The sequence below is a fragment of the Rhinolophus hipposideros genome (genome assembly GCF_964194185.1).
Source record: "Rhinolophus hipposideros genome assembly, chromosome: 9".
Classification (NCBI taxonomy): Eukaryota; Metazoa; Chordata; class Mammalia; order Chiroptera; family Rhinolophidae; genus Rhinolophus; species Rhinolophus hipposideros.
Genome location: NC_138055.1, coordinates 24,912,745 through 25,056,923, shown reverse-complemented (window position 1 = coordinate 25,056,923; position 144,179 = coordinate 24,912,745). Strand labels below are relative to the sequence as shown.

Here is a 144,179-nt window from a genome sequence, read left to right as displayed (position 1 = left end):
TTGTATATAGAGGGTGCCAAAAAAATGTATATATTTTAAGAAAGAAAAACTGTATTAAAATTGTAATACTCAATATGTACCAATAACAAAAGATGAATACAAGTCACATTTGACTTCTGCAAATACAAGAAGTGCTCAAATTGGTTACCATCAGCATCCAGACACTTCTGATTATGGTGAACTACTGCTTGAGCAACGTTGACCAAAGCGTCCACTTGTATACATTTTTTTGGCAGCCCCAGTATATATACCATGAAGCCCATTTCACCAGCTTTTAATGATAATGTTACTGTGTTTCCCCAAAAATAAGACCTAGCTGGACAATCAGCTCTAATGCATCTTTTGGAGCAAAAATTCATATAATACCCAGTCTTATTTTACTACAATATAAGACCCAGTCTTTAATATAATATAATATAAAAATATAATACTGTATAGTATAATACTGTATAATATAGTATAATATAACATAATATTATATTATATAATACCAGGTCTTACATTAATTTTTGCTCCAAAAGACACATTAGAGCTGATTGTCCAGCTAGGTCTTATTTTCAGGGAAACCTGGTATGACCCTGGGAGCTAGTTAAATGAAGTAAACAGAAGTGACTTACTAACTGATTGGTGCCCTCCATGGGACTGAAACCGGAAAGCATCTTCACTTCTACAATGGCCATATTGGAAGAGCTGCGACTCCCCACATAACTGAGAGTAGAAAGAAGCAAACCTCTGTGAGCCAATGATTTTTCCTCTCAGCATGCTCTGTATCCCCAACACACACACACACACACACACACACACACACACACACACACACCAGCTCAGCTTCTATGATCCACGTGTCAACCCCACCATCATCCTCACCTGGTGTGGATGGTGAGCGTCAAGGATCGAGGTGAAGTGGGTTGCTCACATCTAGCTTTTCCCATTTCCACACTAAGACTAAAGGTCTCCACATTTTTAGGAGGGAGAATATTGTATCTCAGCACTGTCTAGTAGGAGGAAATAGATAACCTAATTAGAGTTGGGAAGAACTTCAGAGACTGTACAGTTCAAACTACTTTCCTTACAAATAAAGTAAATAGAAAGAAGGTTCTGCTGGAGGTGAAGATGCCCTCAGATTCTCCTTCACACACACATTCATTCTCATGAATCTCTCCTTACCTGCACATAGACACAGCCCTGGCCTGTGGCCTCCAAGGTGTACTCTCCAGGGACACTGGGCAGAGTCTCCCGCTGCAATACCAACCGGTTGGCAGCCTGAACATTGAAAGTGTGCTGGAAATTCTCAGTAGATTTTACAGCCAGATTGACTTCCTCAGAAGGCACATAGGCAGTAGTGGCATATTTGGCAAGTGCTTGGAGAGCAACTACAGTATCCTGAGGAAAACAATCAACCACAGGCTTACCATTTTGTGAGCCATTGAAATTAACTTCAAACAACCCTATAACCTATACATCTGGTGGTAATTCACTAGCTTAGATGAAACCTCTTCTAAGTATCTAGAACCCCATTTACCAATGCTGGGGAAGCTGACACAGAAATCACAATCTCTTGCCTGTATAGAAAATTGCCATCAAGTTATTATTGAACATCCATAGGTCACTAAGCTAATCTCATATATTCATATTCAACAACCAAACCTAGCTTCAGAACGGGCTATTGTTAGAAGCAAATGGATAACTGTTTAGTATATATTTTGCAATTTCCTTATTATTACAGCAGTAACTTGAGAGCCCTAGAAATTGCATGTTCTTCAAAGTTATTTAGCTGTGCAATGATCTTCGATGGCAGTTTGAGAGGTTATTAGGAAATCCTTGGAAAATCCTTCCTTGCAGTCAAAGGCTTCTTAGCCATTATACCATGTGACAGTCTTTATCTGGGATTAAGACAGATAAATGATCACTAAGAGAGTGTGGCATCACATAGTTTGAACTTTTCTATTCTGAAAACATTTTATCTTTATTTATATAAATTACAACTAAGGGAAAGACAAAAAGAATGATGTGTTCAGCAAAATTTTCCTATTTTGTTCTGTTATGAGAATTCCTACATGCTTAACACTTTGTAAAATATCTATTACGGAATAAAGGAATCCCACTTCCTCCTATCCCAAATGGAAAAGAACATTGTATTTAGATATTACACTGTCATATAAAAATAGGAAGACAGGTCACCACCCTGGAGAAGCTGTGAACAAGTTATACCTGTGCAGCTTGACAACCTACGAACAATGATTTTGGTACCCTCTGTGAACTGGGGCCAAGGAGGTCTTTATTGCTGGGACATGTGAAAACAATTCAAGGAATGGAACCTCACCATCAGCTGAAAAACTGATGTGGGTGATACATGACTTCCTGTAAGAGCCAAGGATTTTATTGAAAAACACTTCTGACACATATCTGTCACTGAGAGTTCTGAACATTTCATCCACTACTTTCTAATATTATATATTATAATTATTTAGGGTTCAACAAGAAGAAGTCTTTCCTGATCTTTGACCAAGAATTTCCCTGAAATGAGGAAGCATAGTACCATATAATTTTTTTAAACTCCAGTTAAGTCATTACCATACTCAAACTCAGTGCTTTTAACACATTTACCAGATACTCCATTTATTAAAACCTGCTCATTCTTCCAGGCCTAATTTACATGTTCCAGGCCTAATTTACACCTTCAGTGGAACTAGCCCTAATTTTTACATGTTATACCTTCAGTGGAACTAGCCCTAATTTCAACAGAATCTCTATGAGAACAATAAATATATTTTCTTATTTACTTCTGTATCCTTGGTGACTTGGACATGGTAGGTATTTAATATTTGCAGAACAAATGATTAATGACTACTTTCTTTGTGATCATCTAAAATCATCCTTGTGACGTTATTTGAATTTATCATATCCTTTTTTCCCCTACTGCCACCCCACTAATTCAATTTCTCTTTACTCCTAATCTAAACAAATGAAAAAAATCTCCTGATCTCTTCAAATTCAGTCTCCCTCCTCTTAATCATCCCATATATCAAGTGACAGATTAATCTTTCAGAAACAAAGTTAAAAAAAATTAATAGCTTCTCAGAATTAGGAACAAACTTGAGTCTGATGTACAAGGCCCTTCATAAAATGACCCTTTCCAATGTAAGTCCCATTATGCTTCATCTAAGCCAGTTTTCCCAACTGCCATTCCATACTTTTACAAATGAGTATCTGTATTCACATCATTCCCTCTTCCTTTCAATAGCTGCCTTCCAAAATGTTTCATATTCTTTTAGATCTACCTCAGTGCCATTCCCTTGTGAAGATTTTTCTTATCCCTCAAGCTTATATGCACTCTCTGCCTTTTGAATTTCAATATTGTGTTCCTTTCATTTTTCTTATGTTTTACATATAGTAGATCAGATCCTGCTTTGTAATATATAGACATTTTCCTAGCTTTCCTTCCAGATTGTAAACTTTTTTTTTATTGGGGAAGGATTTTATTGAGGAACAGTGTGTACTTCCAGGACTTTTTTCCAAGTCAAATTGTTGTCCTTTCAATCTTAGTTGTGGAGGGCGCAGCTCAGCTCCAGGTCCAGTTGCCGATGCTAGTTGCTAGTTGCAGGGGGCGCAGGCCACCATTCCTTGCAGGAGTCGAACTAGCAACCTTGTGGTTGAGAGGATGCACTCCAACCAAGTGAACCATCCAGGAACTCAGAGGCAGCTCAGCTCAAGGTGCCGTGTTCAATCTTAGTTGCAGGGGGCGCTGCCCACCATCCGTTGTGGGACTCGAGGAATTGAACTGGCAACCTTGTGGTTGAGAGCCCGCTGGCCCATGTGGGAATCGAACCGGCAGCCTTTGGAGTTAGGAGCATGGAGCTCTAACCTCCTGAGCCACTGGGCCGGCCCACAGATTGTAAACTTTTTAAAGACTGTATCTTACTAGCTTTTTAATACCTAAAGTAGGTATTTAGGTATTAGTAAAGTAAAGTATAAAATCTTGATTGTATGCTTACAGATCCCATAATTAGCTTTCTAATTTATTAATATATAAATTTAGCCATAATTATATACGTCCTCTTTGCATATATAACATGAATCTCATGATGTTTCATACTCTACAAAAAAGAGCACTAAATGCATATTATAATATTTCTGTGCTCATATGACCCAGTTTTATGAATCCTTCTATACATTTTTCACACGCTTTTTCTCCCTCTGTATGGAATTATAAGTCCCTGGATTTAGAGGGCAAGGACAACAGTTTTTCCTCCATCTCCACACAGCATTCTAGTCCTACCTGATAGGTGGCAGTAAGAAAGCAGGGTATTTACCTGAGTGGAAGAGAAGCCCCCATATGCATTGCGTTGCTTGGTCAACCAAGCCACTATGCCAGTGGCCTTGGCTATCTCCTTTTGAGTCAGGCTGCCTTTGTTAAGCCATGCCAACAATACATATGCCGTAAGTTCCACATCTACAGCCACAGGCTGAGACCAAGGGCTGGCATCCAATGACCCAGTAGGTTTCTGGCTCCAGTGAATAGACTCTCCTATTAAGAAAGAAGTATAATTAGGAAGGTGTTGGAAGGAAATGACTTTCCCATATTTACTTTGTAAGTGCTACACCTTAAAGCAGAAAACGTACCAAACATAAATCATGAGTTAGACAAAATCATGAGTTAGACAAAAATATTTCTCAGAATCTTTTTTGATTTATTGGCCATAATATTTATGCAGAGATGTGTGTGTGTGTGTGTGTGTGTGTGTTTATACCCACACATAGTTCCTCAATGTAAAGCTGAGAGCATCAATAGATGCTTCCAGCAATTATATGAAAACCACTCTCTTGTTAATTTATAAATTCTAATGTTAATGGAGATAGGTAAGTAGAAGCTACTCATAAAAATCTCATGTGTTTGGGGCATTTTTGAACTTACAGAATTTTATTAATTTTCAGCATTTATTTTACTTTTACATAATTTATATATTAGTAAAATAGTTGTTTAACATTTTAAGAAAAATAAAAATGGCAGAATATGCATAAGAACGCTGAGAAACCATAGAAGAAATGCTACTGAGGGTGAGCAAATAGAATATGAAAGCAAATCTAAACTCTGACAGCCAAGGGGACAGAAGACAAAGAACAACTAGCAATGAGAAGAGTGGAAGCTAGAAATCTAAGTAAATGTAAGTTTAGAGATAATAAATAATCAACAGGAGGCAACTGATTGGAAAAACATAAGAGAAAACATGTGAGCCTGCAATATAAGCTAATGGAGAAGAGATAATCACATTAAATCAATGTATACTGGAACAGGTATCACTGTCTGAGACACCTATTTCATGACTAGGGTTGCTTATACACAGGCCAGAAAACTACCCAAAACCTATACGAGAGGACAACTTGGCAATGACATTCATATAAATGAAAGCTGAGATTAATTTTTGCCTAGAAGTGTAATTTTTACATACAAGGGTAGATAAATAAAATGCATTAATATTTTCTTTACAAGATCTGTTAGAACATCAAATATTATTCTAAACATCTACGGTTTTAAAGGGACCTTGAGAAATCTCTAAGTTTAAATATTACCTCATCAACCTCAATAATCTTAACTAAAGAGTTGTTAAATACCTGCGAAAGGATGATTGTACAATTCCAGTAAGTTTTCTGACTAGCTTCTACCATCTATTTTATTTTCACGTTAAAAATACAACAATGCCTTTGAGGACTTACATGGACTTTCCTACAAAACTTTCAACAATGATTTTATGACAATAACTTTCACTAAAATAAATCCTAAATTGAATGAATATATGTGGGACTATGGAGACTAGGGAAAATTATAGATAATTCACAGCATAGTCTCACAATTTCAAAAAACTCTTAAAATGGCCAACATACCTGAGATGATAGCCTGTTTATCTAACTGTTCCAGAAGAATGTTTCTGATGTCCATCTCTCCAGCCAGAGAGAAAGTATAAGCTAGTAGGGCCTGTGTGTAGAGGTTGGTGGTGGAGGAAACAGAATTCTTAAGACACTGCAGACCCTGACTCACCATTGGATCCTAAAAAGTAAAAGTGAAGAACTGAATTCATAAAGCATTTCTTGTAAAATGGGAAGTGATAAGGAAATCATCCTCCCTTTTCTGAGTTTAAAAGGCTGAATAAGAACAAAACTAGGTGAATTTCTCTAGAAATAGTTATGATAAGAAGAGTATAAAGAAAAGGATCCAGAGAAACTCACATCTATGGTTTTTCTCATCTCCAGCAACGCAGCTGTAATATATGAGGTCAAGGAGATTTCATCATCAAGACCACCCTACAGAGAAACAGAGACAATAAGTCAGGGCAGCAGCCAGCACAAGTAAGACTTATGTGCAAATTACAAAATGGTGCCCCTGCTCTGAATGGGTGAATTATCAAAAAAAGAAAAAAGAAAAGAAAGCACTCCTTTCCACAAGCTGACTGAAGCTCAAAGCCTTTAGCACACACAATAAGGGAGGACTGGCTGGACCTCAATAACTGTGCAGCCTGACACAATAGCCACACAAGAGGTAACATGAGGTCTTCAGCTCTGAGAGGGTATTTAGGAAACCCAAGGGAAGGGGTTAGAAAGGATGAGATGTTAAGGGGGTGGGGGCCAATAAGGGGAGAATCTCTTATTCTCAGTTTTTTACTGAATCTGAGCCTCCTCAAGTGGATGTCCCCTCAAGTAGCACAAAGCCCAGCTTCTTCTCCAGGGGAGATTAGGTGACACCTTCCCAGTTGAACATCTTTCACAGAAAGATTTAGCAAGTTTTTTAAAAATATTTAATCTAAATTATTATCCTCATTCTATATATAAAAGAATAACACTTTAAAAAGTTAAATAAGGGGTGGCCGGTTAGCTCAGTTGATTAGAGCATAGTGCTAATAACACCAAGGTTGCCGGTTCAATCCCTGCATGGGCCACTATGAGCTTCCTTAAAAAAAAAAATTAAAACATTAAAATAAAAGTTAAATAGCTTGTTCAAAATTATGCAGCTAATAATCAGGAGTGGGACTTGAACCCAGGGAGTTGAACTCTGGAGTTCCTGTGGCAAAGCACTAAGTTTAATTAGTGATAAGTTTCTTAATAGACTGGCCAACTCTGATAAGAAAGGAGGAGGAAAATCTCTGGGATCTTGTTCTAGTCAAGTCCTGGCTTATACTACTCCCAGGTATATTTCACACAGTGTATAAGAGAAGAGAGACTTGGGGGTTGGGGGCAATGATAAGATCTTGCATAAGGAACACAAACGAATTACAGGTACAGAGATTATTTTTCCAGTGCTCAAGATTTTTACCCCTGGAACAGCAATGTAAATAATTTCTCTAGATAAATTTGTACAAATCTCTCTCACTAGTATGTTCTGAATTGAACAAGTTATCCTGCAGCATCAATACCGCCCCCTGGGTTTGGGAAGGGACAGGCAATGCAGTGAAGGGGTGAGAGCAATGCCTCTCGAGTTCAACTACTGTGGTTCGAATTAATCCTAGCACTCATTAGCATTCACCTTGAGCAGTTTACTTATTCTCTGCACCTCAGTTTCTTCATCTGTAAAATGTGATTAATAGTGGTATATCAGTACCTAGCTCATTGATTTGCTGTAAACATAAAATAATATCAAGCAAAAACAGTACTTAAAACAGTGCCCAGCAGAGAGTAAATTCTTTACAAAAAGACACTGGGCTGGCTATTAGTCCTCAGCAGAGCAAATGCTTTGCCTCCAATTTAGGGAGTTAGAAACAGGCTCAGAGATCTCCTAGTCCAGTTGTTCTCAAAATTTAGCAAGCATCAGAATAGTCATGGGGATGTAAAGTACAGCTTAGGGAATATAGTCAATAATATTGTAATAACTATGTATGATGTCAGGGTGTGTACTAGATTTCCGGGGGATCACGTCGTAAGTTTTATAAATGTCTAAGCACTATGCTGTACACCTGAAACTAATGTAATATTGAATGCCAATTGTGATTGAAAAATAAAAAACTTAAAAAATAAAAGAATAAAAATAAAAATAATCAAACCTGAAAACAACTTTAGCAAGTATCAGAATCACCCAGAGGGCTTGTTAAAACACAAATTGCGGGCCCACACTACTGCCCCATCCCCACAGTTTCTCAGAGTAGGTCTGGGGTTGGGGCTGGAATTTGCATTTCAAAGGAGCTCCCAGGAGATGCTGAGGCTGTTGATCTGGGACCACACTTTGAGAACCGCTTTCTAGCACATATTCTCATTTTACAGACAGGGAAGCTGAGGCTCAGACTGGTTAAGTATATTGACCAATATAGTGGTTAAGTATATTGGCTCTGGGGATAGAGCCAGGAGTGCAGTTTCCAGGCTCTCGCCCTCATATGGAAAGATGCTGGCTCAGGTAGTAAATGGCCATCAACTGTGATTGGATGGATCAGCTGTGGCTAATTGGCCGTCAGCTGTAACCAGTGAGCCATTGGCCACTAATATAACTGCTGTAGTTACGCTAGCAGCAAATGGGGGCTAGCAAGAAGATGGTGGCTGAACTAGCAAGCGTGGATTGCAGCTAGCAAGTGGGGTTGGTTGGTTGGTTGGTTGGCAGAAAAACAGACGACAGGTTGCAGATCGTGTGGCTTCTGCTTCCTGTGTCTCCAACCCAGCCGCCAGTGAGACTATAGTGGTATGACACCCCTATCTATGGCTCCATGGGTGTTCCATTTTGGCCTCACAATGTCCTGCATTCTTATGTGGGGAGCAAAACTAGAGACCCCGCATGCCACCCGGCATGACTCCAAGTCACCCAGAGCCAGGGCTGAGACCTGAATAACAGTGGCTGCCAGGCCAGTGCTCTTTTAATTCTGCTCAGTCAGAGGTCCAAGTTCCTCCAGACACAGTTGTGGGAGAGCCGCACCTTCATAGCTGTGTGAATGAGCTTTCCCACATTGGCATAGCAGCCGCTGGGGAGCTGGTTTCCTGCCATCCACTCGAGAGCATCCTGGATGTTCTTGTCATCAATGAAGATGAATTCCTGAGCTTGGCCAAAGCACTTGGTGACAAAGGCTGTCAGCCTATATGGGTAAAGGGAGACAAGGCACAAAGGGGGATTTCCAGCTGAGGATGCGAGAGTTCTATAGTTTTTTCTGGTGTGTGGTTCCAGAAGAGGAGGTGAGAAAACAGACTTCCCAGGAGGCTTGGAAAAGGGAGGCATTAAGAGGCATTAATGGGGAAAAGGACTCAGGAGGCACAAAGTCAGGAAGAAGGGTGAGGGGCTTGACCATACATGAAGCTGAAATAAACAGTATTAAGGAGGTAAAGGATAGAAAGAAGGAATGGGATTAAGGGGACAGGTAAAGGAATAGTTTCACAGGGTCCAGGAATTATTCTCTGGGATACAGAACACACTGGGAATTGGGCAATGTTACCATGTGTTTCCATTTCCGTCCTTCTCCCCAAAGGCACTGTATGAGCCATTGCTATGCTTGTACATTAGCTCCTTCTGGTACCCTGGGAAGACAGACATCGTTTTTAGAGGACAGTGACAAGTTCAAAAAACACCCCCATGGCTTTCAAGGATGTGGGACACTTCATGGGGTGAACTGCCCTCTATCTTATCAACTTATCATAGGCCCTAGTGAAGGGGTCCAAGAAGATGACTGAACCAACTCACCAAGCTCCAGGAAGCCCATTGCCCGGGACCTGGTTTCCTGGGTCAGCAGCCCAGACTTCTCCAGGTACCGCAGAACGTAGATGATGGGTGCAAACAACACCATGTTCTGTTCCCCACAGCCACTTGGCATCTGCACCAGGTTGTCTAGGTTCTGCAGGGCTGTGCCCATAATGTCCCCTGGGATCCAAAAAGAGAAAGAATGGGGGAAGTCGAAGCAGGAACCCTTACAGTTATCATTCACTCAACAAACATGTATTAGCTATCATTAAGTGAGTATCTATTCTGTGGCCGGGGAGACAACAAGTCAAATATGGTCTCTACCTCAAAGAGCTCATGGTCAGAAGGGCAATCACAATACATTACAATTCTAGTCATTCTAAACAGTTATAATATAGTACTGCAATATTGGGAATGTATAAGGTGCTGGAGTACACAGAGAGGTTACATAGGTCACCGTAGGGGGGTTCAGGGCTTTTAAGAAAACATGTCACTGAAAATGATGAGTGATATAACCAACCTGTGGTACTTCGACTCAATCTTTAAGTTCCTCCACTGCCTATAAGTACATCAGTCTCCAAATCACCAAGTCCCTCCCAAACACGCACAATCCTGATACCCTTTTCCAAGTTATATCTACTGACCCTTCCATTTACTTCATAAGCCAGGAAGCCTGATATAAGTGACTGGTGAACATCTGCATTTCAGCCATGGTGTTCAAGTCACATTTATAAATACGTACTGAATGTCAACTGTACTAGAAATAGAATTTAAAAAGACATGGCCCTTGTCCTCAAGGAGCTCACAATACACGACGGAAGATAGACAGTAAGCTATACTACAATTACAGTGTTGTGAAGGCTATACCAGAGATATGAATCAAATGCAGTCAAAATGGAGAAATTTTAACCTGGAAGGGATTTTGGTTGGGGGTAAAAGTAAAAAGAAGAACCTAATATTTCTTGAGCTCCTACTATGATCTAGACATTTTGCTGGGAACTTTATATTATATTTAATCTTTACACCAATCCTGAGAAGTAGGTTATTATCACTGTCTTACAGGAGGGAAAAGAAGGATCAGAATTGTTCACTAACTTATTCAAGGTCACCATTAAATGGCACAACTGGGGTCACAAGATTGATATGATTTTCAAGCACATGCTTTTCTACTCACTCCCTCTCCTCGCCCAAAGAAGAGGCATGTACTGCATTGGTAAATATGGTTGAATCTTCCCCCAAAATTTATCAAATAGGTAAATTCCTCATTTTTTAAATGGCTGTTGCAAAAATTTTGTCTCTCCTCTACCCAATCAATGGACCACCTAACCCTAAATACATATCAAGCTTCAATAACCTTCAGCTTCCTCCTGCCCAGACTCCTTTCTGTTTTTAACTAGAACACGTCTGTCTAATCCCAGCCGTACTGTTACCTATAGCCTGTATTTGACCACCATATAAAAAAGCTCTTCTTCCTTCATCACTTCTGATCCACCACACCTTCCTTCAGGTAGGTATACATGCCCCACCCCACTCCACAGCCTCCAGCCCCACTTTTTGAACCCAAAATCTCTAGCTGCTTACCCAGAACAGAAACATAAGCTTTGGTTGAATCAGGAACAACATCTACAGGGAGGTCCAGGGAGATGGATTCTGAAGCCACTTTTCCTGTGAGAGGGAGAGAAAAGGTGAAACAATAGAAGGTGGTAAGAGTGGGGTTCACAAGTCCAAACATAGAAAAATGTTCCATAATCCACGGTGTTCTATAACCCAGTACTTTCTATGGGACAAAAGCAGATTTTTTTTTTAAACCTGTTCATTGTGATCCTTGCTGAAAATGCATTCTAAGAGAGTCTTGATTGTGTTTTACACTTTCTCTTCTTCATCGTGCCTCTCAGCTAATTGGTCCCTTTTGGGAATGGCACCCCTAGTTATTCCTATACCTTCTTGTCCTGTATATTCCTCATTATGCCTAAGAAAATCTTCAGTTGCCTAAGGGAATTCTCACCACCAGCCCCTCTCTGAGTTCACCCACCTGTGGGGCACAGCAATGAGCTGTGTGTCTTCTCCACGAGGACTCCCTCTGGCTGACATAAAGAGAGACATGGACAGGTGAAGATAACGAAGATGAATGTCAGGGCAGGTGGCACTGAAGGAATAGGAAGGGGAAGGAAAATGGGGAGAAAAGTCCCTCCCTGTGCCCCCCCCCCCACGGGCTTCTCTCGGAGCTGGGGAGAACAGAGCTTCTCTTTGAAGCCCAGAAGGACTCCATTTCAACCCAGGAATGGGCCTCTCAGTAAAACTCTTTTTGATCAAGGGCTACAGCTAAGGACAAGTTTGGGAAGCTTCCAAGAAACAGGATTATAATGGAGTTCATGATAGGATTTTTTAAAAGCAGCTAATGATGACCTTAGGGATTTTGATAAGAGAAACTAACATTCATTGAGTGTCTACAAAAAGTACCAGGCACTAATAAAGTGTATTAGGCACTTTCACAGACCATCGATATTGGTTAAGCAAATAGTTAGAGGCAGAAAGATGCCAGGAAAGGAGAAAGGTGAGCTACCTGACTGGAGTTGGTGTAAGACTGCTGTGAGATACTAAATGGTATGATTAGACACACACCAAACATCCATGGGTTGATTGCTGTCTCTCCCTCTGAAGCTAGGCCTGCAGAAAACTCACCTTGACCAGAACTGGTTTGATGAGTGTGTCACTCCGGCCCTTTTCTGGAACAAACCCCTTCTGACCCCCACAGAGTTCATTGCTGTCCAGAATCTTAGTACTAATAGTAAAGTTTACGTGACCTGAGAAGAAAGAAGGAGAAAGGAAGGCATTAGCCCTATTGCCAGGGGTACCAATGAAGTCTTTCCCCCTCTAGACCTGTGCTTCTCAAACTTAATGGCATACAAACTCTAATTCAGTAGACCTGGGGTAGGACCTGTGTTCTACATTTTTCACAAGCTTCCAGGTAATGTCAGTGATGCTGATACAGTGTGTCGGCAGCCTCTAAGGGTCTCCAATGATTACTGCGTCCTGATATTTACACTATTGTATAATCCCCTCTCATTAATGAAGATTTAGTGGCTCATTTCTAATGAAGACGATAGGGCAAAAGTAATGAGATGTCATTTCCGAGATTTGGTTTTAAAAAAGACTGCAGCTTCTGTTTTGGGTGAACTCTTTCCCTTGAATCTCTCGCTCTGGAGAAATCCAACTGTTCTTGTGAGGAACAGAAGCTATGGAGTGAACTTGGAAGTAGATCTTCTCCCAGTCAGGTCTTCAGATGAGCACAGAGACCTTGCTGACAGCTTGACTGGAATTTCATGAGACACCTTGAGCCAGAGGCACCCAGTTAAGCTGCACCCCGATTACTGACCCACAGATACTGTGTGATAACGTTCATTCTTTTAAGCCACTGAGTTGTAAGGTAATTTGTTAAGCAGCAGTGGATAACTAATACACCTGAATACTGTACTTTGAGTTGCAAGGAACTAATCCATGAGCAAATACTAGAGTTAGTATGGTGATGAAATGAGTTAATCTATGTAGAGCAATTAGAATAGGACCTGGCCCATAATAAGCACTTGGTTAGTAACGTGATGATATATCCCTAGTCCTGGCAGAAATATTAAGAGCTCCCCCTTTCACACTCAAAATAGTCCAGTTTGGATAATTCTTTAGGTTATCTATCAAAGAGTATTTGCTTATTTATTTGTAACATAGACTTAGGAAGGAGAAAAATAGAGACAAAAAAAAGGAAAGAGGAAACAAAGCAGATGCAGTAAAGGATGGAGTTCTCAATCTCTGACCTTTTGCTCTGTGCTTTCCCTCCCCAGCTACCACTTCCTTCTCTTACCTAACTTGATGGCTGTGATATTCCAGTGATAGGTTTTTGCTTCATCCGCACAGAGACAGCTGGAGGCTTGAGAATCTGGCCATGATTCTACTTGGTACTCATCTGATTTAGCCAGGTTAGTCTGAACCTGAAGAGGATGTTTAAGAGATGAAGGGTATGAGCAAAGGAGATGGCACACAGAGGCTTAGGAAAATGTGGGGGCTAAAACACCAGCATTGCCATCTCTTTCTCAGGCAAAACTGATACGCTTCCATTTAGGGACAAACTTACGGTGTGGGGTGCTGGCATCTACTTCCTGTATCCCCAGTTCTTACCCTGATGCAATCCTTTAGATAATTGAAGATGGTGGCAGTAAGACGAAAGGATTCCCCACGAACCACGGAGTAAGGGAGAGTCAGATCAACAAAGAACGGCTTGAACGCAGTGAGTCCGACAGTGGGTGAAAGACCAAAGCCGTTGGACTGGGAAGTGCAAAAAGTCATGGCCTTCCACTTGGTGATGGTATCAGGAAGCGTGAGGTAGACAGCCTCCTTCCCTGAGTTACTGTGAGAACACAAGAACCCAGGTGAGGCAGACAGCAGGAGAAAGAAAGCATTTGGGAATTAAACTACAAATTTATCTGCAGAAGTGAAGTTTTTGTTGTTGTCCATGGGAGGAAAAGCAAAGAGTCAACTGGACTGGAGAACACGTGAATCTCAGACGGTGACTCTTCAGGTGAATGGAGATGTACAAATACAGGAGAAGGGCGATGCCTGAGTATGTTGGGTGTGCTATGTGTGAGTGGGCATGTGTGTGCAAACATGTCTGAATGAGAGGCCAGTGCTCTCCGAATCTATGAAGATAGGTGCTCTTACGGTTTGTCAAATGAGCAGGTAAGCAGTGAGCAGGAACTAAACTAATGTCAATACGTCCCTTTAAGTTTGTGTGGACCTGAAGTGAGAATGCACTGTCTGCACTATGTGAATATGAAGACATGTGGGTTTGTTTTGAGTGATTATATATGGTTGTATAGGAATTCAGGGAAAGAAACACGTTCCCATATCCCCATTAAACCTTCTTGGCTCGAGACTTAGATTCTTTAGAAATGATCTGATCCTGAGTTTTCGGCTGACTCCACACTGTATAATCTTGCTGTACCACTGAAGTATCACTCACCCAACAGGAAACAGATCCCAGAGCCAAGTCTCTGGGAAGTATTGGCGGACCTGAGAATCCTCTGACCGAATTGAAGAAGATGGTGACTCAAAAGCCACTGGAGCAATATGATCACTTTCTAAGAAGACCAAGAATAAAGGAATTTTAGACCACAGAACACTTCTGTTGTCAGATAAATTGAGATGAAGAGACTACTAATCACAAGACCAGTGACAGACACAGAGATTTGGCCAGGGAATGAGTAGATAAAACCTTCAGACTTCAAAAGCCCTCCCCAAAGAGAAAGATTCTTGGGAAACTGCCTGCATATCATACAACCTACTATCATTCTGAGGCTAGAGGCTCAGGGCAAGAACAGGAGGCAAAGAGGGAGCTTTCAGAGTTCCATAATTCTAAACCTCTCAGTGACCCCACAAGCCACAGGGGTAGCTTACCTCCACCCATTATGTTGCTATATTTTGCAGACTGGTGACTGCAATCTGCTGGGTTCTTGATTTTGGCATTGGACAGTATTTTCAGGCCCATGTTCTGATAAGTACCAAAGAGAAAAGTGAAAATATTAAGTCCCCTCCCTTAATACAAGGGCTACGGGCCTAGGAATTCTACCCTCACAGTGTTGAACTAAGACATCCCTTTCCTATTAATGGTGAGACTGGTGGTTATTACCCAATACTCAGCCACCAAGATTGGTTCACTTCTGTTCCAGGTAGTGTGAAAGGTTTTCAATTAAACTTATTTCATGGTTAAATATGTTTAATGCTTCTTTCAAATATTAGTCACTGTGTCCTTATTATTTGATTTAGACTCTAAACTTTCTGAAGACAGGAACCACATCACCTCAATCAAGTCAACAAAAAATACATTGTGTATTATGAAGGATCCAGAATTAGAGTAGAAAGATGAACAAGACATGATTCCTGACCTCCTGGTCAGGCTGGGGCCCCAGCATCCCAAGCTTCTGGGAATAATCTCATAAAATAGATGCAGTATTTTTATAATAATAAGAGACTGCTGGCCTACCTTTCCTCATTTTTCTTCCTAATGATCCCATAGAAATCAATATTTGGGGATCACAGAGAGAAGACAGCCTCTCACAGTGGTTCTCTTCCAATGCAACGAGGCAATTTCTTCAAGCATTAGAACCAAGAGAGATTACCTTACCTATCAAGAGGTTTTTTGGGTTTTCTTCAAGATTTTATCCCTGTCAGTGCCCACATGACTCTGCTTTTTAGATATGGACTTTCCTTCTCCCTCCTCCCATTACCACTGTTTCTATAAGAAAAAAGACGGATAAGGATATCTACCTGGAAAAAACTGAAAAGGTTCACGCCGTTAGAGATCCAAGGCCTCCACATAATTGAATGCCTGCTCCAACGCTCTTCAGGCACTGAATCAATGAGGGGTCGAGGAAGGTCCCGTGGGCCAGACACTGGACACTGATCATATTCGGCCACCTGATAGGGGTAGTGACCATACCAAAATGGGAACATCCCATATACCTGTGATAAAAGGGAGGAAAGAAAGAAAGCATTGGCACAGTGAAATCAGTTGAGGAAGTTCTCGCAGATTCTGGTGCTATATATAGTTCACCACCTTGATATTATTTCTCTTCATTCCTCCAGAATTATTCCTATATTTATTTATTTCATCATAACCTCTTCCTTACTTTTTAAATTTTAACCTTTACCTCACCTTTTTTTCATAATCAGTTCCCCTTATCTCCTATTTCATCTTCTTTCCTTATCTCTATGTCCATATTAATTGCACCCTTCTCATACCATCAATTCTACCTCTATTTTCACATCCTTTTCTACCACCTTATGGTAGTGTACTATTTCCCTAAGACTTTCTTTCCCACTCCCTGGAACCCATCCCTTATTCAAGGCAGTCAAATGGTCTTTCCTGCCAACTCCCTCTTCCCACTCATTAGCAGACTACTCACAGAGCGGTTGCTCAGCTCTCTCTCTGGCCGAAGCAGTAAGACACCCTCATCCACGGCCCGGACTGCACACAGGGACCCAGGAGCTGCCTGTAGCTGTAGTTCCACATCTGCTCCTGGAAGCTGCTGGGAAGGTGAGAAGCCAAGGGAAACCTGGGGAAGGAAAAAATATAACTTGGGGATCAGGTAAGCCTGGATAGGAGGAGAAAAAAATGTAATTTGGATCATCAGCCAACATGCACCAGCTGTGGTATCCAGCCCACTCTTTCGCTTTTATACTGATTTTTCCTTTGCAAAGTCTAAGGCTTTGAGAACCAATGTCTTACAATAGAGTTGAGAAAAGTGAGCAGCAGAGTAGAATGATACAGAACATTTAAAAGACAAAAAGAAGGGGGGAAACAACATATGTAATAGCTATATTTGGAATAGCTGCATATGTGATTTCCCAATATGACTTTTTATAAAGAAGCAGGAAAGAGACAGATGTCAACAAAACATACTAAAGGTATAAATACAATATGATATCCAACTTCAATATTATCTTATTTCCCTGCCCCTGCTTTATCTCCAACCCTGGCATACACAAGATCTCTCTCTATGCCCAGATCTTTTATTCACCCTCCTCAAAGTGCCATTTTACCTGATTATCAAAGCACATCTCTACTGAGAACTGAATTTTGTCAGCTATAACGCCTCCACTGGGAAAAATGGCATAGATCACCAGGGAAGGATCAGGGGCAAGTCTGGAACTGAAGGTCAGTGAGAGAGAGAAGAAGCTTTTCAATCCTGAAAGACAAGAGGTCATACATAGGGATGAGCCTGCACTCACGTACCATTGACACCCGACGACATGTTTGCACTTCTCATTGGGCCAGCTGCAGGCCTCATAATGCAAGTTACTTCTCATGTTCCTATTCTTCTATGGTTATTGGTACTGTTCTGTTTTCATTACTTTTATGCATAACAACTGTTTTCTGGAAGTTTCAAATATCTTTTCTCTTCCATGAGAAGCGTGAACACTCACCTCTCTTCTTAGAGTTCAGGTGTTTCTGCCCCTCCATCTCCAAACTTCCTTTCCCTATTAACTAAAGAGAACAAAAAAAGCATCAACAGCATAGACATTATGGGAGTGTAACCTTGACTCCACTTCTGGGGCGTCGCTGCATCTCTCCATGGGGAGAGCCTCCTTTCATAGGCCCAGAGCCTGGCTCAGTACTTCACGCAGCATCCTTTAGCTTGTCAGATGTTGGCCACTGCCAACAGTTCCAACGCCTCTTCCTCCTGTTGGAGGTCTGCCTGAGAACCACAGAGGTTGGTGGGTGGAGACAAAGGGCATCATTGCCTCAAGTGAGATAGAATAGAAACCATTCTTCATAGTAGATCACTGTCCACCATTTCTTGAAGATCTCCAGGTTTTATTCTCTTATAATCCTTGTAACATAAATTCAGCTAAAATGCATCCTCACAACCGTTTTTTATTATCACTCAATGCAAAATCCAACGGAAATGAGTGCCTTAAACTGCCTTGAGCCCTTCTGCCATTGGACTCTCTGGAAAAGTCCTTTTCTAACTCTCCTTGTTCACTCTCACTTGAAACTGAATCCAGTGAAATGATTTTTAAGCATGCTGTGATTTCTGATGCCAGTCAAGGGCTCTATGACCAGTTTGTTAGACTACCATCTGACAGTCCTTCCACACTGAGCAACCCCAGCTCCACTTTTCTCCTAGGTCTCCCCACACTTCGGTCCCGAAGACAGTGCCTTGTTATCACTCTGACTTGTTATTTTCCACCTATGCCTCCTCATTCTGTTGTGCCAGGATGATCGTTTTAGCTTGATGAAGACACTGGAACAATTCAGTGTGGAGAAAATCTTTCAGATACTTGGGGAGGAAAGGAATGAAGAGATTTGGACCACCAAACCTGAGGTTTACATAAGTCTAATGCCTCAGCATCACCAAGGTGACCAATAAAGCTTCTTATCTTTATACATGTCTTTCAGGCTACGAGTTGTGATTTTATTTCTCCAACAAGAATGCTATCAATGTTAATTTTAACCCTCCATCATCTATTTTTAAAATATTGACCAATGAAACACAGAATAAAATTTATTCTTAGTTCCATCCTCTCCTCAAACTCCCTCCTACCCACCCACCCAGCTCCTTTTCAGCCCTGGCCAGTAACATTTTCTTGTTAATTCCTCCTTTTGTTTTCCCACAAAATTTCCTTGGGCTCCTGCTGAAAATCTCTTTATTCCTCATTTTCCCCCATCCTTTACACTTACACTATGCAATACAGTAGCTGTTGGCCACATGTGACTACTGAGCCCTGGACATGTGGCTAGTCCAAACTCCGTTAAGTAAAATAAAATACAGACTTTGAGTTTCAAAGAACTGAAACTCAGCTAAAACAAAGAATGTGAAATATCTATTAATAATTTTTATATTAATTTCATGTTGAAATGATCAGGTGTTGGATATATTGGATTAAAATAAAATATATTTGAAAAATTAGTTTCACCTGTTCTTTTAACTTTTTTTAATGTGGCTCCTAAGAATTTTGAAATTACTTACGTGTCTTGCATTATCTCTATCTGGACAATCTATCCACCCTCTCCTGGTCATTCTCCCCATTCCTTCTCCTTCCCAACACACTTTTACCAATTCTCATTTCCCAGTCTCACATAGTAGGAGAAGATGATTTCCTGGTCAGGGTTTGCATCAGTTGGATCAATGTAATAATCCACCAGTACTTCCTGGGGCTGCCCACATTCCAAGGTGCCCTTTAGTGGGCGGATGCCAACAAAGCTGCGAGTTGTGTTGTAGAAGGGTTGCAGGTGCAGGTAGGCATTTTGGTAATATCCAGCCATCTGTTCTTGGTTATATACCAAATCTTCCATTTGAAACCTGCCCTGAGGAAGAGGAAAAAAACATCTCTTTTAGCATGTACCCCGACCATATTAACCCCGTGGACTTGCTATGATTTTCAAATAGACCTGTCTCAAATCTTCACTGCCAAAGAATGGCATGTAGATATTTCCACAGAGGTCCAGCCAAGGATGTTTGAGGACTCCATGATAGTGGCCGTGTGCAGTGGCATTTTGGTATGTAAGGGAGTGAAAAATGGGCTGAATTATAGTTGTCAAGTATTGGGAAATTGTGATGATATACCTTCACAGACTGATACCTAGGGAATAGATAAGCATGACTATGGTTATATAGAAATTAAAGAATATATCCCAAGGACAATAAAACTAGGTATAGAGAGTAATAAAACTGAAATAATTATTTCTGAGTGATCAAGTGATGCCTAAGGAAATAGTTAAATTAGCCACAAGGCAAATAGCATGTGTTTGCTTAAGCAGTGTGGCTGAATGAGTAGTTAATGGCTCCCTGCATCAACAGCCTTTAGCATCTTATCTTTCAGTGCTTTGGTAGCCTAGCTGTGGGCCCGTCAGATGACTTGTTGTTGGAAATGAGATGTTAGCATAAGTGCGCTAAGTAGAGGCTTGGAAAAGCCCTTGCCTGTCCACTTTGGTTCTTGCACCTCCTCATAACTGAGAATATACCTGGTTAGCTTGCGGGAGCATGAGGGACGTGTGGAGCCCCAGCATACAGCTAGCTGATCTACAGACATAAGGAGTCCACCAAGATCAGTCAAGCTGCCCATCTGGTTAGCCCAGGGGCACGAGCTATACATGTTTTTTGTTGTATAATACTAAAGTTTTGTAGTTGTTTGTTAAGCACCATTGTTTGACAGTTGACAACTAATCCAAGTAGGCTTCCTTATAAGTATCCAAAAGCTAGACTTCACTTCTTTGCCATTTTTATGAGTAACTGGGGGAGTAAAGGGACAGGAGGAAGAAGACAATTCTAGGCCATTTTTCTCTTCTCTACTCTGAGTTCAAATTAGGATCAAATAGACACGGGAATAAGTTATAAGATGAATTAGTAGAAATTTCTATCTCAATGGTCATTTATTTGATTGATTTTAAAACAAGCAGGACCTAAGAAAAAGTTTTTGCCAACTGCGCGGCAGAAGTACTAGTGAGTGAGAGAGATCGAATTACAAATGGGGCAGGAAAAAGAAAAAATAAAGCACTAACACTTTGTTAGTGAAGACACTAACAAAGGAAGTTATAAAATATCTAAAAAAATAAAAAAATGCTTAAAGAGATACAAATGCTCTCTGTCAAGGAAAATTTTGAAGTTTTCCTTTAGGGAAGGCTTTAGTGCTGGAAAGCTGGTCCTTCCCAGTGCTTACCTCCAGAGAAATATATGTTCCATTCCAATGAACTGTATCCAGCTTGAAGGGAGCAAGGCCTTTGTCGTCAGTAATTAGGGTGTGGTTGATGGTTCCATTTGTGCCATGAATCACCAGAAACACTGCATGATTCTTGAGGAGGGAGCCATCATGGCCGCTAACTCTTATCTGAGAGGTGAAGGTCATTAGATTTAGGTTTGGAGTTGGTTTGAGTATGAGGTAAAGTGACATGATAACAGAAACTCTCAGAACACATTTCAGGAAAGAATCCAGAAATAGATAAATGAGATTCAAGGATTGGAAACAAGGATATATGAGGAACTAAGAAATACACAGAAGTTGCTTAGTCTGGTGCAGAAGTATATTTGCCACATAGTTACCGTGTTTCACCAAAAATAAGACCTAGCCAGACCATCAGCTCTAATGCATCTTTTGGAGCAAAAATTAATATAAGACCTGGCATATTATATTAAGACCCAGTCTTAAAGTATTGGAAAATAAGACCGGTCTTATATTAATTTTTGCTCCAAAAGACGCATTAGAGCTAATGGTCTGGCTAGGTCTTATTTTAGGGGAAACATGGTAATGAAGCTTTAGGGCCCTTCATTTGCAGAAGCCCTTCCCAAGACTCTCTACAGTATTTGCTTTCATTTTCTTAGAGAATCCTCTTCCACTCCCAAATTGTATAATCCTTAGGCTTTAAGAAAATCTGGATCTACTCTTAGTCTAGACAAAAGATAACTAAGGAATAAATGGATCTAAATACACACACACACACACACACACACACACACACACACACACACACACACGTTAGTGTGTTGACCAGTTGTCTGAGAAGTGAAGAAAGATAAGCGGTACAGAGGAGAAATTGTTAGGTATTAGAAAGAAGACACTAACAAAGGAAGTTATAAAATATCTTAAAAAAGTAAAAAAATGCTTAAGGAGATACAAATGCTCTCTGTCAAGGAAAGTTTGATATTAACCTTGCCTAGCTGCAGGAGCCCAGACTAGATGGTTTCTCCAGATAACTTGCAACCCTAAAATTCCAAGATTTGAACACTAGAATACGAGCCCCTGGTTTTAGAAAAGGCACTGATGTCACATTAATATTGAAGGTACATCTCAGGTGGGATTAAAGGCAGCACCACCTGAGAAGAGTAGACATTCTGGATGCAGGCTGCCTGGGTTTTATCATAGTTACCATTCACTAGCTATATAACCTTGGGAAAATCACTTCACCTCTCTATGCCTCAGTCTGTCTCCTCATCTGTAAAATGGGGCCAATAATAATGTCTATCTCACAGGATTATTGAAAGATTAAATAAGTGAATATACATAGAATACTTAGAATAATGCCAAGTTAGTCTTATTAATATATGTCTACAGGAAAGAGGCAATAGTAGATGGTTAAGCAATTTTTGTTTGTACAGAAACAAGTTTCAACATACCTTCCCACTGAAGGGGAAATTGGGGTAATAATAATCATTGGTGTCTTCAAAGGTCATTGATCCTATTTGTGTGGAAATGTAGATATCCTGTGTGGTATTAGCTTCCACTCCTGCAGAGGGAAACCAGATATATGATCATCTAAATGTCTGATATCCTCACCTTCATGTGTAACATAAAATTCCTGAAAGGAGGTGCCCCAGAATTATAAAGCTGAATATATTTTTGACCAAAGGTCCAAACCAATTCCTCCCCCCCAAACTTTGGAGGACATAAGTAGGCAGATTTCTCTTTGACTATGAACTAGGAACAGTCACTCCCAAATGCTAATGAGGGTAGTTGAATCCTCTGAGAAGGTGTGTCCCTGGGACAGCCCATTTTCTTTCTCCTTTCTTAATGAACCAAGGAGTATCCCACTTACCTGTGCCTTCCTCCACCACAGTAGTCACAATATTGATGCTGTTTCTGTACATATAACCAGTGAAGTTGAAGGTGGACATGTCCACAGAAGCTGAGAAGCATCCTGCTTTGTCAGTCTAATGAAGCAATCAGAGAGAGAATGAATAACCTAATCTCTACTTCATATGAAAATAATTCCTTTTCTCCATACTTTAGTTTCTCCATCTTTAAGATAGAAAAACTCTCCTGTAACATGGAGTGTATACCTATACATATATAATCATGAAATGACTTTCAATCTCCAAGATATGAGAAGGGGAAAAGAACCAAGTGCAGAACAGGATAATTGTATCTCCCAAGGGTTTTGATTAATTTCTTAATTACAAGGCAGATTCTGAAAGACTTTATCTCTTTAGAATAAAGAAGACTGTTTTGTTCTTTGGAACAAGGATAATAATCATGTGAAATGCTTTCTACTTTGGACTTTCTACCACTTTTCTTTATTGGTGCTTACTTACTTGCTCTTTAGGACATGTGAATAAGTTTCCTTTTCTATATCCCATTTACTCACCTGTCCAGAGAGCTTCCGGCATTTGTCAGGTAGCTGTTCCCGTTCTGCCTCTTGAAACCAGTAAGTATATGCCTTTTGACACACTGATACCTGCACTGCCCCTATCATGGGCTTTCCATACGTGTACCTAACCCAGAAAAGCATGAAGAGTCAGAGTTGGAAAATTCCACTTGAAATCCAACCCTCCTCCCCCAAACACCAATTTTCCTTCTTTCCCACACTCCAATCTCTGCAAGTACTCTGACAATCTTACTCTTCTCCAGCTCTCGTTCATTTCCCTGCTTTACTCAAGCCTTAGAGTATTGCCATTACACAATAAGTACCATCCAAAGGACAGAATAGGGTCTTTCTTTTTCCTTACCCCTATTTCTCCATGGGATTCACTATTGTGTTCAGCACGAAGTAAACAGTAAATCAATAATGCTGGCTGAGTGAGCAGTGGGAAGTAAGAGCCTAAATAAAATTAGGAAATGTGTTCTTGGAGAAGTCATGATTACATAAAATAGCCCAAGCTTTACTGACTACCTCCATAATCCCTCTTCCCATAACATTCCCTCGTCACACCTCACAGTGTAGCTTTAATCTCCACCAGATCCAGAGCTTTATTCTTACCTACAACAAACTTTTACTAAGAAAGATTCCTCCACAATTGACAAATGCTTGGGCTCCACCACTTCCACCTTAAACTTGGGCAGCACTGGAGAGAGTGAAAAGAGAAATGGAAAAAGAATAGGAAGAGAACTTGACCACATAGGTAGTGAATAGTGGGGGTGTAAAAACAGTGGTAATTAAGTTAATAAAATTAAGGGGGGCATAATTAAGGTAAAACGCACCTGAATTTATTAGCTGACTTCGCACTGATTCAAAAATAAATAAGTACCCCTCCCCATAGCCGATCTTTACCTTTGCTGATTTTGAGAGCAGGTTATGTCCAACACTTTGACCTGTTCATCCTCCCACCTACCATATTCTTCCACACTGAAGGTGCCAAAGTTCTTGTCCTCTTCCACTGCCACTGCATAGGTGCCCAGCATTGTCTCTGGTGCCAACTGGAAGGATAATTCTGCAATGCCTTGCTCGGGCACCACTTCTAGCCACTGTGCGATCCTGTTGTTATTTGGATCCTGTGTCCATTAAAAAGAAACTTCATGATGTGCCTGCCTGTCTGAATCCTACTTTGCACTGCAAAAAGCAGTTAAAGGACACTGTCTGTGTCCAGGAAGAACAGCTCCCTGGGTTATTTATAATTGTCTTCATTACTGAATGAGATAAATTTACCTATAGGTCCAGCTCCCATTTGGGAAGAAAAGGGTCCTTGTGGTTTCAAATGATCAGACTGAGTCCTCTAAGGTGTTATGACCAGTTTCAGAAAGTGGGCGTTAGGATGTCCTTTACGAAGAGTGTTTACTCTATTCTTGGTCCCTATTAAGGGACCATGCTGAGAGGATTGATTGTAAGATACCTGAGAGCTAGGTAATGTAATGGAAGAATGGAGGGGATGCTGTGGAGAATTCACGCTTCTAGCCCCTTTCTGTCTTAATATTTCTCATAGGTATTCATGTCACATTTAACTGTCAAGTGTCTATGACAAGAGCTTAAGACTGAAAACTAAGAGGAGTACAGAACAAAGGCTAGTTGAACTGGCATGGCACAGAAGAGTTACAGGAATCAGAGTGGGAGGGTTAGTCACAGCAGAGGTTGCTGACTTTATCCACAGGTTTAGGACTGAGCGGGCGGGCGGACGCAAGAGAACAAGCACAGTTAAGGTGGAATTGTGGGCACTTGGGTGCTGGGGCAGCCTCAGGCTCTGGGCCAGACTTCTTTCTGGCTTCAAAGTTTAGCACCAAACTCTCATTTGTCCTTCTCCACAACTGACAGAAAAGAAAAAGAAACTTCTACTTACCTGCAGTTCCACTATGGAATACTGAAAAGGAAAACAAGATAATGTGGGTTAAAGCAGGATAAGCCATAAGGATAGGCTTGCTGAAAGCAAAACATTCACAAAGGCCTCTTTCTTTCTCTGTGGCCCACTCCTTCCTTTCAAATGGCTCTTTTGTGCCCTGATAAGAGTAACAATGGGGCAAAGGCTTATTGGCTGGGAGAGGGGAGAAAAGAGATTTTCTTAAAGGGGTTGCCAGTCTCCAAACATTTGAAGAAATGGAGTTTTAGACCTGTCAGTAACCGTCAGTGCTCTGTGACCAGCTCTTCTATAAAATGCCCGAAGAGAAGTGTTAGCACCTGGAGGCTCCCCATTGTTTGTTTGTTTTTTTAAGCTTTTTATTAAAATGTAGCTAACATAGAATATTATATTACTTTCAGGTGTACACCATAGTTATTGAGGCTCTCCATTGTTTAAACCTCTTCTTTGAGCCAACTCTCTCCTGGCCACGTCTCCTGCTGTCTGAATGCCACTGGGCAGGATTCTTACTTTCAAGCATTGCAAAAAATTTTCTAAAAACAATTTTATTTAAAACAGCTCCATTAAAGGATCGTGTATAGTTTCCTCAAGGAAAGGGATGCTAAAACCATTAAGTTGGTGGGGAGCAGGTCATTGGGCTAGGAGTTTGAATATCACCCCAAAATTACTTGCCAATTTCAAAGGAAAAAGATATACCTTTACATAGAGGAAATTAGGCTATCACCACCTTAACCAATAATCAAACTCATCATCGCTAATGGAAAACCAGACATTATGTGCTTCATGAAGAGAGGCATTTGAGTTTCATAGCATTACCTACTGAGTATTTTTGCCAAAACCGTTTAGCTTAAATCTAATTAACACCTCATACCTACTTCCAGAAGACAGGAGAACAAGTTAAATTATACAATAAGAAAATAATCAGACAAATTAAGAATGTCGAATATTCTGTAAAACAACTAGGATTCCTAAAAAGTCAATGTCATATTTCAGAATGAGGACATTTTAAAAGCCATCTATCCTGATCTCTCTCAGAAAAAAAAGAAAAGAAAAAGTCAATGTAATGAAAAACTAAGGGGGGTTATTTTACATTAAAAAATAATTTAAACATGATAATCAAATATAATGCATAGATTCTTTTGGCTCCCAGTTTGAAAAAAAAAAAAAACAACTCAAAGTCATTTGGAGAAAACTGATGTAGGACTGCATATTAAATGATATTAAATAATTATTGTTAGTTTTCTTAGGTGTAATAATGAAATCACGATTATTTAAAATATTCTTTTTGAAGATACATGCTAAAGTATTTAGGAGTAACATGTTATGATGCCTACAATGTACTTTTGAATGATTTAGCAAAAAAAAAAATGATATATTAAAACAATTGTGGCAAAATAAAACAAATTTTGAATCTTTGGTGTTATGTTTGAAAATTATAATAATAAAAAAGTTGAAAATAAAATGACTGCTCATGATAATTTTTCTATGAGAGAATTATCTTTTTACTGTGATGTTTTTGTTTGTGTAAGATGTTTTGTTTTTTAATTTTTTATTGGGAAACAGCCATGGTCACTGGTTACATATTGCTTTGATGCTACAATGGCATAGTTGACTCTTTTAAGGAGGAGGCAGCTCACAGTGACCTGTGCAGGGATTGAACTGGCAACCTTGGTGTTATCAGCACCACGCTCTAACAACTGAACTAACCAGTCACCCCAAGATGTTCTGATTTTTTTTTAATTGTAATAGAATTTTATAAAATCATGGCCAAGGAAATAGATAATTGAAATGTCTAGAATGTGAATATAATTAAAAATCTAATTAGAGACTGTTCATCTACTGGACGCAGGGCTTTCAAATTAGTATTACATCCTCTTAAAAGGACTTGCAACTAAGTGAGATTGAAAACTGGAATTTAGACATGGGGGTCTCAGAGAGGGCAAAAAGTTTGGCTCTCACTTGGAAAGGAGTTGGAATGAAACCTAGTAGGTGCTTGCCATTGATTTTTGGACCAAGTACCATGTGATGCCAACCAGTGAAGAAGCAGAGCGTCACTAAATATAAATGTCAGCCTTGATATTAAGGATAATGGCAAGTCTTCAGAAAAGCCAAAAATGAGAGAGAAGGATTATAGGAATGGAAAACTTCCCCTTCTTCCCTTCGAGGTTCTTTGGCTGGTCTAATAATTAAATTGACATAAGAAAGATAAACAGGAGAAAAACTAATTTAATATTGTACATAAGGGAGCTCCAAAAAGACAATAAGACTGAAAGGGAGTCAGGCAATTGAGGCTTATGTGCCATCCTGAGCTAAGGAACGGGATAGAGTCTGGGGCTTCAAAGAGGAGGAGGGCAATTCACAGGCAGATAAGAGCAGATGTTTAATAATCAGACTTTTGTCCCACCATGTAGGTTAAGTTTTCCAGATAAAAAAGTTATCTCTGGTAATAGCTCTCTTTCTGGGTCAGGCCCCCTATCTAAATTTGTTTAGGCAATTAAGGGAGAAGTAAAAGTTTTTCCTCAGTCTGCAGAGCCTTCAGCTCAAAATAATCCTCATGCCAAAGTGGTACATTTTGGGGTGACCTATTCTGCTCCCCTTCAGGATCACGGGAGGATAGGACGTCCACAAACCAGGGCTATATAGACAATAAGGAGGCAGATATCACTGAGATTAAGGCGGAATCCAATAAATTCCAGAAAAAGAACACTTCCTCAGATAACAAAGTATTTTTCTCACAGATGGAGTCAAGAGAGAGGATACCAGTTACTCAGAGTAAGCTCTGGAAGGAAACAAGTGTTCAACTAGGAAGATAACATTTCCAACTGGAAGCTCCCTGAGGTTTCTGAATCAATGGGTATAGCAACCAAACTAGACAGGGTCAGTTAATCTCAAGAGTACTTTAGTTGCCTGAAGATAAAACACTATGCTCTGTAGAAGCATAATTGTTGTTTCTCAGTTTCTTAGTAAAATTCCTTTTGCGAAATTCAGTGTTTCCAATTGGAGTTGCAAATTAAGGGTTTCAAATTTTCAGTGTTTTAAACTGGGACTTGGTGGCAACGGGTGGCTAGAGAAATGGAGTAGGGAGAAAGGAGTAATTTCACATCAGAAATAGAGCACAACTGGAAATCAGAGCACCTCTCAGTAACCCAGCATAATAGGAGCAGAGGAAAGATAATGCAACAGGGATAGTTTTGAGATTGACCTTGAAGGTGCAGTATAGACTGAGATAACTGCCTGCGGCCACACTTTCACCTTTGCATTTCCCTTTTTTAGCTCTGGAATCAACAGTCCGTTAAGAAATAACGACTCAATATTATACTAAACTTTTGGTAAAGAAAGGATACGGGTGACAGGAAGGAGAAATTAAAAAGAATTCTAAACTGGGAAAGAAAGTGGTGGTGAAGGAAGCTACTGATCAGTAAGCTCATAACCTCCCTGTAGATAGGAAAAGGAAATAGAAGCTCTGAGAATATGGAAATGGAAATAAAAGTAATACTTCCCCTATAATTATCTTTAAAAGTTTCATTCGAATATATGGGCTGTGACTAAAGGAGAAAGAAGGCAGCAGGGATGTGTGAGAGCTAAGTATTTCACAATCATGTAGAAATGACACAAGCCCTGAATTGAAATCAAACCTATCATAAGGCTTATGATTCGAGGGATCAAGTTGTTCAAGGAAAATTTAAGTATTCACTAAATGTTACCATATTTTTACCTTTGGCACTTTTTAAATGCTGCCTTAAGAGAATTGTCTACTTTATAAATTCTTTTTTTTAAATGCTGCCTTAAGACAATTATGTACTTTATAAACGACCTTGTCTCATAGTCAAAAAAGATGGTGGGGAGGATATTCTTATGTCTTCCTTTTGTTAGACACACACCTGAATTATTTAATATTTGAACTGCAAAGCCACTTGGTGTCATTGGAGGGGAGAAAGTCTTAAAGTTTGCAAAAACTCTTTTAAAACAACAGCAAATGAAACCATCTCTCAAGAATGTTAACCTCATTGATGTTCTCAGCAATCAAACCTGAAAACCAGACCTGTGTGCTTGTTTTCTGGCAGACTGGGGTAGGGGGATTTAGACTTGTATTTCAATTCCCACTGGCATTCTGCATCTCAAAGGGTCCCATCTCCTCACACCCTTGGAAAGAATCTCTTCTTTTCCCTGTTCTCTCTCAGTCTGCCCTACTCCTTTCACTTTCCCTCTCCCCAACAAAATTCCCACCTTGTCATTCACTGGAACAAAGTTGCTGTTCAGGGTGACAATGCGAAAGTGCACTAGGAGGGAACAGGTATCATTAGCAGAACAGGTATTAGGGAACAGGTATCATTCTCCCTCTTAGAATCTTTCTTTCTTCCACCCTTTCTATTTCCTTACACATAATTCTGAGCCAGCAAAACCCCATCAGGTTTTCCTTTAAAAAACAAACAAACAAAACTTAGTCTGAGAGATAAATAAAGCCCAACAGTTTCCCTTCAAGGCTGCTGACTGAAACCTCTGAACGGAATGCCCCTCTAAGTATAATAAGAAAGAATAAATACAAATAACAGGAGCTCAAGTCAAATGTACATTGGTACATTTTGTATACAAGCACCTTGCTGGAGGACCCAGCAATCCAATTACACTTGCCAAATTCCATTCCAGGAGAAACACGTGTACCTCTATTTTAGATACACACACACAATAGCAACTCCAACCACGACTCTTGCTTGTGGAACATGGCATATATTCAACACCCATTAACACTTCATCCCTCCAGACCTTCCTCTCTTCTGCACTCCTTATTCCATAGACCTACCACCAAACCATAAAGGCTTTCTTTAAAGATGTGTGCAGCTGTTTCCCTGTCTTTTGTCTAATCCCATATGTGTGACTCTTACCTCGCTGTCCTGGGTTGTAGATAGGTTTGTCAGTTTGTATGAAGATGCCATTTTCCTGCCTTTCGATGAGAACTGTTTTCTTTTCCTCAAAGCTGATGTTATTTCCAGTAGCCGAGACACGGATTGTAGCTACTTCTTCCGTGCCACCTGCAGGAGGTGGTACCTGGCCAAGAGAGGGGAGTTCTAGTGAGGAGTAGGAGATAGGGGAAAAGAATCTACTGGTCTCAACCCAAGAGTGGGAGGCCCAAAGGAAGAAACTGAGTTAGATGGGGATAGCAATGGTAGAGCTATAAAACAGGTTGCCAGAAGAAGAAGGGGAACAATAATTAGAGGTTAAGGTCAGGAACTAAAAGAAATCCAAGGTCAAGAAAATCATGAATAAATTATGGCCGGGAATTAAAGTTAGAATTAGGGGAGATAGGTTTAAAGGCCTTAGCAAAAGTAAGATAACAGAAAAGTGAGGGATTAGAGTTGGGGCTAAGTCTGTACTCACCAAAAACGAGATGCAGTGTAACTGCCTCTTCTTCAGTCCATAGTGTTCTAGCAACTTCTGGGTTTTGTCCTTAGTCTCCAGAGTAATAGTGAATTTTACATCATAATATCCAGGGCTCAGATCCAAACAAACCTTCTCAGTAGAGGGAAACTTAAGCTTGGCTGGTAATGTCACCAGGTAGTTTCTATTAAGGGAGCAAAAGGATTTCAGGACAATAATGATTCATCCATTTAATGAAACATCACGCCCTCTGGTAAACACTCAGCATACCGCAGTGAACAGACTGAGCCCCTGCCTTTATGAACCTTATTTTCTGTAAGGGAGAAGCAGACAAGTAACAGATAACACAGTGCACAGCCTTAAACCTCCCACAACAAGGAGACCATCAATGAGAATCTAGGCCTAGGGTACCAAAGAGAAAATTAGTTCTATTACAGACAACAGGGTACAGAGAGTCTACTATATTTTCATATTATCTTTTTTTAAAGCTTCCTCCTGGGTCTCAACTTTTTCTCTGGGTAAAAAAGAAATGCAACCAAAGAACAGAAAAGATGAGAAATAAATTAAAATAAACCAAAGGTTATCTCCTCTCCCCTATATTTATGTTTGAGAAAGATAGACAAAGAAACCACCTGCCCTAAATAACTGACATCAAGCACTTACGGAAGGAGTTTTTCTGCAATGGCTGGTGAAAGAGCCAATATTCCGAGGAAGAGCACAGCCCACATCTTTGTGGGTGAGACAGCTTCCTCAGGATCTGGAACAAGGGGTCTGCTCCCCTGCTGTAGCATATATATATTAGCTCCTCAGGTAGGGTGTGGTGCTACCTCTCAGGCTCCAGCCAATCAGCTACTGGGGCCTCAGGCTAAGGCGGTGAACCAGGGTAGGGCTTCTGTTCACTTCCTCAAATGAATTTTTCCCTGAAACATTCATACTGGCTCAGCCAGTCCCTAATACCTGCTCTTGGGGAAAGCCAGGGCTGAGTATTCACAGTGGTAACACTCGCACAACAAATTTTGGGCTCTGCCCTTTTTTTCCAAATTCCAAATTCCCATCTTCATTTGATCTTTTTATCTCTTTTTATTATTCAATTAAGACATATTTGGGGACACAGATATAGGAGCAGTATCAATAAAAAAGCAGAAAACCTCTAGCTAATTGGGAATTTTTAAAAAATTAATACTACCCAGTATTGTAACTGTATGGAAATAGGGACATACGCACTCCTTTAGAAACTGTAAAGGGACAACTTTTCTGAAGGTAATTTCACAATACACATCAAAAGCCTTTCACATTTGCATTCTTTGACCCAACAACTTCTATGACATGTTTCTTAATGAGAAAAGAGAGCACGCATATATGCAAAAAGAAATGTATCTACATTGAGTTTCTTTCTAGTGTTTTTATAACAGCAAGACTTGAAAGTCACCTAGAGTGTAAATGAGTAAGGATACTTTTTGAACCAACAACCAACCCAAATAAAACCAACTTAAACAAGAGTTTTTGGTAAATGGGGTGGATAAAACATGAAGAAAGAACCAAAGGAGCCAGAGAAATTCCAAAGACTTTATGTCCTGGAATTAGAGACTTGATACTGCCAGGACTATTTCTCCCAATCTTTCAGGCTTGTTTGCTTATCTCCTACTGCACACAGGATTTCCTTCAAGCTGTGGGGAAGATGGCAGGTGTGAGTCCTCAATCCGTATTCTTCCAGCTCCTTGATCCCAGTAGAGAATTTTTCATCTATGTTATAGAAATTTCTGAAGAAAGATTTTGTTCCTCCTTCTCTCACATGCTCACCTCTGAATCAATCATTATAGCCAGAATACTATGTCAGGGACGACTTAGGTTGATCTTACCAGAGGCCAGGGTGATGAGGTACTGTGATTGGCAACATGGAATTGGGGAGGAATCTAAGGAGGCACAATTCCTCCAGAGCAGAGACTGGACATTCGGACTGTCTTACCTGTGTCAGAGTATAAGAGGTCTTTGGGCCATATAGATGCATGTAACAAGAACACAGCTAAAAATTTAACAATCCTCAGCCCAGAATTCTATACCAATGCTTTTAAAGGTCTTGTAAGACTGAAGGAGGGGCAGGAAAATCTTTCCCACACAGGATCTGCCATGGATACAAAGTAGAATTTGACAAGGAGGCGAAGCAGTAATCCTAAGAAAATCTCAACCTCCAAGGCCCAGGAATAGAAACCTAATCTAAGACTAAAGATGAAGAGGACAAAGAACCACCCTGCCCCTCACCAGCACCCTAGCAAACACCAAGTAACAAGTAACAGCAGTCTGTTGTTGGCAGAGGGGCCAGAACACAGAGAGAAACTACCTGTGGTGCCTACACTAGTATAGGGAAGGTTGAGAACAAATGGTGGAGCATAGAGAAAACCCTCCAGCATTCCAGACCCCACCCTAAGCATAAGGCATCATCAGAGGAATTTGAAATCTATGGTACACTGAAAGTAATCTTGGCAATGGCAAGGCCAGCTCACCTTTTAACTGGATTACTCCATCTACCTGCTCAACTGCCTGAGAACAGGCGTGTCAATTTCTAGTCACAAATACTATTTACCTAAATCTATCCGATTCTACAGAAAAAGTCTGGCATTCAATCAAAAATTATATGACTTACAAGAAGAAGATAACCCCCTATCAAGGTACAAAGCAATTGACAGAACCAGACTCAGAGATGATCTAAATGTGAGAGCTGTCAAAGAGGGACTTTTAAATGGCCAGGAGTAAATACCATGTTTAAAAATCTAATGAAAAAGGTGGACAACATCTATGAACAGATGGGGAATTTCAGAAGAAATATGAAATATGGAAGTGCTAAAGTCAAATAGTGATGCTGAAAATAAAAAATATGGCATGAGATGAGCAGCTTTTTCAAGTTCATAAGTAAACTTGACACAGCTGAGGAAAAGTCAACTAATATCTACCTTGAAGATAGGTCAATAGAAATTACCCAAACTGAAACACAAAGAGCAAAAAGAGTGGAAAAGAAATTAACATCATGAAAAAGACAAGAGAAAACAAATGCCGGCATGGATGTGAAGAAGAGAACCCCTGTGCACTGTAGGTCAGACTGTAAACTGGTACAGCTATTTACTGCCCTAGTAACAAGAAGACAAGAAGACAAGAAGACATTCTTACAGAAGAAAGGTAACAGTGTAAAGATCTGTATAGCATATGCCATTTATTATTGTGTGACCCGTGACAAATTATTAACCTCTCTGTGCTTCCATTTTTCTCATCTATAAAATGAAGACAATAATAGCATACATCTTACAGAGTTGGTATAAAATCAAATGACTTGATGCATGAAAAGTGCCTAGAACAGTACCTGGCACATAGTAAGCTTCCTGGAAATACTAGCTTTATAATTATTAAGTATTATAATGGAGCAGGCTTTCTCAGAGTTAGCAACTTTCAAGCAGTCAGCATTTTGAAGAGTAAAATAAATCAAGCTCTCTGGAGTTTTTACACAATAATGTAAATATTGTTAACACTAGTGAACTGTACACTTAAAAATGGTTAGGAGGGTCAATTTTATATGATATACTTTTTACAACAATTAAAAACTAAAATAAAACAATAGTAAAGAAAGATCTGGAGGTTGGCAAAAATAGCACAAAGTAAATTAGCCCCAGTATTTCTTAAATAATAATGGAAAAAATCTTGCAACTTTCGTTAAAGGACAAAGATTTGTGGACAGATGTTTACTTCTGTTGGCTGCACTGAGGGTCCCACATGATCAGAAGCCCCAGAGAAAACTTGAAGGACAGCCTCATCATACATGTGCTTTTGTCCATGCCATTCCCTTTGCCTGGATTGCCTATTCTCTACCTGTCCTTTCAGATTCAGCTAGCATCTCCATAAAGGAATTACCAACCCACCTCATATCTCCACTGATCCAGAGAGAACTAACTCCTCTTTCTTCTGTTCTCCAAAACTTCAGTATCTGGTGAACTTGACTACAGCACTGCCATCTTGTCTTGTCACTCTACTTACATTCCTCTTTTCTCCACCCATACCATGAAACTCCTTGGAGTGAGAATTAGTTTATCCATCTTCTCCTGGCCTAGGTACTCAGTATGAATGCACAAATGAGGAGCAAAGGACAAAGATTCTCCCACATCCCATCCATTTCTTTATCACCTACAAATTAATTTACTCCTGATCTTCCAAATTCTTTCAGTGTTCCTTCCCTGTTTGGGGTTCTGTTCAGTATGAGTTTATGATTAGTGGCATCATAAATTAATTCTTTCCTACAGTTAACTTCACATACTATGAGGAGAAGAATCCATCTTTTGTCTCAATTGATTTATTATAAGGGGACATGACAAAATGCTTGCTGAAACACATTTGGCTAAGCCCCTGTCCCAGAGTTTCTGGTTCCTTGGTCTGTGATGGGGCCTGTGAATTGGCATTTCAAATAAGTTCACAGGTGATGTTGATGCTGCTGGTCCAGAGACAACACTGAGAATGGCTGCTATAATGCTGGGTCTAAGAGTAGTCCAGCAGAAAGCTTTCCTGGAGTTTAGAGCGAAGTTCTGATAATAAAGGTGCAGAATGTCAAGCTCTCTTCTGCATTTTCCCCACCAATATCCAATAGAAAGTGGCCATGAAATTGTCTTCCTTTCTCTCTTCACCCTCTGTCTTTTGTAGTTTGTTCTTCCCAAGACTTCTCTGAGCTTATTTTCAGCAATTTTAATTTGGTACTCTGCTACCAGGAGCAAAATGAAAATAGTAACCATATGGGGTAGAAGAAATAAGATGCCAACACTAATGAGTTCTCTGTGGAATGAATCCAGATGAACTCTCCCTTGATGGAAAAGGAGAGTTTCTCAGAAAATATGAGGGGCTGCCTTTATGTTTTGTTGTCTATAATTTTCTTTAAACTGTATCTGTATAAAGTAATGCATAAGTAAAATAGTGAATGTTAAACTTAATCTACACCCTGGAGTAGTTTGTTAGCATTCAAAGGCCCAGAATATAAGATTCACATCCACACTTACCTGGAAACCTTTCCAGTGTGCACAGACTATATAAGCTGAGGACAAGGAATCTGTTTTGCTAATTATTGTATCTTCGCACTTAATATAGTAACTGGCACCTAGAAAACTTTTAGTCAATCAGTCAATACTGGTAAGTACTAGTGGGATTATTATGGGATCTCCCATAAATATCCCTTCAGAGCCTTGTTAGGAACACCCTAGGGAACTTGGTTCTACAGTTTAAAATAATCCCTCCATGTTTCCCTCATTCCCATGACAAGCACTTACAATGGGCACAGATACACAGGCACACACCAAATCTCTTGGTTTGGTATGGAACACTTTGTGAGTGTCTCTGGAGGCTCAGACTGATGTGGACACAAGTGAAAATCAGCACATCTGATTTAGGTTTAAGTTGACATTAAAGAATTCTGGGGGCGGCCTGTTAGCTCATTTATTTATAGCGCAGTGCTCTTAACAACAAGGTTGCCGATTTGATCCCCACATGGGCAACTGTGAGCTGCGCCCTCTACAACTAGATTGAAACAACTACTTGACTTGCAGCTGATGGGTTCTAGAAAAACACACTTAAATAAAAGTTTTAAAAATTAAAAATAAAAATAAGAGAAATTCTTAAATAAATAATTTTGATGCAAATATATTCATAGTCTAAACTTTCTGTAGACATCATAGTCTACAGAAAGTTTATATGAAAATAAATACCAATTTAGAGGAACATGAAACACAGATTTTTATTTTTTCTCTCATTAAGAGAAAGAAACTGTACTTCAATTTCTTTCTATTATTAATGACTGCTTGTCTTTAAATACCTGGTTCTGTCCTATACTGACTCTTCCCTTTTCTATCTACCCCTCACTGAAGTGTCCATGTAGAGTAGCTCTTAACTGATGGGGTCAGTCTTGCCTTTTAGAAAGTTCAAACAACAACATATCTAAAAAAGAAATAAACAATTCAATTTATAACATCAAAACTAATAAAATATTTGAGAATTAATTTAACTAAGGAGATGAAAGATCCATACACTGAAAACTATAAGACATAGTGAAAAAAATTGAAAAAGACACAAAAAGATGGAAAGCTACCCTCATGTTCATGGATCAGAAGAATTTATATTGTCAAAAAGTCCATTCTATCGAAAGTGATTTATAAATCAATGCAATTCCTATTAAAAAAATATATCCAATGGCATTTTCCACAGAAATAGAAAAAAAAAATCCTAAAATTTATATGAAACCACAAAAGATCCTGAATAGCCAAAGCAATCTTGAGAAAGAAGAACAAAGCTGGAATCATCACACTTATTGATTTCAAACTATATTACAAAGCTATAGTAATCAAAACAGTATGAGGCTGACATAAAAAGAGACACATAGACCAAAAGAACAGAAGTGAGAGCCTAGAATAAACCCATAGCTTATATGAGTACAGTCAACTAATATTTGACAAGGGACATAAGAATAGTCAATTGGAAAAAGATGGTCTCTTTAAATGGTACTGGGAAAACTGGATATCCACAGGCAAAAGAATGAAATCGAACTCCTACTCAGAAAATTAATTCAAATTAGATTAAAGGCTTAAGTGTAAGACCTGAAGCCATAAGACTTCTAGAAGAAAATGGGAGAAAAGCTCCAGGATGTTGGTCTTGGCAATGATTTTTTTGGATATGACACCCAGAGCACAAGCAACAAAAGCAATGTACTCACCACATACACACACAAAAATATAACTATGTGAGGTGATAGATAAGTAACCTTATTGTGGTAATCATTTCACAACATTTCAAATCATTATGTTGTATACCTTAAACTAACATAATGTTATTTTTCAATTATATCTCAATAAAGCTGAGGGGGAGAAACTTCAAATACACTACATTAGTTAAGCATAATATTTATACTAATTTACTCCAAAACTTTCTTATCAATTACATTTACTGGTCTAACCAATAGCTATTTTGAGTTACAATCAGTAAACCTCTCCATATGAATCAATATGCTCTCAATATGCTCTCCATATGCTCTCATTATGAATCAAACTGCTTTTGAAAAAAGCATGAATACTCTCTGAGGTCCCCATGAATGTGGTTTGCCCGCAACACTTGCCTATGATAGAAACATGATGGAAGCTTGATTTTGGCAAGTCTTGTCTCTACTTTGTCCCATCACTCTGTTTCTGCTTTCTGTGTAAGGGGAATCATGAGCTCCAATAATACCAACTCCTCTGTAGGAGGCTAACTGATCTTCCATTGGGAGTTGTTTACTTCCCTTTACCACTCTCAGTCAAATGGGCCTGCCAATTATTTTTATCTCTTGTGATCCATTTTAAAATCCATTTAATGCAGTCATCAGCCTGATAATCTGCCTGGAATTTGGTGGGAGAAAATGTCCAGGATTTAACAATCTCCAAAATTTAAGCTGCGTAAAACCCTATTCCTGGCATGTAGTGCATACAAACAAAATAGCTGTGTTAATGGTGATTTTGTGACGAGTTAACTCACTTAGTTTTCTTCTGGCTGTCAGAATCCTGACTTGAGGGTTTTAGCCTTAATAGACATAATTAATTTATTACGTGGAAGGGTTCTTGCATGTGGTCTTTCATTGTAAAAGTATTTCTGGAGAAAGTATTACATCAATTATATATTAATGATATATTATCTCATCCTAATATCTTATTATCTTATGCTATATATTATCTTTTTTTTTAATTTATTAGTTTCAGGTGTACAAGACAAGGTAATACTTAGACGTTCATCATTTATATCCCTCACACTGTGAACCCCTCTCCCCCCATCCACTATCCCTCCGACCTCACACTGAGCCATCACATTATATATATAAAATTATAGTTGGCATTCATTAATGTTTAGCTTCTGGTGTACAATGCCATGATCAGGCATCCACAGTATCCCTGAGGTGGTCTCTCAAATAGAACGCATGTCCATCGGATACCCAACAAAATCTTTACAACATTATTGAATACGTTCCCCAAATTAATTTTCAAAAAACCCTGAGGCCATCTTGTGGTTACCAGCTGCTTCCTAATCCCTTCACCTTTCCGCTTATCCCCAACACCCCCACCCCCCGCCCATCTAACAACTCTCGGTTTTTTCTTTGTGTCCCCAAAACTGTTTCTGATTAGTTCATTCACATATTCTTTTCTTTAGATTCCGCTGCTATATATTATCTTAAGCATAAGTACGTGTGTGTGTGTGTGTGTGTGTGTGTGTAATAGTTATTCGGAGAACTCATAAAAATTCCCAATTTATCCACACCAAAAAATTAGTGATAAGCACTCATCAGCACAGCTAAAGAAAAAAAAATGTCCTGGTATGTTTGGAATTCTTTATATTATTCCCGATCCTTTTTATATATTTTGTATTTTGCCCTACACCATTCTACTCAAGGATGTTATTTTATCATTTCCAGATTATTTTTACATACAGTTTTTGGTGTTCCATCTGCTCACATTTTCTTTGAATCCTTTGCTCTCCAAAAAGCTACTAGCCTGCTTTACTTGGTAATCTCCTAGGAGACGTCTTGGTAGTATCTCCCGGGGGATGGTATTCTCAGCAAGCCCAAGTTTCCTTCTCTCCTCAGACTGGACACCAAGAGAGAGGGGTCTGTTTCTGTCCCACTGCAGAACTGCTGATTTGAACCTCTACCTCTGGAGAGCAGAGGCTAATCAAAACAAGTCATAATATTGGGGAAAAAGAAGGGAGGGAGCAGCTGAAGCTAGGGCCACTCCTTGCTTGCTTCCGTGTCTCCTCCACCATTTTCTACTAATTATAGGCTTCAGTTTTTCTTTCTCAAATCCATTCATGTGAAGCATGCAATGTGTCAAAGTTCAAATATGAATGCACTAGGCAAATGAGGTTGTCACCCAACCACATCCAAACTCAGACAGTAATTGAACTATTTAGTTTCCTGAAGTAAGAAATGAAGGCAAACTAAAAGTCCATATTCTAAGAGGCAAGGGAGAATCATAGAGATCACATGCTCAGATTATCCTTAGGGAGAAGGACTTGTTATCCACAAATATTTATTGATCACTATTATGGGATGAATTGTGTGTCCTCAAAATTCATATGTTGAAGCCCTAACCCTGCCATATCTCAGTGTGACATGTATTTGGAGATAAGAGTCTAGTCTGCCAGTCAACCCTGCAGATTTTGGACTTGCCAGCCTCCACAATCATGTGAGCCAATTACAAAGCTCTTTAAATATCTATATCTAATTACTGAGGAACATATATATATATATATTCCCTATTGTGTCTAACTGGAAGTGTTATGCGTATATTTGTCCCTCCATAAAAACAACAAAACAACCTGGCAAAAATGTTCAGAATCAGCTTTAGAACTCAAAATTAACCATGGACTTGCAGCAATCCAGGGGACATGTGTTTAAGAAAAACAGCTGGCTCTTGGTAAAAGCAATGAATTTTGTGGCATTTTAATTTACTTGAACCCCATCCCCATTCCCCAGTTCCACAGTAGCCTTGAAAACTAACAGCCTGCATTCTTAGTACTGGGGGGAGCAGAAAGGATCTCATTCCCAAAGAAATGTCGTTACTTGGCCTGTCTGCGAGTGGTTCCCTGGAAGACCACTGTCAAGGCTATGTATTCAATCTCACACAAACTTGCCCAGTACTCAACGCTTGACAGGAGGGGAGCAGGGTAGAGCTTCTCTTGAATGTTTTAACATCACAGCTGCATGAGATGATAGACTAACCAAACGATAGACTAACCAAAAAGCTTAAAAGGAAAATCTGAAGAATGCGATGTCCATAGGGATTTTGAAAAACTCTGACATTGAAAAATTCTATGGTATTTGTCCAAAAGTCACTTAACACGCAAATAACAAATGAAAAAAGCAGCCAAATAATAAACTCTAGGGAAGCAGAAGAATCTGATTTCCACAGGTGCCACATTATTTGAGATATTTAGTTTTCAACAAAAAAATTACAAGAAACAAGAAAACATAACCTACATTCATCAAAAAACAATCAGTGGATATAGCCCCTGAAGAAGCCCAGATGTTGTATTTACAAAAGACTTTAAATCAGTTATTTTAAATATGTTCAAATAGCTAAAGGAAACTATGTCTAAAGAAAACAGGGAATATCAATGAAAAGATAGAGAAGTTTAAAAGGAGATTCAGAAAAATAGATATTCAGAAGTCAAAAAGAAAACTAACTAAAATGGAAAATTTAGTAGAGTTCTCTGTGTCCCATGACATACTTGGTATTTCCACTGTGGTTGGTAGGAATACAAATTATTCTAGTCCTTTTGTGAACCCAGGGACTGTTTCCACTGATAATCGCAGGTGGTTCTTTCTCTGCTCTTGGGTAGTTTCTTCACATGCATGTGCTGATCAGTACTCACCCGAAAACTCAGGGAGACCCCTAGCAGGTAGGTCTCTGTATGCTCTCTCTTTTCTCTCTGGTACTCTGCTCTGAGAAGTCTAGCTATGCTGGCCCTCTAACTCTCAACTCCATTACTTCAATTCGGTGAGACCACCAGGCTCCTGTTAGATTGCCTTCCCCTTGCACTGTGACCTGGAAATCCCCCAGGTAGTAAGCTGGGACAAGCAGAGGGCTCACCCCAGTTGTTGTCTACCTCTAGAAGACCATTACGTTGTGCTAACTGATGTCCAATATATTGCTTTATATATTATGTCCTAAGTTTTCGTTGTTTCAGATGGCAGTGTAAATTCAGTCTCAGGTAAATTTAAAATGTTACTCCTTGGCCAGAAGCAGAAGTCCTCTTGCCAGGACTATTACAGTAGGCTCCCTGTTTCTACCTGTGACTATACAGAGCATATTATCAATAATGTAGCTAAAATGATCCTTTTAAAATGTGAGTTAGATCGTATTACTTCTCTGGTGAAAACTGTCGAATGCCTCTCAATTTCTCTAAAAATAATGTGTCTCCAGTTATTTTACGGCTCCGCTTAATCTAGCCCTTCATTACCTCCGTTCTACTATTGCTCTCTCTGCTCCATCCACATGGCCCTCATTGTTGTTTCTCAAACATTCCAGGCACACATCCAGCTTAATAACTTTAAAATTTACTATCTGTTTCCCCTTCTGTACTATAAAGTAAACAATGGCAGGGATTCTTTTTAAATCACTGATTTAACCCCAGCACTTAAAATGTGCATAACACACAGTAGTAGACCCTTTAAATACACTTAAATGAAAGGCTGAGTCCCATCATAGAGCATTTAGGATATTAGGAGGTTACCAAAACAGACACTCAGACATAGGAGACAAAACAGAAATACAATTATCAAAAATAGAGCACAGTATCAGAGTCTCACCAGTAACAAAAGTCATTTGGTGCCAAGTGTTATTGTTGCACAAGAGATATTTAATGTGTTTTACCAAAGACCAGAATTTAACCTAGAAATTGGGCTGAGATGGGGATAAAATGACTCAAACTGTGGGAAGCAGGACTTGATATTAAGCTCAGCCTGAAATGCCTCAAAAACATGATTTCAAAGGACGAAAATGTCTAATAACAGAACATCAGGAGGAATTTGGATGTCTACTCGGAAAATGTTATTCCTATTAGAATTCATTGAAGACTTGCTATATAATACCATCATTTTTTAAAAATCATTTGTCAATATTTTTTTTTGAATTTATTTCTTTTGTTTGTTTCATTTTCTTTTTTTTTATTTTATTTATTTATTTTTTATTAGTTTCAGGTGTACAAGACAAGGTAATACTTAGAAGTTCATCATTTATATCCCTCACACTGTGAACCCCCCTCCCCCTATCCATTATCCTTGTCAATATTTTTAATGCTGATGAAAGATGTGGTGAAGTGGGCACCTTATAAACTAATGGTAGAACTGTGTTGCAAACTTCTTTTAATTTTAAAAAATTGTCATAAAATATACATAAAATTTACCCTTTTAACCATTTTTAAGTGTTCAGTTCAGTGGCATTACGTGTATTTACATTGTTTGAAACCATCACCACCAACCATCTCCAGAACTGTTTTAATATCATTTCTTAAATTAAAAAAAAAAAATGCAGCAATAATTTTTTCTAAAAGTGTTTGTGTCTACTTACCTATAGAAGTAAAAAGTTGCTAGTTCTCCTCTCCTCTCCTCTCCTCTCCTCTCTTTTCCTCTCCATGTGTCAGTTTATTTCTTCAAGGCCAACAGGAGTGTTCTCTGCTGCTTCGGATATCTGATTTCTCCTGTCTTTGTCATCCAGAATTTCTTTTAATGGGCTCATCTCATTAGATTATCCTTGATTAATCACCAAGGATAATCTCCCTTTTGATTAACTTAAAGCCAACTGATTAGGGGCCTTAATTATAACTGCAAAATCCCTTCACCTAAGCCCAGGACTGATATCCCATTATAGCTATAGGTCCCATTCAAGGAGAGAGAACTATACAGAGCATGTACACTGGGGATGGGAATCTTGGGAGGTGCTTTAGAATTCTGCCTACTACAATACTTAATGAAAGATATTTCATTCTTACTTCCTGAGTATCCAGAGCTATTTCAATTCATTTCCATTTACCACTCTGAGACCAGGGATCAAGAGTTAACAAAAGGCTATTTATTTATTTATTTATTTATTTATTGGGGTGACAATTGTTAGTGAAATTACATAGATTTCAGGTGTACAATTCTGTATTACATCATCTATAAATCCTATTGTGTGCTCACCACCCAGAGTCAGTTCTCCTTCTATCACCATATATTTGATCAAAAGGCTATTTTTTTTATTATTTTAGCTTTGCTACTATGTGACCATTGGAAGGTCACTTAATTTCTCTAAAACTATGCCTTAATCTTTCAAATATTTGTCTCCAGTAAAACAAAATATTATCTCTATATCAATATTAGCCAGTTGTTTTCATTCCATTCATTATCTCTTCTATATCTTTTTAGGGAAGAAAATTGTTCCCTCCCCTTTCTTCTTGCGGGAAAACTCATTCTGTGTGTATTAGGAGCTGACCTGTCTTGCCAGTCATCCTAATGAGCGTGAGGTGATATCTCATTGTAGTTTTGATTTGCACTTTCCCAATGATTAGTTATGTTGAGCATCTTTCCATGAATTTATTTGCCATTCGTACATCTTCATTGGGGAAATGTCTATTCAAGTCCTTTGCCTTTCTTCCTTTCTTCCTTTTCTTTTTTTTCTTCCTTCCTTCCTTCCTTCCTTCCTTCCTTCCTTCCTTCCTTCCTTCCTTCCTTCCCTCCCTCCCTCCCTCCCTCCCTCCCTCCCTCCCTCCCTTCCTTTCATTTTGCTGCAAAAAGCTTTATTGTTTCAATTTGGTCCCTGGTATGGGAGAGGGCTCCAGTGTGATTGGAAGGCTACATGCTTGCAGATAGTGCTTGCAGGTAGAGGCTCAGGCAGAAGCCCAATGCCAGGGGGATGCAGAAGGGCCCTTCAAAGGCCTCTGGGCTTCAAAGTCTCCTAGTTGTGCTCGAGAGTGAGATTTTGAAGAGATATTTGCCCAGCCAGCCCAGCCTAGGGGCCAACCAGTCTGCAGAGGTTAGTCAGGTGGTCGCCCATCTTCTTGATGAGTTTCACCTCCTCATCTAGGAATTGGCTCTCCTGGAAGTCACAGAGGTGGCAGAAAACAGGGGTCTGTGTGGGCACAACCCAGGGCATGCAGATCCAAAAGGGCCTGGTTCAGGTTCTTGTCCATGACCATGGTGGCTTCCATGGCATCTTGGGTTTTACCCCACTCATCTTGGGAAAGTTTCTACAGGTCCTGGAAAAGGGTGTGACCACCACACTGGTTTTGCATCTTCAAGAGATGCTCATCACCCTTGTGCTTCTCCTCAGTCAACTTGCAGAAGAAGTGGCCCACCCCCTCCAGAGCCACATCGTTGCAGTCAAAATAGAAGCCCAGAGAGATAGGTGCCAGAGGCCCACAGATGCAGGTTGACCAGGCGGTTGATGTGGCTTCCACCTCAGTGGAATAATTCTGACGAACTTGGGAGCTCATGCTTAATTGGCAATAAGGAGTTAATCTCAAAAAAGGGTTGGCTGGTCTCAGAGGCTGAGGATGGCTGAGATGGTTCCGAAGGTTCTGACTGGAAGAGAGGTTGGAGGGCAGTCGGAGGCTGGAAGAAGGTGCATCCCTGGGTCTGTTCTGTCCAAATACTATGGAAGCAAGAGACAGATCCATGGGACCGAGGGACCGTCATTTGCCCATTTTTTAATTGGGTTGATTTTCTATGATTGAATTTTAGGAGTTCTGTATATATTCTGTATATTAATCCCTTATCAGGTATATGATTTGCAAATATGTTCTCCCATTCTGTGGGTTGCCCTTTTACTCTGTTGATATTACACAAATTTGTTTTTGTTTTAATTGTTCACAAGTAGTTTTTCTGTTTTCCATATTCCAGCAGAATTATAGACTAGTGGAAGATAGGGATTATCACTTATAGTTAGTTCTTTTATGACCCTTCAGTACAAAAGGGGGAAATCCTAGGAGAGCCATTTATTTAATATCACTTATGTTCCAAATGCTATTAGAATTACACTTAAATTTAAAAAAACCTATCATTGATCTTTTGCAGATTGAAAGAAAAAAAAGGTACATAAAGAGGTTAACTTGCCCACAATCACAGAACTAGTATCTTACAAAGCTAAAATTTAGACTCAGTGCTAACTCGACTTTGTTCACTATATATGACGGTACTTTGTCAAATGACCAGACTTCGGTTATTAGAGACTGTTGGGCAAATAATAGACTTGATTGTACTTATCAGTTGACTGCATTGCAAACTGCTGAACTGGGATATCTGTATAGATCTGTTCTGGGGATAATGTATTTATGTTATCAAAATTCAGGTCTGTTCAACCCAGAGTAGGTCCAGCATATAATGTCAGGCTTTTTGGCAGAGACACCTTACATAAAATGGTCTGTAATTATGGTAATTCTCTGCTTATACATCAATTGAATGTATAAAATGTTTGTTAACTGTGCCAATAAATTTATATTAAATGTTTCTGACGGTTAATGTAGGCATGTGTTTTTATTCAAATGAATTTTCCTGTAGGTTTAAAGATGGGGTGGAGTATATACTGAAATAAAATTAAAGACTATAAAAATTGTTTTGGAAATATAATATTGAATTGGTTGGCAGCCTTTCCTCTTTCTGCTTTCATTATGATCCCATACCCTAATTTCACCAAATGTAGGTTTTTAATATATTCCCTGAGTGTGTGTTTAAATATTCAATTGATTTTATTGAACTAGTACAAATGACTTTACTATTCTTGTTGACATTTTATAGTCCCTAGATGTTAATTAGAGTTGGCAATTCTTTAATCTTATCATACCTTATTATGGTCCAGCTTATCCTCCATTAGATACAGTGTCACTCAGGTCAATACAAAACTTCTCCTGGTTTGTGGAAGCAAGCCATTATTATTATTATTATTATTATTATTATTATTATTATTATTTATCAACTCATGTCTTTTTTTCTCATCCTTTGATAATGAATCACATGGTCAAATTTTGCAATTTACTTTACGTATAACTATGGAAAGCTTCTCTGCAGTTTTCCAAGGTACTATCTTTTTTTTTTTTTTTTTACCATTAGTATACAGATTTCTCCCCCAAAGGGATCTCTCTCCAGCAATGCTCAATTTGTGTTCAAATAATTTTCAATTGGTTATCCTAAGAAAGTCTGTCAAACAAAAGTTTATTTTCTATTTTTTTTTAAAGATTTTATTGGGGAAAGGGAACAGGACTTTATTAGGGAACAGTGTGTACTTCCAGGACTTTTTCCAAGTCAAGTTGTTGTCCTTTCAGTCTTAGTTGTGGAGGGTGCAGCTCAGCTCCAGGTCCAGTTGCCGTTGCTAGTTGCAGGGGGCGCAGCCCACCATCCCTTGTGGGAGTCAAAAAATAGAACTGCAACCTTGTGGTTGAGGGCCCACTGGCCCATGTGGGAATCGAACCGGCAGCCTTCGGAGTTAGGAGCACAGAGCTCCAACTACCTGAGCCACCGGGCCAGTCCCCAAAAATTTATTTTCTTGTTCTCAGTCTTGTTTTTTCTGTTAGAAAATTTTGGCTACCTGTTAACAGAAACAAATTTAACAAAGAGGGGAAGTTTATCGGAATAATACTGGGATATTTCATGTAACTAAGTCAAGGAAGTAAATTATGGTAGAAGCAAATAGAATTTTATGTAGCTGTTTAAAAAACTGAGGTAGCAGTATACTTACTTGTATGGCAACCGATTCAAGATGTGCTGTGAAGTTGTAGCATACTATTGATATCATGATCCCATTGGGTTAAGAAAAAAAGACATGCTTGCAATAAATGAATTTAGAAATACTGAAAGGATAAGCAAGAAAATGTTAAGAAGGCAGCCGGTCGCTCAGTGGTTAGAGCACAATACTCATAACACCAAGGTCGCCGGTTTGATTCCCACATGGGCCAGTGAGCTGCGACCTCCACAACTAGATTGAAAACAATGACTGGACATGGAACGAATGGTCCTGGAAAAATACACTGTTTCCCAATATTCCCCAATAAAAATTAAAAAAAAAAAAGAACATGTTTACAGTGATTCCTCCTCAGAAGTTAAGGGCAGGAGGAGGGGAAGGAGTGACAGTGGATTTTACTTTCTAGTTTATTCTCTTCTTGAGAACTATTTGTTTATCATGAGCACTGTGGTAGCCACAGAGGTTTGCTAATCAGACTTCTCCTAAAACTAGCTGCAAAAATGTAGTTAGCTGGCCAGCCTCCAGCTGCCATTCTTTTAGATCTACTTTAGTATTCACACCAAGGCCATTCTCTTCCTGGTTTACTCCTAGCTATAGAGTCATGTGCCACACAACAACATTTAGGTCAGTAACAGACTGCAGACAGACATAGGAAAACTTGTAATTACCTGAATTGAAGACCAGATACAGAAGCAAATCCTTCTCAGCACCACAGCCAAAGCAAAAAGTTTGTGATGTTGAAAGAAAAGGTTGGACCTGACTAAAATGAATTTAGTGCTAGATCTGGGTGATTTAAATCATTCAAGATTCATTATTTATTATACAATGTGAAAGAGAATAGTGAGTCTCCTCTGAGAGTGTGTGAAGGCAGCTGAATAATTTTGGGAAACTCTAGACAAACTGTGTAAGAAAATTACTTGCCAGAGCAAATTTTCAATATGGATGAAACCTCCCTATTCTGGAAACAAAGGCCTAAAAGGATTCTCATCCATAAGGAGACCAAGTCAATGCCAGGTTTCAAGGTTTTTAAGGTGAGGACAATAGTCTTGCTTGCGGGCAATGTTGCAGACTACAAATTGAAACCCTTTGTGATCTAGCACAGTGAGAACTCAGGGTCTTCAAGCCTATTAATAAGCACACACTGCCAGTGTACTCCAGGAGCGATAAAAAGTCATGGATGACCCAACTCCTCTTCCAAGATGCCTCCCTCAATTTCTATACCAGCGAAACGGAAAAGGACTGTTTGGATAACAACATACCTTTCAAGGTTTTGCTTATTGTTGGTAATTCTCCTGTGCATCTCCTTTTATTGGTGATCTTCATTCCAATATCAAAGTGTTTCTCCCTCCAAACGCCGACTCTTTGATCCAACCAATAGATCACGGAGTTATAGCAGCTTTTAAGGCCTACTACCTGAGGAAGACCATTGCCCAGGCTATTGCTGCAACTGAGGAAGGCACTGAGAAGACACTGATGCAATTCTGGAAGGATTATGACATCTATGACTGCGTCAAGAACCTTGCTTGGGCTTGAGGGTGATGTCACCAAAGAGTGTATGGATGGCATCGGAAAGAAGAGGTTTGTCCATGACTTCAAAAGATTGGCCGAGGATAAGGACTTTTCAAAAATCCACAAGGCTGGGGCAGCCGGTTAGCTCAGTTGGTTAAAGTGCAGTTCTCCTAACAAGGTTGCTGGTTCAATCCCCACATGGGCCACGGTGAGCTACGCCCTCCACAACTAGATTGAAACAACTACTTTCCAGAAGCTGGTAAGTCCTGGAAAAACACACTTAAATAAATAAAAGTTAAAAAAAAAATCCACAAGGCTGTGGCTGAGATGGCAACTGACTTTAACCTGGGCGTGGATGAGAATGACACTGAGGAGCTCCTAGAGGCGGTTCCTGACAGAACAACTAATGAGGAGTTGTTAGAACTGGACCAGGAACGCATAGCTGAAGAAGAGGCAAGAGAAAAGGAAACTGTAGGAGGACCTCCCCCAAAAATTCAGTGAAGGGTTAAGCAGATTTTGCAGACCTCAACAAGCTGTGTGTGCAGTGTTGATAAAGTCTACAGGAGTGTACAGTAATGTCCTCGGCCTTCACATTCTCTCACCTCTCACTCACTTGCTCTCCCAAAACAACCTCCAGTCCTGTGACCTCCATTCGTGGTAAGTGCTCTATATATACAGGTGTACCATTTTTATGTTTTATACCATATTTCTACTGTACATTTTCTGTTTAGTTGTGTTTAGACAAATTCTTACCATTGTGCTACAACTGCCCACAGCATTCATACATTAACAAGCTGTACAGGCTTATAGCTAGGAGCAATAGGCTGTACCGTTCAGCCTAGATGTGTAGTAGGCTGTACCAGGTTGGTTTCTGTCAGTGCACTCTGTGATGTCCACACATCAACGAAATCACCTAAAGACATATTTGTCAGAAGGTATCCCTGTCATTAAGCAACACATGGTGATACATCAATAGCCAATCAGACATCATGCTGATTGTACAAGATAGATCAGCACACCAAAGGCCTTGCTATGTGTTCCAGAGGGTGGGAGATAAAATACACAAAGACTTGGGGATCTGCCATTTCTGTAAGGTTTTAAGGAAACCAGTGGTAAAGGACATGCTGGAATGGCCTCTACAAAGTAAGAGACAGCTTGCTACATTTACATCACCTGCTACAAGGAAACACAGTACTGTAGGTTCTGGAGGCAATACATTCCATCTAGTAAACACTATTCCAGCCGATATACTGGATGACAGGAAAGGCTACTAAGTTTGAGTAGGGCCTGGAGCAAGAAAGGGCTCTGTAAAAGATTCCGGCTGCTATGTAAGTAGCCATACAACTTGGCCCATATAATCTGGCAGATCTTGTGATATTGCAGTTGTCACTGGTAAGAAAAGATGCAATGTAGCATTTGCCAGAGGCTAATGGAACTGTGAAGGAGCTGTTCTCAAACATATTCAGAGAAAGGGATCTGTGCAGAATGTGGTTATCATAGAAGTGTGCCACTCACATATCTCTTCAAGAAAACCTGATGCAAGAACCAAAGCTGGAGGCATCACACTTCCTGATTTCAAACTATAGTACTAAGCTATAATAATCAAAACAGTATGATATTGGCATAAAAAGAGAAACAAAACAATGGAATAGAGAATCTAGAAAAAACCCCAGCATATATGGTCGATTAATTTACCAGAAGGAGCCAAGTATACTCGATAGGGAAAGGATAGTCTCTTCAATAAATGGTGTTGAAAAAACTGGACATCCACATACAAAAGAATGGAACAACCCCTACCTTAAACTATATACAAAAATCAACTCAAAATGGATAAAAGACTTGACCATAAGTGTTGAAATGATAAAACTCCTAGAAGAGAACAAAGAGATAAGCTCATTGACATCAGTTTTGGCAATGACTTTTTGGATTTGACACCAAAAGCAAAAAAAAAGAGTGGACCTACAACAAACTGAAAAATTGCTGACAGCAAAGGAACCCAACAATAAAATGAAAACACAACCTATGGAATGGGAGAAAATATTTGCAAATCATATACTGATAATATCAAAAATATATAAAGAACTCATACAACTCAATAGCAACAAAAACAAAACAAAACAAAAAACCAATTAAAAAATAGGCAGAGGAAAGATCCAAGAGGGAGGAGATAAACGCTGTGCTTGCCTCATCCCATGAACACATCAAAACTACAACTAAATTATAGAACAACCTACCTGGAGAACCATCTGAAGTCTAGCTGAACAGAAGTTTTATAACTAAGTACATAAAGAAAAAGCCACATCAATTGGTAGGAAGGGAGGAGATGCAAAATGGTCTAGTCTCACACCCACCTGTGGCAGTTGAAAATCAGGAGCGAGATCTCAGCCACAGAGGTCCCCATGAAGGCGTGAGGGTCCCCAGCCCCCCACACTAGGCTCCCCAGCCCAGAGTACTGGTGCCAGAAAGAGGAATCCCAACTTCTGGCTGTGAAAAGCAGTAGGGATTCTGACCATCTGGGCAGAATGGAAGGCTGCAGGAAACCCAGACATCCTCTCCAAAGGCCCACGCAGGCACTCACTGAGCTCTGGAGGAGGAACAGTGACTTTGGGGGCATTGGAGACATATAGGGACAGACTGAGTTGTGTAACTTCAGGGAGAGGACTGAAGGGACAGTCTTCATGTTTCCTGTATGGAGCTCTCCTCCAACACAGCCAGCAGGTAGGCACCATCTTTCCTGTGTTGAACCCACCCCCCAGACCAAATCTAAATCTGACTGGCCTAGTGAGCTCCGCTGCTCCATCCTGCTGAGTCACTGAGACCCTGCCTCACCTAACTAGATCAGCAGGAGGCTTTATCAGAGGCTGAACCTTACAGGAGTTGGCAGGTAGCATTAGGCCTCCAAGTATCCTGGCTTCTTTCAGAGCTACCCCAGACTCGGTACTGGTGGCAGCTGTCCTCAGTTCATAGTGTGGCCTCGCCCACATACCTCCAGGTATAGCACAGGAAGCAACCAACTGTGAATCGCGTTGGAGCTCCTAGGAGGTAGTCTCTGGCTGGTCACAAGCAGTGGCTGACCTGGGTCTGTACCAAAGCCCTTCCCAAGAGGCCACAGAGCCAACATACTTGGAGGTTGGCTTCAGACTACAGCAGACCACCCAATTAGCCCCATAAGTGGCACACACAAAGGCCAGTCTTAATAGGCACCAGTCTCCTGGGACAAATCCTGCTCCATGGGGTAAAACCCCATGCACAGCAGCCCATAAGCCTGGACATTGCCAAACCCCACAGCCAGCCAGCCTGAGAGTCACCACCACCCACTGACATGCCAATAGCAATCAAGGCTCATCTATAACAAGAGGTCACACGCAACCCATACAAGGGACACTCATGTAGGCCCAGTTCAGGTGACCAGAGAGACTGTGCCACTGGGCCCCACAAAACCCCTACTACATAAGGTCACCAGGCAAGACTGGGAGACATAGCAGCCCTACCTAATACGCAGAAATTAACACAGAGACACAGCCAAAATGAGGAAACAAAGAAATACATCCCAAATGAAAGACCAGGAGAAAACCTCAGAAAAAGAACTAAACAAAATGGAGGCAACCTACCAGAGACAGAGTTCAAAACAATGGTTATAAGGATGCTCAAGGAACTTAGTGAAAACTTCAACAAAGAGATAGCAAGCATTAAAAAGGACAAAAATCATAAAAAAGAACCAGTTAGAAGTGAAGAATACAATAACTGAAATGAAGACTGCACTAGGACTCACCAGCTGACTAGATGAAGCAGATCAAATCAGCGATTTGGAAGACAAGGTAGCAGAAAACACCCAATCGGAAAAGAAAAAAGAAAAAAGAATCTGAAAAATGAGGATAGTTTAAGGATAGTTTAAGAGATGTTCGAGGGAACATCAAGCATAACAATATTCGTATCATAGAGGTACCAGTTCAAAACAGAGAAAGCAAGGGATTGGGAATCTATTTAAAGAAATAATGACTGAAACCTTTCCTAACCTGGTAAAGGAGATAGACATCCAAGTTCAGGAGAAGCGCAGAAAGTGCCAAACAAGATGAACCCAAACAGGCCCACACTGAGATACATTATAATTAAACTGGCAAAGGTTAAAGACAAAGAGAGAATCCTAAAAATAGTAAGAGCAGTCCGTTACCTATAAGGAAGCTCCCATAAGAGTGCCAACTGATTTCACAACAAAATCTTTGCAGGCCAGCAGGGACTGGCACAAAATATTCACTGATGAAAAGCAAATGATGACCTACAACCAAGGGTGCCCTACCTAGCAAGACTATCACTTAGAATTGAAGGACAGATAGAGTTTCCCAGACAAGAAAAAGCTAGAGTTTATCACCAGCAAAACAATGTCATAAAGAATGTTAGAGGGATTTCTTTAAGGTGGAAAAAAAATCAAAACCATGAATAAAATGGCAATAACTATATATCAACAATCGCTTTTAAAGTATGTGGGTTAAATATTCCAATAAAAAACACAGGGTGGCTCAATGGATAAGAAAACAAAACCCTTACATATGCTGCCTATGAGAAACTCATTTCAGATTGAAAGATACACACAAACTAAAAGTAAAGGGATGGAAAAAGTTATTCCATGAAAATGGAAACAAAGGTAGGGTAGCAATACTTATACTAGACAAAATAGACTTTAAACAGAGGGTATAACAAGAGACAAAGAAGGACCCAGTAATCCCACTTCCTGGTATTTATCTGAAGAAACTCAAAACACTACTTCGAGGGAATGTGTGCATCCTTATGTTCACTGTAGCCTGGGTGTCCATCAACAGAACGGATAGGTGGACACACACACACACACACACACACACACACACACACACACACGGCTAGGGAAGGGGGAATGGGTTCTTGCCATCTACAGTAGCATGGATGGACCTGGATGGTATTGTGCTGAGCAGATTATGTCAGACAGTGAAAGACAGATACAATGTGACTTTGCTTATATGTGGAATGTAAAGAACAAAATAAACAAACAAAACAGAAACAGAGTCATAGCTACAGAGAACATTTTGATGGTTACCAGGTGGGAGGAGGGTTGGGGTGGGTAAAAAGAGGGAAGGCATCAAGAAGTACAAATTGGTTGTTACAAAGTTGTCATGGGGATGTAGGGTATAGCATTGAAGGATTATAGTCAATAATATTGTCACAACTATATATGGTGTCAGATGGGTACTAGATTTATCTGGGCAATAAATGGGAGGGGGCTTAGTAAGGCAGGGTGAAAAAGGTGAAAGTATTAAGAAGTACAAACTGGTAGTTACAAAATAATCATGGGGACGTAAAGCAAAACATAGGAAATATAGTTAGTAACATGGTAATAGCTATGTATAGTGCCAGGTGGGTACTAGTCAGATGGATCACTAATTAAATTATATAAATGTCTAACCATATGCTGTACACCTGAAATTAATATTAAATAATATTGAATGTCAACTGTAACAGAAAAATTAAAAAGCGGGGAAAGGTATAGGCAGTAAGTGGTCCAAATTTCCAGACATAAAACAAATAAGCCATGGGGATGTAATGTACAGCATAGGGAATAGTCAGTAATATTGTGAGTGTAAGTGGTTGCTGGACTTAAATCATGGTGATCACATCTTTTTTTTTTTTTTTAACATTTTAGTGGGGAAAGGGGAACAGAACTTTAATGGGGAATAGTGTGCACTTCCAGGATTTTTTTCCAAATCAAGTCCTTTCAACCGTACACACTGTTCCCCAATAAAATCTTAAAAAAAAATAAATAAAGATTCTTCCTGTGTAATTAGTTGCTGAATACAGTAAAACTAAAAAAATAAACAAGCCACCAAGGCCATTTGTTTGTAATATTGTTATTTACCAAGCTTTCAGATCTGAAGTGAAGGATTCAGTTAGTGCCTTAGCAATTTTTGGTCTTACAACTTCCACCTTTCTGTTTAGTTATTTCTAGTTAGGTTAACTTTCATGAGAATATCAACACTTCCACCTTCCTTGACTACCAAAGGATCATTCTTGGTTCTCCATATGGAATTTCAATACATCCATTTTCATACCACAGCAAATAACCTCAAACTCTACTGTTAACAAAACCTCAATTTAGAAGTATCATTTACGGATCATTGCCTAAGGCCTGTAATCCACTCATTCCTCTAGAGTGAGGGTCAGCCTGTTTTGTACAACCTGTGAGCTAACAACGGTTTTTACATTTTTATAGTTATTTAAAATATTAAAAAGAATAAAAAGCAAGAGACCATATGAGGGAAAGCCTAAAATATTTACTACTTGCCCTTCCACAGAGTAAGTTTGCCAATCCTGTTCCAGAGCAGTATTTTTTAAAGGGACCAGAGCTGACAAGACTTAAGGAGGTGGTTCTCAAACATTCATGTATATCACTTGAGGAGTTTGTCAAAACGCAGATTCCTAGCAACCCAAAAGTTCATGTCTAGGGCCCTAGAATCTATATTTTAAATAAATAATCCAAGTGATTATGTAGACGGCTCTACGTCGCTTTAAGAAAAATCTTACATTTTATCATCAGATCAGCTCAGATTATCAATCAAGAGGACTTCTTACTGGATTGCTTTTATTGGACTGTCATGCTGTCATGATATTGATGTGCAATGTGGGACATCTCAGGACCAGGAAATACTGCTTTACCTGTGCAATAAACTTTCTTCTATCTTAAGGTTTACCACGAATCTTCTAATTGTCTTATTCTGCTCTTTGCCAATTTTGTTCCACCTCTAAGCAAATATACAGGACCTGATATTATACATTTGCATTTTAACCCTTGTTTCATCTTTTTCTTCTCTACTGGCTTCAATCCCAATCTTCTCCATTTAATGCATCTTTTAACTCACTTCAAATCATTTTTGGGAAAATAAGTCATACTATCCTAAATTATCACTTATGGTGCATGGTATTCATATTCCTTACTTATTTAATTCTCCTGATTTAGGAGCAAGAAAAAATATTTTTGTTATGAGCTGACAGGGGAAAATAATCTGGAGGGGAAAAAAGAGATACAGGTTTTTTTCTTATATAAAACTCCTCAGTTAGCCAATGAAGTGTGGAGATAAGGAATAATCAGTCTAGATTAGAAATGTGCCCCCCCTCGCCACACCAAAACACACAAAGTCCCAACCACAAGATCTCCTGAAAGGAGTTTAAAATAAAAAAACTGAAAGGAAATCAAAAAAGAAAACCTTACAGACTCTAAATCTGAGATGAAAAGATTCAGTAGCTCTTATATCAATAACCAAAATTTACAGAATTAAAGGACAGTATTTATTACTCAACTATGTGCTAAGCACTATACATGCATTACAGCATAGCTAATTCTTACACATTAATCTAGTAAAGTAGGTACAGTTATTTCCATTTGTTACAAATACTCTTACGATTTCAAAAGGGTGACTTGTTCAAAGGCCATATAACCAGTCCGTAATCAAATTAGAATTTGTATCAATCTTTATAAAGCCAATTCTTTGTTGAAAGTAGAAGGGCTGCATCTGTATACACATGTATGTATCTGATCCCCTACAGTTCAAAAGGGGGTCAAAATATACGGCGATGGAAGGAGACCTGACTTTGGGTGGTGAGCACACAATGCAATATATAGACGATATATTATAAAATTGTACACTTGAAATTTATACAATCTTATTAACCAATGTCACCCCAATGAATTTAATAAAATTTTAAAAACACACAAAAATTTGAAGGGAAAAAAAATAACACAAATATACTAGGTCAGACATGGTCTCTAGTTACAAGAGTAAAATGTAGTGAGCAGTGCTGTGACAAGTGTGTGCCAGAGCCTTGTCACATGAAATGGAAAAAAGCGTGTATTTCTCAAGAGATTTAAAAAAAAAGAAAAAATAATAGCAACAATTATTAAACATGGACACAAGTGTGATGAAAGAGGCAGGGCAAAATCTATGTAATACATATGTAAATACATGTCTATGTGCCAAAAGAAAGAATAAGCATTTCAGAATATATTATACAGAGATCAGTCTGTCAATAACTAAAGAAGTTTCATCTGCAAAAAGTGAAGAAAATGAAAAAGAGAATGACACACGTGGGGCTAGACTTCAAGTCTAGACATAAGAACTGAAGTGAATTCATATAAGATGGAGTGGGTAGAAATAGCTGCCCCCAAAAATGAATCATATCCCATGCTATTTCATTTCCAGCTTAGGTGTTTTTATTTTAGAAAACACATTAAATCAAACAGGTTAGAGGTATTGCTTCCTTGTTCTGTATATTTCTGTCCTCCATTTGTAAAAACAAAGTCAAATCTATCTTCGTCCTTCTGTGAATGAGGTAACAAGCAAAAAGGATCTCTGGTTCCTTCAAAAGAACCTAGGGGGAGAAAATACATACAGCTCACTTAAATCACAGTTTAAACAGTCATTATAATTAGGATGAGAAAAAAAACAAAAGATAGAAATTAACTAATGTGACAATGTAATATTACAAAGTGTCTAGATTACCAAAAAAAATTACAGCCAGTGTTTTTGTAATTATAACATTTTACCTTGGTGATCTCAGCTGAAAAGGGTATACTATGTATGCTCTGATTCTGACTTGGAAGACATTTTATGTTCTTATCATTAAAAACTAAAAGCCTAAACCTATATAGTTGGTTCATAAAAGCAAACTTATTTACCAAATTTACTTGACTCTTCTTTAGGAGAAACTATTCTAACTCCCTGGAATTTGTTCTCTCTAGTGGGTGAAGAATCAATAGTTTAATTTATAGGTCCATTATATTATCTTCTTCATTAAGATGTTGTCAACACAACAGCCAACATTTTTCTTTTTTCTTTATCCCTGAGTTTCATGACTTATTTCCATTAGACATTCAGGTAAGCATATTGTCTTGTGATTAATTTAAACTGTATTAAAGAGATAATTTATATTTTATAAAAATCAGCCCAAATTTAGACACAGGATTTCATATTAATTAAAAAATACAATCATATAAAGATCTATCAATAATATTATTCCTAACAATCCCATAATAAGGACAGGCACTTGTGTTTTATTTTAGTCGGAAAAACTATACCAACAGGAAATAAACTGAGGCAAGAACATCTTTTGTACATCACACAAAACATAAAATTAAAGTACCAAAATGCCTGAACAAACAAAATTAAACCTAAATGCTCTTATTCTAGTGCGCTAGACTACATTTTCAATAAAGTATTTTGGTTCAGATTAAGATTCAAATTGGTGATTTTCTTTCAGATCTAAAACTGTGACATCTCTATATACTAACCAAATTGTGTGATTAACACAAAACTGTTTTAAAATATTTACAAATTCTAACCATATTAACTGAGGCCATGTATGCTTATGTTTCATACTAATATACAAAATGTTACTCAGCATGAGAATAAACAATTTTTGAACAGATGACTTCTTTTTACATGGTTTTCAAAAAAAGAAAATTCACTATATATTTAGACAATATCAGTTATTCTAGTTTCATGTTACTATTCATCCTATTATTCCCAATACATAATCATCCCTTTAATTATCCACTCCCCCCATTGCTAGCCTAAAAATCTGCAGGAAAAAAAATAAATCTCAGGATATGAATTTCACCTTGTTGTAAATTGATTCATTTTCCAGAATATGAAAATGAAAGGTCAGCAAGAGGAGAGGTAGAGGATTAATGATGTTCTAGATCTATGGAATCCATTCCTCTTCCCCCTTGACCACAAATTGCAAAGAACCTGAAGGCCTCTTTGCATCTTAACAAGGGACACCTTTTCATTATCAAACCCTGTAAATGGTGTACTCACTAATTATACATGTGTGTTATGTGCCGTTGTATCAGCTCTGAGTGACTCCTGACGACCCTATGAATGAGTGATGGCCACAATGTCCTGTCCTCAACAGGCCTGTTCTGCTCTTGTGGACTCACACCTATGGCTTCTTTTTCTTTTTTTTCTTAAAGATTTTATTGGGGAAGGGGAATAGGACTTTATTGGGGAACAGTGTGTACTTCCAGGACTTTTTTCCAAGTCAAGTTGTTGTCCTTTCAGTCTTAGTTGTGAAGGGCGCAGCCCAGCTCCAGGTCCAGTTGCCATTGCTAGTTGCAGGGGGCGAAGCCCACCATCCCTTGCGGGAGTCGAACCAGCAACCTTGTGGTTGAGAGGACACACTCCAACCAACTGAGCCATCTGGGAGCTCAGTGGCAGCTCAGCTCAAGGTGCCATGTTCAATCTTAGTTGCAGGGGGCGGAGCCCACCATCCCTTGCGGGACTCGAGGAATTGAACTGGCAACCTTGTGGTTGAGAGCCCACTGGCCCATGTGGGAATCAAACCGGCAGCCTTCAGAGTTAGGAGCATGGAGCTCTAACTGCCTGAGCCACCGGGCCAGCCCCATGGCTTCTTTTATGGAGTCAGTCCATCTCATATTTGTTCTTCCCCTTTCCTGCTGCGTTCTATTTTCCCAGCATTATGTCTTGTCCAAAGAACCCTGCCTTCTCATGATGTGCCTGAAGTAGGACAGCTTTAGTTTTGTCATTTTTGCCTCCAGAGGTGTTTCAGGCTTAATTTGCTCTAGGACCCACTTGTTTGTCTTTCTGGCAGTCCAGAGTATCCATAGAGCTCTCCTCCAACACTGTATTTCAAATGAATCCATTTTTTCCCTACTGGCCTTCTTGATTGTTCAACTCATATCTGTACATAGTAACTAGGGATACAAAGGTATGCATGATCTTAACATTGGTCTCTAATAACACATCTTTGCTCTTGGTGATCTTCCTAATTCTTCCATGGTTGCCCTTCAAAATTTCAGCCTTCTCTTGATTTCTTGGCTTGGACTGATGACTGAAGCAAGGTAAGCAAAATCTTTAACAATTTCTAAAATGGCCACCCACAGCTTTCCTTAATATCCTTTACTTGAATAGATTCCTTACCCTATATTAGATAACCACATGCACACATAGTGACAACTTTCTTTGTGACACTATATTTCTAATTGCAGGGCACTTCACTTGTTCAGTGATTACTATAGATTTTGAAAGATGCCTGGCACAGAATGCAAAGAACACTGTATTGGCATTTAGAAGACGTGGGTCCTAGTCCTGGCTCTATAATCTGGGGCAAGTTACTAACTTCTATGAACTTTTGTTTTCTTACCAGCAAATTCAAGACTATAGTATATGGGGGCGGATGGGTGGCTCAGTTGGTCAGAGCGCGAGCTCTGGGCAACAGGGCTGCCGGTTCGATTCCCACATGGGCCAGCGAGCTGCACTCTCCGCAACTAGAATGAAGTCAATGAGCTGCCGCTGAGGTCCTGGATGGCCAGATGACCCAGCTGGTTGGAGCGCAGGCTCTCAACCACAAGGTTGCCGGTTCGACTCCCACCAACGGATGGTGGGCACGGCAACTAAGACTTAACACGGCATCTTGAGCTGAGCTGCTGCTGAGCTACCGGATGCCTCAGTTGGTTGGAGCGTGGGCTCTCAACCACAAGGTTGCCAGTTCAACTCCTGCAAGGGATGGTGGACTCGTACCCCTTGCAACTGACAACGGCGACTGGACCTGGAGCTGAGCTGTGCTCTCCACAACTAAGATTGAAAGGACAACTTGACTTGAATAGAGCTGATGAGTCCTGGGAAAAACACACTACTGTTCCCCAAAAAAAAGTCGTGGAAATACATTCTGTTCCCCAATAAAATCTATTAAAATAAATAAATAAATAAATAGACTATAGTATATGAGTATAAATTAAGTTTTCCAGCTTGGACACTCTAAACTTCCATGGCAGGCCTTTGTAGGCCAGTAGCTCAATCTGTTACTATGGATATTAATAGGAGTCAGGATTCCTTTTCTTATTTAAGTAATAATTTCTCTTCTGGATATCCTGTTTTTACCACATATAAGACCTGAAAAGAATTATTTGTTTGCTACTTTAAGAAAGCTAACAGGTGGCTCAGATGGTTGGAGTGCTGTGCTCCCAACACCAGGTAGCCGGTTCGATTCTGACATGGGCCCGTGAGCTGAGCCCTCTACAGCTAAGACTTTGAACAACAGCTCTCCCTGGAGCTGGGCTGCCGTGAGCAGAGGGAGATTGGTGTGGATCGGCGTGGATTGGCGTGTACTCCCATGAGCGGCCGGTGGCCAGCGTGAATGGCCAGCAGCCAGCAAGAGTGGGTGGGGGGGGAGAAAGCTCATAGGAATAATTCTAAAATATTCACAGACATATCCTAGAAAAAAAGATTTAGATCAGTTATATTTTAATTTTCATATGAAAATTAAAAATTGCTTTTTCTCTCCACTTATAAAATAAATAAGTCATGGGAATATAATGTACAGCACGGTGACTATAGTTAATAATATTGTGTAACATTTGAAAATTGCAAAGAGTATTTCTTAAAAGTCCTCATCACAAGAAAAAAATTATGTATGGTGACGGATGTTAACTAGACTTATTGTGGTGAACATTTGCAATGTACACAATTATTGACTAATTACGTTGTACACATGAATCTAGTATGTTATATGTCAATTATACCTCAATTTGAAAAAAACATCCAATAAAAAAATCAGAATCAATTTGAAGTTATAAGTCTAGCTAAGATTAAGAACCGTATGCCTTTTCTTTTTAAGTGACCTTAAACAGTTTGGTTGCCAGAAACAAGAAAGATACTATAGTTAAAATAAACAAGTAGTTGAGTGAGTAAACAGGTCTGCATCTTATAAATTTAAGAATTGAAATTTATATCCTTTAATTCTAGGGACTTCAAATTGTCATTTAGTTTCTTCTACTCAGCCTAATCAAATTCTAAAATGTAAAGATTCACATGTCTGAGGGCAGTTGTCAATGCAAAGGAAATAAAGCTGTTTACCCAGGCAGCTAAAAAGAATGCAAATGAAAAGGGGGGAGGCACACACGAAGAAAAACAAACAGGCAGAGATGAAAATTGGCAACACTGGAAAAGTAAAATTCAGAGGGACTGAATGAAAGAGAGAAGCATACAGACAGAATGAGGTGGGCAGAAGCACAACCAAAGAGGAAAAGAGGAAGAGCAAAAACTGTAAGAAAGCTGAACATACAGAGCAGAAGTGATGGGCAGACACAGTGACAAGGAAATGGGACCAGACAGAAAAAAAGATAGTCAACCGAAGAAAAGATCACTTTTACCCCATCATTTTTTCAAATTACATACTTTTGTTGTTATCCCCTCAGTGTTCCCACTAAAAAGGGGACAAACATATTTTTACAAAATCATTAATAATGCATATTTCATTTACCTTGCAAAGTTCTAAAAAAAAATCAGATTTACTGTGAGATAGCTTAATTTTTGCCAACATTAAGGGTCACATATTGAATGTGTTAATGACTCAGTGGGGGGAATCCTGTCACAATCTATATGTATATCAAATCAACATGTTGTACTCTTTAAATATCTTACAATTTTATCTGTCAATTATATGTCAATAAATCTGAAAAAAAAGGTTCATATATATCAATTTACTGGACAGAAATCCCTAATTTTACACATCGCTAACTTTTTTTTTCAACGTAAAAACTGATAGCACACTACTTAGAAGAAATTCATCCTAAAACAAGGACCTAATAACATGTATGATTACATATCAGTGACTTATATAACACCAGTGTCAGATTGAAAACACATTCTTAGTTGAAAATAACTTACCATTTAGAGTCAAATCTAGGAATCTTAGTCCCATTTCAACTTTTTGCCCCCTTTACTTCACTTGGTAGGTCATGCTCTATCTCTTCTCTGGGAAATTTGTCAGTTGCCATCAATCTGAAGAATTCCTTCTTCTGCGGCCACCTACCATTTTTTTTCTCTACTGCAGCAGAAGGGTATACAGAAAAAGGTCTTGCTTACTATTCAGATTAAACAGAAAAATTTCTTTAACATGTGCACAAACTTCCTCATTATTTCCCCAAGAAAGACCTCCCCACCAAAAGTCAAGACAAACAAAAATCCCAGTCACTGAAAATCAAACAATGCATGATCAATGTTCATGCTAAGCTGGGAAAATTGAAAAAAAAAAAAAAAAAGGTGGAAAGATTTAGACAGTCAACAGTTGCCATCTCAAGGAGCCGGTTTTTTTTTGTTATACTTTCCTTCTTCAACTATCCCTATAATCTTATGAATTAATGCGTAACTTAAAATTTTAACAGGTAGTCTACAACTCCTGAAAACTTTAAGTTCAGAGACTACCAAAAGAAGATGCAGCAATAAAGGAGTGTTTAAAAGTTAATTCTAGAAACTAAGGGTGTTAGGTGCTTTACCTGCTTGAGTTTTCAATGTTCTGGACTGCTTATTGCCCAATGGCTCTGAATACATTAAAACACGAACACATACGCCACCTACATTTAAAATAGGGTAGTATTTGTATGCCCATATAAGCATTGGGTATATTTTTTTGCAAGAGTAATAAATTCATTAAGTCCTTTTAAAAGGACTGACCACAAATGCACATTTCCTCAAACTGTATACATACATAAAAGGAATAGGGCAAAAAAAGGGTGACAGAACGACAAATGTAGTAGCAGTTGCAGAACTGGAAATTAATACCACATAAATGTTTTGTTTGTTAAAATCCTGAGATTCATTTCTATTCCCATTCTCTTTGTCATTGGGGTCTAGGATTCAAAATTTATTCTGTATTAGCTACTCAAAAATAGTATCCAATAATGAACTAGTAATAATAGTAATGGCTTGCTTTTCTTCCACCCCCCCACTACCTTTACCCCAAAAGACAAATATGTAGTTTTGCCAACTTAAAAATAAAACTGACATAAGCACCAAAGGCTAGTCAATAGTGGCACTGCGGTGACACTGTTTCTACTTTCTGACTCCTTCCCCCATCTCAAACCCCACCCTTTGACCTCTGTATATGGGATGAGCCTGAGCAGGAGAGTTGGTGATGGCAGGACTGCGCCGTTCCCACGGATGCTCCTAGAGGCCTGCTGTGCTTCTGGGAACTGGGGCACAGGAATGTCTGTCTGACTGAAACCTAAAACAACAACAATTCACCCCACCCCTCATGTTCCCAAACCCCACAATAGCAGCCAGGTATATATGCTATATAAGGCCTATCTAACAAACTGAATATGGTAAAATCTGAAAGCAAGATCATTCTTATCAAGTCAGTGCTCTTCATGGGGCAGCAGAATGGAGGCTGTTAAATTCTCCATGTCCCATGTAATCATAGTCCACACATTCTAATGCCAGCCAATCTTATCAAGAAGAGAACAAGGTTCTCCTGTACAAGCCTTTTTTAGTGTACATCATAAATTCCTGCAAGAGTGTAGTTGGGGTTCCTTTGTTAGTCAATTTCAGTTCGACAGATGAATATTTTTGTCTTAAAAGGTTAGGGAAGTGTCTGTCCCTATCTTGTATGAGTGAACTAAAGCACAAAACAGGTTACAATTTATCTCATGCCTTCAACTGTAGAAATAACATTACAAGCCTGGATTTCCTACTCACTAGTGATTTATTGGATAAGACATCTTAAAGCCACAGGATAGGACATCTTTGGATAGGATATCTTAAAGCCACAGGATAAAATTATGCAGAAGTATATCTTGAAAAGGTCCTGACTACTATTACTAAAATTCTAACTATTAGAAAGAGGACTATCTCCCAAAATGATAATAATTCGTATCAGAGCAAAATCTTTAGAAAGAACAGGAAAAAGAAGGAAAGGGTAATTGGGCTGGGGTATACAGAGGAGGGGTAGTATATTAACAAACAAGAAGGCTATTAAAATGGAAAAGTTGTATTCCTATTCCTGCCACTAATTTTGTTTTATGGTCTTTGTTAATCTGCTTAACAATCTTGTGCTTCAGAAATGCCCTCTTATCTGTTCAAACCTGTAATTTAATGTTTAAGCCATTATTTTATGATAATCAAAAACTACTCATATCTGTTAGAACTAGTGTCTCAGAAATGCTAAAATGATTAGTTCTGAAATCACGCTGCTCCTACAATAACTGAAATGCTTTCTGCTATCTTTGTCTCATCATTCCCTTTCACTTGTATAATAATGTCACAGAAAGAAAAGTACTAAGGTCAACTAAATGCTATGGTGAGTTATTACCATACACGTAACCTAGAACCTAATTTTACCTTTTCAAAACTCTAGTTTTCCATACCTGTCAACTCCTAATTGATGTCTTTATACTGTGAGCTCACTGTGTATTCGGAACACCAACCTCTGAAAAAGCTTAAGCCAGAGTAGCACAATGGAAGAAACAAACAAACCCAAAACAAAAACAAAGCCAAAAAAGTCACACTCGGAATACTTAATTATAGACATATATGCAAGGAATGGAGTTATCTATATGGTAAAAGCACATCCCCAAAGAAAGTCCTGAGTTCATCCCAACCAATGCAAACTTTACCCCCAAAAGTTCTTTCTTAATCAAATTATTTGTGAGATACAGTTATGCATTATTTTTTAAAACGAGACTTATTACAAATCCGTGGTTGCCTTTAAAGTACATAAATTCTTTTTTAAAGGAAAGGAAAGTTAGCCGTGTGATGGAAAGAAAGGAGAAAGAGTCAAATTACCTGCAAGCAGCTGGGCTGTGCCTGAATCCAAACCGCTGCATTTACCATTCATTACACAGCTGCATTATTGGGGGAAGGGGAGTTTAGAAGGGCACTGACCCCGAAAGTTCTCAATACTTCTCACTCATCATCAGGAAGGGGGAAGAAGGAAAGTTTTTTCTCTGGGTATTTTTTGTTTGTTTGTTTTTGTTTTTTTGGCTCCTGAAAAGGCTGGCAAAGAACAGTAACAGTGCAAGCAGTTAGAATATTTCTTTAAAAACAATTTAAAAAATGCAAAACATTAAGGAATGTAAACACCAAAACTTTCGTTAATATAGAAAGAATTTTCACTAGAGTTAGGCAGCCACCCCAAAACATCATGGCAAAAGGGCATTGGTATAAAAGAAATAAAATACCACACAAAAATTCAAAGCAAAACTAAAAACTTCAAATTAAACCTGGAAGACTAGAAGATTCCGACAGCAGATTTCTGTCCACTACTGAAACATTCCAAAATCCAAGCTTCAAAGGTGCCTAAATGTATCTTAAACGAAACTTTGTTTTGTTTTTTTTTAGAAAAAAAAAAGAAAAGAAAGCAATAAACCTGGTTATAAATCCTGCAATATATTACATTTTAAAATATCCTAGTACAACAAAAACAAATTTTAAATGAAATTAAACAAACAAACAAACAAATAAAAACAGTAGCAGCAGAGGTTACCTGTCTGAGCACCTACATTTTCTTAGGAGGGGATCGTGTCTCACCAGCCACATAGCCCATTAACCTTCTCAAAAAGAGTGAGCCAGGAGAAAATAACACAAGATTTGATTTCACAATGTCTCTAGGCTCCCCAGACCCCAAACTGGGGATTCACTGAATGAAGAGAATTTGTTTTTCCATTGTTTTCTTCTTGAGAAAAAGAAGAGATGATTTTGAAAGTCAATTACTTCTTTCAATGCCTTCGATAACTTCTCAAAAGTCTCATAAAGTGCTGATGAAAGCAAGTCTCTTGATGGATTTTTACAATGTTCCAGGGTATTTTCTTATTGATAACATATACAGAAAGATTTTAAAGTTCAGTGCAGTAAAAGCCAGCAGAAATGACCAATCAATTATAGGCACCAAAAAAGAAAAAAAAACTATTAAAAGTTTTAAATGGAATAGTTCATATTTATATGTATGTGTGTGTGTATATATGTATATATATATACATATATATATATATAGTCCAGTTTTCATCATGGGTGACAAAAACACAGTATCAGAAAGAATTACTTTTAAAATACAATTCAGAATTAATTACAATTTTAACAATGGCACAATTTTACAGTAATTCAGATTTTGGCATAATGATTATACATATTTGATAAATACATTTTTACCTCTCATAATAGCAATAAAGATTAAACAAAAGTTATTGAACAATATAAAAATATATTTAACTTTCACTTAATTATCTGGGCTGTTTTATGCGGGTTCTTCCAGAATGATTTGTTCATTTTCTTTACCTTAATTTTTGAAGGATTTCAAGAAGATATTCATGTTTTTAAAGTCTAAAATGACCATTCCTTCCCTTTTCATTCTAACATGTGAGTATACAATCCAGAATAGGTTGGTAAAGCTAAGTTTTAATATAGTGTAAATGCACAAAAGATGGATAGTGAATAAAATTAATATATCTGATGTTCCTTATAATATAGTTGGTTAATTTGGTAAAATTTTTTAAGAGGCTATCTATATTTTTCCTGGTGCCTTATCCCACCCAACACAAACCTTGAGTACTTCATCAGAGAGAGTGTTCTATTTGTGTTTTAAAATTCATTAATCTATATACATGTGATATGTAACTATTCAAAGTGTATGTAACATAATTTAGGTGGCAACCAGATCGTCTCTACACAAACATATGAATAATGATTTAATTAAGTAGTTCTTTCTCCCTTATGTCTTTCTCTTTCCCAAATAGTGTACATCCTCCAAAGTATGGTCTTTCTGTAAAAGAAGTACCAAGTATTTAATGAGTCAGAGGTACTTATGTAAGTCCCATAATAAACCTGTTCAAGTCAAATTTTTTTAGATGAGATTAGAGTATCATAAAATAAATTAGAAACTCCTCTTACATATCTTTTTACGAGGTGAAATGAAACACCGCACAGGTTAGAGGTACTATTCTATTTGTCAACAATCAACCTTTCACTCAATTTTAATATTATTTCATTCTATGGAAAAAAACAAATTTTATTACATTCCTTTTTAAAACGGGAGAAAAACTGTACAAGCATGATCAAACCTGTGTTAGAGCTGGTTAATACTGATCTTTTATTATTGCCTTGAAGTCTCTCTAGTAGTGTCCAAGAAATAAAGTTTAAAGTCCATCTGAAGGAAAAAAGCACTGGAGAGACAAGAAAGGACTTGGGTATAAGCTTCAGAGGATTGTAGAGAGATGGAACTTGCTGTTTAAAAAAAGTACGTTGAGCTCTGGAGCATCTCCATTTCTTAACACACCTTCCAAACGATCACTGGCATAGTTTTACCCATGTTTTAAAGGCTCATATTATGTGCAGTTTTGGGGCTTTTATAAATTCAGAAGGTAAAGGAATATAAAAAGTAGAGAGTACTGAAGGCTTCAGAGTAGGGCTATATAAGAGACTTAATACTGCTAAGTCCCCAAACAAAAACGTCCAGCCCACCCGATCTCAAAACCTATGTGTAATAGGAGAAAACGAACAGCCAGAAGCATTGAAGAAAAGCATGTAGCCTTGAATAAACCATACACTGAACAGTCTAAAACCAAAAAAAAAAAAAAAAAAAACAACATATACACAAAAAGGCCTAAGAAGCATCTATTCTCCTTATGTCTGCAGGTGAGTATCTCTACCCCAGTGGAGTATAGTTATGAAAACAACTCATTTGTTTTTTAAATTAAAAAAATGTGTTGCCCACCATGCTCCATTTTCTAGAATCTATCTTTTTTGAATGGTTGGTGTAAACAAAAAGCAAAACACATACACATGCATGCGTGCACACAGACACATATATACTCCTTCCTAAAATGTGAAAAATGCAACTATATAATGCTGGGATTAAAAATCACTTCAGCTTTATATGTAAGAACTTACAGGCCCTTGATTTGTATCCCCTCAAAATATTTTTCCTTGTCCTTATTCTTAAAATGCCCAACCACCAAAGGAAAAAATAAAAAGCTTTATATGCACATGTTTCAAGTCAGTGTCTTGTTAACATAAAAAAAGGTAGCATTTTCTTCACTTTGGCCATTGTTAAAGATGCAGGCATAGATCAGGGAATGTTAGACTAGCATGTTTAAAAAAAAATGCAACATTAACAGAGCATATATCTTTCAAAAAAGACTAAAACACTAACAAATACAGGTCAATGCACATATTTTAAACGAGTGTAATTTTATCTACATTGGAGTAAATGTTATTTTGTATACCAGATATTGCAATACTGTTCATTTCCCTTTTATCATGCAAACATGCCAATTTTGTCATTAAAGAAACCTTTATTGGGTCATATTCATGTTGCCCCCCCAAAATTAAGGGATAAAACTAAAAACAAAAATAATAAATCCCAATAAGAGCCCCCTCAAGACTTTATGAACATAAAGCTGCTAGTTAATACGGTAACGGCAGAATTTTCAGATTTGTATAAAAAAATTCATGTAATTTAGGTAGATGTTTTCCTCACCCATTACAAATCTTTGCAACACAATGTGAAGTTACACTACTCTGAAATTTGTATCAACTGTGTAAAAACAAAAGGGACTATGAAAAAAATTTATGTTTACCATGGCCTGAGAGCATACAACATTTTGAGTAATTTAAAAGGGTAACTATAAGAGCCTCACATTTTTCTCTCTCACCTCTCCTGCCTCTCTAGCTGTAGAATTTGTAAATGCAAGTAATAGCAGAGGGCGTGGCTAGCTCCCTCTTCTCCTCTCCTAACTAATCCTACTCAGTTTTCTCTCATCCTCCTGAGCATCTTCCATGAACAGCATTGCAAATTGGTTTTTAAAAGAAAGAAAAAAAAGAAAGAAGAAAGTTTTACAAGGGTTTTGTTGGTTAATTATTTACCAGTGGAGTCACTCCACCAGGAGTTCGATTTCATTGGCTAGCAGCTGGTTCATGTTGAATAGGCCCCCTGGGAGCTTGGTGAGCAGTTCTCGCTCGGTGCTTTCAGGGTCGCTGTCAACAGAGCTGGAACTTGCGCTCATGTTGTCGACAGCAGTGCTGGCTGGGGGACCCAGCTCCGGCTCACTAGTCTCACTGGCCGTGGACACCACGGAGAGCAGGGACATACGCCGGGTGAGCCGGCCAGAGGGCAGAAGGGAGGCGGCATAGTCCGCTATGATACCAGCTACATCTAGATTACAAGCCTTATCAAAGGCGATGAAACCTACATTTGCATTGGCCTCGCAGACACAGAAGGAGCCGTCATCTTTCATCAACAGGTCAATGCCACACACATCCATCCCCAGGATATTAGACACCTGGATGGCTAGCTGCTTCCCTTGTTCACTCAATGAGCACATCATCCCCACACCACCTGGCAAAGGGGAAACAAAATAAGTTACCAAAATGATAAATATCTGCAGTAAAACTAAAACTGGCCCTAAGGATAACCCTTTATCGTAAATTACTGAAAAACAAAGTGTAAAATCGGGACTTTGAAGTCTAAGTTTCCTTCACTGGGGAATCCCCTTCCAACTGAGTCTCTCAAAGAATTCATGACTTAGTACTTTTTCAATGTACTATTTATTCTGAAGAAGACATTAAACTTGCACTGAAACCTATCTTACTTCAATAATATAGACCATGTACAAGGAACTTTTGCATAAATACAATTATGACAAAAATTAAGAGATGAATAATATGGATATAAAGGACAGGCTGGAATCTGGGAACCTGAACAAGAGAACCTGAACTTAGCCCTCTTCCTCTACACTTCCTCTACAGTTTTCACTCCCATCTATATGCCATTCCTCAGCCAAAAGGATTCTGGGGCTTAAGATAGCTGACTGAATGTAGGTGACGCTTTGGGGTTTGCTGGTGTCTGAGAGAAAGGAATTAGAACTAGATTTTCTCGTTTGGAGACTAGTTTCAGGAAGCTCTGAGATAAGGATTAGAAAGCAAAGAATTTGGAGAAGAGCTTGACTCAAAAAGCTTTATGTATCCAACAGGAGGAAAACTGACATCAGCATTATAAGAATATGCCTAATGTCTTTGACCTCAAAGAGGCCAAAATATAACTACAAAGGTAAGCTGAGTCCTCCCTACCACTGAGGCTGGAAGAGTAGGGAGGGAGTCCAAGAAACAGGAAGGCTTCTTTGAAGTACGACTGGCACACTAGCCTATGAATTAAATGACTCTGCTTCTCAGAATCTCTAGGACTGAGGCCATCTGGAATAACCCAAAAAACCAGAGCAGAGCCATGATGTGATAACAACAAAAAAATAACAAGCCATCTATGACTTGAATAAAAGAAGTACGAGCACTTTAAGGAGATTCAAGTTCAACACAAAGACTTTCTGAAGCTAAAACAAAAACAAGATTACCCAACTAAAAACTTAGAAAAACTAAAGAAAAGTATAGTCACTTTTGTGAGCCATAACTTGGAAACTCAAGTGGTAAGAAATACTTCAAAGCACATACAAAAAGTCTGAGGTGAAATCACAAAAGAAAGATAAGAAATATGGAAGACTGAGCTAGATAAGATTACTAAGAAAGTGAAAAAAACAGAGAAGAAAAAACCCAGAGTAAGCTCTGAGGCACTTCAACAATAAGAGATCTAAGAAAATACACATTTAAATAAATCAAAACCAGCAATCTTGTTTGGACCAATTGGTAAGATGAGTTAGGGCACATCCATCTTAAATGAACTCCAATTATACACAAAATAAGCGTATCAACAAAGAAACCTTTAATTCTGGTCAGATATTTCATATATGTCTGAATTGAGTTACAAATTGAGCCTGGGTGAAAATATTAATTCATGATTCAGAAAAATTCAATTTCATCACTAGAAAAATAACTCAAAAATATATTTATTATATTCATGGTAAGTCATTAATCATATTTACATATGAAAGATAATGTGTTTTTCCACTAAGTAAAAAGCTCTGTAGTTATACACAAATACTAATTAGACAAGCTGTAATAGACACCTGCATCATTTTTACCTAGTGAGCAGTTGCTTTGCATCCTCCCATCTGTTGAACAACGTAACATGGTGCCAACCACACGGCCTCCCACGACAATGACACGTACATCCCGTCCATGAGACTCTTTAACATACTTCTGGAACAGGTATGGAGCTTCATGGCGAATAAGATGGCTTAGATCAGCCAAATGGTGCTTGTCTCGAGCCAAGAAAACTGCTTTGCCTGTGATTGAAAAAGAATAAAAAATATATGCAAGTCATCAAACTGTGTGTAGGTTGTTATCCATTACCTCCATCTTTTTGTCCCAATCTGCTCTTTCAGAACCAATTACTTTTTAACCAAAGTAATATAGTTATAATAATTAGTGATAATGCAAAAATGTATGTAACGAAGTTAATAATCTCCTTTTGAGTCCCTCTATACCGAAACTCTTACAGTAACCTAGAATTTATTTCAACATGTTGTGAGTAGGTATCTAGAATTTGTATTCCTCCAGGTTAGACAATGCCAGCCTCACTTATTAGCAAAATATTTCCCTTTAAGTTAAAACATGTCATATACTATTAATATATATTAAGTGTGCATCTTAAAATTTGTAAGATAACCACTAAATGAACAGAAATAGCCAAACTGAAACTGTAAGTCTGAGATACCATACACCTAACAATTACCCTCTAATTATTCTTTAGAATCCTTACTTCAAAAGGTATACATTTCAATTGATAAGACTACTGTCTAATCAATAACCATGAGCAAATACAAAATAATTGCTCTGATCTAAGGGAAAAAATCTCTACTGTATAATCACCCTTACTGATTCTCCAGAATAAATTTCAAAATTAGGTACCAAAGCAACGACTAATATATACCTCTATGACCCCGTGTATTCTTCACTACCATTGGGAACTCCAGTACTTCTGCTTCATCAATCATTTTAGAAAAATTCTCATGGCCACCTGGTTGGAGACAAAAAAAGAAATTTAAAAACAGTAGTAAAGGTGTTTTGTGATGAATTTTATCTACACTAAGGTCAGCAACACAAAGGAGGTAGAAGGTAAGGACCTGATGACTAAATTTTGTTTTTCTTGGAGAAAGTAATAAATAAAAGTCAAAAGCACAGTTAAACATCAGTTTAAAGCAACCACACCTTTTTAAATAGACAAAACTTACCTTAAATTATAAATATTCTAATATCCAACCTAAAGAAATTAAGTATTCTTCAGCTAAAACGATTTTTCCTAATTCTATACCATTTTTCATATTTTTATCCTTTATACTTCCACCATACAAATAACAGAAGCCCCACGGTCTACTTTAGTATATTCAATTCCATTTGGATTAAGAAACAGAAGAACGAGTCAGTTCAGAAGACTCATCCAAGATAGAAGATGTTGCATGTGCATGTACGTGCATGTGTACACACGTTTACATACACACACACACACACACACACACCCCTCTCTCAAACATACAAATTAAATTTTCTTATCTCCATTATTATTCAGAGTTGTTTCTACACTGAGCTATTCAGTACCTGTGTGTTAAATCTTGCTTCTTACTGTTTTTATTGCCCAAGAACAAACGACACAAGTAGCAAAATTGGATTATAATTGTAAAAAAAAATACCATGGTGATACAGAAAAATTAAACCAGGAAACAGTTCATTAAACAACTGCAATGCCATAAATTTGCAGCTTAGAGAAATTAAGATAATTCAGTCCCCAAATTTTAAACCTTCAATATTAGAGCACAGGTAATATTTAATTTGGTTAAGCCTTTTCTCCTTTCCATTCTCTTAACATGAGAACAGACCCATGATACAAGCTATAACATCCCAAAAGTATCAGAAAGATAAAATTCTCAAACTATTCATATTGTCTCTTGTGCAAGTGCTAAAAACAGCCAATTGTATCACATATGCCATAAAGACTTGGAGAGTTCCCTTTTTAAGAATATTAAAAATAAGAAGAGACATTTATTTGTAGAAATATCTATTAAAAAAACTATACTGATTTATAGTAAATCTTATCCTTTCCAAACTAGAAGAACTGGAAAGGTAGAAAATATTAACATAATATTGTTTACAGCAATGCCACTCAAAGTGTGGTCCAGTAACTTGTGCCCGTTTCTGACTTCTTTGTTATTGATATGTGACCAGATAAACATAAAAAAGAGTAAGCGCTAGAAGTTTTTATAGCAATACGGTATTGCTGTGATATTTTTATTGTACTTTAAAGGAGTACTGGTACAAATCAGAATGCATACCCAAAATAGTATTGTCTTAAGAAATAAGAAAATATTTATGAATTATCATGAAAATGGTAATAAAGATAAACAGATATTAGAGACGTCATCAAATTCTATTACCTTTTAGGGGCTGCCAAACTAAGGCCTGTGGGACAGATTTGGCCCACTGCCTTTTTTGTAATAAAGTTTTATTGGAATACAGCCACATTCATTTGTTTAAGCATTTTCTTTAGCAGCTTTCACACTAGAACAGCATTACTGAAGGTCTCACAAGAGAGAATTTATAGCCTGGAAAGCTCAAAATATTTACTATTTGGCCCTTTACAAGAAAAGTTTGCTAAGTCTATTCTACCCATATCATGGAACTAAATGTTAGAACGTGATTCATAATTCTACCGCCAGTTTGTTAAAACTGAAAATCACTTCTGCAAGTTCTTTCATATTCACAAATTTCCTTATATCATATAACCCTATTAGTTTAATATGCTTTCAAAACAATCAGTTCTTTAAAACTTAGGTTATAACTTATTAGTGAATTCACCATAAGAGAAAGTATCTGGCAGAGGAACACCATGGCCAGCCAACTCTTGAAATGTCCAGAACTTATTAACACAGTTCAGGATGGCTTGAGGTCGATTCATCAAACGGCATCCCATCTTCTCTAGATGACGCAAAACAGTGATGTCACTATCGCTCTGCACCCAAGGGGTTGGTACTCTCACTACAACCACCTGGGGGTAGGCAGTAATTAGTTCTCCATTGATCCGCAGACCTGAAATATATAGGAATGAAGCCAAAACCATTAAAATGAAATATGCAATAAAATAAAGGAATAGAAGCATATCAAAAGCTTGAGTCACAAAACTAAATGTACTATTTTGTTGACATTTCATTGGGACAAAGAGACATCCCTCCTTAATTATATTTCTTTGTAAGAAAAAAGAAAATTTAATGAGATAAACTTCTGTACTGGTTAAATTATGGTACATGTCAATACAATTAAATATTGCATAGCTATTAAAAAGAATGTCATAAATCTCTATGTTCAGAGATGGAAAAAATGTTCAGATGTTAAATTTTTTTAAAAAAGCAAATCTGAGAATAAGTTTTATCTGTGTTTACATATGCATAGAAATTTTATGCAAGAGTAAATGATGTAAATGGCTTCTCTCTGAGTTTGAGTGGATGGCAAGGCAGGAAGAGGAAGGCAGAATGGGAAACATTTTTCTCCATGCAATTCTCTATTTTCTGTATGTTCTTTTTTTAAGTGAGGACATATGCTATCATAATGAAAAGAATAGTTTAAAAAGAGAAGTTTCTGGAATTTTATCCAATACCATTCTATTTAAAGAGTTCCCCAATAATGAAATAAGGTATTTATATGAGATGGTCCTTAACACCTATTTTCATTAAAAAATAATAGATATACTTGTTTAAAAAATTCAAATACAAAAAGATATAACGTATTCACCGCCCATCCAACATCACAGGTACTTAAGTGTTAATACTAAGTATGTATTTTCCCCACCATTAATCTTAGTATAGAAAAAAATGTAATTTTTAGAAAAATGAAGTGCTTCATATTATTTTATGTCACTTTCTTTCACTTACTTAAAATTATACCACAGACATCTTTCTATGTCAGTGCATATATAGTTTTATTCCCTTCACTTTTTTTTAAGGGGACCAAATGGAATTATATTTGATAAATATACCATATGATCAATCCCTTATTCATGGACATTCATTCTTTCAATAAATATCAAGCAATTACTATGCATCAGATTATTTTCTAAAAGTTGGGAATAAATTGGTAAATAAGGCAGATAAGGTCCTGTGGAGGAGAGACTACGCCATGACAAGATAACTGCTTATCTGACCCTTGAGCTAGATTTGGCCCAAAACAGAGACTGCTTCCCTTAAACCCCTTCAGAAAGTGCCCAACCCCTCCCCTGTGCCCTAGGCATGCTGGTTCTTGTAACACGCCCTTGGCCTCCCCAGATCAAGTATGTAAAACATTTTCCCCTTATCTGGGACAGGTTATGCCCCAGTATTCCTATTCATCCTGCTCTGTCCTATATCATCCGATAGTGCCTGCCATGTCATGCCTCATAAATAAGTTCCCTTAATGAAGTCCATATTATAATACAGTTGTCAGCCTTTCTCCAGTCTTCTGGCCCTGGGAAATTTTACATAACAGATCGTTGCTCTCAAGAAAACGCTTTCATTCTAGTGGGAGAGACTCTATGTATTAATTTTTATAACATTAGCTTTTAAACATGGTAGAAGTCCTGATACAGGAAAGATTGGTGACAGGTAACTGCTGACTTAGGGCATAAGCCTCGAGATACTGTATGTTTAAAGAAATGAGAAAGACACTTCAGATGTAAGTGAGTAGCTGAAGTCACAGAACAAAAAGAACAAGAAGAACAATGTCTGCCTCAATTATAACTTGTACTGATATAAAAGATAAGGTTGATCAGTTAAGGTGTCAAACATGCAAAGTCACAAATTTTTATTGACATATAATCAATATATAACATTAGTTTTAGGTGTACAACATAACGATTCAGTATTTGTAAATATTATGAAATAATCACCACACTAAATTTAGTTGACATCCATCACCAATTTTTTTCTTATGATGAGAACTTTTAAGACTTACTCTCTTAGCTACTTTTAAATATAAATACAGTATCATTAACTACAGTCACCATGCTGAACATTACATTCCCAGAACCTACTTATCTTATAACTGGAAGTTGGTACCTCTTGACCACCTTCACCCATTTCCTCTACTCCACCCTCACCTCTGGCCACCACCAAACAGTTCTCTATATCAAGGACTTTGGCCCCACATATTAGTGAAATCATACAGTGTTTGCCTTTCGTTGTCTGACTTATTTCACTTAGCAAAATGCTCTCAAGGTCCATCGATAGTGTCACAAATGGCAGGATTTCATTCTTTTCTTTGACTAAATAATATTCCATTATGTACACACACATTTTCTGTATCCATTCATCCACAAATGGACACTTAGGTTATTTCTAATTCTTAGCTACTATAAATAATGCTGCAAAAGGGGTCGGCCCGGTGGCTCAGGCAGTTGGAGCTCCATGCTCCTAACTCAGAAAGCTGCCGGTTCGATTCCCACATGGGCCAGTGGGCTCTGAACTACAAGGTTGCCGGTTCAACTCCTTGAGTCCCGCAAGGGATGGTGGGCAGCGTCCCCTGCAACTAAAGATTGAACATGGCACCTTGAACTGAGCTGCCACTGAGCTCCTGCATGGCTCAGTTGGTTGGAGCGCGCCCTCACAACCACAAGGTTGCCAGTTCGACTCCCGCAAGAGACGGTGGGCTGACCCCCTGCAACTAGCAACGGTAACTGGACCTGGAGCTGAGCTGCGCCCTCCACAGCTAAGACTGAAAGGACAACAACTTGAAGCTGAACGGCACCCTCCACAACTAAGATTGAAAGGACAACTTGACTTGGAAAAAACGTCCTGGAAGTACACACTGTTCCCCAATAAAGTCCAGTTCCCCTTCCCCAATAATAAAAAAATAATAATAATAATAATGCTGCAATGAACTTGGGAGTGCAGGTGTATCTTCAAGATAGTGATTTCATTTTTTTCAGGTAAATACTCAGAAGTGGAATTGCTGGATCCACAAATTCTGAGCTAAAAAGTTTTCATCTGATTAAGGAAACTGAGGGTGTGTGCTGAATATTACCTGTTGATACCTCACACTATTCCCCCACCCCATCTTTTAATCTCTCCCTGTTATGGCAGGGGCTAGAAACATTTTCATGCTCCCTTGCCAACAGGATTCCATTTGGAGAATCCAATGAGAAACAATAAAACAAAATTTTAAAGGTGAAAGAGAAATGGAAGTCATTGTTCTCCAGAGGCAGCTATGGGTAGGTATGTGGTCATCAGCAGATGTGAGGTTTCGCCAGTGGCTTTAGGCATTCTCCTCACAATCCTTCAATGTGCTGCTACAGGCATCCTGAGATCAGCAACAGCAGATTTCTGCAATCCTGCACGTTCTCATTCCTTAGGCTTTAGCAGCAATTTGCCTCAACAGTCACTCAAAAAAAATCTAAAGAGTATTACTATTATTTTTAATCGGGAAAAAAAACCTAGTGACCAGATTGGAAGTGAAAAGTGTGAGACTAGGCTATGGAGAATGAGAAAGTTGGAAAGGGAAGCCAATTTAGAACAGAAGATGCTGAATTTGCATCTAGATATGAAAGATTTTGGTGATAACATAAGGACAAAGTAGAACTACTCTGTAATCGTTGAAATATGGATTGAAATTATTACATATATGCATATGTAATTAATATTGATACTATGGAATGTGTGTGTGTTTATTTATTGGAATCAGGTCAAGATGTAATCACTAAAGAAATCAGGATATATAGACTGAAAAACAAAATGAAGAAACAAGAGAAACCTAGAACCAAGATTTGGTGGATGTCAATAAGGAAGCAAAAACCTGAGGAAAAGTCAGTCAAAAAACTAGAAAAATCTAATGGTAAATACTATTATGAAAGATAAGAAAAGTCAGTATGATCAAGGGGGAATGATCAAATTCACTAAATAAAACAGGTTAACAAAAAGATTGAATTTTGAGAAAAGCTTGAGTGATCAGGAAAAGAGATGCCGTCAACTGTCAAGAAAATTCAACCATTATTACATTATCTTCTCATTTCCCTAAACTGTAGACAGCTTTTGCTCTTTTTAAGAAATGGGGTAAAGAAAGCAATGAAACTGTTCCATGCTCAATACATACCTCCAGCAGCAACCACCTATCTGCTGCCACCAGAAAAATGGGAGTATGGGAGTACTACTCTACCCAAGGCAGTCAGATCTGCATTGTACACTATGGCTATTATTGAGGATGGAAAGAAATCCAATGCCTTCAGTAACAGAAACACTTTTGTTATTCTAGGCAAGGAGAAGGTGATCCAAGGCTGGAAAGAAGGGAAGGTACAGATGAATGTTAGCCAAAATAGGCAAAGTAACATCTCTTATGACTCTGCTACTGGACACTCTTAGCAAATGCCACTCTTTAAGAATCCATTCTTATAAGAATATATATGCCTTTCCTATCTGCTTGGCTGCTTCCTAACAAGATATATTTTGTATTTCCCATCAAAATATCCCTCTTTAACATTCTCAGTAACCCTTTTCCCCTCCAATTTGTTTCTAAGTCTTATTTAGCTATCAATCACAGGCAGAGACAAATTTTTTTTTTCCACAGGTTAAGTTCTTTTGGGAATGATGAGGAATCAATTAAATTCTTTTCCCAGACCTTCATCAGTTGGTACAGAAAGAAACAAAAGGAAGACTACTATAACAGTGTTCCTCATTATCAATGAGGATTACTGCTTCGCAGCTGACAGTCAAGTGTTTAAAAAAAAGAGAGAAAATGGGTGAACTGATTTTTTAAATTCAATTAACTGAATAAAAAAATATTTTTTAAAGATTTTTTTTTTAATTGGGGAAGGGGTACAGGACTTTATTGGGGTACAGTGTGTACTTCCAGGACTTTTTTCCAAGTCAAATTGTTGTCCTTTCAATCTTAGTTGTGGAGGGTGCCGTTCAGCTTCAAGTTGTTGTCCTTTCAGTCTTGGCTGTGGAGGGCGCAGCTCAGCTCCAGGTCCAGTTGCCATTGCTAGTTGCAGGGGGCGCAGCCCACCATCCCTTGTGGGAGTCGAACCGGCAACCTTATGGTTGAGAGGATGCTCCCCAACCAACTGAGCCATCCGGGAGCTCAGAGGCAGCTCAGCTCAAGGTGCCGTGTTCAATCTTAGTTGCAGGGGGCGCTGCCCACCATCCCTTGTGGGACTTGAAGAATTGAACTGGCAACCTTGTGGTTAAGAGCCAGCACTCCAACTGAGCCATTGGGGAGGCAGCTCAGCTCAAGGTGCTGTGTTCAATTTTAGTTGAAGGGGGCAGAGCCCACCATCCCTTGCGAGAGTCGAGAAATTGAACTGGCAACCTTGTGGTTGAGAGCCCACTGGCCCATGTGGGAGTCAAACCAGCAGCCTTCAGAGTTAGGAGCATGGAGCTCTAACCCCCTGAGCCACCGGGCCGGCCCAATAAAAAAATTTTTGACAGAAAAGAAAGGAGAAAAAGAAAGGGAAAACAGAAAGCAAGCAAACAAGCACAATCATTATGGCTATCCATTTTTAAAGCATTTTTTTATGGAAGGTAATGACTGGTTAGCTTTTTTTGTAACTACCATTATAAAATACAGAAGTTGAGGTCAAGATAACCAACTCTATCCCAAAAGTTGGCAAAAGGAAAAATGACATATCAAATTTAGAGAACACTGATGCCACTAGCTAAAATAATTCATCTCCTTAGATTATATTTATAAATGCTTAAACATGCAAGCTCTGCATGTTAGCGTACATTCTCTTTAGTTTCTCTACAGATAGTTAAAAAACTGGCTTAGGAGAAATATTTCATGAAATTGACAAACAAAAGACAAAATACCCTTAAGGGATTCATCCATTTATCTAGTCATTTTAGTCATTCAAAAACATTTGCTGAGCACCTGCTTTTTAAGATACTCTGAATCTGAACCTTAGGATAAAATCCTAGCCACACTTGAGAAGTTTTGAGAAGGATGTGGGGGAGAGGGGGAACATCTAAAGTACTTGACTGACACACAGTAAGTCCTTAGTAATTGTTAGTGGCTTTCAATTACTCTCAGTTTACAATGGTGGGGTAGAGCAGGTTGCTGGCACATGATAACTGCTACTAGCAATAGGATTTGGAAGAACGCTTTTGTCCTCAATCCTGATCAAATATTTCTGGTTTATTTAGTATTTGATGCATACGGATTCAGTATTAGAAACAAGATGATAGTCTTCTATTTTTCTAATTTAGCATGAAAACTTGTGTTTATGAAGTTATTTTCCTTACTATTGTCCTAATGTGATTTGAAAATTAAAAGCTGAGATACTATATCCAACCTTATTATTACAGTTTCTTCATACATAAAATATAATAGCAATCTTTACTGAAATGGTAAAGAAAAGCTATACAGAAGTGAGGAAATATATAACTTAAGTAACTGTTAATGAAGCTAGCCATAAAAATTTACTGCAGTCTTCTAATAGCAACATACTGTACAAGAGGGGAGAGAGAGAGCAAAGCATCCTGATAATGTAGGCAAACGTTTTAAATGCCGAGCCTGTGTCCACTTTGAAAAGGGGTAAACTTTTTTAACAGTGGCTCCACATTAAAGATAAATACTTGTTTATGTCAATCTGCTCTACCCAACTTTTAGCAATCACAACTGCATGATATCAAAACTTTCTGAATACACCTATAAGTAAATATAAATAAAAAGAGAAACATAAACATATTTATATAACCATATAATTTTAAATAAATATAAGTAGTAGTAAATATAAACTGAAAGCTATGGAACAATAAATAATGAAAGGAATTATTTTGACATGGCACTTATAAATAAGGACCTGCTTATTTATTTGCAAGAATGTCAAATTTCCTAGTTTATCTCACTTCATCTGTCTGTAATTTATCATAGTGAGTTTTATTCATACAGCTATACCCTAATTTGTAATACTCAGCATCACATATAAAACTATAGCTATTTCCAAGAGCAATTTGATCCCTAAATGTGAAAGAATTTAAAGTATTAGGGGTACAACTAATCCAATTCCTTCACTTTCCTAAAATATTTTGGAAAAGGACAGGTAAACACTGATAAAACAGGTATAATCACTTGGTACCGGCAGAGAAGATAAAGTTTCATTCAGGTATCTCACTGAAGAATTAATAACAAAAATGTAGACTAACTTAGCATGCAGACTAAATATAATCAAAGCTCCCAACTACTTTGATAATAGGAGGAAAGCTGGGGGAGAAGATCTGAGTTCATTAAAGATATTTCTTCCTGATGACTGAAGACAGTAAAGGTTTTTCCTTTGAATACTTAACAACTTATTTTTTGACTTAAGGAAATACCCAACTGTATATCCCACTGTCCATCTGGGTTGGGAATCACAGCCCAAATTTCCAAAAGATTAAAACAGAAAGCAACTCAACCTGGGCCATTCCTTGTCTCATTAACATCAAAATGATAACAATCACACTGGAGAGAATATTGGAAAGTGGCACATAAGTACAACCTTTTTGGAGGACAGTTTGGCAATGAAAAGTGATTCCCTCTTCTAGGAATTTATGGCAAAGAAATCCTACCTAGGGGCAACGCATATACTCTTTCTCTCATTCTATGCCTGGATAATACCTACCCATCCTTCAGGTTTTTAGAGTCACTTCCTTAAAAAGGCCTTCTCTGATCTCCGTATCTAAACAAGATTCCACTGGTGTACTCTCTCATGTCACACTATATACTTCCTTTTATAATAATTAGTGTCTAACTATATCTTTGACTTTGGCATAATGTCCTGCCTCCCACTTTGGTTAAAGAAGACATAAACCAGTTGGACTATTCTATTTTTTCCCTCCGTCCCCCCCGCCCCCACACCGGTTCAAGCATTGTTTCTCTGTCTAGTTGAGTAGGACACAGCTCCTTGACCCACGGTAGTATTATGAGCCTTGCGCTCCCCCCAAGCTGAGGCAGTTGGTCATGGGTCGCCAATTGGCTGCTCACAGCAGCTCAGGGCAGCTCTTGCCGACCTCCTGCTGCTCACGATGGCTGCCAGCCACTCACGCTGGCCACCGGCCGCTCATGGCAGCACACGGTAGCCCACGGCAGCCCAGCTCCAGGGAGAGCCATTGTTAACAAACAATCTTAGCTGTAGAGGGTGCAGCTCACTGGCCCACAACCTCGGCGTTAGGATGGCCCTCCAACCACCTGAGCCACCGGGCCGGCCCCTGGACTATTCTATTTTGCTATTCTATTTTGCATCTCCAGTGCCTACTACAGTATCTTGCCACACAGATGTGAATCACCTTGACACGCGAAAAAAATTTAAAAAACAGCATGTATGTTATGAATCCATATATGTATATGTGTGATCAATCTATAGATGGCAAAATTTCAGACATGTGTTTTCATTTTTATATTTTGATACTGTTTGTGTCATTTGCATAACAAAGAAATATATATAAACCTATTGGTATTTTGAAAAGGAGGGGGAAAAGATATATGTACCTAAGATGCCTAGTGCTATGCTTTGTATACAATAGGTGCTTTCAAACTATTCCCTTCTCCTTCCTTTGCAATTAACTAACAGAAAACTTCCTGAGGAGTATTTAAGAAAAATGTCCAGAATAAATTAAAATGTTTTAATTATATGAAATAACTTTGTTATTTGGGGATAGGTCTATCTACTAATGCAACAATGGAAAAGAAGTGCTAAAGAGACAGAATTAGCCCAATAAATTAGGACCAGCTGACCTGATGGCTTCACTGGTGAATTCTACCAAACATTTAAAGAACTAATACCAATCCTTCCCAAAGTTTTCCAAAAAACTGAGGTGAAGGGAACGCTTCCTAATTCATTCTGAGGCCAGCATAACCCCAATACCAAAATCAGACAAAGACACTACAAGAAAACTACACAAATACTCCCTATGAACACTGACGCAAAAATCCTCAACAAAACAATAGCAAACAGAATCCAGCAGCATAGTAAAAGGATTATACACAGTAACAAAGTGAGATTTATTCCTAGAATGCAAGGAGAATTCAACATAGGAAAACCAATCAATGTAATATACGACATCAACAAAATGAAGGGGAAAAAATGATCATTTCAAATGATGTGGAAAAGCATCTGACAAAATTCAACACCTTTCAGTGCTAAAAACTTTCAACAAAATAGGAATAGAAAATTACCTCCACATAATTAAAGCCATATATGAAAATCCCAGAGCAAACATCACATTCAATGGTAAAAGACTGTAAGCTTTTCCTCTAGGTAAGGGAAAAGGCAAGAATGTCCGCTTTCATCACTTCTATTTAACATACTACTGAATGTTCTTGTCAGAGCAATGAGGCAAGAAAAAGAAATAAAAAGCACCCAAATTGAAAAGGAAGAAGTAAACTTATCTCTTTTTACAGATAATATGATCTTATTAATATATGGAGAAAATGCTAAAGACTCCACACAAAAAACTGTTAAAACAAATATATAAATTCAGCAAAGTAACAGATAAAAAGTCAACACACAAAAAGCAGCTTCAAGCTGGCCCAGTGGCTTAGGCGGTTGGAGCTCCGTGCTCCTAACTCCGAAGGCTGCCGGTTCGATTCCCACATGGGCCAGTGGGCTCTCAACCACAAAGTTGCCAGTTTGATTCCTCAAGTCCCACAAGGGATGGTGGGCTGTGCCCCCTGCAACTAGCAACAGCAACTGGACCTGGAGCTGAGCTGCACCCTCCACAACTAAGATTGAAAGGACAACAATTTGACTTGGAAAAAAAATCCTGGAAGTACACACTGTTCCCCAATAAAGTCCTGTTCCCCTTCCCCAATAAAGTCTTTAAAAAAAATTTTTTTTTAAAGCAGCTTCATTTCTTCTATACACAACAAATAATCTAAAAACAAAATTACAAAAACAATTCCATTTACAATAGCATCAAAAAGAATAAAAATATTTAGGAATTTACTTAGCCATGGAGGTGAATACTTGTACAATGTAAACTATAAAACACTGCTGAAAGAAATTAAAGAATAACAGACTGAATCCAAAGTGATCTACACAGACAATGCAATCCCCCAGCAAATTCCCAATGATATTTTTTAGAGAATTAGAAAAGCGCATCCTAGGATATATATGTTGATGTATGTGTAGAAAAGATAGCCACCTATCTTTTCTACGAAGGTAGTAACTAGGTACTCACTCAATTCCAACAACTTAGAAACATTTCTAAAGCAGTCATTTCTAAAGCTGCAATAACTGCTAAGAGGTACTGAGAATGAATACATAAATATTAAGAGGGCAGAGAACAGAGTGAATTTTCCTAAGAAATCCTACTTACTTAAACCTATGGTATGTTATTAATCATGCAAGATTCTGGATCTATTAACTAGCCTATGAATGAAATTACCCTAAAATAGGAGATTTGCACTTTGCATATTAATTCTCACAAAACCATCTCTCCATTTTAATGTTGAGGAAATTAAAATGCTTGGCCTCATTATGATTCCTGTCACAAAGTAAACGATCTAGAATGCATTTTAAGTGTTTGTTTTACTTATATCCATATCCAACACTATCACTAAACCATTAAGCTATTTTCTTAAAGTTAATCAAAAGTGCCACTTATATGCCACCATATAATGTTCCCCAACAGAAATGACCAATTTAGCTGTAACAAGCCCTAATGTTCCAAAGCAAAGATGTCAAAGATTCCTAAAAATTAGTCCTAAAGAATTTTTATACATTTCCAAGGTATTTCCCCTTATAATCCTAAAAAAAATATGAAATATTTGGCATACTTAATCAGTTGAGTCAAATCATTAGCTCTCTTTTTTCCATTAAAAAACCTATTAGTCTTTTATACCATATGTGTAAACTTTTTATAAAGAAAAAAAACAGTGGGTCGGCCTGGTGGCTCAGGTGGTTGGAGCGCCGTGCTCCTAACGCCGAGGTTGCTGGTTCGATTTCGACATAGGCCAGTGAGCTACGCCCTCTACAACTAAGATTGTGAACAATGGCTCTCCCTGGAGCTGGGCTGCCGTGAGCAGCCGGGGGTCGGCGTGAACTGCGATGTGCTGCCATGAGTGGCCAGTGGCCAGCATGACTGGCCGGCAGCCATTGTGAGCCGGCCAGCAGCCAGCGAGACCTGCCGTGAGTTGCTGTGAGCAGCTGACCAATGACCGGCAATCGACTGCCTCAGCCAGGAGGAGCGCAAGGCTCATAACACCAGCATGGGCCAGGGAGCTGTGTCCTACACAACTAGACTGAGAAACAACGGCTTGAAGCGGAGTAGAAGGGGGAGGTGGAAAAGGGGAGGAAAAGAAAAAGAAAAAAACACTAGGAATCACATGTGAATTGATTCATTTACTAAAAGGACCCCCATGGATTACAAATTACAAATTCCCTTAGGAGTACGTTATAAACAAGGTAGTTTAAAACTAGAAGACAGTAATAATGAAAGAAAACTAGTAAGTTATCTTTAATTTCCCTCCCAACTATATACTAAATAATGCAATAAGGGATTTAATAAATACTGATGTTTCCATTTCTTAAGATTAGAGAATACTTAGTATGATAAGGCTATTAACAATTCCTTTGTCCTAATTATTCAGAAAACATGGAGTTAACCATTTTCTAAGTAAAAACCCAAAAAATTACTTAGTACAGACTTACCCAGGTTTCCTTGCTCAATTGTCAGCACCACCTCATCCATCACCACGGCCCTAAAGTCCAGTTCCTCCTCACAACATTTGGCCTTTAATGCTCGTAAGATCTCTTTTTGGGGATAGTCTTCCCTGATTCGACGATCTGTCAAAAACCACAATTTGGCTGCCACAGAGCTACACATGTTGATCTGCGTGTTCTTCCTTTTCCTGGATTATTTCCTCCTGAATGTAAACTCTTCCTAGATGGAACAGAAAACATACATACAAATTAAGAAATCTACTTAATTGCTGGCTTTTACACAAATAAATGCTGTGATCATGTACTAACTATACGAACAGGATAACAGGGCATATTATGACTTTTCCCCTTTCATTCAAATTAAAAATTTTTACACCACTAGAAATATGGAAACTGACAACCTCCCGTTTCATAATATTTCTCCATTTTCCACTGGGGAAGCTGGCTAGCCCTGCAATTTTGTAATTAATTACAGCCAGCACTTATCAGATACTTTCAGTGCTTTTCCCTATATTATACAAGGTGTGATAAAAAAAAAAATACAGTGAATGCTGCTGCCGAGTACCATCAAATGGAAAGGCAGGGATCTTCAATACAGGAAGTGGCACATCGAACCTTAGTAACAGTGTGTGACAAGTTTCAACTTGTTCAGTGCAGTCAGTCGGGTGTGAGCTACCGTTGAGAGACCGTGTGTTTTAAAGTGTTCAGTAAATCATCCTCCATCATGACAACATTGTTTCTGATATACGCAATTTCTGTCAAATAAAAACATTACGGTGTGTCCTCATCCACTTATTCACCAGATGCAACTTCTGGCTCTTCCCCAAAGTCAAAATGATTCAGGACATCGAGGCAGCCATGACAGCGCAAGTAAAGACACTCACGAAAGAGTACTTCCAAAACTGCTTCAGAAAGTGGCAAGAATGATGGGATAAGTAAGTTCGAAGGGGGAGTATTTTGAGGATTAATGGCAATGTATCTTTTACTGTAATAAATTTTTATTTAAACATTCACCGTATTGTTCGATCACGCCTCGTATACTGTCTAGAAATATACTTTACTCTGATCATCTACTTTCGATGAATTTATTCCCTCCCCAAAAATGCAAATCCCTTTTTGATATAAAATAAATGAGACTGCAATCATCCACAGTTATGTCCCCATAGCTCTCCCATCACTACAAACTCCAACCACGTCTATTCATGTTGTTTTCTATTCAATTTTCTTCCCTTATTTTGTTGTATGTATATTTTATTATAAACATATTTATGGGTATGTAAAAAGAGAAAAATAGCACAGCACCTATATTACTGGATAAGCATCAACACTGAAGTCATTTACACAGCAACTTTAATCCAAGTAAGTAATTTGAGAATGTCGAAAAAAACTTTAAAAAAAAGCAAAATAAATGTCAAAGTCCATTTACTAAAATTTACTTCCGTCACGACAGCATGCACTTATTCAGTGTTTTTATTCTTTTTTTAAATAGATTTTTTAAAAAATAAACACAGCTTGTTCACTAGAATGCAAAAAAGGACTTTTTTTTTACAAATAGTTTTGCTTCTCAGAGTTTTATAAGACAACAGTCAAAAATCGTTTTCCTGAAAAGAAGTGAAGTTGTAAATTTTATTAACAAATGTTAACAGGTTATTTCAACAAAAAAACTAGTTGTTGCTTTCAAAACTAAAATTGCTGGTATTATTCCAGATAACTTGGCAAACATAGAAGGAAAAGACAAGTGCAAGAACTAGAGGAAGCAGTGGTCATACAGATGGATGGCTTCCAGCGTCACAGCAGCTGGTATTGGTCCCTAATGCACCATTCGCTCCCTCCCCAGGGTCTCAGCCAGAAGAGCCTGCTCCACAGATGCACACGGTGGTTAAGACCAGAACATCATGGGACAAAGGCACTACCACACACACACCCGGAACCTTGGCCTGCCATGCCTGCCCCATGACCCATGCCCTCAAAGGCATCAGTCACTGGAAAGCAGGGAAGAAACAATGTGGGAGATGTGCAAGAGAGAGGAGCTTGTATCTGTGGAAAAGCAAGAGGGAGAAGCTCTCAGCTGTGGGGATGCATCAGGCTGAGACCCAAGTAACCAGCAGAGGGGATGTCTTGTGCCCGGAACCTCCTGGCCCTCTTTGTCCTTGTTCCACAGCTGTGGTCAAGAACACGTATACTTGAGCCCTAGGCTACATATATGGTAATAACTTATTCTTACACACTAGGAAGATAGGGCGTGGCCCTTATAATTATAAGGCTTCCCAGCCTACTAGGAAGGGTCTCACTCAGAAGGAAAAACTCCACAAAAGTCACACCAGAGTACCTAATGTAGAGATCTCCAGTTCCCGAGAGAACTGTAAAAATGCCCTTAAAATATTTATATTGGGTAGTTTTTGAAACACTGTCCTTGACCACCAATACTCTAAGTGCCTCCCCGACTCCAAGTTCTTGAACACTGACTGTTCACCAATACGATTGAATTTCACTGTATGAAACTGTATTGCATGAATACAGCAGTTCCCAAGAGAAATCAGGATGGGATGTTAAGCCACTGGCAACTGGGAAGCACGAATATTCTGCCAATACTTATACGTCGGCTCTAAGAAAAAGCACAGGCCTCAACGGCAACCCAACATGGTGTTTCCAGTGATTCTATAGCCAAACAATAAAAACACTCCAGGACTACAGTCTCACAGTCGTGCAGCAACTCCTGACAGATGATGCACATTGAGTGCCTCCTTCACATCTGGCTTCACAGCTGCATAAAGTTTGGGAGTTTCTACAGTGGTACGTAACAAACAACTGCATGTTCAGATTGGGCTCCCCCATCTCCTTTCCTTCTCTTTTTAATGGGCTCCAAATTCTCTTGATCCTGGGGTTCTAACAAAGAAAATGACATCCCCTCTCTGGGAGAGTGGAAGCAAAGCTACAGGTACCATCATTTGCATAAATGGACCACATCCTTTCAGAAGGGATGCCTGCAGCATAGGATTTGGAACTGGAGGAATGCTCTCACCTTGTAAAAGACTCTATGAAAGAGGTAGAGGCTGTATTGAAGATCTGACATTAGTGTCAATGGCTGTGGTTTCTCAAAGCCCACCTAAGTGGCAGGTAACTTGGCAGGCTGTAGGGGTCATAAGCACACCTAGAATTGAGGTATCTTTAGTCATGAGGAATACATTTTCTTTATCAGCCTCAAAAGATTGTTAATGTCTTGTTTTTCATGTAAAGATTCACAGAAGTATGCCACATTGTGTTCCAACTCGTTATTCCTACTATACACCAAGTAGATGACATCCCCAGTTTGTAAAGGGCACATTTGATTCTAACAACCTTCAGCTTGTTAATTATAGTTCCATTAGTGCTGATACCAAGTGACACCTGTCAAGACTTTTTTATCCACTGTATTTTACAGTGATCTCCTGATACCAGTTTATTGCCAGAGAATGAAAGGGCACAATCTCTCCACTCAACGACCCACTCCTGTTTCCACAGGAGGACGAGCGGCTGGCCATCCTCGGTGCCCAGGGCTGATGTTTTGGTGGCTGCTTGCATTTTTAAGGCTGATCTATTGGGATTCACATCTAACCATACCCATGAAGACTCTCTACTCCCAACGGCAGAGGCTCCACATCACCTGCCATTTCCACCCCCATCCTCACCCCCATGGCCTGGTCACGAACACCTTCCAGTGGGGCAGGGAGGGGACCAGCAGGTTGGCACCTCCTCTGATTGTCTCCTCCTTCCCTATTACTTTAAAACATCTACTTTTCTATTTTTCCTACCCATTAAAATCAAGGAAAAAGAAAGAACAAAAAAGCTTGTTAAGAAGTCAAAAGCGTCACAGTAAATTTACAAACCAGGAGCCCAAAAGCCCAGATTTATTTACAAACCAAATAAATGACTGTCCTGAGTCTTTAAAAAAAAAAGTTCAAATTATATTCATTATTTTAAAAGACAGAAAAAAGTCCCCTGTAAAATAAAATGGTTCCTTTTTTCCTCTGACATTTAAAGGAGTAGGGTTGGTTACCCAATAAGATATCTGTAGGAGTTTATTCTCCAACAGTGTAACACAAATATAGCATTTGCAAATGTCCATATATATACACTAGAGCACAATATTTCTCCTCTTAGAATGTAAACTCAGATAAACTAATTTCCATCCTCGATTTCTTTATTTCCCCCAGAGTATCAAAGGAAAAAACTGTTATGCATAAATATCAGATATCAAATAAATACTACTGGTAAACTACTAAAGTAGCTTTTTTGAAATAGCACAATATTTCTCCTCTTAGAATGTAAACTCAGATAAACTAATTTCCATCCTCGATTTCTCTATTTCCCCCAGAGTATCAAAGGAAAAAACTGTTATGCATAAATATCAGATATCAAATAAATACTACTGGTAAACTACTAAAGTAGCTTTTTTGAAATAGAAATTCAGAGAGAATTTACTTTTATATTAGATAGCTTTCTCATGCAAATTTCTGGATAGGCACACCATTAAAAAAAAGTCACTGTCGTAAATAAAGTGATTCATTTATTTTTCTTGTGAGGCCCCTCCCCAGCAGTAATTATTCTGGTAGGAAAAAAGCAAAATCACAATCTACCATTGGAAGATATTAACATACCTCTTACTATTAGGAAAATTCTTTAATCCAGATAAGAATAGCATGTGAAATCAGAATCAAAAGACTGAAAAAGAATAAAGATTAGAAAAGAAAAAAAATGAATACTAATATAAAAACTAAAATTTATTACATTTGGCAATTACTACAGATGTGCTTTCAATGACATCATTCAGTCTTGTATGTAAAATACAGAAGTTGTATCAGATTTATAAATATGGGTATTTTGAATTGTTGTCACCCTTCCAGTCTCCTTTTCTGTGACTTTTTTCCTGACAGCTCTCCTGTACATAACCCTCAGGGCTTCATTCTTAAGTCCTTCTCTCCTTTCTCTAGAAATGTCATCCTCAGACAAGTTTCAACTATTGTCACTGAAACCTGAATATTTCATTGACCTACTAAATATCTCTCTCCAACCAGGAGCTCTAAATTGAATTTCAATGTGCCTACTGGACATCTCTAACTAATGCTACCTACTACTGCTTCAGTTGAAAAATCAAAAAAATGAATTTTTATCTTTAGTCACTACAAACATGCTCCAACACCTGAATTCCCCATGTGTCAACTTAGGTAGGTAATAGTACCCAACTGTTTGGTCAAATATGTTGCTAGTCTACATGCTGCTGAGAAGGTATTTTGTAAATGTGACAAACATCTATAAAAAGTTGACTTTGAGTAAAGGAGATTATCGTCTATAATGTGGGTGGGCCTCATCCAATCAGTTACAGGACTAAAGAGCAAAATGAAATTTCCCAGAGAAGAAACTCTGCATCAAGGCTATAACATAGTAATCCTGCCTGAGTTCCAAACTACTGGCCAGCCATACAGATTTAGAATTTTCCAGCACCACAATCACACTAGCCAATTCCTTAACATTAATCTATTCCCCACCCCGTCTAGTCATGTGACTTAATAAAATCATACCTTTTGACACCAACTTTGTAATGCTTCAGATTTAACCAAGGATCTATTTATCAAGGCTTTTTTCTCTCAATGAGTTATGTCTCCAATTATTTCCAACTCCTTCCAAACAAAACAAAACAAAACACAATTTGGGATATATATGAAAATTTACCCTTTCCTGTCCTTTATCCAAAAGTCTATCAGAGATGGATCTGAACTGTTGTTCTAAATGAGAAAAAAAAAAATGGGAATAAGCGGTAGAAACAAATGCATTAAGAGGAAAAACAGGGAAAAGGGAGAATCATCTGCCGTTTGGTGAGAGGAGTGATTTTCGTACATTTTTTTAAAGATAAAGAAAATAAATGGTACCGTAAGTCTAAAAACTCAGAAGTGTCTCAAAAACAACCAAATAATTGTGTTAGTCCAGTTACCCTATTACCCACTAAAAATATTCATCAATAAATGATCACAAAAAGAATGTCCGTTTGAAACTAGGTAGTTCCTATATAATTATATCCTTTAGCTAAGATGCCACTTAAAATAATATTGCTGTTTAGATATTCTGAGTTTATAAAATGTCATTTTCTTTACTACATTAACTTAAAGGTAGGCTGAAATGCTGTTAAAGCAAAAGCAGGAGGCTAGATATTAATCAAAACTGACTATACCAGTGACAGAAAAGGAATGTATGACAGTCCCTAGGGTACCCTCCTTATACTCAAAAGAGTATATACCTCAAAAACGGAGCAAACACCTAATTTCCCAAAATTTACATGACATGTTTACTCTCTCCTTCTTATAGATCTTTCATCTATAACACCCTTTTTGAAAAGCTATATACATGATTATGGGAGGAAAATGAAAGGATAACCATTTTCCTAACCAAATTCAATATGGTCCTTTTATCAAAAGACTGAAGAAAAATAATAGTAAACCTTGAGCGTTTACACAGAAACAAAAAAAGCCATAAAGGTAAGGAAAGGGAACACTTTGGAATATACAGACAAGTGCCTATAATAAATTCCCCTTCTTCATACAAAGAAATATGTGCAGGACAAAGGCAAAACAATGCATACAGGTAAGGTTAAACACATTCTCCACTTACAGTTCAAAAAATACTTTCCACATATATTTTCTCATTTAATCTCATATAATTAATTATGTGAGGAATACAAGCATACATTATCCAATTTTAAAGAAATGGCCTGCCCAAGATATCACAATAGAGGCAGGACTAGGAGTCAGGTTTTCTGATCTCTTTGGACTCTTTTCTACTATACCTAGATATTAAAGATATTAAAGGAAATTTGGATAAAGCAAATAAATTCATTTTCAGTGAGTATATGTCCAAATACTGTGCGAGGCAGTTTTTTGTATCTTCTCATTTAATCCTCATAACCATCCCTTTGACACATTATTGTCTTCGTTTAGCAAGTAAAGCAGAGAGGTTAATTTGTCTAAATTCACACAATTAGAAAGTGGTAGAGCCCAAAGTGACTTCAAATTCCACACATTCTATGGCAGATTCCCACTTGCCTCATAACATCCGTTTTCTACTTACTCCTTAGTAATAAGATATCTGACATTAAGCAGAATACAATGCCATGTAACTAAAAGACTGTATTCTCCCTAGGCTTTCTTGCAACTAGATGTGGTCATATAACTAAATTTTGGCGGATGAGAACTTAGTGAAAGTACTGCACTGAACTTCCAGGAAGCATACTTAGGACGTGTACTCTCCCTCGGCACTTCCTCCATCCTGCTACCTGGAATGAGGATGTTATGACTACAGCTCTAACAGCCGTCTGGACTATGAGGACAGGAGTCAACCCTAGGAAAAGCACAGCTGTACATCAGAACTTGAATCCCTAACAATCGTGTGGTGCCATGGCCTGGCACTGCCTACTACGTCTTTTGATTGGGAAAGAAATAAAATGCTATCCTGTTTACATCTAAGACATTTGGGGATTCTTTATTACAGACCACTAAACTTTACCTTAACAAATATACTCTATCATACTTAGCTCAAAAGCTAAAGGAAATTATTCCCTTGATATCGAGGTTTGCACATGTCAACAAGTAATGGTACTGTTTATAAGTGGGACTTTCTTCTTTCACTAATAAGATAATAATTTTACATTTAACGATTTAATAACTTTTACATTCCTTTTCACAATATCCCTGGAGAAGTATTTCCATATCCCTCCCCCCAAAAAAGCAAAAATTAGTCATAACTGCAGATAAACTAAGACTCTAATAAAGGAACTACTAAATACACAAAACTAAGCATTCAATTAAGTAATACATTCAATTAATATTTGAATTTCTACAATGCACTATACCTAAAAAATACCATGGTAAACAAATAGACATAGTCCCAGACCTCATAGAGCTAAAAATGATCTGATGTTAAAATGTCATGAGTAAGACATGATACTGAACATCTCCAATCACTAGGTAAATGCAAATCAAAACCATAAAACTACTTCACACATAGTAGTAGTAAGATGTCTGCTATCAAAAAAACAGTGTTGATAAGGATGTAGAGAAACTGGAAGTCTTGCAAACTGTTGGTGGAAATGTAATAAAATGGTGCAGCTGCTATAGGAGACATTATGGCGGTTCCTCAAAAAATTAAAAAATAGAGGGGCCAGCCCAGAGGCTCAGGTGGTTAGAGCTCCATGCTCCTAACTTCGAAGGCTGCCGGTTCAATTCCCACATGGGCCAGTGGGCTCTCAACCACAGGGTTGCCGGTTCAATTCCTGAAGTCCCACAAGGGATGGTGGGCTCTGCCCCCTGCAACTAAGAACACCTTGAGCTGAGCTGCCGCTGAGCTCCCGGATGGCTCAGTTGGTTGGAGCGGGTCCTCTCAACCACAAGGTTGCCGGTTCGACTCCCGCAAGGGATGGTGGGCTGTACCCCCTTCAACTAGCAACGGCAACTGGACCTGAAACTGAGCTGCGCCCTCCACAACTAAGACTGAAAGGACAACAACTTGAAGCTGAACGGCACCCTCTAAAACTAAGATTGAAAGGACAACAACTTGACTTGGAAAAAAGTCCTGGAAGTACACACTATTCCCCAATAAAGTCCTGTTCCCCTTCCCCAATAAAATCTTTTTAAAAAAATTAAAAATAGAATTACCATATGATCCAGCAATTCAATTCCACTTTTAGGTATATACCCAAAAGAACTGAAGGCAGAGTCTCAAAGAGGTATTTGTACACACAAGTTCATAGCAGCATTATTCACAATAGCTAAAAGGTGGAACAACCAAAACGTCGACAGATGAATAAGCAAAATGTAGTATATCATACTATTCCTTAAAAAGGAATTAAATTGCGATGCATGCTACATGATGAACCGTGAGGACATTATGCTCTGGTATCTGAAGTAGTCGAATTCATAGAGACAGAAAGGAGAATGGTGGCTGCCAGGGACTGGCAGGTTAGGGGAATGGGGAGTTGTTTTTTATGTATAGATTTTGAGTTTTGGAAGGTGAAAAGAGTTCCAGAGATGGATATGGTGATGATTGTACAACAATATGAATGTACTTAATACCCTAATCTATGTACTTAAAAATGGTTAAGATGGTAAATTTTATGTTGTATGTATTTTACCATAATGAAAGGAAAATTGGAAAAGGAAAAACAGGTCATAAGCAAATCAACATACAAATTTTTACACATTTTCAACTAAAAGGTGAGAAAAGGTGTTACTTAAATTACCTGTAGCTTAGTTACTAAAATTCCCAAAATAGTCTGTGGTACATAAAACCTATCAAACTCTAGAATGCAAATAAAATTTCTAATGATTTCACTTAACAGAGGAATGTTATATCAAAGTATCTTTAGAACATGACACAAGATTTGAAAAACGATCCCGAGACACAAAGCTCTGTATAGCTCAAAGTTCATCTAACATGTTAAATGTTGAGCCAAATTTTCTTTGAACATTTGGATATTACTTTGAAAAAAAGAGTTGGAAAGCTATTAATGTACTCCAGCCGAACGCTTTATAGATATGGCTAACAACTGGTAACTCCAAAGCATCAGGGAATTCAAAGGTTGCTATTTGGGTAAACTTGCATGAATTTTCAGTATGTAGTTTTCAAGATGTATCAAAGTCTAAAATTCTGTCAAACACGAGACAGCAGAGCAGTAACAGAATTCACCTCATCTCATGTAGCAAATCCATGTTCTATTGTGGAGACCTTATTCCTAAGAAGAACATGAAGCCAAGAGCTAGTGTAAGAAGGGAGAGAAAGAGGAAGGGAAAAGGAGGGGGGGAGGGAAGGAGGGAGGAAGGAATGGGAGAGGGGACAGAAAGAGAGGCAGAGGGGACAGGGGAGAGGGAGAGGGAGACAAGAATATACTATAAGGAGCTGATTATATTAAGTAAGTAAAAAACATTTAAGTAAAGGGTAGGTTTGGATTTCTTTTTGGTCACAAATTGATAATGTGATGCCATTTTTGAAAGAAAGGTAGTAAAAATGAATTGGGTGTATCAATGGTTACACAAATTTGTCTTGCTAATTCATCAATTCACAAATTGGTACACATTTTATATAAGAATCTAGTAGACTCCTCCAGATATTGCTGGGCGGACTGACTGACAGATGAAAAGTACAGGGATCAATGAAATTGGACTGTAAATGCCATGAAGATAGAATCCCTGTTTTATTCTCTGCTGTTATCCCCAGTGGGCAACATAGAACCTCATATGAGACACACAAAAGTCAAGGGTTAGGAGTTAATTTAAGCAGTTTGCTATATTGAATCATAAGGGATCATCAAAAAAACCATGGCTATTTTCAACATTAAATACCAAGCAAATGTGTATCCCATTCGATCAAAACATAGCTATCAAAAATTGGTATTTCTCATAAACAAACAACCCAACCAAGTCGAATGCTATTTTCTGTCATTATTACACAACTGATCCTGAAATAATTAGCTTTGTTAACAATTAAAGTTGGTGAGGAGAAAGAAAACAATTTTAGTAAGATGAGGAAAAAAGATGTAAGCAGATGGGTTCTATGCAGATCAGGCTCTAAGGGAGTAGAGCTGGCGAGCACTGTGGCTTTTGTCCTCCAAGCCAATTTTAAAAGGAAAAAAAACACTGGAAAAGAAAACATTGAAAATAACACCATGGCATTCATTACTATGAAACCAGAAAGTCCTTCTTTTTTGTGAACCTAACACATACACAGATACATATGGCACATGACTCTGAAATACATTACGTACAGATATTTTTGTAGGTACTATATTATTTCTTAACAACCCTTAATATGACAAGCAGGAAAATTCCAAGTAATGAAAGACAATTTCCCCAACATCTGTACCTAATCTCCTCTATTCAACCTCTCTTGAAACAACTGCACATGCCAGTACAGCTAACATTTAAAAACACTTTTTTAAATCATTCCTATCACAATCTACTAACTCAGATTTTAAAATAACTATTACAATTTCTAAAGGCTCTTTTCTCATATGCTTATAACTTAATCCCACTTGCAGAGAATACTTTTTAAACTAACCTGCCATAAATTCTCTCTACAAATCCACCATCACTAAAGTACCCCCCAAAACAGTTGTCAGGAAGCAACATACAATAAAACTCACCCTCCTTACTTTATGTTTGGTTTTCTCTCTCTTCACATGTTGTTCGTGGGTCTAGAAGTTCTTCCTTCACCCATTTTCACTCAGTTTAGGTCTCTATGCCTGCTCCCCAAGGGATGATAAAAGCTACTTCCCAAAGTGAAGGACAACTCGCTCCGCTCTGTCCCTTTCCCCCAAGCCCTTCCAGGGTTCATGTTGTTCAGTCTTTCAGCTCAAAGGGTGAAAAGAAGTTTACAAAAATCAGCGTAGTGACTTACCCCAGTAGCAAATCCCAGGTGGATACAAATTGGGCAAAGGAAGAATTGGAAGATACTTTAAAGGATTTGGTTCATCCTGTGTCCCCAACAAACTAATGCCTGAAACTTGGTTGGTGTTCATTGGTCAGAGGAAAACATAATGTTCACTTTAGTCTCTTTCTTCACAATATGGCTGAGAAGGGCTAGAGGATTTATAAGATGTTGCTGGCAATTTCCCTCTGAATAGGAAAAGGGAACTGAATGAGAAGGGGGAAAAAGGGAGTTTCCTGATGTCACTCTCCCCTCCACCTCTAGATGATATCAAGAGGGGCTCCAAGGAAACTTGAGAAAAAAATTGAAAAGCTATCCCCACAGAAACTAAGTGGATTTTAACTGGTAGCCAAAAGTCTAAAGGGTAGATATGCAGCTCCTTACCACCTGCAGGGGGCTAGTCGGAAAGAAAAAGGTGGCTCTAGACTGAGTAGAAGATTGTATGTGACTGAAATTTGCTGTTCCCCTTCTTGGCTTTCTGTTCTCAGAATGACAGACTGCCCCCCTCCCTGACAAGCAGACTCCAGCACCTGGTAGGGGTAAGAGAAGACAAGAAAGAAAGAGAGAGAGAGAGAGAGAGAGAGACAGAGAGAGAGAGAGAGAGAGAGAGAGAGAGAGAAAGAAAGAAAAAAACATCAACAGCCATGTTGCCAAACTAACAACTAAATCTGTGACATGAAAGAAAGAAATTAATAGCACTAACCAGGATGAAAGGAATAAACAAAAGATTACCTCAAAACAAAATAGGCCTCCTCCCCTTTGACACACTAACCAGGTAACACACAGTTAACCATTAGACAAAAAATTTCACTATGACTGTTAATTTAGACTTTTTCATTCTAAAAGATAGAAAATAAGTGTTAAATCTCCATGATTGGAATTCCAGAGTGTTGTATTCCAAATGAATATCTTAAACTATTTTGACAATGAATCGTTTAAAAAAATGAAAAAAATGACCTTTAAACTACCCAACGTTGGAAAGCATTAAAATGAGATTCAGATAACATTTAAATTTTAACAGCTAGTTATTAAAATCATCCATAAATATAATAAACATGTCAAGCCCACAAAAAAGAAATATCTTCCGTACTAAGCTGCCCATATACTTCCCATACAGATTTAGCATTTAACCCAACTCCACAAAGATGTGGGAACAATTTCGTAATTAATGGGACAACCGCACACTGAAAATTTACATCTAAGTTACATTCAACACAGTATAATAACTCCACTCACAGCACAGAATTAACGCCCCATCTCTATTCATAAACACAAACGGGATAAAATACTGGGATTACAAATCTGCTATCAAACATAAGGACAAATAAGTGAATTCTGAAATTAGCCCCTATTTAGGCTTTTTTAAAGGGGAGAAAAGGGAGGTAAAAGTTGCATCAGGGTCAAATGCTTTAAAAAAAAAAAACACACAGGCAATTATTTTGTCACCCCATTCTTATTCAGAGGGCTGTCAAAGGAAAGCGGAATGACTGTCACACTCTAAAATTTACACGTAAGGAGGAAAACATGGAATTTAAAACATCATGACTAGGAAGAACACCACATCCTCCTCCCTCGGTCATACCACAGGAATCTGTCTGACGGAAGCAGGGGCAGCAGAGATGACCACACTCTTGGGGACAGGTTAGCACAGCACATTCCCAGGGTTACCACACCCCCCTCACCGCTCAAAACAGGGAGACCACACTTCACGCCTGAGACCGCTGCCTCTCCGACACGGTCCTCCCAGTCACACGCACAAGGCATCCTCGACCCCCTCCCAGCACACCCGACAGGTCCGCCCAGGTTCTGCCTCGCTTCCCTGAAGCGCCCCCCGGCCTTCCCAAAGCTCGGGCCCCGGGTGGGCGCGCACAGCCCGCTTCACTCTGGGGACCGAGCCCCCGCTCGCCTCCGAGTCCTTTCGGCCGAACCCGTCCGCAGCGGAGAGGGAGACGGGGGCGGGCGCGCCTCCACCTCACTCCCGACACCGGGGGAGGGAAGCGATCGGACCGCTCACCTGGCTTGGACGGCTGCTCCCTTGCACTCGGCCGGCTGAGCCCGGCTGGGGCCTCGGAGGGAAGCGCGGGCTGGAGGTCCGAGAAGGGGGATGGGGTCGGGATGCCGGGAGCCGCCTCCCTCCTCCTCCGCCACCGCGGCTCCCGCAGCCAGGCCGGGCGCCCTCGCACACTCGCCCACTTTCTCACAGCCTCACGGTCGCTCTGGCTTGCCCTCAACCCCCACTCCCACACACACTCGTTCCCACACACCCACACCCGGCCGCTCCTCGCTCCTTCACTCTCCTGCCGTCCGCCCGCGCGCGCGCGCAAGCGCGCGCGCGAGACCTCGCTCACACACAGCGCGCGCGACGCCGGCGGGGGCCGCCCCGCGAGGCCCTAGACCGAAGCGCCGCGTGCAGAGCCCCGGCGCGCGCCCCGGCCCCGCCCTCCAGGCGCGGCGGCGCGGCGTACGCAGGGGGCGGTGGCCGGCGGGGCGAGGGGCCCGGCTTGCCAGCCCAACCCCGCCGAGCGGGTCCAATACCGGGGGTGGGCCACCTGGGGTGTGGGACCCGCCGTCCAGGCACCCGGTCCCCACCGGCGGCCATCGCCGGCCTCTGGGGTGGCGAAGAGGCGATGGAGCGCGCGCACTGGGAGGGAAACGGGAGCGCGAGAGCGCTTCGAGGACGCGCTTTCCCCCACCCGCCCCAAACCGTCCTCACGGAGAAAGGGAAACGGGTGGGGGGGGCGAGGTTTGTTCCCTGCTCGGAACCGCGAGATGAATCCCTTCCGTTGTACACCCTCCCTGCCCTCACCTTCCCTCTCGGGCAGCACGCACACGTGGAACCCTGACGTGAGCCCACCAAGCCCCTAGGACGCAGTGGACGCCTCTGCCTCGCGCCCAGCCCTGCCCAGCCCACCTCCCGCTCAGCCTTTTTGATGGCCTCCGAGGCAAAGATTTGGGGACAAAGATAATTAATACCTATTAAGGCCCTTATTCGTGTATGGAATATACACAATGCCTCTGTATAGTGTGAGGCAAATTTTTAAAATACGTCATATATTCTAGAAGCTTTCAAGACAGGTTTTAAAGATACAAGGTAGTGTGGTACAGACCAGCTGCCAGAAACCAGTGTAAACCTTGGGCTAATTAGTACACTTAACTTCATCAGAGACGTGCAAAGATAAGAGTATACTTCAAGGTTGCTGTGAGAATGAAACGAGATGATACATTTAAGAGCATTTCGTAAATTCTCAAACTATATTTTAAAAAGCTATAAGAAGCGAAGTATATGAATATCTTCCACTAGGTTACTACTCTGTTAAATCTTTCTAGATCATATAGAATAAAACCAAAGGCAACAGATGACTGCTACTTACTTCACATGGAAGATTCATTTCCAAATAACCTGAGTCATTTATCACAGCCTGAAATCCCAGATATGAGAAAAATAATGCCCTAACCAGTTTGCCTACTTGCAGGTCACATCTCCCTTCTCAGTGGCCTCAGCCAACACATTCTTTGCAGCGCTCCTTTCCCAATCTTTTGAGTCTGGTTTTTCTGCCGATTTCCCTCAGAGCACCTAGGGTGATAACTTCTGGAATGGATCAGATTTGTGATTCCACTTACCTATGTGATCTTCTGAAGAAACTTCTCTGTGTTTTAACTTACTCAACTATAAAAATGAACTATAAAATATTTTATTAAAACTAAAAATAGTTACCTACTTTCAAGGAATATATTATAGACCGATCCTATGGTAAATAATATCTTTGAGACGAAATTGAAGTGCATCCTATGCCTGAACCAAAACACTTCCAGATTTTTGCTCATATTCCTAAACACGTTAGAATCAATGGAGACCTTTAAAAAAAGTGATTAAATCGGAATATCTGGGATTGGAATCCAGGCACCAATGTTTTTTAAAAGCCCTCCAGGAAATTCTAATATACAGCCAAGCTGAAGACCAAGGTTTAGACAACAGAGATGTTAGAATAATTAACTATATATGACAGTATTGAAATGTACGTGTTACCTAGACATTTCAATTAACCAATCAGATTAGCTGGTTAGAATATCAGCTAGATGTGCAGCAAGAAACTTTTTTCCCCCTTCTTCCGCCTACCCCCGCCCCCCACTCCGGTTCAAGCCGTTGTTTGTCAGCCTAGTTGTGTAGGACACAGCTCCCTGGCCCAGGCTGGTGTTATGAGCCTTGCGCCCCCCAAGCTGAGACAGTCGGCCACCAGTGGCCAGTCATCAGCTGGCTGCTCACGGCAGCTCATGGCAGCTCTCGCCGGCTGCCGGCCACTCGCTGGCTGCCGGCCACTCGCTGGCTGCCGGCCACTCATGCTGGCCACTGGCCTCTCCTGGCAGCACACGGCAGCCCGAGGCAGCACACGCCAAGCTTCGCTGCTCAAGGCAGCCCAGCTCCAGGGAGAGCCATTGTTCACAATCTTAGCTGTAGAGGGCACAGCTCACTGGCCCACGTGAAAATTGACACCAGCGACCTCTGCATTAGGAGAACGGGGCTCCAACCGCCTGAGTCACTGGGCTGGCCCAAGAAACATTTTTAAAACTTATTGGTAGACAATATGAAGATACTAGGGGGAAGGCACATAAAAATGAGGGTTTGATGAAAACAAAATTTTCTCTAACAAAGTTGCCCAGCTCCAATCAATCCCATGCCTCTCTGATTCTACTTCTGTTGCATTGGTGTATCTCTACATCAGCCAGAAAAGCATAACTCACCTATTATCTAGATTGCATATCAAGAAAAAAATGTTTCAGTACCCTATAGACACCATCTGGTGCAAATCTTTTCCTCCTGGGTTTCAAGACAAGGAAACAAGCTGGCATTTGATCAGAACCTAAAGGCCTCAAAGTAGTAAAAAGGAGAATTATAAACAAGAATGAATACAGGATTGTTATCAGTACCTAAAGTCGTGTTCTTTATGGGATATCTAATGTGGTTACCGAAAAATTCATGCGACTGGACAAAAGGTAGCGGGTGTCTTGTATCAGAACCTACCCTAGCAAATGAGAGAGTAGGAACAGCTGCAGTAGCTCTAGCTCACCCCACTGTTTCCTCTCTGCTAGCCGGCTAAAACCAGCCCGACAACAGTCTTCACAGTTAGAATAGCTAAACACTGATCTAGCCTGTCTCCACCCACATCCCCCTCCTTTTCCTCCACTCCATTTCTGCACATTAAACTGAGTGCCTCTCTAACTGTGCTAAGAAAATGCCAATGCCAGACACAAAGAAGGATGGGGTGGGGAAAGGGAGGAAAGACTGTTGGCTGAAGCAGAGAAGGAAAGGATGTAAAGGAAAAAGACTAAGAGGAATGATGTGGGTTTTCTCCTCCTTCTTTGTTTCTGGTTGTTAGTAATATTTCTTTTTCTCTACTACATAGGAATAATCTGGTATGCTTTTTTAAAATGCAGATTTCTTGGCTGTCACCCCTGACCTGAATCAGCCTGTGTATCTCCATTTTTTGAGCCAAACTCAAAGTTTATGGAATCAACCATAAGTCTGCATTTTTAATAAGTATACTAAGTGATTCTTACATCCATGGAAGTTTGAGAAGTGTCTTAAAGAAACAAATAACCATTTATAAAATGCTCTTTATTTAAAGCACTCAACATTTATAAACTCATTTTAGCCTCAAGCATCCTTGTCAGGTTGATGTTGTTAGTCTCCTCTTACAGAAGAGAAAATTGAGGCAATAGGATAAAATCACTGGTGGCTATTTCCTAGCCTCCTGATTCCTGGTCCACTAGAGTGTTCCTAAAAGTATATCAATCTGGGAAGAATGGAAGAAGAGAGAATGGAATAAGTAAATGTAGAAAGGCAGTGTGTTCTCTTCTAAAGATTAGAGGGACCATCAAGTAATAAGAGGAAAAAAAGAAAACAAGAGCCCCCCATTATATACAGGGAAACAAGACTGAATTGGTAGACATTTCAACCACAGAAATGATGATATTCAAACCACACAAGGGCTGCGTAGATCTGTCACACATCTATGTCACCAGCAGCATCTTGAATGATTAACATTTACAGACTGAATGAATGAGAGAATCTGGGAAGCATCCTAATGACCTGCACCACCATGATTGTCCTGGCTTGTTTTGCTGTCTTTTACACACTGAAGAAGTTAAACTAGGGAGCATTGTTCATTAGTGTAAGTTCATTTAGTTATCTTTAGTGCAAAGAAACAGTGCAAGTTATCTGTTCTGTAGAAATTTTTTACATGCCGTATTTCTTCATTTTGTTTTTAAATCATTTTATTCTCTTGGTTTTCAAATCCATAATGGTCATTGAGCTAGAATTTTTTTTTAATCATCCTTGTTTTTCCAATTTAACCTTTCTTCCATCAAATCCACCTGAATCCCCAAACCACTCTTTCCTTGATTTTTCTTCTCTCTCAGTGCCTTTCAGTTTGGGTTTTATTCTAACCGCATAATATAAAGTCAAAGGAGACAGTAAAGAGAAAGAAAAAAAAATGGAAAAGAAAATCTGTGTTGAGTGACACAATGGAATTACTAGGCAAATCTCTAATATATTTGTTCCAATCCTTTTTGCTTGTTCAAGAATTTTTTTTGGACAACTGGGGCAGAAAACTTAGACCAAAATAGAGGATCTGTAATACAGGCTTGCTTAGTAAATAAATCGTGAATGAGGAAATTACCACAGAAATAACTGAAGCACAGATAGTGGTATTTCTGTCCCCAGTCTTACAATAAACCTAATATGTCTTAGAATATAGAATGTCCTCTGAGCATTTACATATATACGAATGCTACCAATAACCCTACTGGGTTTGAGTATCTCCATTTTACAAATGAGCAAACTGAGGCACAGAGACAAAGTAACTTGTCCAAAGCAAGTGATTAAACCATTATTTGAATCCAAGCAAAGTACGTGCTCTTAACCACTTCTTATAATCCCTCCAAAGACTATGAAATTATTTTGTCTGCAGTTCCCCCCACTTCTTAGCACGTAGTTTTATTTAGATATCGATGCCTGCTGTTTTTGCTTATGTCTCCAACACCATACACAAACGTTTGAAAAATAATAGTACATATATATTAGAATTTGTGACAAATGATCTAAGAGTCTATTAACCAAGTACATCTATAAATATTCAACAAAAAATTATTACTAATATGTGTTGTTCTCCAAATATATACATAGATTCTATTTTGTTTGACAAAGTACAGATCCATTTAAGTCATAAATGAATTTGCTAAACGCATAGAAGCTTTTTATCATGCTTTTTCTCAAAATTCAGATACTAACAATACAACTACTATCTTGAGGGAGACTGAAATGTTTGACATTTAAAAAGGGACCCACCATTACGTTGTTCTGTAAACCTGAAACTAATATGGAAAAAAAAAAAAAGGTTAAAAAAGAAAAGATAAATAAATAAATAAATAAATAAGGACCCGCTGACACATTGGGACAAAAAGGGTTTAGCAGAAATTCAGGGTTTAGCAAAGAAAGCAGGGTTTAGCTCCTAATAAAGAGGACAAAAGTAGGTCAGTGTCTCCTGGCAGTCACAGCTGGTAGAGAATGATGTCACTAAGAAATGAGGTGGGGGGCAGGGGAGGTGGAATATAAGGTGGGGAAGTAGAGAGACACTGAGGGGGAGAACTGTGGGGCAGGAGAGGAGGAATTTACAGAGGCGGGCTTAAGGCAGCCTCTTATAGGCTGATTGCAGAAACAGCTGAAGAACAACTTCCTCCTCCCCTCTCCCTGCCTGCTTTCTCCCAGGCCTCATTCCCTACTTCTGTATCACCATCAGACCTCTGCCAGATACAAAGACAACTGAGAAAGGAATGAGAAGAAAAACAAGCCTGAAAAAAATTGTTTTGATAACAGAGAATTTTAATCAAATCGGGGAAACATGGAAGGAATAACAATGGATGGAGGGAGGTAAAAAAAGTAGAAAGAAAAGGAGGAAAAGATGGTTAAATGAAACAAAAGACATTCACGAATGAAGCAAAAGTAGTATTGGAAATATAATTCTAATAATTTCTAATTACATTGAAAAACTGAAGAGATCAACAAGCTGAGAAAGACATCATAATGGATGCATTTTGAAATCATCAAAAATATGTACTTGTGGCAACAAAGCAAAAGTGGGATGCTCCCAACTAAGACTTCTCTCCTCAGCCCACATCCAAGTTCAAAGTTATGCTGCCTCTGTGTTTATCTGTCTAGATCTAGAAGAACATCTCATGATGAAGTTAAATCTTCATTCTAGGTATACGTGGTCCCTATAAAATTTTGTTAATAATCATAGTAATAACAAAAACTATCCTTATGATATGGAGATAGAATATATTTCAACACCCTTGCTTTTGAAACGTCATGCACGTCTCATATTTTAATCACCAAAAAAATAATTCTCAAATCCTTTTTAATCTCTGATCAAAACTGACTGTCTTTCCATTATGTCCACTAGCTTTCCTGACCAACCATAACAACAACAATAACAAAAAACAACCTTTTTTTCTCATCTAAGAACTGTCAATGCTCCTTTCTGGATAATTGTTAAGTTTTTAAATATCCCTTGGTGTCACTAAAATATACCTGTAATATAAATGTCATGATAAATCATGTCTAGAAAGAAATAAGGGGGAAAAACTAGGAACTATCTTACCACGGTATCAGAAGAACTAGGGTACATAGTGTCTCTCTCTAGAAGAATGTTGCTTTTCTTTCCTTCCTCTCAAATTTCTCCCTTTTCTAAGGAAGGAATTTCTATTGCTTCTCTTGTTTTCTTGTTCCCCCTTTCTCCAAATCTCCTTTTTCTTTTCACTTGTTGTAATGGCCTCTCTCTTTATTTCCATCTGATGGTGCCCCCATATTTCCTTCTGACTTTGTTGTGTCTTGGCTTAGTCAGCCAGACTTCCACTAAACTTTCAGAGCTGGAATCGGAACAGTGCATTTGGCAAAAAGTCAGTCACACATACCACACAACCACAAACAAGCACTCTGACTGCAAAATCCTTTCAACAATACATTCCCGTTTCTTGCAGTCAGCAGCTCACACAGACCCATAATCTGAAATAAGCAACACATACATTCACATACATTCTGCATGCACATGGCTTCTGCAGTCAGCTCACAAAGACACAATATCTGCAGAGAGGTCTTGCAGGCTGCATACAGACTGCATTCTCCACCCCTTTCATAAGCTCTTCCTGACTGGCTCTCCCAGCCCCTCCTCCCCTCATGCTGCCTGGCAATGACTCCCCTCCTTTTCCTGCAGTTCTTGAAGTCGTAACTGCAGTGCCATCCATCACCCTCCCAACAGATCCTCAGGCAAAGCAATTGTTTTTCGAAAGCTCCCTTTTCCCCTGACTGGGAACTTGCTGTAGCCAAAGGATTGTCAGAATAATCCTTCTGGAACAAAATAATGTAGGCTGGTGCCTAGTGCCCTAACTCGATTCTACAGATTTTAATTTTGACATGAAAGGCTCTGGGAGAAGGCACGGAGGAAGGAAAAATAAGAGGAAAGAAAGGGGGAGGGAGAGGGGGAAGGAGGAACGGAGGGGAGGAGAAAGCAAGAGAAGAGAGACTTTAGGAGGAAAGAGTGGAGAGCAGACAAGAAGAGAGGAAATGGACCAGGTGTGAAAGTAAAAGAAGAAACAAAGAAACAAAATAAAATTATGAAAGATTAGTTATAACAGTTTCTTGAGCTTTTTGTTACTCAATAACTTACTGAGGTGACCCTAGAAGTAGAACAGAACATTTCTAGAGAAAGTTAATAGGAGAATCAGTGATAAAAATAGCAATCTTCTGATAAGATTGTACATTTTGAAATTTCCTAAAAAGACAAAATATCTCAACTATCTGCCACAAAGAAGATTTAAACTAATTAGTATTTAGCGGTGGTTGGAGAAAAAGTACATTTAAATTTCAGTTAGAACAATAGATGATTTGTCCCAAATATTGCAGTATTTGGGATATACTAAAATTTTATCTGTTGTTTATCTAAAATTCAAATTTATTTTGACCATCCTGTATTTTATCTGGCAATCATGTCCTCAGGGGATTCTGATACATGATCATGTTTGAGAAATACTGGTATAAAGAAAACCTGCATTTAGTTTCAGATCACCTATTACAAAGTGGAGATTCTCACCCCCACCACAGACAGACCAATTGAAATCCCCGAATAAGAATCTTTATTTGATATACAATAGATGGTTTTGATGTGCTAAAGTTTGATGACGATGACCACTGACTTCCCCACAATTCTTCCATGGAATCCTCCCTAAATTGGCATTAAAAATTGTTAAATTAATTGAACAGGGGGCCATTAGACTGATGTGGCTCTAATGCCATGGCAGTTATGTAAGCAAACCAAAATCTAAGCCTATAAATGAGTCAGGGTTAGGAAATCAAAAGTTAAGGACAACCAATCACAAATAGCCAGCTAGGCTTTAAGCTATAGCCAATCAATAATTTCCTTGTTTTTACCTTTTCTCTATGAAATTCTCTCTTGGAGCCCCTGTGGGTACAGCAATCCTAATTTGGTGTTGCCCAATTCGATTTTTGTTCAAATAAACTCAAAAATTTTAACATGCCTCAGCTTATCTTTTAACAGTTCTAGTGTCAGAAGAAGGAACCAAAGGAGACACCCGATGACCCCCAGGAGCAATGAACTAAGTGTGCTGCCCACTGAGCCCATTGAGCTCCCTGCTTTCTTCTTGTATCTAGTGGCCATAGGTAAGTCCCTCTCGGATCCCAGCTCCCCAGCTTTTGTGTGACAAGCTGTCCGACTTTGAGCATTTCTTTTTCCAGACTGAGTCAGAAACCAGCCAGAATTGAACATGGTCCAACTTAGAAACCAAACTAGTTGGGGATGAAGCTGGGCCTGACTTACACTTGATTGGGTCCAGTGTGAGACCTTCGGTGAATAAAATTTTCTTTTAAGGCTGAATAAGTAGGTTAACTTTTCAAAAGATAATCTTGAATTACAGAGGCCATGGTGGGAAACTTAATCTGGATCCATTTTTGAGGTGCCCTGGAGAAAAAAGGGTTTCAGTCAAGCATTCACTATAAAAAGTAGAGGGAAAAATTTTTTCTACAGTTTCTAATGACCAGAATGACATCTACTGGGACACCCCATTCTTTCCATAGCCTGCAGATGGGATCCTGGGAAAACTGGCATAAGCCAGCAAAGGGTGAGAATTCTTACCTAAGTCAACTCTACCAGATCTCTATCTGTGGTGCCTGCTTGACAGAAGGTAGAAATTCATGTTGCCCCTTCTGTAGAAATTCAGAACAAGTCATAAGATGTGCCTCTGTGGTATGCGGGCTCAAGAGAAACTTTTGTGTTGTCCCCCACCACACTACCTAAAAGAATTTAAATTAGAGGGCTTCTCCATAATGAGATTATCAGAGATAACCCTTTGACTTATCTAGGGCAGAGCAAATGAACATCTGCTCTTCCTGCAATGACCTCCTCCCTTCTGAACCCGTAAATTGCCTCACGTCATCCTTAGCTCACAATGCTATGTGTACTTCATTGCAACTCTCTGCCCATGAACTTCTCATGCAAGGTTCCCATACATACATATGTAATTAAATTTGGTTATTTTCTCTTGTTAATTTGTCTCATGTAGATTTAATTAGACTAGCTGAAGGAAACTTGGGTAAAGTTTCTTCCTCCCACACATTTCCTTCCCAAATTCAGACTCTTGTGAATTTGGTTTTGGAGTACCCGTCGATTATTGATTCTTTCTCTCCCAGGGACAACTATTGCCTCCTGTTTGACTTATTTTGTGTCCTGAGAACTTGGCTTGGCTTTCTACCTGCTTGAGGCATGCAGTTTGTCGATTCTTGTGTGTTCAGGTAGCTCAACTATCAAGTTAGAAGTCCCAAAAATATGACTGGACAGAGATGTGAGTTGCATGCATTTCTGACTTGATCTGGCTGGACAGAATGTGGGTTGTACTCCATTTGTAGCTGAGCTGCTAATGACTGTTGCCAGCTTTCAAAGGAATTATCTAAATCTCTCTTTTGGCTGTCTTTGGGAGTGGCTCTGTATTTTAGGAGAGTAGTATCTTTTGTACCCTCTTTGAGGATGCCTCTTGTGTCCATGGGGTTGTTCAACACTGCCAAGGAATATTCACTGTTTGTCCTAGCTGAAACCTAACAAAATATTTAAAAAGAATTTTTTTTCCTTAAGGTAGCTCTATAGTGTGTTTCCCCGAAACTAAGACCTACCGGGACAATCAGCTCTAATGTGTCTTTTGGAGCAAAAATTAATATAAGACCTGGCATTATATTACATTGTGTTATATTATATTATATTATAACCGGTCTTATAGCAAAATAAGACCAGGTCTTATATTAATTTTTGCTCTAAAAGACGCATTAGAGTTGATGGTCTGGCTAGGTCTTATTTTCGGGAAACACGGTAGTCAGAAGTTGGCTCAACTGGAAGCTGATATTCAGGGCCTGATAGGAACTTTTTTGGGGGGCATTTTCTCCTAAGCTATAAAGAAGTTATGTACTCAGAAGGAAAGAAAAATATTCTGAGGCCATTGTGGAAGCATTCTTTTTTTTAAGGAAGGCGCAGCTCACTGTGGCCCATGTGGGAATCAAAACTGCAACTTTGGTATTATTAGCACCATGCTCTAACCAACTGAGCGAACCAGCCACCCACCCACTCCCACCCCACCCTCATTGTGGTAGCATTTATAAAAACATTCCAAAGACACACAGTTCTAAATCTAAAACATAGAAATCTGCATTTCCACCTTAGTTGGAAATCTCCCTGATATAAAGAAGCAAATTGAAAATTATGTAGGTGGAGTGGTGGGTCAGCCTCTCAATATCATTTAGGTTGCAACCCAATTCTTGGAGGAACCAAACACAACTATTCTTGCTTTATAAATTGAATTCTTACAAGAACAGAAATGGCAGCTCTAGAAGCAAAAGCCACCTATCCTTTTCACCAATCCCCAAACTTCCCTATTTATCTCAAAAGGCTTGCAGATATTGTACAAGATCTGAATTTAGGAAACAAAAGCCCTTCTTGGAGAAACTAACATCCTTTCTCTGTGGCTTTGAGGTGTAAAAGTTCTACATGGGCTTCTCTAGGAACCCAAATCCATCTCTTTGAAATGCAAACCTCAGATATTTAATGTCAACTATAATTGAAAAACAAATGCAAAATTCAAGGAGGTAATTCTTATGAGGGGGGAGACAGCTATTTGGAAATTAAGCAAGTAAAAATTTTTTAATGTCTTTTCCAGCTATTTAGAAATTAAGCAAGTAAAAATTTTTTAATGTCTTTTCTTAAACCATCTTGAACAGGTAACTTTTACTTATTCCACCTGCCAGAAACACAATTTGGATCCAACTGTCCTTTTATTAAGTTAATGAGTTTTGCATTATTGTACCTGCCTCGTCTCTAAAATTTTAAACAAAAGTCATACGATTTATGCATCTGTAAGTTTATGTATGTCTATATATATGTATGAAGGAAAATATACAGATAGAAATTATGAAATTTATCTGTGAACTTGCCAATCCACAGAATGATAGTGTAACAGACATCCCACAATTACTTCTTAGTTTTCACTAGAAGTTAAAGTTTCTAAGGTTAGAAATTATAATCAATATATGTAATTAAAACCACTACAAATAATAAAGCTGAAATAAAACAATTGTGTAGGAAAAGTAAGTAATAAAAGTAAAATGCAGTGGTTTGTGTTTTTTTTGGCGGGGACGTAGATAAGGAAAAGTCTGAAGAACATGATTTGTTAAGGAGAAAAGCGCAGTTTTGTCTTAAAGTTGAATGACTGGTTGTTCCAAAATGTATAGGACAAAAAAATGAATGGAGAGGCCGGCCCAGTGGCTCAGGTGGTTGGAGCACCGTGCTCCTAACGCTGAGGTCGCCGGTTCGATTCTTACATGGGCCAGTGAGCTGCGCCCTCCGCAACTAGAATGAAGTCAATGCAGCTCCCAGATGGCTCAGATGGCTCAGCTGGTTGGAGCATGGGCTCTCAATCACGACGTTGCCAGTTCGACTCCTCGACTCCCACAAGGGTGGTGGCCTGCGCCCTCCACAACTAAGATTGAAAGGACAACAACTTGACTTGGAAAAGTCCCGAAAGTACACACTGTTCCCCAATAAAGTCCTGTTCTCCTTCCCCAATAAAATCTTAAAAAAAAAAAAAATGAATGGATGGAAAAATGTTGTATAAGATTTGTCAAAAAGGAATTTTAAGAAAAGAATTTTATGTGTGGTCAAGCTGGCTAAGATTGGAATAAATTTAAGTTTTTAAACAATGAGTCTTTGTATCAAAAGTTCACTAATGAAAAATTAGATTTTGATTTTCTGTTAAAGGACAAAATTTTCTTGGATTATTAATCTGCACTTGGTAAAAGATTTTGAAAGGTGTTTTCTTACCTTTCAAGTAATTTGGCTGGAAAGCAAAGATTTTGTGTCTTTTTAGGACTTTGATTACTTGGGAGAACTGTGTCTTCTCTATATTAAAGAACTGGGTTTTGTTCACAAGTATGTAACCTTCTGTATTTGCCTTTAAAATCATGTACTGTAACTTTGGTTAAATAGATAAGTATGATTTCATAATGATCTGTGATTCAGTTCAATAAAATGTTCAAATATTTTGATGTTTTTGAAAAAGTCCCCAAATCAAATTCTACATGAAGTCAATTTGATCTGAAACTAACATTGAGGTATCCCAGAGGGTCCCTGGAATATCTTAAAGGATTTGTCTCTCACCTTGTACAGGAGAGATGATAAACTAATTTGGTTTATTTGGTATGTTAAATTAAGTGGGAAGCATTGTCAAATATGTGATGGTAAACCTCCTTATTTTATATGTGTACGGATATGCATTACTAACATAGATATTCCAGAAATTATTTGAAGTTCATAGAAATTGGTCAACGCTCTCATTGTCCAATTATTATCTTAAGTTGTTATATGCCACAGAAATAACTATATTTCCTTATCAAATGCATTTTCATCAGATCTTTAACCATGGCCTTTTGTTTGTTTTAGTTTTAGTCCTTTAGTCACTTACAGTTATTGTTTTACTCTGATGTTTTTCATATTTAGAGAGATTCATGAAAAGGATTCTGACAAGTATTCTAGAATACAATATTCTAATGACTTTTAAGATCATACCAGTGAATTTCTAGAACAAATGGAAGAACTGGTTTCAAGAAGAACCAGAATTAATAACACAGGATTGAATGAACTAATGAGGATGATTATTATTTTTATAACTTTTTCTTTGAAAGATTGCTGGTTCCTTAATGTTTTATTTTTCCAAATTTAAGGAAATCTTTTTCTCTTGAGCTATCTATGACTTACACCAACTATGTAATGTATACCTTTGTAAACAAAATTGAATCATTTACTTTTCCTACCAACCTGAATTCTCCAGAATTCAGAGACTTATTTAATATAGATGCTCCTCAACTTGTGATGGAATTATGGCCCCATAAACCCATCGTAAGTTGAAAATACCTTAAATTAAAAATGCATGTTAGTGCACTGAACCAAATATGTGGGTTTTTCCCCCACATTGACTAATTCTCAAACACCAGTTGGGTGACACTATTTACCTGGAGTTAGTGTCAGATCCCACAAGTTAAGGGTCAGTCTCACCAAGATTGCCCCCGCCAAGTCAGATGCCAATTGCAAGTCCTACCTCCCATACTTCTGACCAGCGAGCTATAAATCTGGGGTTCTTACAATTCCCTCCCGGAGTTCAACAGTTTGCTAGAACAGCTCGCAGAGCTCAGGAGAGTGCTTTACTTATTATTGCCCATTTATTGTAACAGCAAAATGGAAGAGATGCATAGGGTAAGGTATGAAAAACTCTACTACATTCTATATGATTCCAAGCATATACGTTGTGGAAAAGGACAAAACTATGAGACAGTAAAAAGGGCAGCCATTGTCAGGGCTTAGAGGGCAGGGCAGAGCACAGAGTATTTTTAGGGCAGTGAAACTAGCATGACACTATAATGGTAGATACATGTTATCATACATTTGTCAAAACCCGTAAAATACACAAGAGGATGTGCCAATTTATTACAATTGATAAACCTACATTGACACGTCTTATCACCAAAAGCCCAAAGTTTACATTAGGGTCCATCCACTTTGCTCTTGTACATTGAAATGAAAAAAAAAAAAAAAAAAAAAAGGCAATGGGCTTACATAGGAGCATCTTCTTCTCCAGCCATCCTAGAATTACTTGGGATAGAATTTGCTGGGTTAGTGGTGATCATGCTTTTCAAACATGTCAATCATTGAGGATATCCTAACTTGTACCCAATAGCTAACTTGTACCCAATGTCTGACTGGTACCCAATAGCTAACTTTCCATAGTCTTAAGCAGCCATTGCTACTGTTGAAAATGGGTTAAATCATTTGTTTCTTTATATGTCAGAGGATAAAGAAACTTCAGAATCACCTCTCCCATTAAATTCTTGATTCCTTGAATGTACTGTCTGATTCATCTTTTTAAAATTACCAATACTTAGTGAAGTGCTGGCATTGAGAAGGCAACCAAAATATAAATGAAATATAGTTCTGAGTTATTAGGAATCTTCTATCCTGTCAGGCATAGCTCAAGAGTCATGCTACATGAATTACATCAACACTCAGTTGGAATAGTAAATAGGATGTAGGAAAAAGCAACTGGAACTGCAAAACTGGTCTAGAAGTTATTTGTTGCCCTCTTGTGTCCAGTTTTAGGAAATACAGCCTCTCCACTCCACACAACACATCTTTCTGCTGCACAAAGTGTAGTCTCCTGTGCTTGCTTTTGGGCACACAGCAATAAACAAAGCATCAGTCCACAATGAGCTGCTCACTATACTGGAGACACTTTGGAAAGTAATCCAAAGGGGATATTGCCCAAGCTGGGTTATACAGGAGAGTAGAAATTAAGCAGCTGAACAATAACGATTGTGGGAAAATAAGGATTATGGTGGAGGTGTTACAAATAGAATATAGCATGTGCAATGGCTTAGAAGCAAGAGAGAGTTTGGAGGTTTTGCAGAACTGTAAGCAAGGTGCAAATGGATTAGGGTGGGTGAGTTGCAGCACTGGTGATGAGAAATATAAATATTATAAATAGTTATGCATGCCATACAAAGAAGTTCCATCTATATTCTAACAATAATGAGGAGAGTCTTCAAAGTTGTTAAACAACAGAGTGATTTAATCATATTAGTGCTAGAAATATTACTTTTGGTGCTTTGTATTATGAATATGGGTGGGGAAACACTGGAACTGGGACACCAGTTAAAGCAATGATTGGAAGAACTAAAGTGGTGATGGCAATAATGGATTTATAATAATGGATGTATTTGAAAGGTATTAAGGAGGTAAAATATCTTTTAAATAATGGGTGGATTTGAAAGATATTGAGGAGATAAGATCAATATCATTTTGATGACAAAGGATGTGTGGGGTGTGTGTGTGTGTGTGTGTGTGTGTGTGTGTGTGTGTACCTGTGTGTGTATTGGGACCTAAGGTGAGGGAAAAAGAGAAACTGAGGAAACTGAAGATGACTCACATATTTCAATTGGGTAACTGGGCAGATAGTGGAACCACAGTCCTTACGTGGCTGTGGACTATGCAGGGAAGATGATGATTCAGTTTGAGACATGCTAAGATATTGTAATTTAGCTTGCTCATCATTTATCCAGACTTCCTTCTCGTACACCTTCCTGCATTATAGAGTGGAAAACTGAAAACTACAAACCCTGTTGGGGGTGGCCAGACAGCGCAGTTGGTTAGAGTGCAAGCTCTCAACAACAAGGTTGCCAGTTCAATTCCCGCATGGGATGGTAGGCTGCGCCCCCTGCAACTAAGACTGAAAATGGTGACTGGACTTAGAGCTGAGCTGCGCTCTCCACAGCTATACTGAAGGACAATGACTTGAACCTGATGGGCCCTGGAGGAAAAAAAACACTGTTGTCCAATATTCCCCAATAAAAATAAATTTAAAAAAGAAATAAACTGAAAAATACTACAAACCCTGTAGACTCTAGCACAGCTAGAGTTTGAATGTGATTTAGGTTCCAACAACTACGTGCACTAGCAGAAGACTGCAAAACCAAAGTAAGTGAGGAGAGAGGCCGGGAGTGAGGGTCCATTTTGCTGGCGTGGATTGTAGCAGACCCAGTGTGGTTCTAAAGCCTGAGCCGTAATATCTCAATTTGGAAGGGGACCTCCAAGTGGAGGTCTCTTGCTAGTTATTCCTGGAAGCTCAGTGTACAGTCTTTTCTTTAGCTTTTCCCCTTTCTGCTTAAATGAATCTGCTCTCTATAATTAAAGCCTGACTGACTCAAGGTGTCAATGGACATCCAAATAGAGATGTGCATTTGTACATTCAGACAGGAGATAGATGTAGATTCGACTGAGATATAAATATGGGAGCATACACCAGTAGATGGTAAATAAAGACATGGGAGTGGATGTGACTAATGAGGAAGAGAGCATAGTCAAAAGAGAGAGGTAACTGGGGCAAGAACCTTGAAAAACACTTGCATTTAAGTGTAATCAGAAGAAGAAAAAGAAATGTACAACTTTACTAACAATTGTCACCCCAATAAACTTTAATTTAAAACAAAAGAAATGTAAAAGAACCCAGAGTGGAGCTAAGAGGAAAAGAAGGGACACGATGTCACAGATCTTAAGGGAAGAGGACATTTCACAAAGGAAGGACTGGTCAACAGTGCCTAACGCTGCAGAAAATAAGAGAATAAGACTGAAATTTATAATATTGAGCATCAAAGAGGTATTTGTGTTACAGCTTTCTTAGACTTGTGAAGAGAGGTGAATTAGGTTTCAGGGAAAGGGCAAGATACAAATGTTCCTTGTTTGGAACTTCCCTAGTCTGTTGAAAAGATTCAGTTTAACGAAGTTTTGGTGTGGTCTGTTAAAACACAATTAAATGAACCAGGGGAGAAGGCTCTTCAAATGGAAAGATATCAAAGGTTCATGATAACCAATCTGTATGTAGGGTTTGAAAGAGTAGTACTGTACCATTCTCAGGACAGCTTCAATAGCTTTCTTCACTCTTATACCAGAAAATTTTAAAAGTACAGGTGACGCCACTAAACAAGCAAATTCCAATTTCCCTGTGATGAAATTCTGTTCCAACTTTTATTAATCATCCACTCCATCATTCTGTTCCTAGAACTATATTAATGCCAAGTCACTAGAGAAGAAGTCTGTGTCCAAAGAAATAATTCCAAAACTTGCCTTAGAAAATGTAAGAAACATAAAGGCAAAATGTTGTGTTTTACTTATGCTATGTTCCAAATGCCTGTAACAGAATGGCTGGAGTATAGAAAGTTTCTCGTGTTTGTTGAATGAATAAATAAATTTTAATTATTCATGGTCATTTATTCAGGAAGTCACTCACTCTTAAGATACCATTTAAATTAAGCTCCAAAATAAATTCATTTTTATTCTCTCCTAATTTTTGTGGAAATGGTAAATACTTATAAAATTCCAAAATCTTCAAAATAGTATACATTTTTAAATTATTAAATTCTTCCCTCAGGTTTTTTCCTCTAGGCAAAATAACTTAAATTTCTTTAGTTCTTTCTTACAAACTATATTTTCAAATTGTTTAATTCCATAGTCCCTCACCAGATTTTCTACATTTCAAGTAAATTGTAGTACTAAATTATATAAAGGTTTGATTCATAGTGAATATTAAAGAATCATTCTATGGTTTCCACCTGAGTTCTCATGCTCTCTCCCATCCTTTCTGTTTCTCCCTCCTTTTTTTTTCTTCTTACTGTCCACGTCTCTTCCTTCTCTTCCGTCTCTGCCCCCTTATCTCTTCTTCCCTTTCATCTCTCTTCTTTTACTCTATGCTTCCCTATGGGTGTACTAATTTCAAAAGAAGCATAATCATACTTGCTTTTTAGTACAGTGCTTAGCATATTGTGTTCCATAAACATTAGTTATTATTATGAACTTTAAATTATTAAAATGCACAAATGTCATTATATTTATATAATAGATTCAATAATTATACACAGTATTGTAGTTATAGGACATATTAGTTATCTCTTTAGCAGCTTAAGAAAACAAACATTTATTTTTCCAAAATTTCTGTTGATTAGAAATCTGCTGATTAACTGCATACCTCTGGCTCAGGATATTTCACAAGGCTATGTGGTCAAGGTGTTGGCTAGGACTGAAGTCTGATCAAGGACCCACTGAGAGAGGACCCACTTCCAAGTTCATTCACATGGCTTTTGAAGGCCTTAGGTTGCTATCTGTTGGCTAGAGACATCTGTTCTTGCCACATGGGTATTTCTATAGAGTAGCTTACATCATGGCAGCTGGCTTTGTTCGGAATAAACAAGCAAACAAGAGATCAGGAGAGACGCCCAGAACTAGAAGCCAGAGTCTCTTTGTTATCTAATCTGGGAAGATACACCCCATTGTCTCTGCTGCATTCTGTTTGCTAGTAGTCCCTAAATTCATCCCACACTCAGGGGAGAGGATTACACAAGGGGATCATTGGGGGCCATCCTACCGGCAGCCTAGGCACATATAATCTATAAAAATATAAATATGTATTAATTATATAAATGTACTAAACTGAATAATTATATTAGTGGTTATTATTTGTTAATAATTATATATATTTGTTAATAATTATGTAAATATAAACTTTCCTGGGTTTTTTCCATATATGCAAATTCCAGGCTTTCTCTGTTTTCGTTTATTTGTTTATAGGTAGATTGGAAAGATGGAGATTTCTCGCCTGTTAATGAATTTCTAGATTTGTCCTATTTTGTTTGTGTGTAGCCAGTTTTATCAGTTATTCATAATTTTTGTTGTGGGTTGTTTCAGGAACCTTAACAGCATCCTGAACTTGGACCACGCATTTTACATTTACATGGTCAAGAGAGTATGGATGTAACAATACAAGACCAGCAGCGCCATCAGAAAATTTCCACAAAGAAGAATGATGAGACAGAAGCACTAATCATTGTAGATATAAGTTATTTATGTTTTACATGCACTGATTTTAATTATAACCTTTCTACTAAGATTCCTTCATTTCTAAAATAACCATTGCCCACTTCCTCTGCCTATTTCCTTCAGCTGTTAACCTTCCTATCACTTCAGAACATTGGCTAGTAGTTCCACTTGCTGTACTCTCAAACTACCTTCTCCAGAACTTTATCCTCTACTTCTTGTTTATATATCAAAATAGAAGTCTTCATCTCAACTCAATTCAAATGACCAAATTTTGAGTTATGTGCTAATCATTATGTCAGCTAGAGATAAGTAAGACTTAACCTCCACAATCAGAAACACTCAGTCTAACGTAGAATATGAACATGTAAAAGAAAAAATATAATAAAGTTGATGCCATAATTATAAAAACAAAGAAGGTAGCTCAGTAAAAGGAGAATGATTAATTCTTCAAAAGCAGAGGGAACCAGGAAAGGTTTCTGGGAAGAGGCAGCATCTAAGCTGGGTTTTGATGTACATATAAGCATTTATTTACTGGAGTTGGGAAAAGGATATCTCAGAAAGAAAGAACAGAAAGTACAACACACAGAGGCATGAAGAACAGTGTGTTATAGGCTACTGAGAAGGGGGAGGTTCTCCCCAACCTAACTTTTCTGAGGACATATGTTGGCTGGCTCCTAAGTCCTGTGCTGAGTCCATCTTTTATGTTTGGCTATCACTACTTTATTGCTTCATTCCTCTACTGTTCTTCATTCCCTCCTCCCCCACCCCGTATAACCCTCCTCCCTTCTTTTCCTCCCTTTTATGGAAATTTTTTGTGTGTCTTTAGGCCCTGGATTTAATTTAGTTGGATTGAACTGTAGTAATAACGTTTCTGTACATTTGCCCAGAGGCCTTCAGCTAATGGGTGTATTCTGTACAGGCCAATAAACAGATGGATAAATTCAATGTGCTGTCTCATATCTCTGCCCCCCTTCTCTTTCTCTGCCCTTTGTCCATCTTCCACTGCTTGGAGACTTATTTTGAAAGCTAAAATTTTCCTAGGTAACTCAAACATTAGATTGCCTTCATTAAATTGCTTCTGCACCTGACATTTATTTCCATGGAGGACTTTCCTGATGCTGAAGAATGTGTTCTCTACCCACAGGAGATCCAGCCTATGTCGGATGGGATTTCTGATGCCCAGGGAGCTCTTCCCCAGTGTCAGCAAAAACCTCCGAAAATTACATGCTCACATCTGTGGATGACAGTTGCTCATTTTTGACTAGTGGTGCTGATTCTGACTTCATGTAATTCAGTGATAAACTGATAGTGGGCTATAGCGGAGGCTGACCAAATCACCTTGGGTAAAGTAAATCTGAGGATCAAAACCTGGGCCCTAAAATAAATGGGGAGATGACCTAGAAAAAAAGGGAGCCACCATAGCTGCCATGAAGACAAAAAAATTAACCAAACTACTTTGAAACACACCGCATTGTTGCATGTCAATTAGGCCCAATCAGAATAGTTGGTGGTAACTGCTCTTACACCAGTTCTTGACTTGCTTTTTCTCTTTTCGTTTGCTCCCAGCCTGCCTTCTCCCTCTCCCTCTGCCTTGCTCTGAACATTTTGTTCCATTTTCACTGCCCTAACCTCAGACTCCCTTCCAGGACCCCAGGAGAGCACCCCCTCCTACTGCCTGGGGAGGCTTTCCTACACCAGTTTCTAGCTAGGCCAGCACACTGAGGTCATTGCTCTCCTTGCCAAATGATTGGCCTGAGTTCAGTTTCTCCATCTGTCTGAGCTTCACGGAAAACATGATTGTTGCTCTAGGCTCTTTATTGTATGTTCTTCCTTGGGTCTGCTTTGCATCTGCTTTTTGTGTGTTTTCCCCCACCCCCATCCCCTGCCTTTTCTTTCCCTGCCTCTCCCCAGACTAGAATCACATCTGTTTTCCAGCCTCTGAACCCTCACTACAGAGCAGATGGGAGAAGAGCAAGTTCTGGGCCAACCAGAATAGAAAGAGCTGGGGTTTGTACTCAGATATGTTCTAGGGACTGGTCAGAATCCATGTATCTCAGATATGGAAAACTTATAGCTCCCTCAGAGGAACCAGAGGTGCTATTTACTTGTTTCTCATTATGTCCATTGCTCTACCTTCCTCCCAACCAGACAGCTAGCTAATTTTCTTCTTCCCTTCTTCAATCCCTTCCTTCCCTCCTTCTTTTCTTCCTTCCTTCACCCAATCATTTACTCTTCTTTCTTCTCGTCTGTAATTTATTAATACTATCTGCTCTCTCTGTCTACCGGTACTCTTCTGATTTAGCACATCAGGGAGACACAGTGTAGACTATAGGAGCTAACAGGCAATTTGAAACTTATACGCTTCTAGTACACATAAGGTCAACCACTCCTCAGATTTGAGTTTCTATAATTTAAGTTGCTTCTCTCCAAAGTGGAGATATTTTAATGGCCTAATGACAAGGGTTGCTATGAATAAGAGCAAATACAAAGTCTTTAAAACTCCTGGATCCGAGAAAGTATAATATTATCTACATATTACATGATATGAGGAAAAGTACTGATGGAAAATAACTTAAGCAGAATAAACTTGGTTCTTAATTTTCTTTGGGCCTCTGATGGCATTTTGTCCTTAAGATTCCAGAAACTAAGATTCTTAGCATAAGCTTAAACAAAGACAAAAGACAAAATACAGCTGGTATTTTCTCTCACAGAATTTCTCCACATTTCAAAAGGGTTGAGGGTACTGTATTCCTCAACTTTTCTAACCCTAAGACAGCAAGGCCTCCTCTTGGACAAAACTCATGTGATATCTGTGTTTGTTTGGATGTGGGAATAAATAGGATTTCTAGAGGAAGAAAAAAACAAGAGTCTGAACATGTGCATCGAGAAAGAGGCAAAGAGAGAAGAGAAACACAGGAATAGAAAGGAATTTGTAGGTGTTGAAGAGATGAATTTTGAAAAAAATAAAAGTGAGAAAAGACAATGGAGAAAAAATTCAACATGGAAGACAGTAAGAGATCGGAACAGATTCTGGTGATGTGCATCCAAGGATGACACAGAACTATTTAGGTAAGAAGGAACCTCAGGGAAGGGGAGGGGTGCGCTGGGGCCAGATTGCAAGAGGGAAAATAACTCATGGAAGAAAGTCATACATGAGCTTGGGCCAGTCCTTCTAGGGAGCAGCAGTATCTCTCACCAATGTGGTCATAACCTTTGGAATGAGGGTGTGAGTGACTGCAATTTCTCATCCCTCTTCTCATTTCAGCCTCATTGCACTACTCTGGCCTGGTGCGCTCTCTCTCTCTTTCTCTCTCTCTCTCTTTCCCTTGCTCTCCCTCATCTCATTGTTTCAGGAGGCCAAATTTGAAGTCCTTCCCAGGGAGTGGCCCTGTTCATCTTATTCTCCAGCCAAAGTAGGAATAGCGTGAGAAGGAGAGAGACACAGTCAGCAGCCAAAGGACTCGGTGGAAAGAACAGAGGACCATAGACAGTGAGTTGTTTGATTGTATAAAACCCTAAATAAACAGAGGGAATGTGTTTGTGTGTGTGTGTGTGTGTGTTTGTGCATTTGTATGTGTGTGTACATTGAAGGGCTGGAGGGGAGCAATGGGAAATGTCACTGAACTTAAAACTGAACAGATATTCCAATTATTCATGACATTCAAATAAGAGGAGACACAAAAATGAGCAGATGACATAAACAAGTCACAGATATCAAAAAAAAAAAAAAAAAAAGATTAGGCCCTAGAGGTGAAAGACACCCCAGGGTAGGGGAAAACACGGACCATTTTGAATACAAAAGTTCCTCTGACTTGGTACAAAAGAATGAGAGTGAGAATAACGGTAAGTGATCGAAGAACAGAATTCGAAGGAGAAATAAATTTTGGGTAAAAGATAAGAAGAGAGACGGGTCGAGTCATATGGAGGACCAAGAAAGCTCCTGGGAAGACAAAGATATGGGCTACAGACATCCTTTCCTGGAACTGAAATGCTGGTGTGTCCCTGAGCATTCCAATTTCTACTCTCCCCACCACCCCTGTTAGATATGCTGCTCTTGGGACCCAAGACGCTGCTGCTGTTTCTCACTGCACTCATCATTCCCTCAGGTGAGTCCCTACTTTTATTCTTTTCTCCCTAAAATGTCAGCCTCTCAGCTATACATGTGTGTGGCAGTGTGTATTAGAGAGTGAGATGGAAGGAGGTCAAAAGGGGATTGGGGGAGAGATGCCTGCTGCGGAGTTCTACAATTTCTATGAAAGAAAAGAAAGGAACAGATTTTGTGTTAAAGAAGAAAGGACAGGGATGTGGATAGACATGACCAGACTTGGGGGAAAGTATCCTAAGAATTATGAAACTCAGGTAAAATGAAGATACACAAATACATATTAACCAAGAGAGGGTCACACACATAAATATTCAAATAAACAAATACCAAAGAAAAAGAAGCTTAGACACTAATACATACACAAACGTATAGAGACCACCCAATAAGAAAATGGACCAAATTTAACAGGAAAATAGTGGGAATAGATACACTAACACCTAACAAACACTAGCAGCAGCATACATACAAGTATATTCACATGCACACTAAAAAATATGTGCCAAATTTATATACAAAAGAAAAATTATCTTCGCAGATTTCACAGAAGCTAGCTAAAAGATTAGCCACAGAAAATGAACCTTGGATTTCCAAAAACTTCTACTCCTATTTTTCTCATTCTGCCAATACAGACTGTGAGAAGATCATCTTTTTGCCTTGTTCAGTATGGTGTCTAGTGAGATGGCTGTGGAGAGAAAAAGACAGGACACATTAAAAAGGCTGCTGGTCCTCTCTGTGGAACAGGATTCCATTTTCTTTTGGTTGGCAATGAGGGCAAGATGGCATCCTAAGTCAGGGCATAACAGAGGAGGGGTTTGTTCTCAGAAATTTGTCATCTTTCTTGAGTGTTTCCATGTTTGTCTGTAGCACTAATGGTCTGAGTGATTTTGTATTGAACTATATAAAAATAAAACACAGAAAGATAAAGTACAACCATTTCTCCATCATTTTCTGGTTCATCTCAAAAGCCTAAGGGGTATAGAGCGCGAGTCGCTCACATCCTTTTTCTCCTTCTTTTGGTACAGATTGGACACCTGTAGGGGTCAGTGGTCAAGGAGAAGGTAGGTCAACCCTTGGATCTGGGCTATGTTGGGGTTCTTATCAGGGTAATGCAGACGAATGGTCAGAGTTAAAGCATTGGTAATACAACAGAGATGTGTTGCCAAAATGTGCAAAATAAGATCTAATTCACCAGTTTCCACAATCCTGTCATCTCATTCATAAAACCTTGTCTTTTTTTTATCTACTGAAATACTTTTCCCAAGACCTCCTCTGTGCCATCTCTTGCTTCCACTCTCCTCTATTCATCTCTTATCCCACTCAGAAAAATGCCCACTAATTCTAAAACAAAGCATTTATCTATCCATGAAACAGTGGAGAAACTAAAATGCAAACACAGGATGAGAAGTCATCTCAATACTACAGTAAAATTATGGCACAACTGGACATAATCCAAAAGTTTTGGCTTCCAAAGGACCAGCAGATAACTTTATTCAGCTTAATGAAGGAAACTCCACCCTGCCTCCAGACATTCAACATAATTATAATTTATCTTTTCCCAACCTTTATGAGCACAGCAGTATATAACCCACTAATAGGTCATACAATGAAAATAGTGGATCCAAACTGGTATTTTTATTTTTATTTTATTGGGGAATATTGGGGAACAGTGTGTTTCTCCAGGGCCCATCAGTTCCAAGTTGTTATCCTTCAATCTAGTTATGATTGGCCCATGTGGGAATCGAACCTACAACTCTGTTGTTCAGAGCTCACGCTCTAACCAACTGAGCCATCCAGCCACCCCGCAACTATTTTTTAATGAATCAGGATAAACTAAAATAAAAATAAAGCACATGCAAGTACGTTGCAAGGGTGAACTATTATCTTTAAACTTGTTTCAGTTTTATGCATACACTGGGACATGACATAATTTCTTACTCTGTGTCCTGGAACAGAAGATAAAAATATAGAATTATTTTTCCTCTGATATAGATAAAATGTTGGAATCCCTGCATTTCTGAACATAGACCAGATTTCAACACTAGCAAAACTAAAAATGTGAAATCATTTCTCTGGGCTGGTTAAGGTCCAGTCCTGTTTTATGACTTTGTGATGCTTTTCTACCAGAAATATCATGAGATATGATAACATGTCTCCTTAAGATTCCTTTTCATAGAACATTCATGAATCTTACATGAGCATTTATATGGTGATAGCTCATGGAAAAGGTGGGTAAACTGATGAATGCGCAGAAAAACAGGACTCTGCCCTGAAATCCTCAGAAGACAGCTAGGATACACTCTCAACCCCTTTGCTGTTTCCCCACTGCTTCATTTCTGTTTCTGTGAGTGGCTGGGCTGGAATGTGAATAAAGAGAAAGGGAAACTGGGCCAGATTAGGCTACAAATGGGAGAGGCTCCACTCCCCTCTCCTGTCCCTGGAATGACTCAGGTCAGTGATTTTTTTTTTTTTTTTTTTAAGTATCCTGTGGTATTGAAACAGACTTGGATTCATTTTATTAAAATTTGTTCTGAAAGAAGAAAGCTTATTCTGAGCATTGCAGCTAAAAAGGCTCTGTTGTCAGATCTGATGATCTTTCTCTCTAGAATTTAAAACAAAAAAAGAAAGAGAAAGAAAGAAAGAAAGAAAGAAAGAGAGAGAGAGAGAGAGAGAGAGAGAGAGAGAGAGAGAGAGAGAGAAAGAAAGAAAGAAAGAAAGAAAGAAAGAAAGAAAGAAAGAAAGAAAGAAAGAAAGAAAGAAAGAAAGAAAGAAAGAAAGAAAGAAAGAAAAAGAAGTAAGGAGGTAAGCAGTAAGCAGAAGAAACTCCTTCAAATTATTTTATTGTGTTTTACCGCTATTACAATGATCAATAACTCTGATGTGATTTATAAAAATGCTTTTCTCACCAGATTTAAAACTGACATTTAGACTCTGAAGTTAAAAAAAGTCAAAGCAAACTATGTGAATTTGCTGTCCCCTAGTGGATAAAATAAACTATAACTATAGGTTTTCCACAATGAACGATAATACTAGTAGCTGGGATATGTGCTATTTAGAAGTTAACACTGCTTTGTTACTTTGTTTTTATAAATCAAGACAAGCTGTTCTAGAAAATGCTATTATTTATAGTTTCAGATACAGTTTTCTTGGTTTAACCCAATAGATTCCACCTTAAGACCTGGACCATTTTTATTCCTTCTCCTCTTGCCTTTATTTCCCAATGATCAACTGCAAGGCATGCTCTACTAACACTGGCATTTGCCATCCCCTCTCTTCACTTTGCTTCTCACTAAGCATCAAAAAACTATCAACATCACCTTCTGTGAACACTCTAGTATATAAGCATATCAGCAGATTGATATCTAATTACATCAAAATTATAAACATCAAAGTCAGTGTCCTTGGTAAAGACAATTTTCATTTTCAGTAAGCATTGCAAAGTCACCAATCCATTGTACTTGTTAACAAGCTCTAAGACCGTGGGTGAATTATTTATTATTCTGGTGCTCAGTTTTTTCATCTTTAAAAACATGGATTTAAACAGTGCCTGGCACACAGTAAACCCAAATTATCTAAATATATTTATTATCTGTTAGGATAGTGAAATAATATGAGTTATTCCTGTAGTCCAATGGTTAATCTAAGTCTGACTGAGAAAGGAGTATTTGTGGAAGGTTATCTGAGTGTACGTAGTTCATTTATTTCTCTAAATAATACAAAGGAAAAAGGATTTCTAGGCTAGGACTTATGGGAATATTCATGGAAGTAGGATTGCTTCATTGGGTTACAGGGAAAAGGACTTGGACTGGGAAGCAAACAACAATTGTGGGGTACTTACTGCCTGTTGGCCACTGTGCTGGACAATTTCACTTACTGGGAGGGCAAGGTTGGGATGGGTAAAGAGAGAATGCTCAGAAAATGCTTTCTGGTTTATTGTTTTGTGTGTTTTTTTTCTTTTTTTTGGTTCAGCCAATGTGACTCAAGTGACTTCAGAAACATTCACAGACGATCCTAGTAAGCTACCTTTGTTTTTTTCTTGGCTTTCATACTGGGGATAGAAGCATTGAGAATGATATCTATACAAAGAAAAATGAAGACTAGAAAAGAGGTTGGTGGGTATTCTGAACTCATGCAGTGCCCTGTCTTAGATGCTACTGATGCTATAAACATGCCCAATCTTTTTCTCTCATCAATTTCCTTCTGTGTTGGTCCCTTACATTTACCCCACAGTCCATTGTTTAACTTTGATTTTTCTCCGTTTTAGATTATATCATCATGTTCCCCGTTTTAGATCATCATCTCATATCCTACTTCCCTTTCTCCTTTTCCTAACTGCATTTTTCATTCTCTGTGTTGTATCTTGGCAGATCTGGTAAATGAACCCTCTACAGATGAAACAGGTAAGTTTTACTACAGTTCTTAAAAAATGGCATGATTCTCATTAGTATTCACAATATTTATTTCAGCACTTGAGTTAATCCTGTATGTCTATCTTTGGGAAAGGGATAGAGGGATTGTGGGCCCGTTGTTCAGTGACAATGGGATAAAATGAAAGCGAGGTCTCCTAGTCCTCTAAAAAGATGAAACAAAGTAGAGTAATAGCTAAAATAAGGCAAGGATGATAAGGGCTTCCAAAAATTAGTATAATGTCAGTAGGCCAAATATTCTTCAAAACAATATTCACAATTACTCCAATTAACTCTATTCCATTGGATATTAGACACAAACCCAGCCATAGCCTTGATTTTGCCCTAATATCTCTGTTCTGCCTTTTTCTACTCTGCCTCCCCCTTCACCAATTCAAAGTCCTTCTCACACCTGCTGTTTTGTGCCTTTTCAGTTCTGGCTGATATCGAACCTTCCACAGATGACCAGGGTGAGTTCAGACCTGGGATCCCAGGGCCATCGGGGCTGTTCTGGGCTTTCCCCAGAGCTGACTATGGAAGGCAGTACAGCTGGTGAAGGATCCTAAGTAGATAGGGTTACAGTTTATGTATCACTTTCTTCCAATAGTTAAATGTAAATTAATGACATTTTTTGATCCCCTAACAAGCAGGAACTGTGCTAGGTTTGTGATATACAAAATACTGACACATGATCTTTCAAAGTTTCCAAAACTACGTGAGTAAAGGCAAGACATATACACAAAGAAATGTATGGGAAGATAAAGGAAAACTTTCTAGAAGAGAAGAAATGGTCAAACTGAATCTTGAAGGAACTGGAGTAAGCCAGACAGTCAAGGGGAATATGCATTTTAGCCAAAGGAAACAGCATGTTCAAAGATGTGAAAGCAAAATAGAGCCTGGCATATTGGGGAAACTGAGTTTTTTTAATGATTAGGGCCAAAAACTACAAAAAAAAAAAAAGGAACAAGTAGTAGGACATGAGAAGATAGAAACTAGATTTTTAACCACTATTTACTAAAAATCTGCTACTTAGGTGCCATGAATATAAGGGTGAAAAAAGTGATTTTTTTCTAGTAGATATCTTTTTTCTCATAGACAAGATAGATATCCAGATAACTTTATTCAGTTTCACAAAATGCTATTTTCAGGATAAGCAAAAGAAGCTATGAAAGACTCAAAAGAAGTCCTTGACTATATTCATTGTTGGGGGTTAGTCTTTTCTGGAGGGCCCATTCACTAAGTTGCTTCTTTAGAAGACAAGTAGAAGTGAATCAAGTAAGTGGAAGGGGAAGAGCTTTTAGGTAAAGAAAACAATGTGGGCAAAGGCTTAGGATGGAAATGAAAAACAATTGTAGAATAGTTTATGCAAAGGAAAGTTCTAATCAGATCTATGGATTGGAAAACCTCTGAAGATGCTGTTGCAGCAGTCCCAATAAAAGATGATGGCCTGAAGTAAGGTAGAGGTAGTGAAAATTAACTGAGCTGTAAGGGAGAGAAGACTGCTGAGATGATGTTCAGTTTTCCATCAGGTAGATGGTGGCTGTTGGGTGGATGGTAGTACCATTCACTGAAGAAATATTTCAATTGAAGGTAAAGATAATTAAGTCAGTTTGAGATATGTTGGGTTTGAAGAGCCTTTGAAAAAAATCCATGAATTCTTCCATAAAATGGCAATTGGATTTATAGGTCTGGAACTTAGAAGAAAGATCTGGGCTAGAAGTATAAATTTGAGAATTCTCAGCACATAGACCTGTGATGGAACCCATGGGATAGATAAGATCACCTGGCACACTTCCTATATTATCCTATTAGCAACTCTTCTGATCACATTTTTACAGGTCACTCCCATGGTGAGTCTATTCCTTCAAGATTCACCTTGTTCGTCGATTTGTTCTCCATTCAAAATAGGCCCACATTTAAACTACCCCTAGGTTAGGAGTGACTATGGCTATGACCCTTGCTATTGTTTATCAAATAACTTTTATCAAACAACCCATAATGATTTTAAATTGAAAAAAAAGGAGAACCTATGATGATGCATCTTATTTAGAGAGAAGAACATTTCTTTTTTGAAGAAGAGCTTCTATAAGATAAAAATCTTTTCTCTCTTTAGCTCTAGGATAAAGCTCATCTGAGCATATGGCTCTTTGCCTTGTATCCCTGCTAAATTTGCTTATTGTCAACAACACAAAGATACTCTCAATGCAAAAAATTTCTCAACTCTCTAGGAGAGAAAGGCAAAATTATAGTTCCCATCCTAACTTCTAAATCTCTTTAATCATGTGAATCAAAATAAACCATTATGGGTTTTCTTTTAGAAGTTGCTAAAAAAGAGTTATTAACTCATTTGTTTCCTATCTATATGGGTGTCCTACATGGGTCTCAAGTGAGATAACATGACAGTTGCAGAAGCAGTGACTTCTAGAACTAGTAATAACTGAATAAAATTTCTGCCTTCTAGCCTCGTCTAATGATAAAAATACCACCACAGGTATGATTGTGTCTCCTAAGATTTTTTTTTTTTCTTCCTGAGGATGCCTTGCCTCCTTGTTCTTTGGAGAATAGAACATCTTCTCGTTTACATGCAATTCTTTCTCAAAGAATATTTTTAGTATCCTTTATTCTTCCTCACACATACCCTCTCCCTTCTTTTGAGCCCCTTTCCTAAAACTCATGGTGAAAGATAAAGATTGGACAACGGTTGCATGATCCTGAAACAATTCTTTCCCTAAATTCCCCTTGGACTTTATTTATGGTTAGTGGGTTGGGAAGTTGCTGCAAGGACTCAGTGTTACTATAGATAGCACAGCTAAAATTGCTTTCTCTAGTATACTGATAATTCTGATGTGCAGCTAGGGTTGAAAACTACTGGAACAGAGAAATAATTACCCACCATAGAAGTCTCATTCTTCAGAATGGTTATCAGCATTTGGGTTTGATATTTCATATTGCCATCTGGATAGCCCTAAAAGGGTTTTTTCCTAGAAGAGCCCTCAGAGATTATTTTAGCCACTACTACTTCAATAGGGAAGCACCTAAATTTCATTTTAGTCAATTTCCTATTACTCTGTTTTGGTGAGTAGGAAGGAGATGCCCAACTTACAATGATTCTCTATGGAGACTACTCTGTGTGTTTTTTCCACTCCTCCTCCATCTCTTTAATCCTTTGTTTATACCTCTCCTGCTTGTTATGCCTCTCCCTGTTTGTTTTTTTGTTTTTGTGTGTGTGTGTGTGTGTGTGTGTGCTGGGCTTCTTCAGAGTGCCGGGATGAGAAATTTGCTTGCACAAGACTCTACTCTGTGCATCGACCAGTCAAGCAATGCATTCATCAGTTATGCTTCACCAGGTAAGGGATCCCAGAATGCCCAGAGAGCATCTTCCATGATAGTGTTTTCATGTCACTAACAATTTCATGAGCACCCACTATGGAATTTCAATCTTTGAAGGAACAAAAGTTTTTTTTAGCATAGCCCTCCTAGCTATTCCTGAAGGCGCCAGCTAGAACCTGGAGTCTAGATTGAATTATAGAGAGAACAGGTTGACTAACAAGTCTAGACGCTAGAGGGAAAATGAAGGTGAGGACTGGAGGAAGGGTAGTCACGGGGGAAACACAGATATATTGAATTTATTATCTCATAGTAAAAGACTGAAATGAAAGATCCAAGTCTGAAGGTAGAAAATAGTGGGGAAGAGTATTAAGCTTGACTCTAGGTGGAGTGTGCAAAGTGTTACTAAGAAGAATAATTAATACTATTCCATCCCCTCTACCGTGGAAGGAGGTGGGGAAGAAAGTCTGAAATACTTAAGGAAGTCCAGACAAGGAAGAGAGGGGAATACAGGAGTACTAGGCCTATGCTAGTTCTCCCTCTCAGTGATTTCTCTGTCTCCTTCCTTAACCATGACCTTGGGACTATGGCAGCTTACGACGCATGTACATTATCAACAATGAGATCTGCTCCCGTCTTGTCTGTAAAGAACATGAAGTTATGAAAGGTAAGACGACATCTGTGTTTTTAGTGGAGGAACAGTTATGAGCAATGTAAATAAGGACACAATGTTAATGGATCCAAAGTCTGGCTTTGGAGGAGAGCTTTAGGCAGCCGTTAACTTCCATCTGTCCCTGCTTCACCAAGTTACCCCAAATAATCTAAGTAAAGCAACATGCTTACTACATAAGCATGACCCTAAGAAAAGTAGCCCCAGATCTCTTCCCAACTAGACTGTAACCCCCAATATCTCCTGTATATAGATAGAGTATTCTGAAGCTCTGGCTGCTTTGAAGATTGTATTCACTGGGGTTGTAGGTGAAGAGGCCGAGTCAACCAGTACAAATAATAGACTCTACTAGTCTGTAGCCATGTTCCTAACTCTAAAAAGAAAAAAAAAACACATTAATTTAGAGACAGTAATGTTTGGAATGGACCTACAAATGAATTAAAAATAGACTGGACATTTTAAAACTGGCTGCATTATAAATAGTCCACAATTTCCAGGAACCATTTACATTGCTCACTGTGAAATTTCAGAGGTAGAGGAAGGTAGAAAGACTTTATAAAAACAATTAAAAGGGTTGAAAATGTGTGACCATGCAGGTGGGAACAAAGATACTTTTTATTTTTCCCATCGCCAGCCCCAAAAGGTGGCTGTGGTTGGTGAAGATACCACAGACAAGCCACTTCTGACTCAGCAGCCCACCTCGCACTGAGCTCCTGACTAAGAGTTGTACTTAACTTCGCAGAAGGAAACTTGCTGCTTGCCCCCATTGGCTTTGTACAAGCCACCTGCAAGGGAAGCACCTTGAGATTGAGGATGAGTATTTGGGACTCTAGGCTCTTTCAAGTGTCTCAGGGGACCTAGTCAAGTTAGCTGTTTGAACATAGTAAACACTTAAATATATATTAAGTGGTTGGACCTCATTTTTTGGCTAGTTAATAAGCCATGATTAGAAGAATTGGGAGTGAGGTGTACAAAGGAAACTAACATTTGCTGACTACCTGTACTTTGCATATATTGTTTCATTTTAATACTCACAACTAAACTGTTGAGGCAGGTGTTTTAATGCTTATTTTACAGAAGAGTCAAGTTCATGAAAGTTAAGAAACTTTCTAGTATGTTGTAAAGAACTATTAAGTCTCAGAGAGGGGATTCTAACTCGGATCTATTTCTATTCAAACTTTTCACTCCACCACAATGCAGTCTTTCTCTTAAAACATGAGCCCTTGGAATCTTCCTGCATTCTCATCCCATGGTCTGCTTCTATTCTAGATGAGTTTTGCCGTCAGATGGCTGGTCTGCCCCCAAGGCGACTCCGACGTTCCAATTACTTCCGACTTCCTCCCTGTGAAAATGTGAATTTGCAGAGATCTGGTGGTCTGTGATCAACGAGAGAAGAAGAATGCGTGGATGGGAGGAAAAGAATGCTCTAGGAAGAGGGAACTCCTTGTCCAACCATTGTCAGCTAACTCATCCACATTAGTATTTCTTAAACCAGTCCTTTTGCACTGTTTAGCTTTTGCCCCTACTCCCTGACTTTTCACCCAGACTGATAACATTTATCTCATTTTTCAGTACTTACAAAACAAAGTCTATATTATTGCATAGTTTTACTGCTTCCCAATATTATAGCCATAAATGATGACCACATGGCTTATATACAAACACTCTACATGCAATTTCAAGGGAAAATAGAGTTAAAGTTAATAATATTTACCATTGAATCTGTCTGAGATAGATTTTAGGGTGGAAGAAGCTATTACTGTCTATTTTGGCTAACCATAGAACTTCATTTACTTTCCTAGATTTTCCTAGATTAACTTCCCATTCATCTATACAATCATAGTCCTCTTTACTCTTATTTTAACTATTTTGCTGATTGACCTAACATTTGCCTGGAAGGTCCTCTTTATGAGAAAGATTATGATAATTTTTTGTATTCCTAGAAAATTCTACAGAGCCAAGAGTTATACAACCCTACTAGCAATATAAAGACCAAAATGTTGTCTTCTGCTAAACTCAGAGGCTGAGGCTAAGGAGAGGGAAGTATGCCAAGTATAGAACTTGGACTCAGGATTCCCTATTCAAGTTTTGATATGGTTGTCCAATCGACAAGTAGGGCTAGAAAGTAAGTCTCATTTTTCTTGTTCATTTACAGTAGTATTGGGGTTAACCCATTTCCACAAGTTAATTAGACAGCTAACATCAAATCATATCATTGGTCTGAGTTTTCGCTAACTTCTTCTCACCACTTACCAAAATCTGTTGAGATTATTGTGCAAATAGATTCTGGAATAGCCTGATTTGGGGTCCTAAGAAGGGCATTCAGACCTGAACTTTAATAGGCATTAAGTTTATCTAATGATTTATAGGAAAAAGTAAAAGAAACACAATATATAAACAACCCACATTCTTATCCTGGATCTAGCAGTAGCCAGGTAGCCTCAGATACCATGTTTCCTCATTAAGCCCTGCTTTAATTTCCCCCTCTTTAACATGAGAAGTTAAATTTACGTTAGTTCTAAGGTTTCTTTTAATTCTACGATTCTCGAGATTTAAATGTATGTTCATATTTCTTGGAGCCTAGATACAGTCTAATTCACAACAACCATGTCTGCTTTATAAGAGAGGAAATACCCTATATTAGGACAACAGTCCACAATATGATAGAACAAAATTCCACTATAAGTGAAAAATTATATATTATGAACCTTCCATCTGAATAACTCAGTATCCTTTTTAAAAAGTCAATGGAATTCAAGTAAGCTAGGAGACTGAGACAACCAGCTACATATGACAAAATGCCACTTGGTAGGGGGTGGATTTCTTTCTTATTGCTAAGAAAACTACCTAAACGAAGATTGGATTTTTGCTGTTAAGAAACAATTTAGTTTAATGGAATTTGCACAACTGATAAAAGAGAAATGTTAGAAAAAGCTCCAAAGCATGTAATCTCTGCTCCAGTCTCTAGAAGTAAATGCACTCATATATAGACAGACATATTAAATTCATATTGTAGCCACTGCAGAAAAATCTCATAGGCACAGAGTTTCCAAGAAGAATCACGTAAGAATCTCTTCATGAACTTGACCCTCCTACTTCATATTGAACGAGAGGTGGCATTCCCACCAGAAATCACTTCAATCCCAGTATTATGTATATTGCAAATTAAACATTTTAAAATATTTTTTCCCCAATTTCTTTCTCAGAAGAGAGGTCTTTGGTCTGGTTATTTCTTTTTCTACTATATGTTTAGAAAGAAGACCCAAATGTATACTTTTATCCCACTTTGAAAACTAAATACCAATATTGTTCAATTTCTCTGTTCTGCTATTCTCTGTTGTATCCTTCACTCCATAACTTTGCTGTTGGTTCTCCAACATTCCAAATTTATTTATTCTCTTCTGGGTTAGCCCCTCCTCAGTTCACCAGAAAATTCTTTTTCTTTTCTGCCTTCTTCAGGCTCTACTGTCTTGCTAGGTGAAGTTTCATATTTTATTCTTATTTCTCTTTTGCATGATCAAATTCCTGTGTTTTGCCATTTCTCATTGTTCTTACGTTCTCTGCCTTTTTTTACTATTCTTGTTATGCAAACCAAAATTTCTTTCTCGTTTCTCAGCCTTTCTTTTCTCATCCTTATAAAGTCTTATTTTCCCCCATAACTTTCCCCTAAGAATAATCCCGGGACAAAGTTTTGGGGGTTGTTTTTGGTCCCAGTTCTTTCCTTCTGTATCCTCTTCCCCATTGGCAGAATTCCATTTGCCTCCTTTTCGTTTTTTAACCCCTTGCCTCATTTAAGATCCCTGATGTTCTAGTTTTCTTTCCTTGTTCCTCCCATGAAAGGATTTGAAAACCTTTTACTCTTTAACCTTTAAGATATTGAAAACCTTTAACTCTTTAAGATATTAGTATTATTTTTTTCCTGGTGAACGCAAATGACAACCTTTGTAAGCAAGGAATTTATGTTGATGAGAAAGAATTACTTGAACCAAAACAATGGATCTTTAATGTTGGAATTAAAGGATTTGATAAAAGTTAGGCAATTTTTGAGATCTAATGTCTTCCTGTACCTTGAAAAGATAGCAGGTTCCTCTGCCTACCCATAAGGTTCACCCTTATTTTTTCTTCCAAAGTTGAGTTGATCCTGCTCTTTTTTCATATTTCATGCTTATGATTAAAGAAAGTTCTCCTTTCTCCTTGAATGAACAAGTTCTGGAAATTCAAGTGTGCACTGTATTCTCTAAATATAGTTCCATGCACACTTTCTCTATTATTTTGACTAACAGGCAGATGGTGCAAACCCCAGCTGGTGTCCTCACTTCTGGGCCTTACTTTTGATGACATCGAGCAGATATGACATCAAGCTGCTAGCCACAAGCTCCACCCTCCTCTGCTTCGAGGTGCTTGTGGCAAAAGTTAAATGTTTAACCAAATATTTTATACCTGGTCAGAAGGTGCGAGCAACTTGCAACCTCTAAGTTTTCCCCTTCCTTCTGTAACACAGTTGTAACACAGTGAAGAAGGATACATGAGAAGAAACAGGAAAGAAGATAGAAGAGCACCAGACAAGAGAGTTAAGGAGATGGGAGAGTGATGAAAGGTTAACATCAGGGCAGGGGAGCCTGCAGGTACAAGATAGGAATTCACAAATCTGTATGGGAGAAGGGAATTTGGCAAATGTGATGAAGAGGTCCTAAGAGATCTGGAACCTTACAAGGTAGAAGGGAAGTATATTGGGACAACTGCGGAAGGACTGTCATAGTTTTGTCAACTCAGGGAGGCAAAAATTTGGTTAAAAATACAACACTGCAATAAAAATTAAAATGCATGTATCTTTTAGTGAAAGTGACTTGTTGAGTTTCTCTGTGATGGAGAGAAAAACAGGTGGCCAGTTTTTTTTTTTTGTTTTTTTTTTTTCTCTAAAAGCCAGTCAAGCTAAGTGAGAAGCAGAAGCAGTCAAACGACAACTTCTGGGCAGTCTAAGATGGAAAAAGCAAATATTTATATAAATAGAGGTGCAGAGCCCATAGCTTCCTGTTGTCAAATGGAGCTTCACTTCACCTCAAACCCTCAACTTTTTTAAAATAGCTGCTACTAGTTTATGTTTTTCTAATTTGTTCAGTCACTTTCAATGAGGTTCTAGTATTTTCCAAACTGCAGGGTCCTGCAGTTTTTGTTGTTTTTTTTTTTTTTCTGTCTCTGGTGTTTGTCTCTTTCCTCTCCATTTTCTTTTCTTTAGTGTTTACCTAACCATACATATATACTGTGTAGCTTTGTGGAGTACATTATTAAATTTATGTAACAATTCATAAATATTGAGTTAAGGATGATATCATAAATTTGTGTGAGATTCACCTCCTCCCTGAAACCCCTAAAAAAAGGTAACAGATGATTTTTTTTAAATAATGTTTTGTATCTCCTTTGCATTTTTAAATTGTATTTTATTGGATAACAGTGTGTTTTTTCCAGGACCCATCAGCTCCAAGTCAAGTCATTGTCCTTCAATCTAGTTGTGGAGGGCGCAGCTCAGCTCCAAGTCCAGTTTTCAATCTAGCTGGGGCAGGTGGGGGTGCGGGGGGGGGGCGGGGAGGTGTGCAGCTCACTGGCCCATGTGGGAATCAAACCAGCAACCTTGTTGTTAAGAGCGTACACTCTAACCAACTGAGCTAACCAACCGCCCCAATAGATGAGCTTTGAGCAACTATATGGAAATATTATAAGCGAAACCAACCTGAATTGTACTTAAGGGATCAATGGCTATTGAAGTATCAACTGCGTCATTATATACTATTTCCTAACATGTTGTTCTGTCCCAAATGGTTGAACACAGGGATTATAACGAAGAGTAATTAGAACTGCACAGAAAAACATTGTTTCTCTTTGTATAAAATTACACTCATATATCCATCCATCCATCCGTCCATTCTTGAATATGGATGAGATTTGGGGAAAAGGGAGGTAAAGTAATATTTAATACAAATAAGCTTATGAAATGTGCAATACTAACATCAAAATCAATAAGTACTGAAAACAAAAATTACTTCTAAAATGTTCACTTAATTCATAATTAAAGTATAATTTATAAGAATCACAATGTTCTAATGATATAAAACGAGTAATTTCTATCTTGCCATGTGAAACTAAAACATATATCATTTATGTACAGAACATCTAGACCTCAAATCAATGTAGTTCTAGGTATAATAATACGTATGTTTATATCATCCTGTTCATTTTAATACAAAAGAATTTGTGTTTCTTTCAAGGCTAGTCCTGACCTGGCATTCACTAGTCATGTGATCTTAAATGAATAATTTCTCAACTGTAAATTGGTGGCAATACATCTGCTTTTCTGAGAATTAATAAGATCATACACGTTTTCAAAGATTTTGCACCTATAATATTATATACAGAGGGTACCAAAAATGTATACACATTTTAAGAAAGGAAAAAAACTGTATTAAAATTGTAATACTCAACATATATCGGTAACAAAAAAAGAATACAAGTCATGTATATACATTTTTTGGCACCCCCAGCATTTAATAAAACTGTAAGACATTTTTCTACTTAAACTGATTGGTTTCCCCTTAACTGTCCTTGAGTAGTTTGACTCTTCTATTCTTTCCCTTGTAACAGAATGAGGTGACTCTTGCTGGTTACATCATGAGTAGGCAGGTGTAGAAACCTGTAAAGGGTGGACACTATCATGAATACTAGTTTCTCTGCAGCTTAAGATTTCTAATGTAATTTTTTTTCAGCATCCAAAATCTTTTTAATAACATTGAAGGATCCAAGGTTAATTTTTGTAGGCACAGCTGGCCCATCAGCCTCTGTTGCTCTAGAACTGTGTCCCTTGGAGGGCAGATAGGATTCAGTTCCTTGAAATCTCTGAGTTAATGGGGAAATTTTTTTTAGGTGAAATTTACATAACATAAAATCAACTAGTTTTGAAGTGTAAAATTCAGTGACCTTTCTGCCTCTCTGGATTTATCTACTCTGGATAATTCATATAAATGGAATCATACACTATGTAGCATTTAGGGTCTGGGGCATAAATTAATAATTCCATAGCATATCCAGGATAATTATTTCAATAGGGATAATTTGAACTTTACTTCTTGTTATGCTGTACCCATATCTCCTTTAAGGAACCTGTGGAGGAACATCTAAACTAACCAGGATGCGTGGGAGGCGTGGTCATGGTAAATAAATTAACCCAAGTGCCGAGTATACTGAATGGCTCACAGGTGTTTTTGTCTGACTGTGCAGTGGTAGTTGACCCTTCCTGCCCTACTCTCAGAACAAAGTGAAGAGATCCCTGTTGGTGCTTTTAGCCAATGTGTGGATGTGTAGGGGGAGGGCATCAAGGGGGAGAAGGAAACCCAGCTCAATTACATACCAAAGAATTTGGAGCTGCTGATACGGTCAGGCGCCACTTAACGACGGGGATTGGTTCTGAGAAATGTGCTGTTAGGCAATTTCATAGCCTGTACAGCGTGTTACTGTACAAAACATGAGATTAAATCAAGCACAAGAGAAAATGATGCAATCAAGATTCAATAAAAAAAAAAAGACTCAATAAACACGAGACTGTATGAGGCTGCTGCCAGTACATAACACAGAATACTGCTTACAGAGAACTTTTTTTTGTAAGTAGAAAGAGTACACTCTAAAATAATGATAAAAAGTGTAGGATAGCAAATCCATAAACCAGTAACAGTGGTTTATCATTGTCAGGTATTATGTCCTGTACGTACTGTGCTGTACTTGTATAAGACTGGCAGCGCAGCAGGTTTGTTTACACTAGCGTCACCACAGACACATGAGTAATGTGTTGCACTGCAGTGTCAGTAGACAACCAGAATTTTTCAACTCCATTATAATCTTACGGGACCACATGATTGTCCCATGACTGCAATTGTTTCTCACATCTCATCAAGAATACCGAATAAGTAAGTCAAGAGGGGCTGTGATTTAATTAGCAGGAGAAGAAAGGCAATGATCAGCACAGACCCTGAAAAAAAGAGAACCCAGGAGGAAGAATTTGCCAATGTGATGCCAGGACTTCCTGGAGCAGGAGGTGATCTGATTCAAATGACTGTTAGGGACTATTTAGATAAAAATATAGTATGAGAATCTCAGAACTACTCACTCACATTGCTAATCAGAAAACTTTGAACCCTGAAAACAAATAAGTCATTGACGATCACAATTATATTTTTGAAATGTCTGGTCTTCTAAATATATCAGCTATTGTAAGATAATATTTTATGGAAACAGTTGTTCTTTATAGGATACTTTCCATGCACTAGGCAACATGCTGAGTCACTTGTTTATATTACTTTTAACACTCCTGTCCTGCAAGATAGTTTTTTCACTCTGAACCTCAGTGTTCATGTCTGAAAATTAGGATAATAATCCCTACCTCTTGGACTTAAGTGAAATAATATATGCAAAATGATTAGCACAGAACATAGCATAAAGTAAGTGCACAATAAAGGTTAGCTGTCATTATTATTTGTTCACATTTTACATATGGGAGAAAAATAAAACATAGGAGATGTAGTAGCACACTCAAAGACACTTTGCTAGGAAATAATGCAGATAGAATTCAAGTCTTTATGTGCTTGATTACAAAACCAAACTTTTCCCACTACCCTCTACCATATCTTACATGTGCATGATCAATGAAGCTTCTTTAGGTAATTTTCCCATCAAAAATAACTCTCTTTTTGCCCAGCCCTAGGCTTTTGATGAATGCTTGCTTAGTTGCTCTCTCAACCTCAGTAAGTCCTGGGCAGCTGCACAGCAGAAGTTGAGTAATTCCAGTATATGTTTAAAGTCCTGTCCTTCAACTTCTTCATGCCCCAGAGAAATTCAGTAATATGGCTGGCAGTAAACTGAGAAAAACAAAAATTGGGAAATGCAGAAGTTGAAGTACTCCAAAAACCACACTTTCACCCAAGCAGACCCCTTTTTGGGGCTCTTTCAAAAACAACAAGGTATCATATTGAACAATCTACCTGGTGTCCAAAAATAGTGGCCTGGGGAGTCATGTCTGAGCATGTTGACTCAGTCACAGGAATGTGTACTCTGGAGGATTCCCAAGGGGCCTGCTGGATGCACATACTGGCCATAATGAAACCTCACCTTGTGCTTCTCATGATGACAATTAGCCGTGGTGAAGTCCAGATGTCTAACACTTAACCACCAGAGGCACAATTTCCAAGTCATGTTGTTTTTGTTAAAAATAAGCTCACCAGGTTGTCCAGGGGTTTTTCAAGAGAAGTTAGTGCAGGGAGAAGGTAGTTAGTAAGAAAAATAACTTTTAAAAATAGCTGAATGAAACCCCACAAAATTGTTTTTCTTAATGTCACTAACTCCAAATCCCCAGGAATGAAAAATGCTATTATAATTATAAGAGATGTACGTTTCCTTCCTTTAAAAGAAGGAAGGTGAATAGGGAATACAATTTTCTGAGAAATAAAGCTATTTTTCTTATGCTGGACAAATCATACCTCTTTACTAACTGTTTTTTTACAGCCATTATACAAGTTATTTAACTCTCAATTTTGTTAGAAAGTTTTCCTTCACAAGCTTGTATGAAATATGAGTAACATCTGAATTTTATCTGTCATCATTGTTTTGTTATGAGCCATCACTCAAACCAGACTCAGCTACTCCTGGTTGCTAAAGCATAGCGAGCATATCCTCACAGTCCCGCCCTTGCTCCTGTTCCTGTCACCCTGAAAGAGGATAAGAAATCTTATCAAGCATATTCCACATATTCCATATACCATGCTTTCACATGCACATACATTAGCTAAGTAGATCCTCGGAATGACTTTATGAGGAAAGAATTCTCTCCCAATGTCATGCAATTAGTTCAATGAAAAGGCCAAATCTAGGGCCCGTCTTTCTGTTTTCAAAAACCATCCTCCAGTAATTCTCTGCTCTATACTCTTTATTTATTAAAATTATATCCATTCATCAAGATCTCAAAAAACACTACGTCTATCATGAAGCATTGACTTCTATCATCTATGGAAGATAGATGGTATTATACTATTATTATACAAAAGGGTAGGAGAGACAACTGTTTGTGATACTTTAGCCAAGGACTCGTACTTCCTATAGAGAATCATTGTTTCTCAACTTTTTTCCCTGTTAAACTGTAAAATAAGAAATGCCTAAGTATATGAGGATATAATCCCTAACAACCCATGTTAGGCTGAAATTGTCCTGGAAACTATGTTTTATCTTCAATATTTACATGGTGCTATATTAGCGACCACACTTGTGGGCCTGCCAGATATGGGTTTATTGTACATACAGAGGAAAATTAAAATTGTTGAGATCTTCCCTGTTCTGAGGCCTTTTACTTTTTACATGAGTGTGGGGGAAAATACTGGGAGAAAGCGATGTGTGTAAGGAAAACTAATGTGCACATTATAGTCTGCTCTAAATAATTTTTTAAATAAAAAATACTGCTTTCTCATAATCTTTGGAAAACTTTTACATTCTAGGATAGTATGACATGTTTATCCTGGCTTTGACTTACTCCCTGATATATTGCTATGCACTCAGATTTAGGCATATCTCCAGACATGCTTACCCTATTTAGAGAAGCATAGGGCTAATGAACACTAAGGTTCCTTCAATTTTGACATGCTATGATACTGTAATTTTCAGATTTATCTTTTATTAATACTTAATTCTTTTATATTGTCATTTTCAGTATTGTCTATTTTTAAAGCTTGACAAAATTATAAATTGCTTGAAGAACTATAATGTACATCATTGTTCCCCTTCAAAGCTCAACCTTATGTTTTCTCATTATATATAGATCTTCATAAATATTAAATGAATGAAATTCAGTTTTCAAAGATGGTGTTCACAAATTACTTTTAAAAGCACTTTTTGATTTCCACCAAAGGAATAGAACATCAAAATAGACACAACAGAATATTTTTGTTCTCTAGCACCTTCGTTTTTCAAACACTGAATATCTAAAACATATATGTTGGAGATAACCTTTACATAATCTATACACAAAAAGTAAGATTTTCAAAATAGAAGGAGATATATTGCAAGAATGTACACTGAGTATTTTGTGTGGTGTGTATCAGATTTTTCCAATACCTTATCATATCTACTTCATAAAATGGGATAAATAAATACCCACAGATAATTCTGCTTCAGAAACTAACTTGGACAAATTGACTCAATAGCCACCTTTCTATATTATTTCTCACACTACCTAGTCTTGTATGTTTCCCAATATGCAGCATTTCATTTTTCTTTGGCTGAGGCTCATGTCCCATAATTGAACTGAAAGATGAGGAAAACATTCTGGCTAAAAATGTGGCCAACAGATAGTCTTGACAAAACAAACTGCTCCAAGTCCTTGTTTCAACTGTCTAAATCTTCTATGTGAAAAGTTGTATCTTGCGTAAGTCATTTATTGAGTTTGCTTGACATATATAACCAAACCCAATTCTAAATTATACAGTAATGTAGACGGAAAATCCTTCTCTGTAGCTCTGATGATTTCTAACCTGACATGACCAACCCAATTAAAATCTGTAGAGTTAATTTTACCAGCATGACAGTGTTGCATGTGCTTTGATGTAAGACTGACTTGGGTTCAAATCTCAGTTCCAGTCTTTCTGCTTTCCAGCTATTGGCTGCCTGGTAGGTAAGACATTTGTGAATAGAAGGATGGAATCTCTCCTGAAAGGCTAAGCAGAAAGGAGGGCCGTAACCTGAGAAGTTATTGTACCTTTTAAAGCAATAGCTTCATGATTTTGACCGGATTTGGGGTGTGTGTGTGTGTGTGTGTGTGTGTGTGTGTGTGTGTGCTTGAAATAGCTGCCATTAAGAAGCATGTTATGGGTACTTGACTTACCAGGGGGATCACTTCATAGATTGTGTAGATGCCTGATGAATGCGCTGTGCACCTGAAGCTGAAGTAGAATAATACTGAATGTCAACTGTAATGTATATTATATATAGTCCCGGGATGTAAAGTACAGCATATGGAATATAGTCAATGGTATTGTAACAGCTATATACGTGTATGATGTCAGAGGGGGAGTAAACTTGGGGGGGGGGTTATCATTTTGGGAGGGGTGTAAATGTCTAATCATTATGTTGTTTTATACACCTGGAAAAAAAATATGATCCACTTCCAGTAGTTTTGAAAACAGGGACTCAGATATATGTACACATTATTCACAATAGCCGAAAGGTGGAAACAACCCAAATATCTGTCAACAAATGAGTAAATAAATAAAAGCGGTAGGACGACCGGATGGCTCAGTTGGTTAGAGCGCAAGCTATGAACAGGTTTACTGGTTCAATTCCTACATGGGACAGTGAACTGCGCCTTCCACAACTAGATTGAAGACACGAGCTCCTGATGAGCTTCAAAGACACGAGCTCCTGATGAGCTTCCGGAGGGGTGGTGGAGGGGTGGCCGGATGGCTCAATTGGTTACAGCACGTGCTCTCAACAACAAGGTCGCTAGTTCAATTATTGTAGGCTGTGTCCCCTGCAACTAAAGATTGAAAATGGCGACTGGAGTTGCACCCTCCACAATTAGACTGGAGTTGCACCCTGGAGTTGCACGACTGGAGTTGCACCCTCCACAATTAGATTGAAGGACAACTACTTGAGCTGATGGGCCCTGGAGAAACACATCATCCCCTAATATTCCCCAATAAAATCTATAAAAATAAAAAAATAAAAATAAATAAATAAATAAAAGAGGTATATACATATAATGGAATATCATTCAACCATAGAAAGGAATTAAGTTCTGGTACATACTATACCATCGATGAATCTTGAAAATGTTATGCAAAGTGAAATAAGCCAGACATAGAAGGACAAATACTTATACAAATAGGCAAATTCATAGAGACAAAAAGTATATTAGAGGTTACCAGGGGCTGGGAAAAGGAGGGAATGGTGATTAATGGTTGCAGACTTTCTTTTGGGGATGATGAAAAGATTTTGGAAACACATAATGGTGTTGGCTGCACAGCATTGTGAATGTAATTAATGCCACTGAATTATACACTTAAACAAGTGTGGAATCACACACACAAAAAAAACACAACAACAAACCAAACTCAAACCAAATAAAAAGGAAGCATGTGGCTAAGCAATGCGCCAGTTTTCTTATTTCTGGCTGGAACAAGGGGGCATAATTTAAAGAGAATATGAAAGAAGAACTAACACAGCTTTGCATAGTCATGTGATATACAAACTGCAATATCAGTGTGGGAGCTTCTCACTGGGGCAGTTGGGAATTTTTTCTTTTCTATTTTTTTGGATTTAGAGATGGTACCATCTCTGAGAATTAAAATTTATCTTTTGAAAGAGTGTGTGTGTGTGTGTGTGTTATTCTCTGGACAATTGGATAAAAATATGGTAAAGTCCAAAGATGACTTAAAAGGATCAGATTTCACATGTCTATACCCCACTGTGGCTTCTGCAGAAGTCTCCTTCCCTCCTTCCCTC

General features: G+C 38.6%; 3 protein-coding genes and 1 pseudogene across 21 annotated transcripts in view; 1 reads left to right on the top strand and 3 right to left on the bottom strand.

Moving 5' to 3' along the window:
* A2ML1 (alpha-2-macroglobulin like 1) overlaps positions 1-31,292 on the bottom strand; it is a gene marked incomplete at its 5' end in the record, with an annotated part of 37,713 nt that extends 6,421 nt beyond the window's left edge. Inside the window, 32 exons of the mRNA XM_081059241.1 lie at positions 618-708; positions 868-995; positions 1,168-1,383; positions 4,314-4,528; positions 5,884-6,046; positions 6,226-6,300; positions 8,888-9,044; positions 9,399-9,480; positions 9,644-9,820; positions 11,222-11,305; positions 11,673-11,724; positions 12,323-12,444; positions 13,497-13,623; positions 13,811-14,039; positions 14,652-14,769; positions 15,086-15,179; positions 15,956-16,150; positions 16,594-16,743; positions 17,231-17,376; positions 17,615-17,675; positions 19,272-19,499; positions 20,852-21,019; positions 22,303-22,412; positions 22,722-22,836; positions 23,271-23,397; positions 23,883-23,967; positions 24,235-24,394; positions 25,174-25,194; positions 29,416-29,468; positions 30,072-30,234; positions 30,565-30,748; positions 31,228-31,292. Coding sequence (XP_080915367.1) covers positions 618-708; positions 868-995; positions 1,168-1,383; positions 4,314-4,528; positions 5,884-6,046; positions 6,226-6,300; positions 8,888-9,044; positions 9,399-9,480; positions 9,644-9,820; positions 11,222-11,305; positions 11,673-11,724; positions 12,323-12,444; positions 13,497-13,623; positions 13,811-14,039; positions 14,652-14,769; positions 15,086-15,179; positions 15,956-16,150; positions 16,594-16,743; positions 17,231-17,376; positions 17,615-17,675; positions 19,272-19,499; positions 20,852-21,019; positions 22,303-22,412; positions 22,722-22,836; positions 23,271-23,397; positions 23,883-23,967; positions 24,235-24,394; positions 25,174-25,194; positions 29,416-29,468; positions 30,072-30,234; positions 30,565-30,748; positions 31,228-31,292 — 4,161 coding nt within the window. The remainder of the gene's footprint in view (positions 1-617; positions 709-867; positions 996-1,167; positions 1,384-4,313; positions 4,529-5,883; positions 6,047-6,225; positions 6,301-8,887; positions 9,045-9,398; positions 9,481-9,643; positions 9,821-11,221; positions 11,306-11,672; positions 11,725-12,322; positions 12,445-13,496; positions 13,624-13,810; positions 14,040-14,651; positions 14,770-15,085; positions 15,180-15,955; positions 16,151-16,593; positions 16,744-17,230; positions 17,377-17,614; positions 17,676-19,271; positions 19,500-20,851; positions 21,020-22,302; positions 22,413-22,721; positions 22,837-23,270; positions 23,398-23,882; positions 23,968-24,234; positions 24,395-25,173; positions 25,195-29,415; positions 29,469-30,071; positions 30,235-30,564; positions 30,749-31,227) is intronic.
* A 12,798-nt stretch (positions 31,293-44,090) lies between these two features.
* Positions 44,091-45,327, bottom strand: LOC308502714 (ferritin light chain-like; annotated as a pseudogene). The gene has a single exon. The product of its transcript is annotated as a ferritin light chain-like (transcript).
* Positions 45,328-53,998: 8,671 nt separating this feature from the next.
* RIMKLB (ribosomal modification protein rimK like family member B) lies at positions 53,999-99,516 on the bottom strand. 17 transcript variants are annotated; one of them, XR_013994079.1, is made up of 13 exons: positions 99,139-99,427; positions 96,841-97,654; positions 91,386-91,438; positions 90,314-90,377; positions 85,665-85,896; positions 73,877-74,107; positions 71,958-72,044; positions 71,107-71,310; positions 69,328-69,473; positions 64,928-65,137; positions 62,641-62,718; positions 62,033-62,192; positions 53,999-56,714 (listed from the first exon to the last, which is right to left on the bottom strand). XR_013994079.1 is itself a non-coding variant. In XM_081060838.1 (9 exons), exons 5-9 carry the CDS (start codon positions 85,837-85,839, stop codon positions 69,010-69,012), a joined length of 1,161 nt encoding a protein of 386 aa, XP_080916964.1. In that variant the 5' UTR covers positions 85,840-85,896; positions 90,314-90,377; positions 91,386-91,438; positions 96,841-97,654; positions 99,139-99,427; the 3' UTR covers positions 66,057-69,009. The 17 variants fall into 17 exon arrangements, 9 of the variants coding, with proteins under 9 accessions (XP_080916964.1, XP_080916965.1, XP_080916967.1 ...); XR_013994080.1 differs by lacking the exons at positions 90,314-90,377; positions 91,386-91,438 and adding an exon at positions 86,979-87,063; XR_013994076.1 differs by lacking the exons at positions 90,314-90,377; positions 91,386-91,438; positions 96,841-97,654 and having other exon boundaries at positions 69,002-69,473; positions 99,139-99,463.
* A 21,877-nt stretch (positions 99,517-121,393) lies between these two features.
* Positions 121,394-135,977, top strand: MFAP5 (microfibril associated protein 5). Of its 2 annotated transcripts, XM_081058867.1 has the most exons (10): positions 121,394-121,637; positions 122,191-122,253; positions 123,275-123,310; positions 126,219-126,263; positions 126,617-126,649; positions 127,090-127,125; positions 129,117-129,146; positions 129,915-130,002; positions 130,576-130,649; positions 131,922-135,977. In XM_081058867.1, exons 2-10 carry the CDS (start codon positions 122,193-122,195, stop codon positions 132,032-132,034), a joined length of 516 nt encoding a protein of 171 aa, XP_080914993.1. In that variant the 5' UTR covers positions 121,394-121,637; positions 122,191-122,192; the 3' UTR covers positions 132,035-135,977. The 2 variants fall into 2 exon arrangements, with proteins under 2 accessions (XP_080914993.1, XP_080914994.1); XM_081058868.1 differs by lacking the exon at positions 129,117-129,146 and having other exon boundaries at positions 121,420-121,637; positions 131,922-134,682.
* Positions 135,978-144,179: the final 8,202 nt, after the last annotated feature.

Coding starts and splice junctions, on each gene's coding strand:
- RIMKLB (XM_081060836.1), bottom strand. CDS start 85,839: ATGTGTAGCTCTGTGGCAGCCAAATTGTGGTTTTTGACAGATCGTCGA. Junction 74,108..85,664: donor AATTGAGCAAGGAAACCTGG/GTAAGTCTGTAC, acceptor TATATATTTCAG/GTCTGCGGATCAATGGAGAA. Junction 69,474..71,106: donor GCAAAGCAACTGCTCACTAG/GTAAAAATGATG, acceptor CCCCTTTGCCAG/GTGGTGTGGGGATGATGTGC.
- MFAP5 (XM_081058867.1), top strand. CDS start 122,193: ATGCTGCTCTTGGGACCCAAGACGCTGCTGCTGTTTCTCACTGCACTC. Junction 126,650..127,089: donor ACCCTCTACAGATGAAACAG/GTAAGTTTTACT, acceptor GTGCCTTTTCAG/TTCTGGCTGATATCGAACCT. Junction 129,147..129,914: donor TGATAAAAATACCACCACAG/GTATGATTGTGT, acceptor GGGCTTCTTCAG/AGTGCCGGGATGAGAAATTT.